Source organism: Drosophila bipectinata, chromosome 3L (genome assembly GCF_030179905.1).
Source record: "Drosophila bipectinata strain 14024-0381.07 chromosome 3L, DbipHiC1v2, whole genome shotgun sequence".
Lineage (NCBI taxonomy): Eukaryota > Metazoa > Arthropoda > Insecta > Diptera > Drosophilidae > Drosophila > Drosophila bipectinata.
In genome coordinates this window covers 23,371,721-23,515,899 of record NC_091738.1, presented here as the reverse complement: position 1 = coordinate 23,515,899, position 144,179 = coordinate 23,371,721, and the positions used below count along the sequence as shown (strand labels likewise).

The 144,179-nt window shown below is 39.6% G+C and overlaps 5 protein-coding genes and 1 pseudogene across 5 annotated transcripts; 3 read left to right on the top strand and 3 right to left on the bottom strand.

The window, feature by feature from the left end:
- The first annotated feature begins 13,919 nt into the window (after positions 1–13,919).
- LOC122322271 (craniofacial development protein 2-like) lies at positions 13,920–14,766 on the top strand. The gene is made up of 3 exons (XM_043213987.1): positions 13,920–13,927; positions 14,066–14,366; positions 14,641–14,766. The coding sequence occupies exons 1-3, from the start codon at positions 13,920–13,922 to the stop codon at positions 14,764–14,766; spliced, it is 435 nt and encodes a 144-aa protein (XP_043069922.1).
- A 3,639-nt stretch (positions 14,767–18,405) lies between these two features.
- Positions 18,406–20,530, top strand: ND-MLRQ (NADH dehydrogenase (ubiquinone) MLRQ subunit). The gene is made up of 4 exons (XM_017243953.3): positions 18,406–18,514; positions 18,583–18,635; positions 18,697–18,843; positions 20,369–20,530. The coding sequence occupies exons 2-4, from the start codon at positions 18,594–18,596 to the stop codon at positions 20,429–20,431; spliced, it is 252 nt and encodes an 83-aa protein (XP_017099442.1). The 5' UTR covers positions 18,406–18,514; positions 18,583–18,593; the 3' UTR covers positions 20,432–20,530.
- A 50,600-nt stretch (positions 20,531–71,130) lies between these two features.
- On the top strand, positions 71,131–97,045 carry l(3)80Fj (lethal (3) 80Fj). The gene is made up of 4 exons (XM_017253765.3): positions 71,131–71,279; positions 71,336–71,438; positions 87,738–88,702; positions 90,135–97,045. The coding sequence occupies exons 1-4, from the start codon at positions 71,265–71,267 to the stop codon at positions 96,954–96,956; spliced, it is 7,905 nt and encodes a 2,634-aa protein (XP_017109254.2). The 5' UTR covers positions 71,131–71,264; the 3' UTR covers positions 96,957–97,045.
- Positions 97,046–101,554: 4,509 nt separating this feature from the next.
- LOC138926210 (uncharacterized) lies at positions 101,555–105,657 on the bottom strand (annotated as a pseudogene).
- Positions 105,658–116,463: 10,806 nt separating this feature from the next.
- On the bottom strand, positions 116,464–117,291 carry LOC138926308 (uncharacterized). Its single transcript, XM_070279994.1, has one exon. It carries the CDS (start codon positions 117,289–117,291, stop codon positions 116,464–116,466), a length of 828 nt encoding a protein of 275 aa, XP_070136095.1.
- A 1,394-nt stretch (positions 117,292–118,685) lies between these two features.
- LOC138926307 (uncharacterized) lies at positions 118,686–121,687 on the bottom strand. Its single transcript, XM_070279993.1, has 2 exons — positions 120,007–121,687; positions 118,686–119,767 (listed from the first exon to the last, which is right to left on the bottom strand). The coding sequence occupies exons 1-2, from the start codon at positions 121,685–121,687 to the stop codon at positions 118,686–118,688; spliced, it is 2,763 nt and encodes a 920-aa protein (XP_070136094.1).
- Between the last annotated feature and the right edge of the window lie 22,492 nt (positions 121,688–144,179).

The following is a 144,179-nucleotide window of genomic DNA, read 5'->3' as shown; positions in this document are numbered from 1 at the left end:
AAAATAAAATCAGTTTCCAAAAGGAACTCATTGGAGTAAGACCTATTTATTTAGGGCTCCTCTTATCAAGGAGTGAAGGTGGCAGACAAGTGTTCCGCAAAAGCGTTGGCTTTGTCGGAGTCGTTCTTTTTTCTCGTTAGCTTCCATATCGAAAAATCGCTGCAGTTTTCCGGGCCAGCTCCCTCCAGCAGGGTAACAATATTCTTTTGGCGGGTTTTCGCCAGCAACCTCCGCATTCTATTAGTAACGCTAGATAGTTGCTGGATCGCCTGACACAATGAATTGCCTTCTGAGGTGCCTTTTTAGATCCAGGAGAGCCCTTGCCTCCGGGGTTAGTAATGGCGCCCTCCTATTAGGTGGAAGACCATATTGGCGCTGAGGTGGCGTAGCTCTCTGAGCGGCTTCAGTAACTGTGGAGGTGAAGCCAAATACGTATGCATCCAGATCGCTGCAGGTTGTTATTGGTGTGTTGAGCACGGTGTGAGCATCGATGTGGGACTTAAAAGTGGCAACGTTTGCATGCGCAGGTAGCATTTTGGGGACTCCTTTATAGAATTGAGCTTCATTATTTATCAAGAAGAGCAACGGGAGGTGGTCAGAAGATAGCTTGGTGAGTGCTCTGACAGAGACCTGCTGTTGTCTGAAGCCTGAAGCCTTTGCACTGAGGGTGGTGTCTGCACGATAGGGGTAGCATATGGCTTCTCGAGTTGTTAATATATCGACATTGACATTGGCCAGGACAGAGCTGAGGGTCCGGCCTCTGGCACACATCATGTAGTTGCACCACCATCTGTGTTTGGCATTCCAATCACCTGCAGCAAGAAACTTATCTCCGAGATTGGAGAGGAAAGTCGTGAAGTCTGCTTTCGTCCACCTGACAGCAGGGGGGCAGTACACCGAAGCAACGTTAAACCTCCCTCTTCTTGTAGATATCTCGATGGAGACGGCTTGAATGTGCCGTCTTCCGAAAGAGTGAAAGAGAGTTGATGGGTTATGCCTGACTTGACAAAGATCGCTGCGCCCCCATGTCGCCGGTCAGCCGGATGGTCAGCTTTGTGCAAAGTGAAACCAGGGATCCTGAGGGTGGACCGCGAGACGGACTTCTGACAACAAGAGGATGTCAATTTCGTAAAGCTCTATGAAAGCAATAATCTCGTTTGCTTTCGAGCTTATCCCAATAGGGTTCCAGGCTATTTTTAACGCTCCAATTGCGGAGGGTAGAGGAGGGTGGACGCTTCTGCAGGATTGCTTGCATTAGAGTCTCTACTAGGGACATCATCCTGTCGAGCCTCATGAAAAGCGGTTCGAGTTTGGCATTCAGAGCGGCGTTATCGGTGGAATGGGTTCGAGGAGGACAATTTTCCATCTCTTTGCAAGAGATGGGTAGGTTCCTTCTGACTACATTTGCAAATGAATCCTTACAAACGTTGGGTGAGAGATTGGTTGAAGGAAACGTGTTGGATTCTGTGGCTGCTGTGAGCCTCGATTGAGTATTTTGCTTAAATGCGACTTGAAGATATTTGTGGCATCCTCTGAAGTTGGCCGCGGGAGAGCTGCCGCAGTGAAAGCAGCACTTAGGGTCGTCTTTTCCAAGCTTGCGCTCCAGGGTAGGGTAGTTTTCTCCGCATTCTCAGCAGGTGTAATGCCGTGTGCAGTATGCTTTTGTATGTCCGTATTCCGTATTCTCCCAGGTCACTATGTGTCTGCAAACAGCAGGGATGTTCTTAAGAAGCTTGTTGTTGTCAGCCTTCTTGATGTCCACAAACCTCATGTTAAGCGGAAGCTGCGGTATCTTATTACGAGGGGTATAGATGCGCAGAACGCAGTGACCCTCTTCCTGCAGGCGCTCAATAACATCCTCCGATGGGACGTCATGATGAATGTTCCTCATTACCATGGGAAAGGGTCGGTCTTTTGGCTGCTGATGGTGGTGGAAAACAGTTCCTTTTTCGCGGAAGTGTCTGGCAACAAGCCAGTAGGCGTCGGAGGAGTTGCACTGAAAGGCTCAGTCACCTGATTTCAGCGCTTTGATGGAGGAAGAGTCTCCATTAAGAGCATCCAGCTCTCTGCAGAAGGCAGAGTAGCTGACCACACCAGGAACCATAATCCTTGGGACCTTGGAAGATCGAGCGGCTTGCGGTGCTGCTTTTTGGGCTTGTCCTGAACTGTTGGATTTTGCCGGCAGCAAAGTTGCCACGCACTTCGTTGTGGAGCGGTTTATCGCGGCTTGTGAAGTGGAAGGCCCAACGTCCAATTCTTCCTCGACGCTTAGAGCTATAAAGCGGTTTCGGTAGATTTGGCCAGATTTGGCGGTAAAGCTTGTCTTCTTTTGGCTGACCTTGGGAGAGAGAGCGGTACCTGCTCTCTTCTTAGTTGCTCCTTTGATTGGCTTTGCGGTGACTTGCTGTCAGCCTGGGGTGGGGTTGCATGATAGTGTGCTAGTGGAAGCAGGATCATGCCTCGTACTGGATGCAGCGGACCACAAACTGCCATTTGAGCATGTTGTGAACGTCATTTGAGATAAGATCGAGGACGTTACAGTAAAAGTTGTGATGCAGCTTGTGGGAGCCCATCTGGTTGTACTGGCAGCATTTAAGCAGCTGTCCGTTAGACCGTCTCGCAAACTAGCTCGTAGTTCGGCGGGAGTTTCTCCAGCAGTATTCCTCATTGATTTAAAATCGATGAATTGTTTTTGGAGAGATTTATCCGTTTTTAGCAATAAGCAAAAACTTTTCCAAATAAACTTTATTTAATAAAGTTAAGTAATTGACTAAGATAGGAGACAAATGCTATGCCGGTCCAACGACCGCCTAGACTTTTGCAGGATAAAAGTCCGCTAGTGTGTCGCTGTTGCTTAGCTCAGACACAAACCGGTTAAAAGCTTAAAGCCTTAACAGTAGATCGCCTCGTGGAGATGAGTGGACCACCAGAAATTGCCGGGAATCACCTATAGCTGATTCACTTGGGGATGGCTATCGTGAAGATAGGTAGGACAATTGTAGTCCTACAGTGAAGGAACTTCTCGAAAGCCTTGTTTATTTGAATACACTTGATGAATCACCAATAACACGTCTTACTCTTGCAAAAGCTCGACTCGACGGAAATAAAAATAAAAAACTGTAATACAATTAAAAATTAAAGAAAGTCATAGCTCCGATGGCAACCATTGAGATCTCAACCAAAAGTAATTTTTTTCAGTAAAAAGTTTTCGGCAATATAAAAACGAAAAGCCTTCGTATAAGTACGAAAAACTAAGAGACTATACAATAGTGGTTGCTTAGCTTGGCGACGAACGAAGAGAGTAGGAAAAAACGAAAAATTTGGGTTGGGTTTTACCTTTGCTGGGAGCAACACACCGTATATCGTATATGAAATTTCATTTCCCATATGAAAGAGCAATTAAAACAACAAAAAAGCACCGATAGCAATTGGGCTGGGCCCCCCTGCTCTAGAGGATTTCCTTAGGAAAATTAACTTAGGTAAGTGTTCTTGGTATTTTAATAGACGACTTAAATTTGCCAAAAATAATCCACAATGGTTATTAAGGCTAAAGGTGTCCTTATTTCTGTCTCCTTATTCTTATTTTTTATTTCTTTGTTCATGTGTCATGTGTCTGGAGTTCTCAATATGGAGTTCATCGAGACCTCATAGAATATGTTTAAAAAAATTTCTTAGTGTATGCTCTTAGGCTGATGTCAGAGTGCGTGCGAGAGGCGATGCGATAATATTAGAGAAGCGAAGCGATAACCCACTGTAACCTTTTTCATATGCAATCGCTCGGAAGATGTCAGAGTGATCTCGAAGGGAGTTGCGAGTTCAAGTGATAAAGCGAGACCAAAGCGTGGTTTTTTTGTTCCTACTAAAGTTAAGTGGGTGGACGCCACTTTTTTTAAGGAAACGTTAAGTTTTTCACTTGAAGTAAAAAAATTTTCGACCAAATCCATTACGATCACATAAATAACTAAAAAATAGAACGATGTAGCTCGCTCCTCGCAAAGCTCTCACTCTGCCATCATTTCGCTTTGCTTCTTGCACGCACTAGAAATCAGTCTTAGGGGATTTAAATCTTCATATTGTTTTGTTTCACTACCCCATTTATCAAATGCTGGACGACGCTAGGTGTCGTTTTTGTGCATATCTTCATGAATGGTGAGGTAGATAGTCAGCTTTTACTAACACGATTAAATTTCAATATTCCTAATAGAAGAACTAGAGGACTAGAACTTTAGTCCTCTGAGGAGTTGGTAGCATTAAAGGAGGACTTGACTCAACTCTTGGACAAGGCTCATCTTCTTTAAGAATCCCTCCCAGAAGACGACAGATGTTATGATCCTAGCCAACTTAACAGCGGCTTAGCCGATCCTACACCCTACAGCCAAAATACTTGGGATGCATTGAAACCCCCAAATGGATGAAATTTTTGTCAACTTCCTTCCGACCGCCAAATGAGCTTCAGCCACGTCTTACTCAAGTTACTATTTTAGGAGAGTTAAACTAAAAATTGCTAAACTAAGGCAATTTGTTCACTGCGCGCCGTGTAGTTCAAGCAGCAGTCCTTAGAAGTGCTACTTGGCACACTATATAAACTCCAACCACCAGTTCAGTTACTCTTTCCAGAGGCCACATCATCGGGGGCACGTTCTTCTCTTTTATCACTACGATGCCATTCACGGAGATGGTTTGACCAGAGCAGTACCGGATTTATGTTTTTTATGAGTGTAGGCTAGCAAATCATTAATATGTAATATCATCATAGTTTATGGTGCTCATTATCTCTCCTTCTATGTAGTGAAGAGCTAGAGCATTAATTTTTTCTTGAAACAATGAAGACCTATGATAATTCTTCACGCGTTTTAAACAGGAAACACTCCTTTTCCCAGACCAATTTGTAGCAGGAGTGGAAAGCGCAATGCGGAGAGCCCTAACATCCAAGTTAGGGTATACATTAGGCAGACTTTAATTCCTATAAAAATTTGAGAGACTGAGTAGTGAGTTTGGGTCAGGTTTGGTTGCACACTATGCAGTTTTATCAAAGTAAATGTGACTTTGAAAATGCACACATTCTTGAATCAAATCGTCCTTTAAATCATTGGTATAATATTTTGCGAGAGACTGAGCTTTTTCTGTAACTGTTTGTGTTGAAAGTTCAGTCATTTTTGTTAAAAATGAAAATTTGTCTTTAAAGTTTAAGTAAGCATTATGCCTCCGATGTATTTCAGCTCTCAGTCTATCAAGGATGACCAAAAAGGTATTCACTCTAAAATAATCTTTAGAGCTGGTTCTTCATTTCAGGTTCTTTGTTCGTTGGTTCATCCGTCATCTTTTTTTTTAGGTTGTCCTTTTATTTTACCTAGATATTCCTTAAGTGTGCTTATCTCCATTGCTTTTTCTTTGAAATAGTCAAAGTTTTCCCATTCTTCTATTATAAACTCTACTAGAGATCCATGGAGATCAGATAACGTCATTACATCTACAGGTGAGCTCTGAATCTGAATGGTAACCATTTAACCTTTCCAAATAATGGTTTATTTAACCTTTCCAAAATAACGTTCCAATAATGCAGTTTCAAGTTTTTCTAATATGATGCGAATTTCCTTTGACTCATTTCGCAGGACCGGTTTCTCTGTACTGTCATTTTCAATCGTTTTTAAAACTGCAATTAATTCATCCCAGGAATATATTTTAGACTTTTACAGACATCTGCTCTAACCGACCAACGAGTGAGGTTTACTTTCTTGAGTGTTATTCCAACACTTATTATAATTTTTTCCAACGTTCACTATACTGAATATATCTCCTCTAGCAGGCCTCTGTACAAGACTCAGCGGCCGAGGTTCAGTCAACGTATAGTATATACCTCCTCTAGCAACATAAAAAATTGCCAGGCCTCTGACAAGACTCAGCGGCCAAGGTTCGTACCAAATTCAATGAATGAGCTGCACAAAGAACAAACATAGCAAATTGTGCTTGTTCTTGAGTTTCAGCTTGTAAACAATTGTAAACCCCTGACAATCGTCGAGGTTAATATTTAACATTTCTATATATTTCTTTGGTTTGATTGGCCAAAGTCATTAAAGTCAAAGATACTCTAACGGTATAAAAATATTTATACATTTTTGGATTTTATATTTTCGGGGAATTAACTCCGACCACAGAAGCTGTAAAGCATAAAAGTCACTGAAAAGTCGGACTCAAAATAATATGAAATGTAGAAATAAATAAAATAAATCACTTATGTGAAAGTATCTTTAATTTTATCTTAATAATTTTTTTTTAGCAAAATAAAGTATCTATTTTATATCTATAGTATCTAGGCACGCCGCAGTGTAGATTTTTGTAATAATGAAGAAGGAATTTCCTTGGTTGAAATTCCGACGCCTTCCAGCCTTAGCACTAGGTGCGTATGGGGGAGATGACAACTCAATGCTCTACAATGCCCCGCTTCGTTACTTCAGAAAGATAGCCATTGGCATAAGGCACGCATTAAAAATGGAACTTGTCGGATGGTTCCCTTAACCTTGCAGCTGACACACTAACGACGGCCTTTACATTTAAGATGTCATTTACATGAGCCTTGAAAATGAGTCGGCGAGTGCTAAACCTTTTATTTAGCAAAAACAAGGCCACATCGTAACTGCCGTCCGTTCATTCCAATAACCGAACAGTTTAGAGGTCGGAATCCCGCCAACAAGACCTCAGGCGGCTTCTCGACTCTATTGATGGTTGGTGTCCAACATCGTTGATAATAGCGATCGGAATCCCAGCCGTTCAGAATAACCGCTTCCCTTAACCCTAAAGCTTGGGAGTGGCAAAGAAAGCAATGACTTGAAGCTCTTTTCGAAAGGCTGTCAAAAATTTGGGGGTGAAGACGAGTTCGCTAGCATAGAATGAGCGGGCAACAATTTGGAGCGCCGAATCACTCACCCAGCTTCCCTCGATAAGCCAATAAATTTATAGCGCAGCTTCCTCCTGAGCTCGGAAATATCCAGCTCCGACAAGTCTTTGTGAGTGGCCTTAGAATCCGACACCAAAGTTTCCAAATCGCCCAGTCGAACAAATAACATGGCCTTGAAAACTTCCTCAACTGATTTTAAAAAGGACTGCAAACTTTACTCTTCCTGAAGAAAAACCTTGCTCAGATTCCAGGATAATTTTTTTTTTTATAAGCTATTTTTATTTAAATTTAAATAAGGTTGACGGTCCCAAACGTGCACGAATAAAATATGCTACTTAATCGAAAAAAAAACTGTTCCGTAAATGTGTTGTTTTTAATTCACAGCGCCGACACAGTTCAGTGGAAAATTTATTTCAGAACGGATTTAAATTATTTTCACACACCATTACGTCGAAATCTACTAATGTTCATTTACTGACTGTTTTCTGTAATAAGGTGTTGCTTAGAAAGAAAAAAGTGTTAAAAAAATTGTCAACGGATACGCCGTTTTTATAATTTTGTATTTGTTTTTGAATATGAATTGGATTGTTAGTTATTTTAACCTAGTATAAGATAGCTTAGGGCGGAGCGGAAGCGAAAGTTCATATTCGCTCTTGTGCGAATTTAGATAAGTTAGGCTTAAGATTAGAGCAAATATATATAAACCAATTTATAACGCTGAAGGGGCCATATCTTTCGTTTCGTTTACTTATCTAAATATTTTTATACCCTTGCAGAGGTTATTATAATTTTGTCCAAAAGTGTGCAACGCAGTGAAGGAAACATCTCCGACCCTATAAAGTAAATATATTCTTGATCAGGATCACCTCCTGAGTTGATATGAGCATGTCCGTCTGTCCGTCTGTCTGTCTGTTTCTACGCGAACTAGTCTCTCAGTTTTAAAGCTATCGTCTTGAAACTTTGCACACACCCTTCTTTCCTTTGCACGCAGTATATAAGTCGGAACGGCCCGGATCGGCCGACTATATCCTATAGCTGCCATATAACTGATTGATCGGAACGGTACAACTTTGGTGTTTTTAGAGCTAGAGAGTTCAAATTTGACATGAGAGCTATTTTTGGCAAAACATTACGTCATGCCAAATTTCATAAAGATCGGCCGACTATATCTTATAGCTGCCATATAACTGAACGATCGGAAATGACCCAACTTTCGTGTTTTTGAAGATAGAAAGCTGAAACTTAATACAGATTCTATTTTTGGCCAGTTGATCCATTCTACCGAATTTCATTAGGATCGGCCGACTATATCCTATAGCTGCCATATAACTGAACGATCGGAAATGGTATTTGGTAGAAATATAAACTTTTGTGATTTTGAAGATAGAAGCTTGGGACATTTTTTTAGATTTTTTATTTTAGTTAATTGGTTTTATTATGATGTAATCATAAGGATCGGTCAACTATATCCGATGTTTGCGATATATATCCGGTTTTAACTGCAAGGGTATATAAACTTCGGCTCCGCCCGAAGTTAGCTTTCCTTTCTTGTTTATTATTTATTTGTTGTGAGAGATAAAATAATCTCGATAAACATTTTGGTGCCCACGGGTGGACTTAGTGCTAAAAATAAAAATAAATGGTTTATTAAAGGTGAAAGTGATACAGTGTTTTTACAAAAAAATATAGGATCATCAACATTAAAAGCCTGCATCGACTTCAAAAGCGAAGTGCCAGCAGGATTGAATTATCATAAGAGGGAACCACAGATATTTGAGCTAAAAATTAAAAGTCAAGAAAAAACAAACAACTTATGTATATCCTCATGAACGAATTGGCAGAGCTGTGGTTAGACGCATTTTATTTTAACGATATGCCAAGTAACGCGCTACCCTAAAATGGGTCGGATATACTTGTTTTTCGGTTTGAAAAAGAGTTTACAATTACGAATGTCTTATCTTTTCGAACCAAATAAGTAAATTATTGTGCCTTCCAAAAATTTCCCAGCCGTTTGCGTCGTCGTTAAGAGGTCTCATAAAGAGGTCACAGTGTCATCGATTTACGGGTCATTATTGTCCATAGGAGATAACACTAAAACTGCAAACTCGATGATTATTTATTAAGTTTTGAGTAGATTAGATTCAGTGACTAAAGAAAAATGGGAAGAGTCACTAGATTTTGAGCCATTGCCGCTGTGGTTCGATTTCGAAAAAATATTAAATCGTAGGTACAAGCACCTGTCCGCTGAAGCGACTGGCAAGCCAAACAGGAAAAAACTGGGTTCAGCAAGCAACATAATAGAAGTTCGTTGGCTTGCTCCGCTTCCAATAAACAGTGTTTAAAAAGCTACGCTACTCCCGTAGTTTTTTGTTTTGCTCTTGCTACAGCTGTCACTTTTTTCCAGAGCGGGAGCAGAGCCGTAGCAGAAAAATAAAAATTGACTGGTCTGCTCTGCTCCGAGCTACGAAAGTTCAAAGCTATTGCTATAGCAACAGCAGAATAAAAATATTTTGTGCTCCTCGTAGCCGTAGCCGTAGCCAAAAATCTAGAGCGAGAGCAGAGCAGAGTCAAAAATAGTTTTGTTTTGTTTTTGTTTTTTTCTCCCCTGATTTTTATGCACCGTCATTGTGTGACCACTTTATTTACCTCCTTTCTTCCTTACCCACTTTCTTTACCCTTGTAAAAATGATATTTAGGTAATGTTAAACAAACAGAAACAGAAACAACAAATAAATATTAATAACTCCTAATTAAATCAAAATTTAAAAATTATGCTATTCAGTCATGTATTTAATTTTCTATTTAAAAATTTTTTTAGTAAATAATTAATCATCGTCTTCAAATAAACTCAAGTTGTCGATCGCATTATCTAAGTGTGTTGAGTTTAGGCGAACAAGGAATATATTTTCTAATATGTCGTGGCTTAAAAGATTTCTGTTGTCCGACAGTACCAGTTTTAATGAAGAAAATGCCCGCTCTATTGTTACCTATAAATGTTTGGAAATTAAAATTTTGTTTCGAATTAAGTAATAGTTCTTACTTGAGTTAACGGTATAGCAAAACATATTTTGCTTAGTTCGTAGAGCTCTGCATCGCATGATTTCCTCTCTTTCCAAAAATGTAAAACATTTGTACTGGATTTCATATACGGTAGTTATAATGTTTCAATCTTTGCATGTTCATCGGTTGACTAACGCTTACACTTAAAAAGTCATCCAAAATATCAAAATTACTTTTACTATTGCTGTCCTCTGAAGCAATTGAGCTAGTAGACGATGACAATGTTGCAATGGGACTATGCATTTTGATTTGTGCCCACAATGTTTTTAAGAAACTGACTGCCCTTTCCTTTTGAGAGCTGTCCAGAATATGATGGAATCGTGGGTCTAAGTACAAACAAGCTTCGAAGCCAACATTAGATGTTAATTTCTTGGTCTGTGTTTCCATACTTTCAATAAGCGCCTCTCCAATTGTATAAATAATTGAATCCGGAGCACTTTTTGATAAAATTTGATTAGTGGTCAGTTTGCAGACCAACCACAGAGCATAAAAATTCCCATAGTGAAGTTGCTCCTCTTGAAACTGCACTATGGTATTTTGTAGTGGAGCCATAATAGTCACATACGACTCCATAAATTCCCATAACATTTCATTAACTATAAAATCATCATCTCTTGATTTGTTCTCGACAGTTTCAATAAGGCTTAAAATACTTTTCGCCTTACTGAGTTGGTCAACCATGTTGTAAGTTGATCCTCATCTAGTTGGACAATCCAATTGAGGTAATTTAAAACTTTTCAGTTCAAACAAGTCACGGTGCTTCCGAATGTATTTCGTAAGATTTCGGCACATTAACAAATATTCTCTAATATTTGCATTTTTTGTCACGTCGAGTGCACAAAGCTGTCCAGTTTGTGCTGCACAGCGACATATTTGTATATCACCTACAAGCGCAGTTTCAGTTTTTCCAAAAAGCTCGATTTGCTTAATGTACTCGACGTTCTCTTGAATACCGGCATCTTCCATGTCATCTTCGCTCAAGTTCATTTTTGATAAAATGTTCGTCGTCTTTATCATATTTGCCCCGTTATCTGAAGTAATTGACACGATTTGGCTTAGAGATATTCCGTATTTGTCTAATACAGATAGAATCTCCTTGGCAAGATTTTTGGCTGAACATGACCCAGCTCCTCTGAGTTCCACCATTCCGAGAACTCGCGATTTTATTTCATATGAACTAATGAATTGAGCACTGACACCGAATATATTCCGATCAAGTCGCGTTGCACTATAAATTTTTAATGATAGAATCCGATGTTTACATTCGTTATGTATTTCTTGTCGAATTTTTTCTGCTACCTGTCAAAGAACAGATTTGCACTTTGTTCCATTTAATGAAAAGTTTTTCCCACTTTTTTTTTTTAGACCTTGACATATGGGATCAATTATGTTACGCATATTGTCTGATTTTGGAACATTAAATGGGACGCTATTCTCGGTGACTAGACCAATGTAGGACCGGATTAATTGTTTTTTATTGATTTGAACTTTAATTTGCTGATGTTTAACTATTTTTTTGTGCTGCATGCCACTAGAATCATTTTCTTTTTGTTCAGGTCGAATGTCATGCAACATTAAATGTTTCTTTAAATTAAAGGCACGATCTTTTTTTAACATTCGAAAACATGTTTTGCATTTAACGAGCCCGTTGTCACCCTCCTCAAAATATTTGAAAATATTGAACGATTTATTGGTCAGAGACATATTAGCACCTTGAATTACAAGTGACAAATCTGTTTTCTTCTTATCATTCCTACAAGGGTAAAGAAAGTGGGTAAGGAAGAATGAAGGTAAAGAAAGTGGTCACACAGTGACGGTGCATAAAAATCAGGGGAGAAAAAAACAAAAACAAAACTAAGCTAGAGCAGTAGCACATGAAAAAATATTTTTGACTCTGCTCTGCTCTTGCTCTAGATTTTTGGCTACGGCTACGGCTACGAGAAGCACAAAATATTTTTTCTGCGGTTGCTATAGCAATAGCTTTGAACTTTTCGTAGCTCGGAGCAGAGCAGTCAATTTTCATTTTTCTGCTACGGCTCTGCTCCCGCTCTGGAAAAAAGTGACAGCTGTAGCAAGAGCAGAGCAATATTTCTTTGTATCTCGCTGCTACGGAGTAATAAATGCAAACCCTGCCAATAAATAAGCTATTGTAAGGCACAAGGCACAGGTATTGTAAGGCACAATACCATAGTCTTGCCCAGTGTAGCGCGTTCGCTCGACTTGCTGTAATGCAACGGTTTGAGCTTGTAAAGTCAGCCTCACTATGTATAAATTGTCTGCGAAAAGGTCACACGGTTGCGAAGTGTAAATCGACTAGGTGTCAAATTTGTGCAAGATCGCACCACAAACTAAATAGATGTGACCGAAAATAACTGCGAAATTGCAGGAACTTTCGTTGAAAAAACCTAGATTCCGTGATTCGTGTTTACCGAGCCTATTTCACCTATTCAAATTCATGCCTCTATATGCGTTGCGAATCTGCAGAAGGTATTACAGTTTCGTTGTTGACTGCAAAGTCTAAAGTAGCGCTGCTCAAGACAAAGTCACTTCCGCGTCTTGAGTTATGTGCCGCTTACCTTCGCGCAGATCTCTGCCGCAAAATGAATCCTCTAATAAAAGTTCCGATTAAACGAAGTGTAATTTGGTCGGGTTCAGAAGTTACTTTTCATTAGATTCGTTCCCATCCATAGTCGTTGTCAACGTTCGTATCGATTAGTCGCGGCATGTACCAACTAAAATAACCCGGCAGATATAGTGTCCATAGGTCGTGCACTGCGACAACGCGACGATCTTCGTCGGAGCGAATCGCCATCTCACGTAGCTCCGTCGGAGAACCGAGGACGAGGTCGACGCGGTGACACAGTACACATCAAGAAACGGATTCGTATTTGCGTTCATACAGCCGCAAACTCAGTACATGGACGGACTATGGGAAGCAGGTGTAAAGTCAGCCAAGTAACTACTCCTAGGAGCAATCGGGAACGCAAACCTGACCTCGGAGGAACTCTGAGCGCTCTGAGTCAGGACCCCGGACCAGTAGGGTCTAACGTTCTTGCGGCGATGGCGGATTGTCTCGTCAATGAAGCAAATGTTCCGAAATCACGGCTAAGCCAATAACAAACAAGTTCATCGAGGATTTACATCAGGGCCATTTCTTCGACTAGCATTCCACTACGAGCCGTATGTTGAATATTCTTCTTATTTAAAAGTGATTTTTTGTTTTTTGGAAAAATAATGCCTGTATTGTCATGCACTTAAATTAAAAAATGAGCCAGTTGGGATCTGTTGCTTATCAAGAAAATTACAACTACCCGAAATTGAAATACCACTAGAAACATTGCGCGGCATACTTCTCGGTACAGATCCTGAATTTACCCTGTTCCGTGAAGTCAATTCTTTCATTCAATCACAGAATCGTGAACTACAGTACGATGCTGTAGAAATGACAGGCATTGTTAGTCGCAATATTCCACTACTTAATGACGAACAAAAAATTATTTACGACCGCATTATGAAGTGCGGCAGGAAGGACGGACAAGGAAATTACGATTAAAAAAATGGCATGGCCATTGTATCTTCTGGCATTGCAGCAACTTTATTAGATGGAGGCAGGACAGCCCATTTAGCACTTAAGCTGCCATTGAACATACAAAATAATCCAGATGCATTGTGAACATAAAACAACAATCGTAAATGGGCATCATCATAATGTAGCTGCACCCTATCCCTATCTGGGATAGGTCGGGATCACCGGATCAACTGAAAAACAATTGATTAACGAAACTAATACAAGAAGAGAAGAAACCAACCACCCCCCCAACCCGTTGACGACCATTCGCATATCGAAACGGACACGAATTGGACAATGGAACGTGAGGACTTTAATGGAATCAACCAGACTGGCGCATGTTGAAGGAGAAATGAAGAAAATGCAGATCGCAATCGCAGGCATCAGTGAGATGAGATGGAGAGGTAACGGGACAACAACAACATCAAGCGGCAATCTAGTGAAGCACAGCGGGACCAATGATGGAGGCAGGAAGCGGGGTCGGGATATATGTAAAACAGTACAAAACAGGCACTAATTTCCTGGAGCCCAGTATCCGACAGAATCATCATTGCCAGATTCCGATGCAATGCTAGACACATCACCATCGTGCAGTGCTATGCTCCAACAGAAGACGCCAGCGATGACGTCAAAGACGACTTCTACAACGCCCTCACATCCTCACTCACTAGGATCGAAAAAGGTGACATAAAAATTCTCATGGGAGACTTCAATGCGAAAATCGGCCCCAACAACAACGGATTGGAAACAATCATGGGCCGACATGGTGTTGGCACACGCAGCAATAATGGTGACAGGCTAATCGACTTATGTCAGACCTTCCAACTGGTTATTGGTGGCACTGTATGTATTCCTTCACAAGGAGATCCATAAATACACATGGACCTCTCCGAATGGACATACTCGCAACCAAATCGACCACATCTGCATAAGTAGGAAATGGAGACGCTCGATGATGGATGTTAGGAATAGGAGAAGTGCGTCTATCGACAGTGACCACGAGCTGATAATCGGAAAGCTTTTAATCAAGCTCAGACGAAATAGCAACACTGTCAACAGGACCACAAGAAGACCGCCTCCCATTAACGTACAACGGCTGAGTGACTCAAACATGCAGTATACTGAGGAGCACCGCGGAGGAGATGCTTGGCACCCGACAACGCAGGCGCACGGATTGGATATCAGCGCTCACTTGGGAACTTATCAGCAAACGGAACAGCCTAAAGTCGAAAGCAGACCATGACGAACACAAAGAGCTGTGCAAGATGGTGAAGAAATCAGCAAGCAACGACAAAAGAAAATTTCTGGACAGGCTCGCTGAAAATGCAGAAAGCGCAGCCAACACGAACAACATGCGCTCACTGTACCAGATAATTAGTCAACTGACGGCACCCAGATGGAAGACTCTTTACTGATGATGAGGCACAACTCCATCAGCTGCACAGAACAACCGAGCAGCACGCAAGATAACTTCAGGAGTATTGTACCGAGCAATAACCTCAGAATATCACCCACGGCACCATCAATTAGAGAAATAAAAGATGCAATCAGGAAATTAAAACGCAACAAAGCGGCTGGAGATGACGGCATACCGGCCGAACTTCTCCAGATTAACACGCAACTAATGGCCGAAACACTGCATCCACATTTCAATAATATATGGGAAAGTGAGCGGATCCCAACATCCTGGAAAAAAGGAATCATCATTAAGCTACCGAAGAAAGGAGACCTCAGTGACTGCAACAACTGGCGAGGCATTACCCTCTTGAACACAAGTTACAAGGTACTAGCCACTCTACTAAACGAACGTCTTCAGGAAAAAATAGAGCCAACAATACGAGATGAACAAGGAGGTTTCAGACCACACAGGAGCTGCGTAGACCAGGCAAACACACTACGCGCAATATACGAACAAACTGTGGAATGGCGCTCGCCGCTGTACCTCCTGTTCATAGATTTCCAGAAGGCATTCGATTCGGTAGACAGAGCAGCGATATGGAGGGCACTTGCAAGAAAGGGATTGCCAGTGAAAATCATAAACATAGTGAATGCTATGTATGATGATGCTGAGCTGGCGGTACTGCACAACGGGAAAATTAGTGCACCCTTCCAGACGAACACAGGCGTCAAGCAAGGATGTCCTCTATCACCACTTCTGTTCAACTTGGTAGTCGACGAAATTGTGAGAGAAGTATGTATGAACAGACGCGGAATCACCTGGAACTTCTCCCGACATCTAGAAGACTTGGATTACGCGGATGACATATGTCTCTTGGCTCACAAATTCGAAGACATTCAAGCCAATGCTAGGGACCTCGAGATCCGAGCCAGCGCAGTAGGTTTAAAGATCAACGCATCAAAAAAGAAAGCTATGCGGATCAACAACTCCAACACAAACAACATCACAATCGGAGATAATACCATCGACTTCGTGGACAGCTTCACCTACCTCGGTACTATCATAACATCAAATGGTGGAGTGGAAAGTGATGTGGAGAACCGACTGCGCAAAGCGAGGTCTGCATTTGGAAGACTACACCGAGTATGGAGAAACCAGCAGATAAACAGAAAAACAAAGCTGCGCATATTCAACTCGTGTGTAAAATCCATACTGCTATACGGATCGGAGACGTGGCTGACCACTCAAAGGATATTGATGAAGCTGCAGGCTTACATCAATAAGTGCCTAAAAATAATACTTGGGGTATTCTGGCCAGATAGAATATCCAATGAGGACTTATGGCACTGCACAGGAGAGGTCCCAATCCAGGAGCAAATAAAGAAATGGAAATGGATTGGCCACGCTCTGAGGAAGGAACCAGGAAGCATCGTAAGAATGGCTCTGGAATGGAACCCATAAGGAAGCAGAAGAGTGGGTCCAAAGATGACCTGGCGCCGTACAGCACTCCTAGAAATATCCCGGAAGAACATCAGCTGGGACACAATAAAGCAAACAGCGGCAAATAAAGTTAGGTGGAGAGCCCTTGTAGAGGCCCAAAGCTCCCTATGAATGCACTATGGCACGTAAACATTCGCTTGAGGCTATTAACTATTAATATTAACATTAACATTAAGCTATTCGGCGGCTCTTTGTTACTCCTTTCCGGTGATTTCAGGCACACTCTTCCCGTTATTCCACGCTCAACGAACGCTAATTAAATTAATGCTTGCTTACAATCATCGCTACTATGGCGTAATGTTAGTCCGCCGAAATTTTCTCTTAACAACTATTAGATATTGGCGTGAAAATACTGGATGTACTGAAAAAACTGGAAAATAATTATTAATGCACGGTAATGCGCCAGATAATGAGTGAAATTTAGAATTTTGAGGAGAAAGTTACCAACGGTACCGAGATACTGACGAAACGGTGATTGAAAGATCGTACAGAGAGGCGTGACGTTAAATGGCACACAAATTATTTGCAGCAAGATTATCCGGCGGTTGCATGACCCGTCAACGGTAGTTAAGTGTTTTTGCAGCCTTTCAACGTTTCATATCAAGACGATCGTAGCTGACCGACCTTTATTCGGACAATGGAACTCTAGTTCATAGAGGCAAACGCGTTCTGCATGCTATGCAACGCCTAAAAACTGGAGTTCGATCAATCAAACTCCAAATGCGCCACATCTTAGGTTCAACAGCATTAAAATTTGAGGAGCTGAAAACTCTGCTTACACAGATTGAGACGATTCTCAATTCTCGCCCACTTCTGGTCCACATACTTCGGCCCATTTTCTGATCGGAACGCGAATGCGGTGTGCACTTCCTGCACCGAGTATGCCTGGTGTTCCATTAAATCTTTCGGAACGATAGTTCGGTTAGTTTGGGAACGAGACACACTTTTATTCAAGGTTTCTTTATTTTCAGTTTATTTTGATTCTATTTATTAAGCATATAGCTCAAATCTTATCAATGTTCAAATCTACGTACATCTTGCATAAAAGCTCATGATATTTGAGCTTTCCATTGTAACGTCACTGTATTCATAATCACGCCCATCACAATTACATAATTATTATCTCGCATAATTATACGTATTTTTAATCTGTTCTTATTTTAAGCTGCGCAACTCATTTTTGACAGTCAGTTTTTGCTACCATCGCAAGCCTGGCTCATCTGGAATATAGATACATACATACATATTTACGTTTTTAAAGATTCGGTAAATCCAAATAAAAACCAAAATAAAAACAATAAATACAGATCTTACTAATTAGGTGATCCGTTTTATCATCAAATTGTTTTAAATATTTTTTTCCTGACAGTGTAAAGTTTTATCAATTTGTTCGTTGTACGTTTTTTGGAAAAAAAAACTTTGTTGCTCATCAAACATGTTTTATTATAGAACTACTGGGCCTAACCAAAATTCTTTTCATATTGTATAATTTGCCAATAGGTACGTGGAAAGGCTGGACCGACATACTAACCCTGAGGCCATCAATCTTCTGGACAACCGCTACACAACAAAGAGGCTGAAACGGACCCACCCACTGGACCTCTGCCACTCGGGCGAACGGGACTGAGCTGCAGTTGTAAAACCAACAAGGCCCACTAAAGGGCCCGCAATAAATAACTTGAATTCTATCGCTAAGGTTTACTGTTAAAATTAGTTTCCTAGGATAAACAAACATTGTACCACTCAATATTTCATTAAGTTAAGGTCTCCATTATGAAATTTAATTATTGTCCATAACTCCGGACAGATTTTAAATATAACTATTGATTGATTGATAATAAAAAAAAAAAAAAAAAAAAATATTGTATAATTTGAATTCTTTATTCTTTATAAATACCGAAAAAAGTTCATTTTTGTTGCGTCTGCTCTTATGCCACTTTCAAAAAACCTGCACCAAGTGTGAATAATGCATAAATAAAAGATGGTCTTTCTAAATATACTTTTAGTATAAAGTATTTTACTTATATCTTTTAATAACAAATTTGTTCCGTTAAAAATTCTGCCACACTAATTCACAATTATCGCGGAAAAAGTAAGCTCATATTTTTTCAATACACAAATTTATATTATTTGTTTTTAACTATGCCTTATCTCTTTTAGAAACAAACATAATGCAAGGACTTGGTCTTCAAAGCCTTAAGAAAAATCCTGCTGTAAGATTATATAATTACATTTATCTGTTATATATATGTTGCATAACCAATAAAATTTCAGTTAATACCACTTTACGTGTGTGTTGGCGCAGGAGCAATTGGAGCTGTATATTATATGGCCCGTCTTGCAACTCGCAATCCCGACGTAACATGGAATCGCACATCAAATCCTGAGCCTTGGCAAGAGTACAAAGACAAACAGTACAAGGTGGGTTGGCTGTTTTAATACTTCCATATATACATATGTACATAGAAAAAGAAATGTTTAATACAACGTAACCATTGTGAATATTGATTATTTATGGCAGAGTTTGCAAATAACAGTTAATCATTTCAAAGTATCTGGATATAATTTGTTAGGACAGGGTCTGAACTTATTCTGAAAAAAACTAGCCGATTCGGTCTTTTAAAGCCTACTTCATTAAGTCTGTTAGTGGAAAGTACATCACAGTGTGTGATGTAAGAGTAAATGACAATATTATATTGCTTTCCAACTGAAAATATAAAGCCCTACAGTTTGCAGAACTTCAGTTTGATTTTTTTTTGCACTTCGCACACTCACTCCCTCACGACATTTAAGGGGACCCCCCCCATTCTCGATTTTAAATTTTGACGATTTTCAATGGGCTGGCAAATGACCAGAAATTATTTTTTAGGGTTGTAACTGTGCATAAAAAGGAAGAAAACCATTTTACACAATTTTTTTATTTTATTTTTTTTTTTGCAATTAAAGAAAAGCCCTTCTTTTTGGCGGCGCATGTGATTTCCGCTCACATCTGAAACCAAAAATTCCAAAGAGTACATGTTTGGCTCTCGTATGAACTAGGATTATTAACTTTGCTCAAAAATTAACAAAATGGCGGACCTTTGAAAATTATTTTTTAAAAATTGAGTTTTTTTTAGCCACAAATCAAGCTGAAAAGTAAAGAAGATCTTCACCGATTTGATTTATCCTAGTTCATACCAGAGCTATATACATATGTATAGAATAATGTGTTAAAGTTTGGAACCGATTGGATTAATAGTTTTTGAGTAACCTCATGCGCCAGTTGTAAAAACACTGTTTCGAGAAAAACGTGTTTAAAGTTTTTTGACGTCTCTCGCCGTCACCTGAGGCTACCACCATAAATCGGCTATATCTTCAAGTGTTTTTGAGATTTTCACTTGAATTTTCAGGGAAAAATCGATTTTTTGAAACCGAGAATGGAATTGAGAATCAATAACCGATTTGAGAGCTATTTCTGGTATTCACGCCGAACCATAAAAAAAAAACAAAAAAGAAATTAATAAAAAAATTATTCACAAAACAAAAAAAGAATAGGTCTTAGCTAGGTTCGAACCCAGTATCCTGGGTTGGCCCCTCACACATCAGCCAAAAAAACTTCCGCTCAGCTATTCATATGTTGTCGCTCCACTTTTTTTTTCTGCTGTGTCGAAAATACGGTAAACATACTGATATAGTTTTATGATAGTCTATGAAATATAAAAATCAGCGACAAAAATCTCACTAAATGGCCGAAAACGAATTTTACAAAATGAGTGCTAACTGGACATACAAAGTGAAATATGTATATAACTGTCACTAAACGCTCTTTTTTTAGTCAGTTTTCGAACATTTTTGAGATTTTTATTATAGAAAGTCCGTTAACTTCGTATGGCTGACTGGGTATATTGGTATAAATATGTGTTTTAAAAAATTAAAATGTCTAAAATCTGTTTATTTTTTATTTCAGTTTTACTCGCCTGTGAGGGATTACTCTAAAACTAAGAGTGCTGCTCCAAATTTCGAGGAATAATTTGAAATTTGTGTTTTCGTAGTGCAATTATTTAAAATAATGAAATTGATGTAATTTTCATTGCAAAACAAATAAAAATATTCCTGAAAGAAATGTAAATTTACTTTTAAGGTTTCAATTTTCAAATACGTATAGGCATTATTAATAAAGAAAAGAAAGGAAAGCTAACTTTGGGCGGAGCCGAAGTTTATATACCCTTGCAGTTAAAACCGGATATATATCGCAAACATCGGATATAGTTGGCCGATCCTTATGGGAATATGAATATATAATCCAATTTATTACAATACAAAATCTAAAAAAAGTCTCAAGCTTCTATCTTCAACAAGAAAGGAAAGCTAACTTCGGGCGGAGCCGAAGTTTATATACCCTTGCAGTTAAAACCGGATATATATCGCAAACATCGGATATAGTTGGCCGATCCTTATGAGAATATGATAATATAACCTAATTTATTATAATACAAAATCTAAAAAAAAGTCCCAAACTTCTATCTTCAAAAATACCAAAGTTGGTATTTTTACCAAAAAACATTTCCGATCGTTCAGTTCTATGGCAGCTATAGGACATAGTCCGCCGATCCTTATGAAATTTGTCATGTCGTATTATTCTGCCTAAAATAGCTTTCGTGTAAAATTTGAACTCTCTAACTTTAAAAACACAAAAGTTATACCATTTCCGATCAATCAGTTATATGGGAGCTATAGGATATAGTCGGCCGATCCGGGCCGTCCGATTTATATACTGCGTGCAAAGGAAAAAAGGGTGTGTGCAAAGTTTTAAGTCGATAGCTTTAAAACTGAGAGACTAGATCGCTAGAAACAGACAGACAGACGGACATGCTCATATCAACTCAAGAGGTGATCCTGATCAAGAATATATATACTTTATAGGGTCGGAGATGGCTCCTTCACTGCGTTGCACACTTTTGGGAAAAAATTATAATACCATCTGCAAGGGTATAAAAATTAAAGTTTAGATCAGTGGTGGGCAAACTCTCATTTTACATAGCACGCGAGTATAGGGTAGGAAATTCTGCCGCAGCGCTGCCGGCACACTAAGAGTGTAAGCACTCTCAAATTTTTTTTAGAAGCTCTCTCATTTTGATTCATTTGACAGCCCAAACTAAAAATCAAAATTGTTCCACTTCGAAAAATTTTCACAGAAATTGGGTTGGAAAAAGTTTTCTTCATGGAGAATATAGATAGGGAAGCGTAGTTTTTCATTTGTTTAAGAAATGTTGCTAGCAAAGCTTTTTTCAAAATAAAATACTTAATTTTAGTGCCCATTGCAACTTTTGAATTAACGAAAAATTAAATAAAAACATACGTTTTTTTCGCTCAGTGAATTCTCTGCTGTCATTGTTTTTCTCTGCTACGCACACACTCAAATTTTAAACATGTGTTAGTTTTGCCCACCACTGGTTTAAATATACTCTCTCGAGTATATCAAACACACAAAATATAATCTTCCGAAATAATCATACTAATCCATAATAAAATTTTAAATGCCATTTTTTTTTAAACCAATCAAAATGAATATATGGGATCTATATCTTTGAAATATGCATGCAATGTTCACTTATACGCACAAAATTAAATTTATAAAGTTCGAATTTTTAGGACTACTTCTACTTTCACATCGACACAATGGAAAAGCATGTGGTATAAGGATGAACCATATACATATATAAAATTCTGACGGCCTCGAGTATGTCAAAGTGACAATTTTGGATTTTATATTATATTATTATATATTATATATAATTAAATGAAAACTGTATTAAGTTAGTATCTCCGAAAGAAACACTGTTGCGCTCGATACTCCGCCGGTACTCGTATAATATGAGGTTGTTTGGTAATGACATACCGGCTTTTACATTCAAATATAATCGTATCTGGCAATGCTGTACATCGTTTGAAAGGTATTGGCATCACCTTTAAAACGTTGACCTATAGTTTGTTTACATGAGCTTCCACGTTAAAAAATTACAATCGATAGAAATGGAGTTCACAAACGCAGAAATTCGGGCAATTTTGAAATCTTATTTCGCACAGGGAAAAACTGCTGGAATCTCGCAGATACATTGTTGCTGTCTTAGGAGACAATTTTCGATTCAAATCGCCGAACAGTCGTTTAGGCGATTCCGAAGTGGCAATTTTGATACCGAAACACCCAAGCCTTCCAGACGAACAGTGACCGTTGATACGGATAAAATCATGAAAATAGTGGATCGAGATCGTCATGTGACTATTAGAACCATCGCAGAGGAGCTGCAACTAAGCACAGAAACCGTCCATAGGCTTTTAAAGTCGAAAAATTTAACAAAAAAGCTCGATGTATGGGTGCCTCATGAGTTATCCCAAAAAAACCTTTTTGACCGTGTATCAATCTGCGAATCTTTGTTGCACCGTAATAAACAAACTCGACTCATTTATGGATCGGATAATCACTGGTGATGAAAAATGTATCACATATGACAACATAAAGCGTTAAAGATCCTGGTCGAAGCACGGTGAGTCGTCTCAAACGGTGGCAAAGCCAAGACTGACGGCTCAGAATGTGTTGCTGAGTGTATTGTGGGATATCAGAGGAATTATTCATTATGAAGTGTTGCCCTATGGCCAAACCATCAATTCCGACGTCTACTGTGAAAAACTGGAGCGATTGAAGATTGCATTTCAACAGAAGCGGCCAGCGATGGTGAATCGTAAAGGCGTTGTGTTCCATCATGACAACGCCCAGTCCCATACATCATTGGTGACGCATCACAAGCTACGGGAACTTGGTTGGGAAGTGGTAATCTTATCCACCTTATAGTCCCGACATTGCCCCAAGCGATTACCATTTGTTTTGGGCCATGCAAAATGTTTTCGACACATATTGAGTTGAATGGAGGATTGTGAAAATCGAATTGCCGATTTTTTTGCCAGTAAGTTTCCATCAAAATAGCAGAAAATCATCGAAGGCAACGGTACATATAGCACCGTAAATATATAAAATATAGCACTTAAATCGGACAATGTTACCTAGGTAAGTTAAAATCGTCGTCAAAAATGAATAAAGAAACCGGTATGTCACTACCAAACAACCTAATATAAGAATTTATTGTATTCGTGTGAATGAATGTTTCATAGAAAACTAATCATCTCCGACCCCATTAAGTATATATATATTCTTTATCAGCATCAACAGCTGGGTCGATATAGCCATGGTCGTCTGCCCGTATGAGCGGGAGGACCTCGGAGACTGTGGATTTTGTATGGACACTCCTATATCAACCACGCAATTAAAGTTTGTTTAAATTTTTTGCCTCGCTCCTCACGTCAGTATTGACATCACGGTATCAGAGACTCGTTTATTGGTATCAGAGCCAAAACCAAGGACCAAAACCAAAATTAGGGCTTCTGGCCGGAGGACATATTTGTGCCAGAACATTAGCCGGGTAGGAAGAAGAAAAACAATTTTAAAGCTTCCAACTTCTGTTTCATCAGATTCTGAATCATAGTCAACTTTCATGTGTTGCCGAATTCACGAAATGGCGTTTATGCACACACGGATCGTCTGAGTTGAAATGAAAGCGTAAATCGCATAAACACAGTAATAGTTTTTACCGAAACCTCGTTACAACCAGAAATCCCTAGCTCCGATGTTTTTCCCGGTAGATATACCACTTTTAGACGTGACCGATCTCTGCGAAGAGGAGGAGAAGTCCTAATCTATATTGACTCCAATTTCGCTCCTGAAGAGTTAAAGTTACAAGAGTTTGGTGATTTTGAATTTATCAGCGTTAAAGCACTTACCATACAACATATAGCCTACTCATTTCATACAACGAAAATGGACGCAAACATTTCATGCGTGTTCGCCCATAGAGCATCTTACCCTCATCCAAAGCTCAGTTTGATCCAACGAAAAACAGTTTTCTGTTTTTCAGTCTGAGCACCATAAAGAAGGTTGGTCTGAACTTTGATTGATCTATGTTTTTATGCGTGTTGACACATATTCTCTTACACAATTTCGTTTCGAAGTCAGCACACAATTTTGGATTTTTGTAACTTTTCAGGCTACAGAAAACAAAGAAATTTTTTTTTCAGAAAATAAAAAATATCTTAGCTACGTTAAGAGGTACAAATCTAAGGTGGTGGTCGCAGGCGACTTCAACGCATGGGCCGAGGAATGGGGCTTATCCCGTACCAATGCCAGGGGTCGCACCCTCCAAATGCGTAGCGGACTGTTCCGGAGGTCAAAGAGGACCCTCAGTGAGGACTACACTGCGAGCGACCACAAATATATCGTCGGCGACATCAAGAATAGAGCGCAATCTTCCGAAATAGCAAAACCACCAAGGTTTAATCCGGCGACGCTGCAAGCTAAAATGTTCAAGCAGGAACTCAGGATTCCAGATCCTTCGGGCGACGCTGAAGGCGATGTCCAGGCGACCATGCACTATGGTCCAGTCAAACACTTTTTTTGGCCAAAATCCATTGTTTTAAATTTAAGATATAAATGAGATTTTGATCACATTCTAACAGAAAAAGAGCGACCATAAATGTTTTGTACCAAAAATTTGCATACATGGAGCTGCATTCGCAATATCAGCCTTTAAAGTTAGCAGTTTGAATGCAAAAGCTCGTGCAGCGAAATAACGAACTCTTAAGTGTTATTTTCAATAAAAAAATTAAAAAAAAAAAAAAACAAAATTTGAATAAAATTTGTGATGGGTTCTAATCAGTGGGGTTTGTTTCAAAATGTTGAATGTTTGAAATGTTTCAAATTCTTGTAAGTTGTCTAACAAGTGCAATGTTGAAATTAGATCTCATTTTCGAAAAGGTGTACAAAGTGAGTCCAACCTAGTCCAACCCTGTACCCTACTTATTGCGTTTCGTAGAGTTATCAATTCTTATTCAATTGCATATAGTTCGAATAGCCACTTTCAACAACTTTTTTTGGAATTCGCATTTCTAGTTCGCAAACTTAAATTCAACAACTCACAAGACTATATTCTTACGCGTATTTTAAGACGTCCCCGAAGACAATATCTTGATAATTATGGAAGTTATGTTTATTTGAAGTCGGGACGGCAGGAGGGCACCTAAGACACTTCTTTTTCTTCTTTTGCGTTTTTCTCGAAACCACTTTTTTCAAGACGGTGGGCATGATAACGCAAAAACTGTTCAACCGATTGACTTGAAAATTGAAACACATCTTCTTACATAGATTTTCCACAGAGTGACGTAGGATTTTTTCGATCCAATGGATAGAAATTTTTTATGCAATTTTTAGTACGAAATTTTTTGCCCAAAAAATTGAGAAAATTTTAGAAGTGCTCTCATTTGCGTAATTTTTGTTTTTTTCTTAAACGGCTACGTCACTCTGTTCCAAATTTATCGCTTTTTAAAAAAAAATTTTGTTTACTTGATTGAGATGAAAATTGACACGTGAATCATGCCCACCATCAAGGAGCACTCCGGAAAAACCGATGATCGCCGATGTTCATATCTCCGCCATTTTGCATTGAAAACAAGTTTTAGAATTTATAAAGCTTATTAGTTGTATTGAATAGAAATAAAAGTGGAAAAATCCTATCTCAACTAGTTAAGTCACAAGAAATTCCTGAAAAACCGTCCCGTTTCCACGCGGTCAGGGTGGCGTAACCCCTTAAGATCTTCTGATATCTTAAGAAAGAGACACAACTTTATTGATGGAGGCAGCAAGAATGGGCGCACGAAAACAGGGTAAACACGACCTTGCATTTGTGTTGAATTTGCTGTCGTTGTGCCCGGAGAAGTCCAAATAAGGGATTTCAGTAAGGGAGCCATTCAAAGAGAATAAAAATCCAAAAAGAATAAAAATAATCCAAAAGAATAAATATTACTTTTGTAAAGTAACAAAAAAAAAGATTTTGTTACTTATATAATATTTAAAGCCTGCGTGTTCAAAATAACCTCATACAAAAAAAAAAAAAATTATGGACGATAGTACTCCCGTTTTTTTCCATTTTTTCACTTCCTATGGATTATATTAATCCAATAAAAAAAATGAAATGTTGTTATATTCGTGAGCAATTAATTTATGCCAACAAAAGTGGTCGCCTTGACCATAGTGCCATGGCGGCGGTTCAACAGGCATGCCGTACAAACATGAGGTCTAGCCGCGGGCATACTAGGCACCATGAACCGGTGCCCTGGTGGTCACCGGAGAAAGACCAGGCACGTAGAGAGTGTCTCCGAACCAGAAGGCTGCATCAAGAGCTAGGTGAAGGCCTTGCGAAGCAAAACCTAGCGGCATTAACGCAGAGGACAGAGCAAATTGAGGCTTTATTGTTAGTTCTTAGTTTTATTTTTTTGTTGAAGTATTCATTATTGGGTTAATGATGGAAAGTCTTTGTTATCTGCAGAGAATAGATTGAGTCGGAACCTTTCACTTGAGGTGTCAGTTGTCATGGAAGGCTTTGGGTCTAAATTAATCGAGGTGACAAGAAAATGTGAAATTTCCTGTGAAGTGGGTTCCCATTTAAAAATGGTTTGAGCTGTTTAGTTTATTGTTTTTCAAATATTGTTTTGGTTTTCAATCTGAAGTGACTCTTAGAAATTGGAAATCTGAAATGAGGCTGTTTTCAGCCGAATTGGAATAATTAAATGTTTATGTTTAGGCTTAAGCTTTACAAAATTTACTGATATACACTTAAAGAAATTTTGTTGATATGTTACTTCCCCATCCTTAAGAATTTAGCCTGTCCTCAGGCGGTTAGCTTGGGGTATAACTGTAGGTCATGTTCTTTATTTTCTGAACTTTTAGTTTCTTCTTCGGGACTAATAATCTTTTGTTTTTTATAATTAATTATTTTCCTTTTTGGGATGTTCTTAAATTTATAAATCAAATATATGATTATAATAATAATTATTATTGCTAGTAGTTTTAATAAGATTGTTTGGGTTGTAAAATATTGTTTTGAATGGTTTTGGAATATTTCTTTGGCTACGATATGGGATAAAGGTTCGAGTTTAGTTATGTTGTTGTTTACATAAATAGTTCGGGTGTAATCATGCATAGTATTTGTTATTATTATATTTTCCATTTGTAACGAAAAGTTTAATGCTTTTATTATAATGTTTCCTTCTGCTATTAGATCTTTATTTATACAATTTATATATTTATACAATACAATGGCATGTTCGCGAATCGTCGTCGCATGCAGACGTGTATTTATTGTGCTCCGGGGGAAAAAAAAAAACTATTCAATAATATCAAAAAAGTGCAGTGACTGGTTTCGTAAATCAACAACAACGCGAAAAGTCGCTTTCAGCGATGAAATCGCTAATGTTTATATTGATTAATTAATTAATTAATATAAAACATAACATTTAAAACTCGAACAATATTAACCTCGATTGCAATGAGTCTAAACCACGTTAGCACACAACGTCAACGTGAGCAAGACGAGAGACTGCTCTCAGTACAAAGAAACAACGCTTACTTCACTTTCAAAGCAACCGAAAGTAATGCAATCTCATCCCAAACACGGTCAATTACCCCAAACTTGGCCGAATTCTTAAACGTAGAGAGCGTTTGAGCGCGTTCTTGCTCGCCCTCGCTACCATCGATGTCTCTGCAGCCAAAGAGCGCAGTTACTAGCACCGCAACCTCCTTGACAACGTCAACCGTAACAACAACAACAACCGCTACTGTAACGACAGCGCGTTTAACGACGTCATCAGCTAGCAGCGCAAACATTGATACTTCAGCCGCTGTGCTGCCCGAAAAAGAGAACAAAAACAAAGAAAATATTAAGCCGGCTGTGCAGACTGGTATGGATCGCTACATCCAAATCAAAAGGAAGCTGAGCCCCCTAAACTCTCAACGCAAAATATCCCGTGGCAATGCTAACATAGCCGCAATAGAAATGCCCACGAACTCAAACCGTTTTAAAATCTTGGCAGACCTTGAGGATGACGCCGAATCTACAGAAGTCGAAAAAAGGAAGCCTAAGCCCCCGCCAATATACATACAAGAAAAAAGTTCCAACGTTCTTGTCAACAAAATTATAGAGCTTATTGGCAAGGACAACTTTCACATAATACTTCTCGTAAAGGGCAATATCCAGGAAACAAAAGTTCGAACGAAGTCTGAAGATAATTACAGAGTATTTTCGAAATACCTCACCGACAAAAAAAAGAACTTTTACACGTATCAGCTAAAAAGCAGCAAGTGCTTGCAATTCGTACTTAAGGGCATAGAGCCCGAAGTATCGCCTGCATAGATAACAAAGGGGCTACAAGATAAGGGATTTAGCGCTAAGACAGTGTTCAATATCCCTAACAGGGATAGAAAGCCGCAGCCACTCTTTAAGGTTGAGCTCGAACCACAAATTAAGCCCCTAAAGAAATACGAAGTGCACCCTATATACAATCTTCAGTTCCTGCTGCACCGCAGAATTACAGTTGAGGAGCCGCACAAACGCAATGGCCCGGTACAATGTGCGAACTGCCAAGAATATGGCCATACAAGGTCTTACTGTAAACTGCGCCCAGTTTGTGTAGTTTGTGGTGAGCTTCATGACTCCGCACACTGCCCAGCGAGCAAAGATGACCAAAACTCGAAAAAGTGCGGCAACTGCGGTAGAACTCACACTGCTAACTATAGAGGTTGCCTAGTTTATAAGGAGCTGAAAAGTCGCATCCACCAGAGGGGATTTACTGCCCGCACCCAAAATAATCAGTTCATAGCCTCTAGGTCAAACCCTGAAGTCTTCTTCTCGACTGCACCCAGATCCTCACTAGGACTTATAAACTCTGACAAAAATGTCACATACGCAAGCGCTTTAAAATCAGGACTGGCTACCCCAGCCTCAAAAAGCTCACTGCCGCAATCAGCAAACCAAGAACCGGAGCAGCCAAAAAGTAACTTTGAAGCTATGATATGCAGTCTACAACAAAGCCTTACGGAGTTCATGTCGTTTATGCGTACAACTATGCAAGATCTAATGCGAAACCAAAATCTATTAATACAAACGCTGGTTTCACAACAATCCAAATAATGACTTCCCTACGAATATCTACATGGAACGCTAACGGCGTTTCGCAGCATAAACTCGAGTTAGCGCAATTCCTACTAGATAATCAAATCAAAACACATCTTACGAACAGATACAATTTCCAACTACGAGGATATTCATTCCATGGAACAAATCATCCAGACGGTAAAGCACACGGCGGGACTGGAATTTTAATCAGAAGCCGTATCAAGCACCATTATCATACGAAATTTTCAAAAAACTACCTACAGGCCACATCAATAAATATACACCTAAATACTGGCAAGCAATTAACTCTAGCTGCCGTATAATGCCCCCCACGCTTCACCATAGCCGAAGATGAGTTTATGAAGTTTTTCAACTCACTCGGAGACCACTTCATAGCAGCAGGAGACTACAATGCCAAGCACACACACTGTGGATCTCGTCTCGTGACCCGAAAAGGAAAGCAGCTCTATAATGCAATTATCAAAGCTAAGAACAAGCTATACTATGCTTCTTCTGGCACACCAACATACTGGCCGGCAGACCCAAAGAAACTTCCCGATTTAATTGACTTTGCGATTACCAAAAACATTCCTAAAAATCTGATAAGCGCCGAATGCCTTTCGGATCATTCATCTGATCACTCGCCTGTCCTTTTTACTCTACTCCAACACCCAGGAACATGGGATCAATCATCAAATCTGACCTCACATAAAACCAATTGGGTTAAGTACAGGAAGTACATCAGCTCACACATTGAGCTGAGTCCTCACCTCAGCGACGAAGCCAATTTAGACAGCTTTGTTAATTCGCTGGAGTCTGTACTCGTCTCTGCAGCTCGAGCTTCAACACCTCAAATTATAAACACACAACGCAATCAAAAGAAGACAAATCTACAAAACGAACAGCTCGTCCTCGAAAAGCGACGCTTACGTCGAGAATGGCAATGTCACAGATCGCCATCTGCTAAGCAACGCTTCAAACATGCCTCACGTCAACTTGATCAAGCTCTACAGCAAGAAAAAACGTATGTCCACCACCGCTACATAGAGCAATTGTCAACTAACAGTACGAAACACTCACTATAGAGAGCTCACCCAACTCTGAGCTCACCGAAAGAAACCGTGATGCCTATTAGAAATTCCACAGGCGGGTGGGCGCGCAGCGACGGCAGACAGAGCCAGCACGTTTGCCAAACACCTTAAAAATGTCTTCCAACCAAATCCTGCCACCAAAGCGTTTACTTTGCCGACTCTATCAGATGAGCCCCAGCCTCAACATGAGCCGACTGAGTTTCGCCCAAACGAAATCGTTAACATCATCAAACGACAATTGAATCCGAAAAAATCCCCGGGCTGCGACCTCATAACTCCCAAAATGATCATTGAGCTCCCATACTGTGCCGTTTGCACTCTCACCCAGCTATTTAATGCCATCGGAAAACTTGGCCACTTTCCAGTGAGATGGAAAAAGTCAATTATAATAATGATAGCAAAGCCGGGAAAAGATAACACTATCCCCAAGTCGTATAGACCTACAAGCCTACTCTCTTGCCTATCTAAACTCTTTGAAAAATGCCTAATGACTCGGATAAACACATACCTGAGAATCCAGGAAGGAATCCCGTCAAATTGGTGTGACGGGTTTCGTGAAAAGCATGGAACAATTGAGCAGGTCAACCGGATAACATCCGAAATTAGGAACGCGTTCGAAAAACGAGAGTACTGTACTGCCATATTTTTAGATGTCTCTCAAGGATTCGATAGAGTCTGGCTGGAAGGTCTAATGTACAGCACCCACAAGATTTTGGAGTCTTACCTTCACGACAGAAAATTTGTCGTGAGGTGCAACACCGCTATAACCGATGATTACACTGTTGGAGCTGGAGTTCCTCAAGGCAGCGTGCTAGGGCCAATATTATATGTCCTCTACACAGCAGATATCCCGACAAGCACACGTCTAACAACAACCAACAAAGTCCTGCTGTACAACTCGGTACTAAAACCTATATGGATATACGGCTCCCAGTTATGGGGGAACGTCAGCAATAGCAACATTGACATAGTTCAAAGAGTTCAGTCGAAGATCTTGAGAACAATCACCGGGGCACCGTGGTACGTTCGCAACGAAAACATACACCGCGACTTAAACATTCTACCAGTCAAAGAAGCGATCGCAGAAAAGAAGGTAAAGTACTAAACCAAGCTATCGGTGCACCCTAACCACCTGGCGAGAGGTCTAACAAGGTTGAGCAACCAATGACGCCTTCGTCGCAATGACTTACCCTTCCAGCTACTGACCTGAGGGACGCGCAACCAGAATGCAGTCTTAGTATACTGTTAGTTAAATATTAATGTTAAGATTCGTCAACTTATTGTTAGTCTCAAAATTAAGAGTAGATTCAATAAATAAAAGCAAAGCTATAACAAAAAAAAAAAAAAGAAAAAATTTTTACATCTCTGATTTAACAAAGTTTTTTGCAAATTCCATGTTATTATAATGTTGTGTTCAATATAATTTAATTCAAAGTTCTTGTACATTTCTGTATATCTACATTCTGTATTTGTTTGTCTTAAGAGACCTATTATACATTTATAATTTACTATTTCTTTTGTTTTTACTTTAAAGCAGAGGCCGGCACGGCCCTATCTCGGGGGCATAGGAAATTTCTCTGCCCGAGCTCTGCCACACACACACAGTATAAATGTGTGAAACGTCATGCTCACAGCCTACCCTTCAGTACCATACCTCAAGGATTCCTTAAGGAATCGTCTAGGTACTAGTATTGCCCCCCGAGGAATCCTCTAGGTATGTTTCATACAAACCATCAAGGAATTTCCATAGAAGAGTTCCTCACATCGAGGAATTCGAACAACTCAAGGAATACTGCAGGATTCCTGCAGGTATTCGAAGAGCATTTCGAACAAAATACCCCAGGGAATCCCTGAGGTATACTCTGAGGAATCGTTGAGGAAATACCCCAGGGAATCCCTGAGGTATACTCTGAGGAATCGTTGAGGAAATACCCCAGGGAATCCCTGAGGTATACTCTGAGGAATCGTTGAGGAAATACCCCAGGGATTCCTTGGGGCATTCTCTGAGAAATCGTTGAGGAAATGGGTGGGATTTACAAGAGATTCACTGAGGAACCCCCCCCCCCCCCCCCCCCCATTATTTGTAATTAAAATACATACCGATCAAAACTCCATAAAAATGTGGAAACGCCTTCAATCTCTTCTTCCCACTAACTCCGTCGATGTTATATTGCACGATCATTTCCTCAATTAAATAAATAAACAATAAATAGATAATAACTTAATATGTACAAGCGGCTAATGCCGTTTAATAAATATATGTACATATGTACATATATTGAACGGCCGCTCGGTATTTTGAACAAATTGAACATCAATTGCAAATTGAACATCAAATGCAAAGAGAAGGGGAGAGGCAAGACGAAGCCGAAAATTGACAACCGATAATTCTGGCGCGTGCCAGGGTATAGTCGACCAACGCAATGCCTTGTAATTAGAATCGTACAAGGCTAATAATCAAACATGAACATATTGGCTTTGCCTAAAGCAAATTATTAATACATTTCAATATACCATATGATTAGATAAGAAAAATTTATTAAATATAATCTTAAATATATAAAAATATTGCAGTGCCGACCACTGCTTTAAAGACTTGCTCATTTTTTATGTAATATTTTTCATGCAATGTTTCGGTTATTATATTCTGATTCTGATCCGGATACGGTAAGATTTTATGAATGGGGGTTTTAATAATAGTACGAGGAATATGAGAAATTATCAATATTTCGTTAGTATTAATTTGTAACCAAGTAGATGTTTTGATATTTAACAATTTTTCATGGGTCATGTTTTAGGAGCTTTGGGTTGAATATGATCAATCTTGTAAATTGCATTCCTAATTCAATGTCTTCTACGTATTCTGTAAGTTCTTGTAAATTGAAAATAAGGATTGCTAACCTTTGGTGTTCGTTTTGGTTTTCATTTAAACGATTGACTGGTTCTATTCCTTTATTAATTGCATTATTAACTATTAGTGATATGTCTATATGTCAATGTCTTCTACGTATTCTGTAAATTCTTGTCAATTGAAAATAAGGATTGCTAACCTTTGGTGTTCGTTTTGGTTTTCATTTAAACGATTGACTGGTTCTATTCCTTTATTAATTGCATCAATTATTTTATTTAATTCGTTGATCTGTATAATATTTTGGGACAAATTTTCAATTTTTGATTCTAATTCTTCCCTATCTAGTTGATCCAATGTGCCAAATAAACATTTATAAAAGGTACCTACGAAATTTGCAAGTCCTCTTTTGTTTCGTTTAGCAATTTTGATTCCGTTTATTTCTCTATTTAATATTTCTTTTAGATATTGAATTTGATCCAAATGTTCAAATTCTCGTGTTTGTTCCATTAGATTTTTATAACTTTTTTCAGTTTTAGTTAAATTGACTGTGAGACAATGATATTCATAATTAGTGGGCAGATCTATGTTACCTGTTTGGAAAATTAAGTATCCATTTTTTGGAATTCTGGAATTATTATATTTGATGGTATTTATTTTATTCTTCTTTTTTAATTTCGATTTATAGTGAGTGATTTCTCTACCTCTATTTTTTTCTACATAATGTTTTTCGTCAGTTTGTGTAATTTGGCCTGTCTTCCTAAAAGGATTTGTTGTTTTAGATTTTACAAGTGGGGCTTGTCTATACCTAGTATCAATATCGAATGTATGTATGGAGTTCCGGCGAAAATAAAAATGTCAGCTGGTGTTCTGCCTGTAGAGCTATGTTTGGTTTTATGATTGTAAATATAAACAATTGTTTCAAATTTTGTAATTATATTTTCAGGATTCCGTTCACTGTTTATAATATTTAATTTTTCGGTAATAGTTTTATGAAATCTCTCTATATCAGAAACGCCATTTTTACTTGTGGTTATAGTAATTCTTACATCTTCTGATTGCAGCCAAAGTTGCAATGCTGAGCACATAAATGCAGAGTCTTTGTCGGCTTTAATTTCTTTTGGTTTACCCACTTCAATAAATATCCATTAAATTTTTGCTACTAACCAATCCCTACTGTTGACATTTATTATAGCAGCATATTTGGAATAAATATCAATGCAAGATAATAATTGTTTATTATCGATCATGTAAAAATCTATAACATATTTTTCTCTGGGGTAAAGGGGTTAATTCAAATGTAAGTTTTGCATCTCTGTGTTCTGTTTTAGCAAGGTTACAAATTTCACACTCATTTATAATATTTTAAATTAATCTCTGACAATGATGATATTTTTCTTTAAAAAAGCTTGCTTGTTATTCTATTCCTGGATGTAATAACTCTACGTGAGCTTTAAGGTCAATTTCTTTGAATTCGGCGAAGGTTTGGACATCTGTTAATATTGTACTGGTTTTCATAACTTTGGTTAAATTATTTGGGCTGATAATCTCTATGTAAGCATTTAGAAATATTATGAAGTCCATTTACCAAGGAAAATAGATAACACTTTTTTTGGAGCATAAATATTCTTTAATTAATTCTTTTGCATATTCATGGGTCATTTCTTTATACATTATTTTAAGGTTGGTTTTATGAAAGTATTGAGTCAATTTAACTTCATTTTAATTTCTTCTAAGAAATTCAATTTGTCTATTGTAATAGTTTAAAGGTCTTTTCGTTATTTCTCCTGGTTTTCTACCTGGTTTTCCTTTCCCGGCAAATATTTAATAGTGAAGTCAAACTCGTTTAATTTTATTCTCCATCTTTGTAGTTTCATTTTTGGTTCTTTTATATTATGAAGCCAAACTAATGGTCTATGATCGCTAAGAATTTCGAATTTTCTACCAAAGAGATAAGACCTAAAATATTTAGTGGCCCAGACTATAGCCAAAAGGTCTTTTTCTATTGCTGAATAATTAATTTCATGTTCATTAAGAGTTCTACTAGCATAACGAATAGGTTTATAATTATACCCTTGCAGAGGGTATTATAATTTTGGTCAAAAGTGTGCAACGCAGTAAAGGAGACATCTCCGACCCTATAAAGTATATATATTCTTGATCAGGATCACCTCCTGAGTTGATATGAGCATGTCCGTCTGTCCGTCTGTCTGTCTGTCTGTTTCTACGCGAACTAGTCTCTCAGTTTTAAAGCTATCGACTTGAAACTTTGCACACACCCTTCTTTCCTTTGCACGCAGTATATAAGTCGGAACGGCCCGGATCGGCCGACTATATCCTATAGCTGCCATATAACTGATTGATCGGAAATGGTATAACTTTGGTGTTTTTAGAGTTAGAGAGTTCAAATTTGACATGAGAGCTATTTTTGGCAAAACATTACGTCATGCCAAATTCTAAATTTGGCATGAGTCGGCGATCTAAATATAGTCGGCCGGAATAAAGATCGGCCGACTATATCTTATAGCTGCCATATAACTGAACGATCGGAAATGACCCAACTTTCGTGTTTTTGTAGATAGAAAGCTGGAACTTGGTACAGATTATATTCTTGGTCAGTTAATCCGATCTACCAAATTTCATAACGATCGGCCGACTATATCTTATAGCTGCCATATAACTGAACGATCGGAAATGGTTTTTGGTAGAAATACCAACTTTGCTATTTTTGAAGATAGAAGCTTGAGACTTTTTTTAGATTTTGTATTGTAATAAATTGGATTATATATTCATATTCCCATAAGGATCGGCCAACTATATCCGATGTTTGCGATATATATCCGGTTTAAACTGCAAGGGTATATAAACTTCGGCTCCGCCCGAAGTTAGCTTTCCTTTCTTGTTTTGTGATAATACTGCGCCTATGGCAACATTGCTAGCATCTGTTGTTAAATAAAATAATTTTCAAAGTTTGGGTAAATTAAAATTGGGTCTGATGTGATAAGAAGTTTTAATTCCTCAAATGCTTCTAAATATTCTTTATCTGTTGAATTTATTGTTGAACCTTTCTTTAAGTTTACAGTCATGGGTTTTGCAATTTTAGCAAAATCAGGTATGAATTTTCTATAAAATCCACAAAGACGTAAAAATGATTTTATTTCATTTTGGATATTTGGTATTGGAAATTTTTTTATTGCCTCAATTTTTTTTGGGGTTTGGCTTTATTTCTTCTGTTATTATATGTCCAAGGAATTCGGTTTCCTTTTTCATAAACTCACATTTGTCAAGTTGAAGTTTAAGTTTAGCTTCTCGAAGTTTTGCAAACACATATTTTATAGATAATATGTGGCTACTCTAATGAAGTAGAAAATATAATTATGTCATCCATATAAACAAGGCAATGCTGGTATATTAAATCTTCTAATAAATTGTTCATGCAACGTTGGAATGTTGCAGGCGCATTTTTCAGACCAAATGGCATTCGTGTGTATTCGTAATGTCCATTTTTAGTTGAAAAAGCCATTTTTGAAATAGAGTTTTCATCCATTTGAAATTGATAAAAACCCTTGGCAAAATATTGACATTTTCCAAGTTTGTCAAGTATTTCATCCATAACTGGAATCGGATACTTATCATCAATAGTTATTTCATTTAGACTTCGATAGTCTATTACTATTCGAAATTTATTTTTCCCTGATGCGTCCTCTTTCTTTGGGACTATCCATATTGGAGAACAATTAGGGGATTTCGATTTACGTATTATTCCCTGATATATCAGTTCTTTAATTCGGACTTCGACTTCTTGATCATGAGCTTGGGGGTATTTATAAGGTTTTTTGTAAATAGGATCTTCATGTTTGGTTTGGATTGAATTTTTTATAGCACTGGAAGATCAAATTTTCACCTTCCCTGTGCTGGATATCACTAAATTCAAATAAAATGTTATTTAATTTAGTTCTTTCTTCTTTATTAAGATGATTTATTCGAAATTTATTATTTTCTTCCAAGTCATTATTAATTGCAAAATTAAAAGATATATCCTCAGATGAAGGTGGACTGAGATAATTTTTCAATATTTCCATTTCGGAATTCTTGAAATTTTCGTGGTTATATATCATGGAAAAAACAAATCCGCTCAAACTGACTGTTTCCTGTTTATAATTAATTATTGCTTCACATGCTTCTAAATACTCTCTTTCTATCAATATATCATATTTTTGGGAAAAATTGTGAACCCAAAATGGTTGGTCGATCGGACAAAGTTTACTTTATTTGAAACTTACGGACTTATTTAATTTAATTACACCATTAATTGTGTGCACTTCTGACGTTTTTTATGTTTGTGGGAAATTAAAATAATTTTCTTTTATTAGGTTTATTGAACTTCCTGTATCTATTACACATTTAAATAGGCGATTGTTAATAGTTATTCTGATATAAGGATTTCTATTTCTTCTATTGGATCTGAGGCTATTTGATGAAAATTTTCGATTTCCATTTTAGATTGATCGCTTGAATTTTCACGCTGTCCTTTCACTGGTTTGTTAGAATTAGTACCTCGTAAAGAAGATGTTGGCTGTTGATAATTCATAGGATTCTGAGCTCTACCTTGATTTAGGTTTTGCTGCAATTCCTGTCGAAATTGTTGTTGACTGACATTATTTGGTTGTCTATAGTTACTTTGCTGATTATAACTTTGTTGATTATTATTATTATAAAAGGAATTATTTCTTTGGAAATTATTATTTTGATTTTGATTTTGATTATTTGATTTCAATTATGTTGTGATTTAACTTTATCAGAACCAGAATCATTACAACCTTCTTGTTGTGCTACTTGTTTAAGTTTACTGACTGTAGTTATATCGTGCCTTGCTAATGTCATGAATAACCTGTCAGGAAGTTTTCGCATTATTACATCTTTTACATGGCATTCATGGCATTATTAAAAATCATTGTGTTTAAATTATTGTTTTCTAACGACAATTTGTTTGTTATGACAAATATTTTATATTCTAGAATCTAGATCCTCGACGAACTTACGAATACTTCCATTGAATGGGTATTGTAGAGTCGTCTTAGTAATTCCTCGCATGGGGTTTGGGTTTTGTACTCATCGATGAGAGCAATCCTTAGATCGGGCCAATTGGTTGCTGCTGATAGCTGGGACACTCGCTGTGCATCTCCTGATAATTGCATATCAATTGCACTGAAGATGGATCCAAATTTAAAATGTATTCGATCCGTCTGATGAATGCACTTAATTCCCTGGTGCTTCCATTAAAATTGGAAACTTGCCTAATCTGGCTTAAAGCCTGATTAAGGTGTAGCTCGGAGAGTAACTGGATTGTGCCACTGGTTCAGCCATTGTAATGTTTGTGTTTCTTATTTATTTCGGTAGCGGTCACACTATGAAAGCGGGCTTTTTTATTTAAGTTTTTGTGTTTTTTATATTTTCGGAAGCAGTCACACTTCGAAAAGTGGGCTACAAATTAAAATTAACACGTAAGTTCTTTTGGGGATGTGAATAGCGACTAACACACGAGGTTAGTATTATAGCTGCAGTTGGATTAGCATAAAATACTTCAACGATTTTCTATGATCTCGATTGATCACTGGTCACTTTTACACATCCTACCGACTGCGGCAAATAAATATCTTCTTCAAAATAGTTTGAAAAAATATATTTTTATTTAAGTTCCGGTTTTGATACAGTGTGTTTCTTTAAAACTGCTTAGAATTTTAGAACAACTGCTTAGAATGTTAGAATTTTAGAACTAACTTATCTTTGGGGCTCTAAGTCTTATAGCTACCCTTGCTAAAGCTTTTTGCAGATCAAAGCTCGAAAGAAAGCTTTTCTCTCTGAGAGGCTTTGTTCTCTGAAGAGAATAGATTGATTCGGAACCTTTTACTTGAGGTCTCAGTTGACATGGAAGGCTTTGGGTCTCAATTAATCGAGGTGAAAATTCAATTCAATTCAATAATTTTGCTTTATTTTTCAATATCATTTTCAATTTTGCTTAAAGCTAAACAATTTTTTACTTAGAGTTTAGACTTATTAACTATCTTTTCAACTATAATATTCTATTTTTTGTTTATTTAATATTTATTGTTCATTTTTATTTACATTTAATAACCCAAGATTATTAAAGAATAAAGATAAAAATAAAACTGGTGCTTCGTGGTTACTAGCGTAATACTAGGAAGGGAAGGACCTGTCAGCACGCGGATGTGCGATATAGGATTTGCGAATATTGAATTTGTTTGTTGAATGAGAGATGAGTGCATCGATCATTTTAATATCTGCTTTTAAATGCAGACGATTGGTCGCATAGAAAAATGGTAAATTATAAATCATTTTTAAGATTTTATTTTGAGCAAGTCGTAATTTATTTATATGGGTCTTGGCACTACAGCACTACAGATCCATAAAGCATTATGGGTAAAAATATTTGTTTATATATTGTCAGCTTATTGTGATTTGACAGATTTGATCTGCGATTCATAAAAGGGTACAATATTCGGATGGTCCTATTTATTTTGTCAATGGTATGACTTATGTGACCATTGAAAATAAGTTTTTTGTCAAAATTAATGGCAAGATACTTTATGGAGTTTTCCCATATAATGTCAGTGTTATTTAGTTTAAGTTCACTATTTGTCAGAAAACACAGTTTCCGTTTTTTGGTGAAGAAAATTGATTTCGTTTTTGAGGTATTTATTTTAATTTTCCACTTATAGAAATAAGAAGATATTGCATCTAAGGATATTTGGAGCTCGTTTTCTATTGAATTATAAGTAGTGCCAGAGCTAAACAGGGCTGTGTCGTCGGCAAATATAAGTGTATGACATCTTTGAAATAGGGGGATGTCATAGGTGTAAATGTTATAAAGAACTGGTCCGAGCACAGAGCCCTGTGGGACACCTGCTTTGATTAGTTTTTTATTCGAATTGGTACCATCAAAACTGACGTAAAGGTACCTATCTGAGAGAAAACTTTGGACGATGGATGATTTTTGTTAAATATATTGGGCTGTTACAAGTGATAAGCTTATGGATTAGACCATGGTGCCAAACAGTATCAAAAGCAGCTTCTATGTCAAGCGTTACCATGCCAACTGACTCTTTTCGTGCAAAACTTTCCTTTATATAGTTAGTGATTTGATCAAGTGGGTGAATGCAGTTCAGAAAAGCACGAAAGCCATATTGGACTGGGGGTAATATGTTATTATCTTCCACATGCAGATTGAGCCTAGATTTAATTAATCTTTCAAAAATTTTTGAAAAACCACATAGCAAACTTATCGGACGGTAATTGTTTGGACAATCCGGGGGCTTCCCTGGCTTAGGAATTGGAATAATTCTTGCAATTTTCCAGTTTTTGGGGAAATAACCAATTTTAAGACATTTATTCATAATTAGAGCAAGAAAGTCTATCGCATTTTTTGGTAAATTTTTAGACAAATGTTTGGAATTTTATCAATGCCAGGTGATTTGTTATTTTTTAATGACTTTATTATGACGTCAATATCCTTAGGAGTGATTTCCGGTGTGAATGTTAGGTCATTCAAATTGTTAAATTCGCTTAAAGTGTTTTCGACTTCAGTTGAGGTATTATAGTCTGAGAAACTGTCAGTAATGTGATGTTTTAATTCAAAAACTTCTGCTAAGATATCTGCTTTTTCTGCTCTTGTGGTAAACACTATATTATTATGAAAGAAACTTGGGATAAACTGTTTTTTGTTCTTAATAACTTTAGTAAGCTTCCAAAATGGTCTGGAATTCTTGTCTAATTTAGAAAGTTTAAGATTCCATTTTTCATTGTTAAGCTCAAATAGTTTCTGGCGAATCATGTGGTTCAAATAGTTTACCCTAGCCTTAAAGATGGGTTGTCTGGTTCTAATCCATTTTCTTTGATTTGTGTTTCTATCACTGATTATATTTTTTATCCACCGTGGAATTTTCAAAACTATGGGCCTAACAGGCGCTTCGGGTACACACTGTTTTATTGCATTATGTATGTCAGCTTGAAGAATATTGATTATTACATCTATTACTTCTTGCTCCGCTTCAAAATCCGAAAGAGCTTCGAGATTGGCTAAGGTTGCAACATTGAGGATATGCTTAAATTTTTTCCAGTTTGCTTTGGAGTATTGCAGGTGTGTAACATTTTTGCAATGAACTCCTTTAGTAAACTTACAACGTACTGGTAAATGGTCCGATGAGAGATCAGTATGCACAATTGGCTCGGAGAAATTTATCGGTGAATTTGTAAGGAAAATGTCAAGAGTTAAAGGCTAACTACTAAAGTTAGCTGCTATATACATAGGTTGCATCTTTGGAGTATAAAAGCGAAAATTTTCCTGTTGACAAAAGCTCATGAAGGCAATTTCCAAACGAGTTGCTGAACATTGTTTATTTGTTAAAGGAAAGTTGCATGGATTGTTTAGGCATTTAGCTGAAGCACCAGGAAAATAGGCTGAATATATTTTGAGAGAATTATTGGAGTCAATGTTTATCTTTATAGCAATGTTTTCTATAAGATGGGTCTTTATACTTTTTATTTGTTCATGCTGAATACTGTTCTCTACTATAATCGCAACACCTCCACCTTTTGTAGTACCACGTTCATTTCGATAAACTTTATAATTTGGTATAGACAGTTTAATTTTATCCGTTAGCCATGTTTCGCTAACAAGACTCGGTGGATTTGAGTCGTTGTTTACGACTGCAATTCTGTAGCTCTGGTATGAAACTTGAGGAAGATTTGGCGGCCGAATCGGAGTTGAGTGCTGTCTTGGTACAGCTGATACGAGCATATTTCGGTTTGCTCATCGAGGTGACAAGAAAATGAGAAATTTCTTGTGAAGTGGGTTCCCATTTAAGAATGGTTTGAGCTGTTTAGTTTTAATTCACTTAAAAGGAGTGAGAAAGATTTGAGTCTGAATTTCAGTTTACCCAAATATTGTTTTGGTTTTCAATCTGAAGTGAATCTTAGAAATTGAAAATCTGAAATGAGGCTGTTTTCAGCCGAATTGGAATAATTAAATGTTTATGTTTTTACAAAAATTGGAATGAGGCTGTTTGCAGCTGGGTTACGAATTTCAATACAAAAGGCTTCAGCTTCGGTTTACAAAATTTACTGATATACACCTAAAGAAAATTTGTTGATATGTTACTATATACCGACTTCTTTTTAGCTATTGTTATTCTGCATGTGGATGGTGCTTTCATAGTATGAATTGCATCCCCTACCAATGGATGATTTTTAGGGGAACATAAATATTGTTTTACAGTAGTGGTCAGCACTCATACATTAATATGATTTGAATGCTTTAGTATAGTAACGAATAGTAGAAAGTAGGTTGGGAGCATGGCGTTTCATTGCGAGCATATCGAAAATTTATTTAATATGGTAGTAACTTTTCTTATATATTTACTTCTAAAGATACATTTCAGTTAAATAATAAGGAAATTTACTCCAGAAATTCAATTTTAAAAATTCATAAAAACATACTAAAAAAAAAGTTACCCCTACCCCTAAAAGTAAAGTTTTATGCCTGCTGAGTCCAAACCAATCCAGTGACATGGACAGGATATCTGGGCTTCATATGACAGTCATCAAAATTGAGGAGAGAAAGATTTCGAATCTTGCCAGTTTAACTAATTTGATCAGCTTTAACCAAGATTGATAAATATAATATTTGGGGTCAATAGCTTCACCTTAAGACGTCACAACGCATTGATGCCATTTACATACATCCATTTCGACTACCTACTCGATCGGCAACCTGCATTGATTCTGCAACTTCTCCCGGGGTAAGGTGCGGGTGGTTGCCGGTATGGCAAACCAACTTGGTGATGTCGGCCCGATGATGGTGGTGGGTCAAATGCTTAGTTAGCGGAGGAAAATTTGTATTCTTCCTTAATATCAACAGCTGAGTCAATATAGCCATGTCCGTCTGTCTGTGTGAACGCGTGGATCTCAGAGACTATAAGAGATAGAGCTATAGGATTTGGCATGGAGACTTCTTCTGCTTCCCTACTAAATCGATACCAAGTTTAACACCAAGTTTAAACAATAAAGTTTGATTAAATTGTGGGTCGAAGAAGTGAGTACTCGATGAAACTCGATAATAGCCGTCCTTTCTTGTTTATTCATATGTTGCTTATATCTTTTTATACCCTTGCAGAGGGTATTATATGAGCATGTCCGTCTGTCCGTCTGTCTGTCTGTTTCTACGCGATCTAGTCTCTCAGTTTTAAAGCCCTTTTTTCCTTTATATACGCAGTATATAAGTCGGAACGGCCGGGATCGGCCAACTATATCCTATAGCTGCCATATAACTGATTGATCGGAATTGGTATAACTTTGGTGTTTCTAGAGAGTTCAAATTTGACAAGAGAGCTGTTTTTGGCAAAACATTACGATATGCCAAATTTCATAAGGATCGGCCGACAATATCCTATAGCTGCCATATAACTGAACGATCGGAATTGACCCAACTTTCGTATTTTTGAAGATAGAAAGCTGGAACTTAGTCTGATGATATTTTTCGTCAGTTAATCCGACCTACCAAATTTTACCAACGATCGGCTGACGATAGCTGCCATAGTGATCGGAAATGGTTTTTGGTAGAAATTCCAACTTTGGTATTTTTAAAGATAGAAGTTTGGGACTTTTTTTAGATTTTATATTATAATAAATTGGGGTATATTATCATAAACTCATAAGGATCGGCCAACTATATCCGATGTTTGCGATATATATCCGGTTATAACTGCAAGGGTATATCAACTTTGGCTCCGCCCGAAATTAGCTTTCCTTTCTTTTGTGCGCACGTCTTCTTTCAAGATTCGTGTGCCTGCGTTAATTTTCAAGACGATTTGTTTACCCAATTTTTAGCCAGAAAATGTAGACCGTAAAAAAACAAGTTTTAAAACTGATTAAATCTGAAGATCTTTTTTTTTTTTTTGAACCTTTTATTTCTTCAATTTTCTCTTTGCGATTACAAGAGGTGTATCAAATCATATATTTTTAGCTTAACTAACAGTCATATTGACTAATACAGAGTTAGACGGCCCTAAAAATCGATTGCTGGGTTGGGAGGTTGTTGCGTCGTAGTTGGGATCTGCTAGAAACTCGAGCAAATCCCCGAACGAGGAAATTTGGGTGCAAAGACAGTTTTTCTTGGTAGGACTTTTTGCTTCTGGATTTCGTCTTAAACTGCGAGGATGCCCAGATCATAGTGGATGTTTTCGTTGCGAACCAAGGTGCTACAGTGATAGTTATCAAGATTTTTGATTGTGCGAGCTGAATGTAATAATTAGCGAGTTGGTTTGTGGCTTGGGTTGGGCATCTGGAACGACTAAGTATAGCGGTATCGTCGGCAATGACCGAGTTCGCCCGAGTTTGACGACTTGTTCGATGGTTCCGCGGTTTCTTCGGAAGCGTGCCGGGATAATATTGCAAGCTGCCAGCAATTTCCCAACAATTTAGACAAACAAGATAGAAGGCGTGGTGACCTTTGGCGTCAGTAGGTCACTACCGGGAGCCTTTTTTGGTTTTAGCCCTCTTATGACTATTTCGATTTCGTTCGGCCGGAATGTAGATGCAGTTGGCAGTTGGCTGATGGTAGCCTCTGGTTGACTTACTGGCAGGAGGAATGAGTTTGAGGCATGATTTGGATGGAAGACACTTTGGAGATGAGTAGCGAATGTTTCAGCTCGGTTGTTGAATGTTTCATCATCCTGAAGAGATTCCTATCGGGAGAATCGTTTTAATTGGGGCGCTATGATTTGGGTGGGCCCTCCACAGGGGATACTTTGTGCTTGTTGGCAAAAGATTCTGAATGTACCCCAGCTGTGCAGCTTTATTTCTTCCTGTTGGTGAAGAGTCTGGTCGAGTGATAGGGTTGCTTCCTTAAGGCGTGGCTTTGGAGCTGGTGATTTGCTGTTTTGCCAATCAGGACGCGTTTGCCCCTTTTCTCGCACGTGATGTTCGACTTGCTGATTGGATTTGTAGTATTTGTTTCGGTATACTTCCTTTCATTAAGGGGTAGAGATTTTAACTGCCGCAACGTGTACTTCTTCCAGGGCGCTCGTAGTGTATTCGATGTCCGATTCCATATTAAGCGAGTTCTATGTAAACCGTGTTGTATACTTATTCACCTTTTTGTTTAGGCACTTTTTATTGATTTATAAATGTAATAAATAAATGTTATAAATTTATATGCATACATTTATATGTATTTACATCGGTAACAAATTCGAGCGGCAACTTTTTTAAAGAACAACAATGTGAAAGGAAATTATTCAATTAACGACATAGATCTCACAATAAACACAATTAATAACAAGTGCCTAAACAAAAAAGGTAAAAAATCAATCAGCTTGTTCAAGCATTGAACACGATTGTATATAAAAATTCTAAAGATAGAGTTTCAAGGGATCAGACCAATAAAATACGAGACAAACAGCATGGTCTAAAACCGATCCCCTGCAGCCTAACACAAATACATATATGTATAAGTGAAGCGCTTATCGCACTTGAGAAAGGATCACATAGCAGGTCAGCGTGCAATGCGTTGATAAGTAGTTTTAAATAGATTTAAGATTTTTATGTATCCTTCTTATAAGAGAACTTTACAAAATAAAATCAGTTTCCAAAAGGAACTCATTGGAGTAAGACCTTTATTTGGGGCTCCTCTTACACGGCTGTTTTCGCCTAAAAATCATTTCAATCATTCCAAAAAAGACAATTTTGCGTTCATTTTTGTTTTTTTATTGAAATGGTTCGTCTATATATGTTATATGTTAAGTGTTAGCTACGGCTCTGATATGCGATAAATAAATGTCTTGTCTGTCAGCTCCAACTTTAAATTTCGCAACAAAAAATTTATTTTGGTTTATTTATTGTGGGACAGTTTACAACTCACTGTGAAATTTCTATATAACGGGATAATATACGTATGTATAAACGATTGTAGCAATCTGCGAACAACGGGTGCCATATTCGTAAACCAAGTAATGCTTTTTTATTTTGTCTTTCATGCTTACACAGCCTAAATTTTAAATGGAAAATAATTGAACAAATTCTTTTCCCGCGTACAATCACTTCGGGGTTCACCATTGTTTAGTTTCGGAGCGTTTTCGTGTAGCTGAAATTAATGTTACGAATCCTCTTTTCAGTAAAATACAATTCGGTTCGACCTTGATATGGTAGTTAATTTATTAGCTTTAATTTGATACAAAATAATTTGGGCGATATATGGAAATGTAAGTCTGAGGGGTTGAAACCGCGCGACGAAGTTAGAAACTGGTTGTTTACGTGAGGGGCAACTTTAAGAGCGCACTCGCGCTGAAGAGCGCACCAGCACTGAAGAGCGCACCCGCGCTGAAGAGCGCATCCGTGCTCGCCCCTCTTTGCGCTCTCGCTCCTTCGTCGGCCGTCGTCGATCGTATTTTTTCTATTACTTTTGCCTTGTTTTCTTTCTAAGTTAAGTTTTTAATTCGATGTACGCAGCCAATAAAGCTGAACGCGCTTCTTTTGGAAATTACTGAAGGCGCCCCCGACTTTTCATTTCATCCCCATTTTCTGGAGTCTTTTGCGGAACCAACGCCCCCCTACAAACATTGGTCCTTCGAGCCGGATAATTACTGGATTTTCTTCTGCCAGCAGTTCTCGGCATTGCTCCGCCAAAAGATAAGTACATTTTTCCGTCCCCATCTCTCTGCCGGTCTTCAGCAGTGATCCGAACATTAAATTTCGTTCACACTGCTGCAAGATTGTTTTTCCCTCCGTGTCAACTCCAAGTCCGAGTTTTCCGACACAACGGCAGGTTGAGATTTTCTAATAATCTATAATAATCTTAAAATTCGGCAAATTTTTCTATCCGTCTCCGTTTTGTGTGCTTCCCATATTCCTCGCCGTTTTCGGCCTCTCCGTTATTCATTCGCTTGCCAACGATCGAGGCATATGTGCATTCGCATACATACATACGCACATACATATTTTTTTGGTGCAATTAATCCGCGAAAAATTCGCAAGTGAACAGTGAAATTGTGTGGTGACAAAAAGAAGGCATAATTAATATTGGCCACCGGTGTGAATTAGTTCCGGAATTTCCAAATTCACCGAACAGTCCGCCGCTGTCGTAATATTTGTTTTTATCTTCCTCAATCAGTGCCATTTTTTATACCACATAACTTTTCTGTTCCCCCAATTATACAGTCCACTTATCAAAGCTCCACTGTGCCAACATATGCCCACATGCCCTTACATATATCCGTACCTGCATGCATGTCCATATATTTTCTGCCTTCAATTCCAGGAAATATATAACCGATAAAATTTAACATATACAGTCCACTTATCGAAGCTCTACTGTACCATCATATGCCCCACATGCCCTTGCCCTACTTGCATGCATGTCCATATAATTTCCAAATATTTTCTGCCTCCAATTTCAGGAAATATATAGCCGATAAAATTTAAAAAAATTTTACATTTTCTAAAACCAACAATTATAAACCGCCATTTCACTACAAATCCGTGATTGTGTCGCTTAAATTCTCGACCTAGCCGTGTTGTGTTTTTCGGTTCTGTTTATTTTTCTTTGAGGTACGTACAGGGTGCCGACGGCATAACCGGCTGCATAACAAAATAGATTAAAAAATCAATTAATTATAAATTTATGTATTTATAATTATAACTACAAAAATTTATTTAATTCTTATTTTCCGTTCGAGCAAAGGGCCAGGTTTTTTAATTCACCTTTCCGGCCACTCAATAATTAAAGTCGAAGATTTAATTATCGGAAAATTATAATTAATTAATTTAATTATCCACCTTCTGTCCGAATAGAGCCGCGGTTTTTTAATTCCATCTTCCCAGCTTCGTGTTAATTAAATTCAATTAATTTAATATTTAGGTTTCAATTCCACAGTTCCAGCTTCGTGATAATTAACCTCAATTTATTAAAAATTAAGATTTTCAACTCCACCCTTCTGGCTCCATCATATTTAAATCCGACAGTGAGCCAAAATTAATTATTTATATTTTTGTGTGTTAAATTCAAGCCAAAGTTAAGTCCACCTTCCGGCTCCGCAAATTCGAAAATAGTTAAGAATTTAATATCTCAGTATATATTAAATTCAGTACGAACCACACAAGTCGAAATATACATACATATATAGACCGTCATCATTTTTTTCCGAACAAGCACGAATTTTCCGGTACTTTTTCCATTTTTTTTCGTGCCTCCAACTCTGCTTCTACTCCGCATCAGGCAACATCCGCCTACAATCCGAACAAACCTCGTCTCCTTTTGGGTTTTTTCTGGTGCCTGAAGTTTTTCTTTCCACATTCGAATTGTGCCGCACACGACTTTCCTTTCGACATCGGCGCCACTAGTTCGCACTTGCTCCTTGTAATTGCCTTTCATCCGCGATCTCACCGTTCTCATCACATTAGTGCGACCGGCCACCACTTCGTACGGGGGCACCTGTTGCGCGAGTCAGTCGACAAGCGCTGACCAGCGAATTGGACTCTGAGAATGCCCACGGGAGACGACAAAAAGCCGCGTTCGATCCCAGCCATCCGTTTGGACAGACCTCAATCCGCATCTCCGCGGACGCCTCTTTTGAAGCCTAAGGCTACCAGTGCCAGTCCAAGGGCAAGGAGTGACGAATCCGTCAATACAACCCCCGGTCCTTCACAGAGGCAGACTCACTCCGTCGCAAAAATGGCTCCAAGTGCGGTCGAAGTGGCGTTGAAAAAGTTCATCGCCACAACAGATCGAATTATCCAATTTGAAGGTAACATAAGTACTCCGGGCGCCCCAGAAACGGAAATAGGCTCCCAATACATGTGCGAAGTTCATCGGGACCAAATTCAGGCACTATGGGAGAAGGTGGAGAAGAGCTATGAGAGCTTCTCCGATTTGCTAGCCGTGTCCGACGACAATGCGGCCGCCTCGACAGTGCTGGAAGCGAAGTACACCTACTGTTACTCCGTCTATTCGAGATGTATGGCCCAGCTTCGGGAGAAAATTGCTTCCCAATCCACTCAGGCTCCCGTCAATGTCCACACGCCCGCGCCTACAGGCTGCCGGTTACCTCCGGTGGATACCGAGGTCTTCGCGGGTGATTATCTTCGGTGGCCCACCTTCAGAGACTTGTTTACGGCCATTTACATCCAAAACTCGCGGCTCACCCCGGTAGAGAAGTTGTTCCACTTATTGTCCAAAACAAGTGGTGACGCCCACGCCATTAATTCTAAGGCTCCGCTTACCCATGAGGGGTGTGTCGCCGCATGGCAAAGCCTCACAGACCGCTTTGAGAACCGGCGGCTATTGGTCAACAGCCAGTTGAAGATCCTTTTCAACATCCAGGCTATTTCTCAAGAGTCCGGGGTCGCGCTGAAGGAGCTGCAAGCTACCATTCAGAGTTGTTTGACGGCCCTAGAAATATCCTCCGTTAATGTTGAGGCTTGGGACTGTCTCCTTGTATTTATGATTTCGTTAAAGCTCCCCAAGGTCACACTTTCTATGTGGGAGCAATCCGTACATAATAAGGCTGAGATTCCAACATGGAAGGAATTAGATAACTTCCTGACAGAGCGCCATCGCACTCTGGAGGCCATCGACGACGTCAGGCCTAGTGGCTCCGTGCAATTTCCGCCAAGGTCGGGACTTCCTACTGCCCCTGCTCGGAGGCTCACTTCATACGAAACTCGAGTGGTTCCGGGCCAAAAGGGCTGCGATCTCTGTTCGAGGGAGGACCACCCCATTCGCTTATGTCCGCGTTTCCTAGAAATGGATGTAAATGGGCGCTCTGACTACATAAGGAGGAAGCAGTTATGTTTAAACTGTTTTGCCCGAGGGCACCAGCAGCGAGACTGCACGAGCACCCATACCTGCTCCGCATGCCACAGCAGACACCACACCCTCTTGCACCGCGGCAATCCATTCGCAACCGCTCCAAGTCCGCCTACGCAGCTTACCGCTCCATGTCCGCCTACGTCAACAAACGGCTCCGAGGATCAGTCGAATGTGCAGGTGTGTTTCGCTCCGGGTCAGGAGCCGTCCTACTGGGCACGGCCCTTATCAACGTGTGCCATTTGGGGTGCACCGTCCAAGCACGAGCACTGATAGACTCAGGCTCCGAAGCGACGTTCATAACGGAACGACTGTTCAACCTCGTCAAGCCTCCCTTCAAGACGATTCAAGCCCAAGTTTCCGGCCTTAATCAAACCATTTTCGCGCAGTCTACTAAATTGTGCCATTTCTCTATTCGGTCGCCGTCAAGACCCGGGCTACAATTAGAGACTGCGGCTTACGTTCTTCCGCAGTTGGCAGGAAATCTGCCATCATATCCGTTTTCGCGAGATCGTCTCAAGGGGCTGCCCAATATTACCCTGGCGGACCCCAACTTCTTTGAGAGCTCCCAAGTCGATGTGTTATTAGGAGCTGACATTCTTCCGTCCATTCTCCTCGGTAATTCCAAGGCTAACATCTGCGTGTCGCTTCTTGGTCAGGAGACCATTTTCGGATGGGTGCTGACAGGACCATTATCTCCAGCCAACCCCCGCAGCGTGTCTGTTTTTTCCGCACGAGTTGCCCGCAGCCTCGGTGACTCACTGGTTCAGGGTTTCGATTCCGGATGCGAGCATAATTCTGTTACGACTCCTTCATCGATTTACACATCGCATCACGCTGCACGGTGGCAATCAGCTAATGATCCGACTGATCCGGGCCTAATTCTAGATTCCAAGGTCATATTCAGCACGATGTCGCCACGCCCACGCAACGCCCCGTCACTGGAGAGCAGATGTACTCGAGGTACACTATCCTACCGATGCCGAGTCTGCAATGGGATCCATCCGTTGAAGAAGTGTCGGCGCTTCCTACGCCTTAGTGCCGAGGAGCGGTTCTCGTGAACCGCTATTGCTCGAGCTGCCTGGCCCACGAGCACTCCGACGGATCCTGTCGGCGTGGGGACGGCTGTAAGACGTGTGGTCAGGATCACCACACGCTGCTGCACCCCGTGAACAAGGAGCACCGGTCACCGCCCGCGGGAGACAGTACACGGGGTGTCTCGCTCTCTCGTCGGCCGTCATCCGCCAACTCCAGGCGCGGTTCGGGTGTTTCTTGCCCTGCGTCCGCCATTTTCCGGCATTCCCAAACCGATCCACGGCCGCCGACTTCCCGGCACTCTTCGATAACTCCTCGACATTCTTCCGCCACTGGCTGGCAGTCGTCAAGCGCTCCACTGCTTTCGTCCGCCACTCATCGGGTGCAGTCCACCGCTCTTCCGCCCGCGTCATCCGCGCCTAGGCAACTTTCCGCCTCTCCTCGAGGGCCCCCGCAGGACGCGGTCGCTGCGCCCACCCTATCGTCGCTGCTGAACCGGAACAGCGACAACACCGGGACCCGGATCTTCGACACGGGGGCCTTCATCGACCCGTGTACGCCCTCTAGCTGCAGTGACGCATAGCTAGCGACGAGGGATCTGTTGCAACCCGAGCGATTGCAAGGGGGGGGAGGATGTTTACGTGAGGGGCCGTTGTGCCGCAACTTTAAGAGCGCACCCGCGCTGAAGAGCGCATCCGCGCTCGCCCCTCTTTGCGCTCTCGCTCCTTCGTCGGCCGTCGTCGATCGTATTTTTTCTATTACTTTTGCCTTGTTTTCTTTCTAAGTTAAGTTTTTAATTCGATGTACGCAGCCAATAAAGCTGAACGCGCTTCTTTTGGAAATTACTGAAGACGCCCCCGACTTTTCATTTCATCCCCATTTTCTGGAGTCTTTTGCGGAACCAACGCCCCCCTACAAACACTGGTCACGGATGCAGGCGACGCGAAAAGAGACATAAAGTGCGAGTCCGAGCGAACGAAGAGTGATAAAAAACGCGCCCAAGAGAGTGAGCGATCCAATGCACGGATACAGGCGACGCGAAAAGAGACATAAATTGCGAGCCCGAGCGAACGAAGAGCGATAAAAAAGGTGCCCAAAAGGCGGTGGAGCCGAGTGACGTCACGGATGTTTCTTGAGGTCAATAAATTATTGATGGCCGGATTTTTCGGCAATTTTACCCGACAATGTGTTGTGTCTGCCTAGCATGTTAGTGTAAAGTAAGAAAACGTAGGCATTAGTTATATTTTCTTTTTTCATTTTCAAGTAATTGAATCTGAGTGATCCCTGCAATGGCTCCGTGGTATTTGCGATATCCGGTATAAATGTACTTTATACTCTTTATTTCTTGGTTCTGTAAAAGCTTGTATTTTTTGGGATTCGCTTCGATAGCGGTATCCCTAAATGTTATTTTTCGAGCTTTCCAAAGGAAAATACATCCTTCTCCTTGTCAAACTCCTTATCGTTCTATGGTACTTCAAAAAATTATGACGTAATTTTTGCCAAGAGCTTCTCCATCAATCGGTGAAAAATTGCTGGCGTTAAGTTAACTCCGAAAAGTTGTATTAAAGATGTTTATTATCGACTTGCTTTGAAGAGGGGTTGTGGCTTTTTGTCTTTGCTAAGAATTTTAATAACATTCTTGCAGGGAAAGCGCTTTTCTTTAAGAGCAGTTTTTATTTCCGCGACGGTAACATCGGTTTCGATGCGCTTTACTATCAATTGTAGGCTCTTGCTGCTTTTGAGCTGGTACTTGTAGTAGTTTTTCTTAGCAGTTAGTTTTTCTGTGCTTTTCTCCCTTATATAGATTGGAGGGGCTTGGGTTTTTTTGCGGTGTCTTGCGCTGGTTGGTTTTCCGTAACCTACGCCAGTAGAGAAAATCGTTTGCTACTGGATCTGCCTGGTTTCTCGTCGATCTTCTGGACCGATTAATTTTTCGGTTAATTTTTGTTCTATTGCCTGCCGCAATATTAGGGTCTTAAAAATAACATATCAAAAGATAGAGTCCGCCTAGAGTGTCTAAGATAGATGTGTCGAAATTTTCCATTCTGCGGCGATGCTTCATAGTTATATCCCACAGTACTTAAAACTTTTAACGCGTTTTTCTCTTAACCTTTCGATCTAAAATCACTCACCATTTTGCAAAAAATTAATAAATCGAAAAATTCCTACATGTGTCGATAGCCGTTGATGTACAGAAACTAACCAAACTTGATTTTTTGTTCTAGATAAAAAATTTAGGACGTTAGCCTACAAATAAAGGCTGCAGAGCCGCCATTTTCTTTTCGATTTATTAAAAAAAATTATTTTGTACTTTAAATATAATATAGTAAAACCTCATTTACAAATTAGGTCATTAACTTAAGGTCATTAACTGTGTCTCCAGCAAATTCAATGAGCACTGTTTCTAGTAGCTCTTTATAAATTTCTGCATTTGTTCTAGTCGGTATAAAACAAAGTTGAGACTTCCCAGCATACCCAAATAAGGGCCCAAGCCATTAATGATTCTCCACCGTGGTTTGGTTTATGGCAGACCTGCCGTGGTTGCCTTTTGTAGTGCCAGTACTTTTGACAGGAGTCAGGGCCGTCATAATTACATTTTTTTCGTCCGAAAATTTAACTTTTTTAAACTCCTCCGACCAAAATTTGTATTGCTCAACAAATTGTAGAAGAGCTAACCGCTGTGGCGCTTTAATAGCCCTGGTAAAGGGTCGCGGGAACCATATGTAACCATTTGTAACCTTCCTCTGAAAAATGTAAACCACGTGGCATTCTACCGTAAAATCAAACTTAATATTAATTTATTATATATTATACAAGGATAAGCAATATATTTTACTTACGTTCCGCTGACTAAAAAATATTTTTAGTTCACACTTCTTAGCTTACTCGGTATCAATAACAGAATAATCTCAATTCCAACATATACCTAACCTATTTTCTATTAAAATCACAAGTTTCAGCACATGTTCTTAGAAACGGTACAACAAATAAAGTCCAAAGAGGACCGTTGAATTAGGAGATGTTTATAAAAGATAAGAATACAAAACTGCGTATTTACAAAAACTGTACCGGTAACTTTAGAGAAAATAAAAGCAAATTAAAAAGTGCACATATACTTCTTTCCCTGAGGTACTTATTATACAAAAATGTCGCAAAATGTTCTAATGTTCTTCTTCGTCCACAAATTTAAAAAAATTATTTCTTCACAAACATTTACTTTTCATAATACTAGGGTCAACGTAGCAAACGTATTCTTTCTATTCTGATAGTTCTCTCTCTGCATCCCACATTAAAGATTTTATAGAAACGTGGTTTAATCCGTATATCTTTAGCTCCGAAGTATTTTTAAGTATCACAGGATCACAGGAGTTTGGTAAGCTAGAATTTATTTTTACTAAAATTTACGTTACCTGTTCATATATACCTCCTTCGTCTAATCCGCCCACAATTTGTCCGCTATTAAATCCATTCTTAATCTTATGTCCGATTGTAACCAGTTTATTCCGGGTAACTTTAATATCCCAGAATTAATGTTGTCTAATGTCGATAACTCACCATCATTATCACTTATCAAGCACCACGACTCACCGTTGACAAGTTGATGTTGATCATGCTAGAAATTCGTTAGGTCGGCCTATTAGCCTTATGTTTTATATCTGACCCTGATGGTACAATTCTTTTCAGAGCATTGCCCCTTTCAACCCCAGAGGGTCCATATCACCTTACGCCTGAAGTTTAAATTGGAACCATTTCGACCATTTCGGTATCGATCAGAAGTATCCTTGCGCGGCAAATAAGATTCGCTGTTTTCTTAAGGCTGCTTTTCAGGAACTTAATAGGCTTATTGATTTGGACATTTAATTGGACCGATATTCTGGCATGCACCGATGTAAATGTCACCTTAGAAAAATTGTATCATACTTTAAATATATTTTTTGACTATTTTTTTATGTGTGCCATGGAAATATCCATCCGCTTCAACAAATCCTCTTTGGTTTACAAGGTGCCTCATGAACTTAAAAAAAACTAAAAGAAGGCTCTTACTTAAATATAAAAAAAACCTGCAGTAATATAGATTTTTCAAGATATTTACTAGCTCGGTCATATTTTACCGTGCATAACGCTGAATGTTACAGGTCTTATATTCCCCGCTGCCGCTTTCATTTTACTCAATATCCGAACCAGTTGTAATGTGTAAACATTAAGCGTAAACATGTATCTTTTTCTTCTCTGCTGACGTTTGGAAATTCATGTACGGCCTTTGATCAGGCCGCCAGAAATGAAAAATTAGCCTTACGCATAATACATTCATTCTTCAATTCATATTTTCTGCCCGTCTTTCTCCGAGAATAACTTATTATCAGATCTAAAATATTTTTCCAGGGCTCAGGGCAAATCTCTTCTTAGACTTTTCAACTTATCCTTGGAAACCTCGATTTTTTCCCTTAGGTGGAAGGAATCTTTCAGGTATCGGGTATGTCTATATTGTCGGCAATTCCAAAGTAAGTTGAAAAAGTAATTACTCCTCATTTGCAACACCTTTGCTCTTCGATCATCTCTCCATGTCAGCATGGCTTCATGAAGCGACGCTCCACCACCACAAATTTAAGTAAGTTGATCCTTTATCATAGATGGCTTTCGAAAGGGATTTCAAACTGATTTTACCATATTTACACAGACTTCAGTAAAGCATATGTACGATTCAGTCAATCTGAGGTATTGAGTAAACTGGGATTTCCGAAAGTCTTATTTAAAAATATAAATTTCCGCTCGGTCCGTGCTGCATCTGGCGTCCCTCAACGAAGTTATCTTGGCCCCAAGTAATTTCTTAACCTCAATGGAGATGTAGATAGCCAACATTTCGTTCGTTTCCATTGAACTATTTTTAATATACGAAAAATGTGGCCGTTGCTCTTACAGTCGTCTTCAGTTTGAGAAAGATTTGCTGTTCATATGTATCGTCTCCAACATTTTGTTGTTGTTGTATACACTGCTTTCCGTATTTTGATTTCCCCATCGTCACCCTTGCATATTCGGAAGTTATCGACTGCTTCGTAACCAAATTTGCTAGCGTATACGAACGCTTGTACCTCTAAATCAGAGGTCGGCACCCCAATACATTGATATGATTTTATCGCATTAGTGTTAGTAACGTATAGCAGAAAATAGCCCAGCCAACCAGCGGAGTCCGCACGGTGCTCCGTTAGGACTCCCTGTGCGGAGCGCAAAGCCTCCTAGGGACGCTCCTAAAAGTGTCCGTAAGAGCATGTTTTTGGGAGAAAAGTGCCATTTCAAAATATATGAAAACGGTGTGCCCTGCGGACTCCTAGAATGAGTAATTTCGGAGTCCCAGAATGCTCCCTTAGATAAACCGCAGGGACTCCATGCGGACTCCTTTCTTTGCTTCCAATTATTAAGAAAAGGAGTCCTAAAATCATCCGAAGATAACCCAGGCGGAGTACTTTGGGATTGTGTTTGTGCACCTAAAATGCTCCGTAGAGGAGGGCTTCTTTGTGCACCTAAAATACTCCGTAGAGGAGTCCCTACGGTTTCTCAAAATGCTCCCAGTTTATATAGGAATGATAAGTAATTCAATTAGTAATGAACATTTAAACATATTTTTAATTAAACTACATTTTGTTAAATTTTTTTGTTAAGTTTATTTAAATTCCGTTCTTTTGCCGTCTGAAACCATTTTGCGCTGGCTCGACCAAATTCTTTGTTTGCTCCTACAAATTTTATGTTGAAGGCTCCCATAAATGCGTTGGTGATTGCCATCACATCAATAGCTTTCTTTTTCGGTGTCCCTTTCCAGGAGTAATGCGATGCGACGTCGTCATTCAAAATTTTGCGCCATATTATTCTAATAAATTTTGACGGATCGCTTGCCGGATAATTTCATTTTGAAGTCTGTCGCTGAGCTCAGGCGATTTTTTTAATTCTTCCTCGAGCTTCTCAAACGCCTCGACTGTTTTAAACGGACTTTGCAAAATGGGCGTTTCTTTTTTTGGCGTTATCAACTTTTTTGTCATTGTCAGCTCTGTCAGTTGGCGAGAGTGCATTTTTTTATTATCATCTTCGAGCTTTTTAACTCGATGGGTTAAGTCTGAAAGAAATGAAGTTCATAAGTTATATTTTTTTTAATAAATAAGTTTTTTAAACAAAGTGAAGCAAACCTTTTAATGTGTTTTTAATTTCGATGGTATTTTTTAAAATTTCTTGCAGCAAATCTGTAAAAGGGAACCATTTCACATACTATATTATTTAAATTTTAATTAACTATCTTACCAGTGTGTTCAAGTCTCGTCGAGTTACTATTGGGTTCCAAACTTCTATGAGAATCATTTAATGGCATATTCTCTTGGTCATCTTAAAAGCAAGAAATGGTAATTATGGATTATAAGTACCATATAATATAATATATATGATACACTTACCATTGAATTTCGATGTTGTGGGTAATTTATTTGACATGATGTTGTCCTCATCAGTGTCGTACATAAACAGTTCGGTGAATTTTTCGATTTTTTTTTTATTGCATATTCTTTAAGTATATTCTATTGGGAATACTCTCACAAAAATTCATAACGATCGGAGCATTAGAACCGAAGCTGTAGCTATTTATATCGCACTATCTGCATATAAAACTTGAACAACCTTGAAACTTTAAACGCGATTATCTCAGAATCTTTTTTTGGGGAAATTACCTTTGCGGTGGACACGATTACTATAAAACTACTAATCCGATGAACACCAAATTTTGACCACTTATTTATTATGATATAAGCTAGTCCGTGAACGAGGGATTTTCAATTTTTTTGAAAACTACTTTTTTAAAGCACAAAAAACGAAAATCTTATACCTTGAAAAAGTACATTTTTTGTTAAAATCGTCGCCATTTTTTTTTTAATCAAAATTTTTACAAATCCCTCGTTCACGGACTAGAAAATACAATATACTAACTAAACTTTCTTGAATTTTGGATTTCGGATGAACCGTTTTCGAGAAATCATGTCCACCGCAAGACACCATCGAAAAAAGACGATCCGGGAATTCGGCTATAACATTTTTGTTATGTAATATTTTTTTATGAAACAAGAAAGGAAAGCTAACTTCGGGCGGAGCCGAAGTTTATATACCCTTGCAGTTTAAACCGGATATATATCGCAAACATCGGATATAGTTGGCCGATCCTTATGGGAATATGAATATATAATCCAATTTATTACAATACAAAATCTAAAAAAAGTCTCAAGCTTCTATCTTCAACAAGAAAGGAAAGCTAACTTCGGGCGGAGCCGAAGTTTATATACCCTTGCAAAAACCGGATATATATCGCAAACATCGGATATAGTTGGCCGATCCTTATGAAATTTGGTAGGTTGGATCAACTGACCAAAAATATAATCGTTATGAAATTTGGTAGGTCGGATCAACAGACCAAAAATATAATCTGTATTAAATTCCAGCTTTCTATCTTCAAAAACACGAAAGTTGGGTCATTTCCGATCGTTCAGTTATATGGCAGCTATAGGATATAGTCGGCCGATCCTTACGAAATTTAGCATGTCGTATTATTTTGCCAAAATAGCGCTCGTGTAAAATGTAAACTCTCTAACTCTAAAAACACCGAAGTTATACCATTTCCGATCAATCAGTTATATGGCAGCTATAGGATATAGTCGGCCGATCCGGGTCGTTCCGACTTATATACTGCGTGCAAAGGAAAGAAGGGTGTGTGCAAAGTTTCAAGTCGATAGCTTTAAAACTGAGAGACTAGTTCGCGTAGAAACAGACAGACAGACAGACGGACAGACGGACAGAAGGACAGACGGACAGACGGACAGACGGACATGCTCATATCAACTCAGGAGGGGATCCTGATCAAGAATATATATACTTTATAGGGTCGGAGATGTCTCCTTCACTGCGTTGCACACTTTTGACCAAAATTATAATACCCTCTGCAAGGGTATAAAAATACCAAAGTTGGTATTTCTACCAAAAACCATTTCCGATCGTTCAGTTATATGGCAGCTATAAGATATAGTCGGCCGATCGTTATGAAATTTGGTAGATCGGATTAACTGACCAAGAATATAATCTGTACCAAGTTCCAGGTTGGATCAACTGACCAAAAATATAATCGTTATGAAATTTGGTAGGTCGGATCAACTGACCAAAAATATAATCTGTATTAAATTCCAGCTTTCTATCTACAAAAACACGAAAGTTGGGTCATTTCCGATCGTTCAGTTATATGGCAGCTATAAGATATAGTCGGCCGATCTTTATGAAATTTGGCATGACGTAATGTTTTGCCAAAAATAGCTCTCATGTCAAATTTGAACTCTCTAACTCTAAAAACACCAAAGTTATACCATTTCCGATCAATCAGTTATATGGCAGCTATAGGATATAGTCGGCCGATCCGGGCCGTTCCGACTTATATACTGCGTGCAAAGGAAAGAAGGGTGTGTGCAAAGTTTCAAGTCGATAGCTTTAAAACTGAGAGACTAGTTCGCGTAGAAACAGACAGACAGACAGACGGACAGACGGACATGCTCATATCAACTCAGGAGGTGATCCTGATCAAGAATATATATACTTTATAGGGTCGGAGATGTCTCCTTTACTGCGTTGCACACTTTTGACCAAAATTATAATACCCTCTGCAAGGGTATAAAAATTTAATGAAGTACCCAGAAACATGTACTAAACAACGTCGTTAAAACATTTTTCATAAATATTTTCTATAGTGTCAAAAAAAATCGATAAAAATCCATATATTTGCGCGGTACAACTGTATATAACCCCTTAACATAAGTGACTGTGAACAAAATAAATGTACCAAACTGGACTTTAATGGCTCGTAAAAAAACTCTTCTAGATTTAATACTTGGTTTGACTGAACAACTAAGCAGTTTGTTCCTTGCTCGATTAATTTTATTTTAAAAATGTGTGATCCCACCATATAAAAATTATTAGGAAAATGTATAGAATAGAAAAGTGTATTTGCGTGAATTGAAATTATATTACCACGCGAATCTTTTTTTAAAATAGAACTGAAAAGTTGTGTTCTCTTTGGACAGTTAACGCTCATTTCAACAATGCGATTATAAATTTGGCTGCTTACGTTTGTTCCGTTTTTAACCATTTGTTTCACTTTATATAAGAAGCTCTCAAATTTAAATGCGCTAAAGGAATCTAATGTATCTCTATATAAAAGAACCTCGTCAGAGAGATGTAGCAAGCAGTGGAAATTATATTTTAAAAAAATGGGACTGTTATGAGTGGTCAATAAATCCACAAAGCTGTAAAGCAGTGCTTTGGCACACGCATTTTTCGTAATACAATATTCTGGACTAAGAAGTATACGAATGCCAACGCTTAACTGCAGAAAATGTTCATAACGTGCCTTTGTCAATACATTTCTAAGTACCACTGGACCGGTGTACAAAAGAAATTGCCGAAATTCAGTCGCTTTCCATCGCTCTAGTTCAGAAGTATTTCTGGGTTTCCTGTTAAACTCTTTTCCCATGCTATTTTTCAATGATAATAAGTTTTCATTGAGAAGGACTATTTTTTCTGTTGTGAGAGAATAGTCTTGACCTTTTTCTTTTAGCAATGCCACCATCAATGTTTTTACTATACCGAGACAAACTACATGCATATAGTCCAACGCGAATGTGTCAACTATATTTATTGGCAACTCTTCAATTTTTAATGCGCCATTAATCTTGTGATAGTTTGTGTTTTTTTTTTGCTCGAAATTCCTCGTTAGTACGTAACGGCGATATTTCAGGCTTGAAAATAATTCTATTCTTGTAAGCTTCACCCCGCTGGTGACACTTAACGCAACTGAAATAACCGGAATGACCTTTGACACCAAGCATATACGAACGCGCCGGTGCATCACAAATGAATGCTCTTATTTGCACTTCAAAATTTTCCGATTTATAAGTAAACCCATTTTGAAATAGTTCTTTCATTTCCGAAACGAAGTCTGAAACAAAGTCATCAACGTTTGGAGGCTTGCTATCACCCACAAAAGCACCCGCAACAAGCACTGGGGAAGTATTGTTCACATTAATTAAAATAGGCCACACTTGCTGCTTTGAACTTTTATATCAAGGTAGTCCATCTACATTGACATTAAGCCTTATGGTTTTTTTTGGAAATGTATTTTTTTCAAAGAAATCTGTTAAGCAATCATTGACACCGTAATGAAAATAACTTCCACTTCCCATCACAACGCTAGGCACTTGCCTTGGAGTTTTTTTAAGGGATCGATAGTCTGCACTTAACTCACAGCCATAGCGACGTAAAATTTTTAAAAGCCCATTAATGGCAGATCCTGAAATATTAAATAATATTGACCACTCAGCTAACTCTTCCTTTAGTTTTGACGAGAATCCGTTTGACTCGCAATCGTCTACTCTTTCGTACTCCTCATCTTCTGCGCCCGAGCTATCGCTGAAATTTACCCCTTCAGCACTTTCTATGGTGAAAACGGGGTCTGAGACTATATTATTTGTCAATAAATCCCCGCTTGCTTCAATGATTGTTTCATTTCGTACGTTGCTGTTGTCAGTTAACGAAGCTATTATTCTATTAGATTGTTTTTCTACGAGTCTTCGTTTGGACATTTTTACCAATTTGTGTAAACTCAAAACAATTATAAATTTTAAAAACGCACGCACCACGTGGAATCGAAAATTTGCACTGACTAACTTGCATAAAAGAAGAACAAAACGCACAAAAAGAAAAGAAAACAAAACGCACGGAAGATTGTACGAGAAACAGATGAAAAATAGAAGAGCAGCAAAGAAAAGCTCCGAAAACGCTCCGTGACGGTGCGACTTTAGGAGCCCTTTTTATTCTTTGCTTCGGAGGGCTCCGAAAACACTCCGAAAAGGTGCTACTTTGGGAGTCTCGTTTCGATCCTTCTTCGGTGAGCTCCGCAATCGCTCCGAAGAAGTGCTACATTGGGACTCCTTTTTCGCTCCATTTTCGGAGCGCTCCGGAAACACACCTTTGCAGTATAAATTTGGGAGTCCGTTAACACTCCTAGTTCGGAGCGCTCCGCATATGGTTGGCTGGGTAGGCTTTGAGCATGACATTTCACACATTTATACTGTGTGTGTGTGGCAGAGCTCGGGCAGAGAAATTTTCTATGCCCCCGAGATAGGGCCATGCCGACCTCTGCTCTAAATGCTTGGCATAGGAAAGTAGTGATGAATAATGACGTAGAATTTGAACCACTAATGCTTGTATTTATCTAATGTCTAATGTTGTCTTTTAATTTTTTCCCAAAACATGAGTAGTGACAGAGCCTCTGTGGATTTATTTAGGAGTATCTTTAACCCGATGGTGTAATACGATAGGAATCGCAAGGGATCGAGGAGGAAAGTTTACAACACTATCCGCTTCGTGGGTTTCGTCTCTTCGGTTTCATAGCCTAAAAAAATTTGTTTAATGTATCGGATAAAAAGTTCCAAAACATACCAAAAATCTTTTCTGTATCGCCATTTTTTTATATTGAATCTTACGGACGCGCGTATTTCATGCACCTTAGTTGCAATTTCGATTGATTAGTTCACGTCGTGAAGGCTGTCAATATAGTCGTCCGTGTAGTGCGCTTTGGTTATAGTTTCGTATGCATGTTCAGATCACCCTCTGTAATCCTTGTTTTTGTCACGAACGTAATGAGCAATCAGTGGCACACAGGATATTCCAAAAGACATTTGATTACAAAAACCTTTGTCGTCTGCGTTTTGAATAAAAACGCCATCGGTAAATAAGCTTGCATTTCCTATACTATCCTATTAAATTTCTAGGATGGATTTATTTTCCCTGCCTTTATTTAGGCTAATATCAGAGTGCACTCGAGAAGCGATGCGATAATAATGGGCGAGAACGAGCGATAAACCACTGCAATCTTTTTCATATGCAATCGCTCGAAAGATGTCCGAGTGAGAGCCAAGTGAGTTGCGAGTTCAAGCGATAAAGCGAGAGAGCAGTTTGCAACCTGTTTTATCGCTTCAACTCGCTCAGAGCGTAAGATTGTTTTGTTGCATTCAGTGATTTAAATACTTATTGTTTAATTTTGTGAGACAAAATTTGTCAGACGCTTTTTTAACCGACCATTAATTCTATTTAATATATCGAGCCCTATTTGCGAAAATAACGTTAGCGCAAGATGCAATTAGTGTTTAATATTTTCGGAGGAAATGCGGTTGGTAACTATGTTCCGTTTGCATAAAATTTTTTTTTCTGAAGAATAGTGCTTACGTTATTTTTGCAAATAGGGATCGATATAGTCAAAAGTCGAAATAGACATTTGTTGAAAGGCAAAACACTTTTCTGGGTGGTTTCACAAGTCATTATAAAAATTGTAGCCTTGACGTTGGGCTTCGAAAATAAGAGCTTATTTTATTATTTATAGATGATTATCTGTAACCAACGCTGCCACATTTAGCCATTTAAAGGGAGAGCTGGTGTTATTGTTGGGTGGGAACGCATGCGGTTATATCCGGTTTCGGACCGTCGGCAAGGAGGCTTGTAGGTTCACAACGCTGCCCCTAAAAGGAATGATCAAATTTTTCTTTGCGTGCTCGCGACAAACTACTCTTCGGAAAAAAAATTTGGAGGCATTATGTTTCGTTAAAATGTTATTTAAAAAAAAATTTACTTTAAAATGTTCTGTTTTTCCTTTTGTCTCCCATCCCACACTTAAAAAAAAACTATATTTCTTTAAACATATTCAAAAAATGAAATTTATTATTTCTTTTATAAGAAATTTATAATTTAATTAAAGTTTTTTGGCTCTCTCTGTTTTAAACAGAACTCGTGGATCTTGTTATTGGAAGATTTGTAGAGGAGATATAGACATAAGTATATATACCTATTTCCATAAAAACGGGTTGAAATTTTGACACGTAGCTCTCGACAACTATAAGAGATATAGAACTATCCGATTCGAAAGTTTTGAAAGTTTTGAAAGTTAACCGTACAGATGGCCGTCAGCCAACGGGTACAACAGGGGGACCTACGCGCAAGCAATTGCGTGCCGTAACTGTGTACACCGCTGGTAGTGCGACTATACTCTCCACGTGAGGGCGGCTGGTAACAGGTCCCGGTAAGGTCATGTCTCTGCCGAGGATGCTGGCTAATGGTAGTCGGGCGGGGAGAAGAACACTCCCTTCCTTAAATTACCCCAATCCAAGGTGGAACAGCATATGCCGAAGGATGCGTGTCCGAGGGGGGGCTCGGACGCTAATATGCGAACTCTGGGGGACAGGCCGACCTCCCAGTTTTAACCAGGCTTATCGTGACAAGCGGGCTATGTCATGATGGACGAACCCCTTCCCGCCTACTCGTGGGACCAAAACATGAATAACACTCTACAAAATAAAAACCAAAGCGGAGAGCGGAACTCCCTAAAAAAGACCGGAAATGGGGCCAACGGCCCGTCAAACTCCAAGGCCCTCAAAAGCCAAGGAGTTGCTGAGATGGAGAAGTCCCCCACAGAGGGACAACATCTGGAGGCGGGACGCGCCGGTGCGGTGGAGGTTGCCAAGGCAACTTCTTCCAAAGCGGGGCTAGCTATGGGACCACCGAACGGTGTGGAGAGGAAGACCCCAGGGTAAACCTCTAAACCAACCGGCGGTGCCCCTAAGGCGAACCCTGGTCCGGAAGCGTCTCACTCGACGCAGCGTAAAGGATCCTACAAGGACAGAAGAAGAGCAGCCTTCATTCTGATGAGGGCGGACCCATCGGCCGAAGCCAACCTGGACCAGGCCGAGATTATTAAGTGGGCAAGGGAGATCCTACCCGACTTCAATCCGGAAAAGGCGGGAGAAAGGCTGGATCCGAAGAGACGCACTGGGTCAGACCCTGCCAAGGAGGCCGCGCAAAGCGCGAAGAGGCAGAGGTCCACAGAGGGAGAAGCCCCCCAGGCCAAGAAGAGGAAGGCCCAGCCGCAGCCGCCCAACCGCTCGTTCGCTGAGGTGACGAAGGGAAGAACCCTAATTGGAGTCCTGGACAAGGGCTCCAAGGATGGGCTCATCCCCAAGGAACTCTGGCGACGAGTGGTAAACGAGTTGCATGGGCGCTTCGTGGAGGAAATGCTGCGAAGTGGAGGACCCCCACCAGAATGCGAAGACGCAGGATGGTACCAGGGTAGCGTCAAGGTGATTGCTTGCCAAGACGCGCGATCGGTGGAGACTTACAAGCGGATGATTGCATCGCTTGGAGAGGTCTACCCTGGAGCTAAGCTGGTGGCGGTTGACTGGGACGACATCCCCAGCAAACCGAGGGCGCGAGTGTGGCTCACAGAAAAGCCAGCCGACCCTAAGACCATCCTGACAATGCTTAGGATGTGCAACCCGACGCTCCCCACGGCGGACTGGAGAGTCGCCAAGGTCGAGGAGGCGGTGGGATTGCGGAGGCAGGTCGTCCTCACACTAAACGAGGAGACCGTAAAAGCCCTGGAGAGGACGGAGCACCGGCTTAAGTACGGATTCGAGCATGTCTCGGTCCGTATATATAAATCTGATGCGAAGGCCAAGCCAGGAGGTATTGAGGCAGACACACAAGAGCCAGACTTGGAGGAGCCGACCGAAGAGGGGCACCCGGAGGAAATGTCGGATGAGGAGGAGGACATTCTAGAAGGGTACACCTCGGAGGAGAGCGACAGCGTCAGCTGCCCTCCTTCTCCACCTCGCCGAGAGTGGAGCAGATGTGGCCCTCATCCAGGAACCCTGGATCCTAGGAGACAGGATTCTTGGGCTGGGGGCGTCGGAGTTCAGGCTCTGCAAAGCCAACACTACAGGTAAAAGGCGAGCCTGCATCCTCGCAAAAAATTACCTTAACCTCTTTTTGCTACCCAATTTCAGCAATGAAGACCACGTAGCCGCAGCCGTAGAGAGCCCAAATGGCCCTCTAAGGATATGTTCGGCGCATATGGGCCACGACCAGGAGGCCCTTCCCGCGCACCCGCTGATCAAACAGCTGGTGGAAGACAGCAGGAAGCACAAGATCGACCTGATCATAGGTTGTGATGCTAACGCCCATCATCATCAGGGGGGCAGCACTGACACAAACGAGAGGGGTGAGTCAATCTTCGATTTTATCCTAGGCTCCAATCTTTTGGTGGGTAACAGGGGTACAGAACCCACTTTCATAGTCAAGAACAGAAGAGAAGTACTTGACGTCACTCTTTACTCTGAATCCCTAGCAGACAGGATTGTTAGATGGGGAGTCCTAGAGAAACACTCATTCTCAGACCACCGATACATAGAATTAGTGGTCAACTTCGAGAACTTTAATCGACTAACGGTACGCAACCCGAGAAAAGCGAACTGGGAGTTATATAGAAAGAAGCTAGATAGTTCCTTGGGAAACCCTCCAACAGGGAATGTGGATAGTAGGGCAGCCCTGGATGCCATGGTGGATACGCTCACGGCAGCGTGCGCCAGGGCATTCAATAAAGCTTGTCCCAAAATCAGATCGGGCAAAAGCAAGTCAAAGAAACCACCATGGTGGTCGCAAACACTTGCGCCCTTTAAAACCAAGGCCCGCAAGGCCTTCAATTTTGCCAGAAAAACAAACTCGGAGACAGCCTGGGAGTCGTACAAAGCGGACCCTAGGCGATATAACAAAGAGCTTCGCAAGGCAAAAAGAAATGCCTGGGCCGAGTTCTGCACGAACATTCAGCAAACATCAGAGGCCTCTCGACTCAGGAAGGTCCTTGCAACTACTGCACCAAATGTAGGATATATTAAAACCTCAGAAGGTAACTGGACATCGTCCAGCAAAGAAACCCTAGAGGCTCTCACAGAGGCACATTTCCCGAGATGCTCTCTAGAAAATACAACCCTGGAAACGCAGAGACAGGGGGATAGCCCCTCACTCCCTAACCAACTTGAATACCTATTGAGTGACAGGTATCTCAGCTGGGCTATAAATAGCTTCAAGCCTTTCAAATCCCCAGGCCCAGATGGCATTGTCCCGGCTCAACTAAATTAAGCCGGTCCCAATCTGAGGTCTTGGGTCAAGAAAGCTTTCTCAGAAATTTTCAGAATAGGCACCGTATCCGCAATGTGGTTGCGGACGAAAGTCGTATTTATACCCAAGGCGGGAAAACCATCGCACTGCTCCCCTATGGACTTGAGACCAATAAGCCTGTCGTCCTTCCTTCTCAAGACAATGGAGAGACTAATCAGCCTCCATATTAATCTTACTATAAACCCAGATGATATCTCGGGATCACAGCATGCGTATAGGAAGGGCCGATCCACGGAAACGGCACTCCACGAAACCACTAATTTTGTCGTAAAGGCACTTAGTGATAAGGAATACGCACTCATTGCTTTTCTAGACATAGAAGGTGCGTTCAACAACATCCTACCAAGCTCGATAACCAATGCGCTGACAGGACTAGGAATAGATAATCAATCCGTACGCCTTATTAAGCAGATCCTGGTAAACAGGACTGTTGAGGCGTCACTAGGAGGAGAATCTATTCATAGATACGTCAGAAGAGGCACCCCGCAAGGAGGCGTACTCTCACCCCTACTCTGGAACGCCTACTGCGATCCCTTGAAGGGGGTGGTTGCAAAGTTATCGCTTACGCGGATGATGTCGCAATTGCCTTCTCAGGAAAATTTCCCCAGACTCTATGTGACCGCATGACGGACAAACTTAGGGTCCTCTCAACATGGGCAGCTAGAAATGGACTAGGTGTGAACCCATCCAAAACCGAGCTCGTCCTCTTCACCAGGAAGTACAAAATACCAAACTTAAGGCTTCCAAAACTATTAGGAGAAACACTATCTCTTAGCGATAGCGCCAAGTACCTAGGGATTACGCTAGACAGGAAACTGGACTGGAAATCAAACACTATGGATAGAGCCAACAAAGCTACAATCGCGCTCTATACTTGCAGAAAAGCCATTGGTCTTAAATGGGGAATGTCACCAAAAATAGTAAGATGGCTTTATACAGCGGTCATAAGACCCATCCTCTTCTACGGGGTGGTGGTATGGTGGCCCGCTCTCACCAACTCCACAATCAGGGAGAAGCTTAGGAAAACGCAAAGGATGGCGGAGGTCTGTATCACGGGCAGCCTACGTACCACTCCTACGGACGCACTAGACTTCATACTCGACCTTTTACCAGTAGAGATAGTGGGAGTCAAGATGACCACGCTATCGGCAATCAGGCTACGAGAGACGGGCGCATGGAAAAGGACTGACTACGGACATTCCAAGTTAGATCTGCACCACTGCACGCCAACGGGGTCTACAGACTACTGCGTACCTGTCGATAATCCCACCTTAAAATACAAGGTCTACATTCCAACAAGGGAGGAATGGGACACACAAATCCCGGGACCAGCCGGTTTCCTCCATATTTACACAGACGGTTCAAAATTGAATGGCCAGGTGGGAGGCGGTTTCCATTGCGAAAAGCTGTGTTTAAATGAGTCCTTCAGACTCCCAGACCACTGTAGTGTTTTCCAAGCAGAAGTAATAGCTATCGGAGAAGCACTCAGATCCCCAGCACTTATTGGTAATCAGGACACAATCTGTATCTTCTCAGACAGTCAAGCGGCACTCAAAGCCCTTGACGGTCTTTCATCCAACTCCAGGACAGTGAATGACTGTCGCAGATCTCTTAACGAGATGGCAGAGCAGCATGACATACACCTCATATGGGTGCCCGGGCATAGGGACCACGAGGGTAACTGCGCCGCCGACGAACTAGCAAGAGCAGGTACTACCAATCCTCTCCTACCGGAGAAGGAACCAGTAGGTATCCCCTTAGCTACGTGTAGGCTAAAATGCAGGGATCACTTTGACCGCGCATCACTGCGGAAATGGAGAAACCTCCAAAACTGCAAGAACTCCCGCATGATATGGCCAATCCGATCTAGGAAGAGGTCAATGATGCTCATCGCCCTGAATAGGCAGGACTGTAGTCTGGCGATCAAGGCCATTACGGGACATTGGTTAATAGGAGCACACGCGGCTAGACTAGCGGTGCCTCATTATGACTACTGCAGGAGCTGTGGAGACGAAGAAGAGGAAGAGACAGTCGCACACCTCCTGTGTCAATGCCCTGCGCTGGGGCGCATCCGACTCAAATTCCTGGGCGCAGCAATACTTACAGACCTTACAGACCTCGCGGAGGTCGCTCCACACAGACTCGTAGCCTTCATCCGTAAATCTGGATGGGACCGCGAGCCGCTTCAAGAAGGATAGAGCACCCTTGGGCACATAAGTAGTGGGAAGGGAGAGGTCCTTTTGTAGGATCCTTGCCTGTGCGGTATCACAAGGAGCCCAAGCGGCTCAAGTGGATGGGGGTCAGAAACCGGCCCTCATCGTCGCCTCAACCTAACCTAACCTAACCGTACAGATCAAAATAGTGTCAAAATTTTTCTGATCCCATATGAGATTTCCAGTTTCTACGTCTTTGTCGCTAACCGTGTGTCTACAAATTAGAGCCTATCTAGCTCCATGGGATGAGGCTACATTCCCACTACTTTTATCCGGCAGTTTGACTATCCCGAGGCCCTACTATCCCAGCTGAGCTGCCGGAATGCAAACTGTGGGATCAGGGTCACCACATTCCTTGAAAAATAAAAAGCCTTCAATAAAATTCCGGCTTTGCAGCGAGTGTTTGATTGCGTCTTGCTTACTATCGGCCTTGGAACCGAATGTTATGGTTAGAGAAACGGGAAAATATATGGAACGAAGGTTTATCTTTGCCATCCAAAGGTATCGTGGCATCTTCCAGCTCACTGGCCACCTTGTCGTCGTTCTTAGTCTATGGTCGTTTCAAAAACACGCCGCTGAATTTAAATAGTCGGCACCCAATCATCTTACCCAGGAGTCAAAGTGTCTCTCTAAGTTTAATTACCATTTTATGTTTAGAACCTAGACAATATTGGAAAATCGGAGAAAACACGGCCATCAACAGGTGTGTCAGATGTTTTAAGGCTAAGCCCCGGTTGTTGGAGCATGTGACAAGTGATCTGTCGAAGGAGAGATTGGAATGACATCAGGTTTTCGATGACACCGGTATCGATGTTTGCGGGCCCGCATAAAATGTTGCGTAAGCGTGTTTGTTTTTTTTTTTCACAGCGACGGCCGTGAATTTAAAGATGTTGAGGTTTTTCTTTCAATGCCATGAAAGAAATATGCCTTTCCTTCATGGCCTTAGGAGGCTTATTTCTATCCGCAGAAAGCTTCGGAAGATATGGTCGAATATGGGCACAAACTTTATTAAATTACGTGAAATTGAGCGACTTTCTCCAGGAATCTATAATAGAAAAGTTTTATATAAAAAAAACTACGACAGCTTTTTAATATCGTTTAGCCACTTATGTTCTGAACATTTCTTAAAAATTTCAAGGCGATCAGTCAATTTATTTTTTAGATATGATAGCCAGATGAAAAAACAGTGATTTTGGGAAAAACGCGCCTAAAATTTTGAGAACTATATAACTTTCGTTATAACTTTCGAACAGAATCGAATATTGAAATATCCTTTTTTCACATATTTTGTATATATTATATATTTAATTTATAAACGAATAATTTTTTCTCAAAGTTTTTTTTAAACTATTTTACGTTTTATTATTGCTCTTCCTGAAATTTTTGCACTATCCCAAAAACTATTACAACATAATTAACACACAATAAACACATAATTAACACAGTTTCTCAACTATCTTTACACATTTTAATTTTGAAATTTTTATATTTATATTCTTGTTATTGTAGACCTTTTACATACATGTCATATGGTACCACCAAAATCTTACGATTTACATTTTAACTTAATTTAGTTTGAAAATATTCAATATTTACTGTTTACTGTTATCGGTTACAATCGATCAAATGACCTCTTGAAGCATTTTGACATTATTTCACGTTGCAGTCAATATGGCGAATGAACAGGTTAAAAATATAAAAAACATTTATAATAAATATAAAGTTTTATGTTTTTGTTTTAGTTATCAAGTGCTTTGCGAGATTTACCTGGCAGGGCATTGAGTGTTCCTATTGAGGAACGGAGCATTCTTTTTCAAAACGTGTCTGCGGTTTTGCAAAATCCGGGTAAGTTCATATGTCCGTATATATGTACATACATACATACACACATTCTAAAACCTTAAAATTTAACAAAATAACAATTAAAAAATTGAATTTAACCTTTTTTTATTTTACCTACACTTCCTTTTGCTGCAGTCTTGTTTTACATGTTAATATTGTACTAAAAACAAAATTTATTGTACAATAAAAAATTTAAAACTTTTATTCAATATAAACATTAAATGTTATGAACTAAAAACTCAAAAAAGAGACTGAAAAAAGATAACTGTAATTTTAACAGCGCGAAAATTGGTTATTTTTTTGCTTAATCTACATTTTCTGATTACAATGAAAAACTATAATATTTTTTGCTCATCAATATCTAATTAATTCAAATTTTGGTGCTATATTTTTATGCTGCTTATTTTCATTTGGTCATTTTACCTACAGGTACAAATAGCTACCATGTTTTTTCCACGATATGCACCTTTACCAATACATATGTATGTATGTACATAAATAAAGCTGATTCAAGCCGTGTCTGTCTTCGAAATTCCTTTAAAAGCTTGCAATTAACAAAAACAAACATTTGCGCTACTAATTTCAATAAGAACAAGAAAACGAGGTTATAGAATATCGTCGTTCCGACTTATAGGGATATCTTGATTTGAACCAAAATTTTAATAATCTCTGCAAGGAAATACAAATTAAAAGAAGTGTATTTTTTATTTTTTATTCGACGTCAGCCTGCAGGGGTGTTCGGGTTTTAAGAAGCGTTAATAGCACAGACGAGTGGTCTGAAGATACATACAGTCCCGCACTAAAGTGATGGCAAACTTGACATTTTTTACTTTAATGGCTATTTTTAGGCTTGTTCTGCATTTAAATTATTTTTTTTTTATACTGGGTTAAATAAATGATTTTTTTTAAAAGGCACTTAATTTTTTATTTTTCACAAAAGTCAAAAAAAAAGTGACATAAAAGTCTTCACACACTTAACTAAATTACATTAATTTTTATATTTAACTTATCATTTAATATTTGGTTGCTAGTCCTTTTTGTTTAATGACATCTTCAAGGCGTCTTGGCATGGAATGCACCAGTTTTTTGGTGACTTCTTGGGAAATTTTCCCCCATTCTTCAAAAAGAGCTTTTTTTTTTAGCTCAATTCCTCCCATAGGTGCTCGATGGGGTTAAGATCAGCTGATTGTGGGGGATGTGGAAGAACATGTTCGGTGTTATAAGTGAGCCACATACGTTCATCTGTGGCGTTCATCATGTAAACGAATCTGGCATTTGAAGGTTTGAGGCAGTTTTTTTTTAAGATTTTCCTTCAATATATTAAGGTAATAAACCTTATCCATTATGCCTTCAACAAATACCAGCTCCCCAACACCCGCAGATGACATGCATCCCCACACCATGACTCCTCCGCCGCCGTGTTTTACAGTTGGTGTCAAATTTTTTTCCATTGCCGTGTTTGGCTTTCTCCACACATGTTCACGGCCATCGGAACGAAAAATGTTGAACTTGCGCTCGTCTGAGAACAAAACTTGGTCCCAGAATTCGCTTGGTTTGGTTGGAAAAAGTTGGAATAGATAGGGAATCGTAGTTTTTCATTTGTTTAAGAAAAGTTGCTAGCAAAGCTTTTTTTAAAATAAAATACACAATTTTAACGAAAAATGAAATAAAAAAATACGTTTTTTTCGCTTAGTGAATTCTCTGCTCTCATTGTTTTTCTCTGCTACGCAAACACTCAAATTGTAAACATGTGTTCGTTTTGCCCCCCACTGCTGTACATACATAAGTCCGATAGAAATGCGATTGCGAGGTGTGTTTTTGTCACCACAAAATCAATAAGGTAGGGAGCTGATAACGGCTTGGGGTTAATGAAAAAAATTTGAACCCGCTCAACAGCCAAATGTTTTCCAGTTCTCACATTTATAATTGCATTGTACAATTGCTTTCCTTGTGAGGCACGAGTCGTGATCCCCAGTCCTTATGTTTTCGTTACTTGATTGCTTTGAAGCGGGCCATTAGTTTGTTTTAAAGTGTTTCGAACTCAAAGTGGTGTTTGACGCGTCCTTTCGTTACAACTCTCGATCAGCGGCGGGCTGTGCCACAGATAATAATCTGCGGACCGTCACATGCTCGTATCCAAATTTTAACTGGTGCTCCGACCTTTCCAGAGCTTTCACGGTCTCCTCGTTGAGTGTGAGGATGACCTGCCCCGCAGTCCTACCGCCTCCTCAACCTTGGCGACTCTCCAGTCCGCCGTGGGAAGGGTCGGATCGCACATCCTAAGCATTGTCAGGATGGTTTTAGGGTCGGCTGGCTTTTCTGTGAGCCATACTCGCGCCCTCGGTTTAAGGGGGGACATCTGAGTAACAGGCCAAAAAAAAGCGGTTTTTCTCGAATTTTTTTTGGCCAAATCAAAACAGCTAATCGAAAATTTGTAAATGGGGTTTTATTATATTATATTTAAACTACACAAAAAAATTTTTTTTAATAAATCGAAAACAAAATGGCGGCCCTGCAGCCATTATTCGTAGGCCCTATTTTTTTAAAGGGGGTCCATGGCCGAACACCTAACGTCCTTAATTTTTGATCTAGAACAAAAAATCAAGTTTGGTTAGTTTCTTTATCTCAACGGCTATCGACACACGTAGGATTTTTTCGATATATTGATTTTTTCCAAAATGGCAAGTGATTGAACAAAATTTTCCATTTTCACTAACAAAAAACGTCACAAAATTGTTGATAAAAAAAAAGTAAGCAAAATAAAAAAAATCCTACGTGTGTCGATAGACATAGGTATTCTGAGTATACTGTCAAAATTTTAGATCGATAGGTTAAGAGTTGTTCGAGTTAGGTGTTCGGCCAACCCAAAAAAAGTGGTTTCGAGAAAAACGCGTTTAAAGTTTTAAGTACTGTGGGATATACCTGTGAAGCATCGCCGCAGAATGGAACATTTCGACACTTTTGCCGGACTCTTTCTTTTGATATGTCATTTTTAAGACCCTAAAGAATTTTTTAAGCGAAAAAAAAAATTTTCGATTTTTTCAAAATTCTACTCAGATGTCCCCCCTTAATTGGGATCTCCTCCTAGTCAACCGCCACCAGCTTTGCCCCGGGGTAGATCTCCCCAAGCGGTGTTACCATTCGCTTGTAGGTCTCTACCGATCGCGCGTCATGGCAGGCAATTACCTTGACGCTACTCTGCACTATGGGGTTTTTGACCTGTATTTGTGGCATTAATTAATAACTCGGTCAGTTTTGGAGATATCGACATGATACTTTACCAATCGTTATTATTTGATCCTAGGCACATATAGTATAAAAATCGTTCGGATCAGGAAACTATATCCTATAGCTCCCATAGGAACGATTTGGTAAAAGTAAAGATAAATTAATGAAATTTAAGGAGCTGATATTTGTTGCTATTCCAATACGATATAGCAATTTTGAACCAAATCGGACAACGCTTTCCCTGGGAACTGTCAGTTTAAAATACCGGATTTCAGTGTTCTTCCATACAAATGCATATAAAAGTTGAAAAGAAAAATTCCTTCATACAGTAGTATTAATCTTATTATTCTTTTTTTTCATTTTCTATAATATATCAATATTATCTAAAAAAACAAGCTGGAATCGTTGAATTCGTCATCTTCGAGACAAACATTATTTTCGTATTCGTACGAAAGCATCTCAATTACCTCAATTGGTAGTAAAAGACTTTAGTTTTTTATGCATCTCGATAAATTAAGGACGAAATAATTGGATCTGATGTATCCATAGCTCTGTTGAACACATCAGCGATGGAATGTAATTGGTAGTGTTTTCTTGAATGGTGACGCCTGTCTGATTTATACAGCTTGTTTCAGGACTCAGACGCTTCTTTTCCAAAATAGCCGACTGAAAGCACCGTATTTTTCATTACTTCCATTAAAAACTTGTTTTTTTTCAAAACGGCATTATCCACATTGTTATTTGCATGGCGTTAAAAAAAACATTGTACAGCCATTTGATGCTCAGCCCGACCCCTTTCCCTGTTCCAAGCAGCGACCAAGTCGGCTTTTGGAGAAAGTGAGGTTATCTAAGAAAAATTCAAATTGCACCAATAGTGGAGAAAAGTGCACAATAAGACTAACAGCCTTTGCTCAGTATTGACAACGCTACAACATACACTTGGACGCATTGAAAACTTTTTATTCCTTCTATTTCAAAACTCTTCCCAAAGTTGAAATTTGTTTCCCAAAATTCAGCTTAAGGTGCATCTATAAAATGACAAAATTTTAGTATAGACACGCACAATTTAAACAGTTAATACATTTAACATGTAGTACAAACCTGTGAAATTAGTGTCCAGTACTACTTTTCTTTTTAAATGGAGTTTTAAACAAATAATCTATTTTCACATATCACTATGTGAAAATTGCAAACTGAGCGCACGTGCTTTCGGATGCAACAGCTGAATTTGCAGCTGTTATGCTAGCATATGGTGCTAATAATTAATATTTTGAGTATGAGGCATAATAGTTTGATGTTTTCTTAATACATTCCCATTAATTTTTTTTAAATCAGAGAACTTTCAAAAAATGATTAAATGCCACATAAAGTGGTCAAAAACCCCATAGTGCTCTGATACCACATACTGCGTCTTCGCATTCTGGAGGGTGTCCTCCGCTGTGAATCATCTCCTCCACGAATCGTCCGTGCAACTCGTTGAACACTCGTCGCCAAAGGCCCTTGGGGATGAGCCCATCCTTGGAGCCCTTATCCAGGACTCCAATTAGGGTTCTTCCCTTCGTCACTTCGGCGAACGAGCGGTTGGGCGGCTGCGGCTGGGCCTTCCTCTTCTTAGCCTGGGGGGCTTCTCCCTCCGTGGACTTCTGGCTTTTCGCGCTTTGCGCGATCTTCTTGGCAGGGTCTCACCCAGTACGTTTATTCGGATCCAGCCTCACTCCCGCCTTTTCCGGATTAAAGTCGGGCAGGATCTCCCTTGCCCACTTAATGATCTCAGCCTGGTCCGTGTTGGCTTCGGCCGATGGGTCCGCCCTCATTAAAATAAAGGCTGCTCTTCTCCTATCTTCATAAGAGCTCTTCCGCTGCGTCGAGTAAAACGCTCCCGGACCAGGGTTCGCCTTAGGGGCCCCGCCGGTGGGTTTAGAGGTTGACCCTGACCCTCTCCACGCCGTTCGGTGGTCCCATGGCTAGCCTCATTTTGGAAGAAGACGCCTTGGCAACCTCCTCCGCACCGGCGCGTCGCGCCTCCAGATATTGCACCTCTGTGGGGGGCTTCTCCATCTCAGCAACTCCTTGGACTTTTTTAGGGAGTTCCGTTCTCCGCTTTGGTTATTTTTAGGTAAAATAGTATTCATACTATTAGTATATAGTATTGACCTGCCAAATTAAAAAGGACCGGCCGACTATACCCTATAGCTGCCATATAACTGAACGATCGGAAATGACCCAACTTTCGTGTTTTTGAAGATAGAAAGTTGGAAATTCGTACAGATTCTATTTTTGGGGATTCCACTTACCAAATTTCATAACGATCGTCCGACTATATCCTATAGCTGCCATATAACTGAACGATCGGAAATGGTATTTGGAGAAAATACCAACTTTTGTATTTTTGAAGAAAGAAGCATGGGTCTTTTTTTATGGGTCTAGGGCAATGACCGCCTTATTTAAGCTCAGTCTTTGGTTTTTTCCAATTTATCTCGTCAATTGGATTTTAAGCTACTTAACTGAAAGAAACCAACGTGTCTCTTTTAAAGAGGTTTACTCGCTCCTAGTTCGCGTTTCATCTAATGTCAATCTTATGTTTTCCTCAATCCATCTTGGACCCTTACTTTTAACACTGTCCATTCTCGATTTACCCCTTGCCTTAACCAAAGATTATAAAGTACATAGATGGGACATCTCATACAAAGAAAAATTTTCTATGGCGGGTTCCACCAGTGGTTCCAGAGGTGGAACCCGCTGGAACGAGCGGGTTCCATTGCGCGACAAATTAAGTTTGAGAAATTTTTCGCGCGACAACGAATGGTCAAGGAATGGCCGAGTGGTAGAGTGCTTGGCTGGTATGCAAAGTAAAACGAGTTCAAACCAGGCTCGGGACATCCATTTTTTTTAAATTTTAAATATACAGTCGACTCCCGATAATTCGAAATGGCAAGGGGATCACTTTTTTTTACGAATTAGACGGGAATTCGATTTATCGAGATTTCTATTTAACGGGGCTAAAAAATGAAAGAGTCGAATAAACGGGGTTTTTAACTTTATTAAAATTAAACAAAAATTATAAGTATTTACATTCATTTGTACGTTTTTTAAACTAAAGGAAAATTAAACAATAACATAAAATTATAATAACAAAAAATTAAACAATTCGGCAGAAACATAAAATTATAAAATAAAAAAATTCAAGGTTTAAAATAATTGGTAATTTTTGATTGCTTGGTGTTTTTTTCTTTTATTTTTATACCCTTGCAGAGGGTATTATAATTTTGTCCAAAAGTGTGCAACGCAGTGAAGGAGACATCTCCGACCCTATAAAGTATATATATTCTTGATCAGGATCACCTCCTGAGTTGATATGAGCATGTCCGTCTGTCCGTCTGTCCGTCTGTCCGTCTGTCCGTCTGTCTGTCTGTCCGTCTGTCTGTTTCTACGCAAACTAGTCTCTCAGTTTTAAAGCTATCGTCTTGAAACTTTGCACACACCCTTCTTTCCTTTGCACGCAGTATATAAGTCGGAACGGCCGGGATCGGCCGACTATATCCTATAGCTGCCATATAACTGATTGATCGGAAATGGTATAACTTTGGTGTTTTTAGAGTTAGAGAGTTCAAATTTGACATGAGAGCTATTTTTGGCAAAATAATACGACATGCCAAATTTCATAAGGATCGGCCGACTATATCCTATAGCTGCCATATAACTGAACGATCGGAAATGACCCAACTTACGTGTTTTTGAAGATAGAAAGCTGGAACTTAGTACAGATTTAATTCTTGGTCAGTTGATCCAACCTACCAAATTTCATTAGGATCGGCCGACTATATCCCATAGCTGCCATATAACTGAACGATCGGAAATGGTATTTGGTAGAAATATCAACTTTCGTATTTTTGAAGATAGAAGTTTGGGACTTTTTTTAGATTTTGTATTGTAATAAATTGGATTATATATTCCTATTCCCATAAGGATCGGCCAACTATATCCGATGTTTGCGATATATATCCGGTTTTAACTGCAAGGGTATATAAACTTCGGCTCCGCCCGAAGTTAGCTTTCCTTTCTTGTTTCCATTGCGTTTTCTAATTCTATTAGGTTGTCACTAGACACTATTTGGCACATCGTGGGTCGAAAAATAATTTTTAAGTTGAGGAATTAATGCTCTGGCTTGTAAATTCGTTAAAATTTCTTCTCCATCGGCGTCACTATCCTCATCACTTTCAGAATTGTTGGAAAAAACTTATTCCAAAATGTCGTCATCTGTCAGCATTCCGGATACAGCAACGTCATTGTCAACATTAATGTAATCCTCGAAAGAACCCGCCTTTTCAGAGCTATCACAAATAGTAGCCCAAAGATAATCAATGTTTATTTGACAGTCTTTTATTAAATTATCGTTTTTTATTTTACCGAAACCACAAGCACGAAAGCAATTTTGAATGCACGTTATGCTAATATTTTTCCAAGCTTTATAAGCAATTTGTACAGCCGTTAAAATTGTGCAATTAAACTTGGTTTTTTCGTCAATACTATTCACCAGATTAATTACCATTTCCTTGCGGTATAATGATTTAAAATCTTTTATAATACCCATGTCAAGGGGTTGCAGCTTGGATGTGGTGTTAGGTGGCAAAAATTCAATTTTTATGTGGCTTAGATGAGGGTAGCCATTATGCGCCGTACTATGAATAACAATATCATCCGATTGTTAGCTGCCATGGTGTCATTTAATATTTGAAGCCATTCATTAAATATGGTTGTTGTCATCCAAGCCTTCTTGTTGTATCGATAATGCACTGGAATGCTGCAAATGTTCTTAAAGCACCTTGGTTTTGCTGTATTGCCGATTAGTAGGGGCTTAAGTTCTTCGGTGCCATCCATGTTAACTGCAAATAATAGGGTCACTCTTTCTTTACTGTGCTTACCTCCATGACATTTTTCAATTTTGAAACAATAGGTTCGATCTGGCAAACATTTGTAGAATAACCCAGTTTCATCTGCATTAAAAATGTCCTTATCTTCGTAATCTTTTATCAGATCACTTAACTTTTCCTTCCATTCAGAACATACGTCATTATCAACAGAAGAACTTTCCCCGCACATTTTTTTAAATGCGATATTGTGTCGGTGTTTAAAACGATCCAGCCAACCACTGCTTGCCTTAAAATCCATTATGTTCATAGCTTTGGCAAAAAACAACGCTTTTTCTTTCAATAACTCTCCACCAATGGGAACATTACTTTGACGGCATTGTGTAATCCACAAAAGTAGAGACTTTTCTACATTCGGATATTCAGCATGTTTCTGTCGTTTCAGTTTACTATTAGATGATGCTTGCATTATAAACTCTTTTTTCTGGAGAATTGATGTTATTGTTGATGGAGCGACATCGAATTGTTTTGCCACATCAATTTTTTTTTGTTCCATTATCAATCGCGAGAATAATGTTTTGTTTTTGCGCGATTGATAACGTCTTATGCGTACGTTTTTGTGACATTTTCACAGAACGTTGTTACTCTCCGAAAAAAATCAGCAAACTAAACGAAAACATTGAGAGAAACACAAAATTCATAATGCATAGCGACATAAAGGCGGCATAGCTGTCTGCAAAATCTAACGGTGCTTTAACTACAAAAAAATTTTTTACGAATTATCGCGATTTTCGATTAAGCGGGGTACGAATTATCGGGATTCGACTGTATTTATATTATATTTTTATTCTTTTAATGTGTTTTCCTAAATTTATAATACAATAAAAAAAATACAAAATTGTAAAATCACCTTAAGATTGTCTCAGTTCGTAGTGGAACCCGCTGTAAAAATGTCTATTAGTGCGGGTTCTACGGCATTTTGGCAGGCCGCGTCGTGGAACCCGCTCTCAAATGTTTTCATTTTTTCCGTCGTGAAACCCACTGTAATAATGAAAAAATTTTAGAGCGGAAAGAAAAAGTTCAAAGTCCTTACGAGGATTTGAATACAGAAAAATTACACATGTAGTTACTACTCTATGCATTACGCTACCATCCAGTCTCGATCTGCGGCGATTTAAAATAATATTTGTTCTACCAACTACCACATCGGCGCATCGAAAAAAGAAACGAGAAATTGAAATTGAAATTTGGAAGCCAAAACACTTGTACGCCGTCGTGCGAGCAGTTACACATACATATAAAGGCTCACATTTTTGTTGACGGATACATGTAAAGAGTTCTAAAAATAGAATCGTATGCATGTGCGTTCCCCCCTTACCAACAAGCTCGACGAAAAAAGTTAACCGTTTTGGGCCCTGATGTCCCATCTATGTACTTTATAATCTTTGCCTTAACTAACTCAGTGGTACTTATCTAAGCTAATGATGTTAAGGGGAACATCTGAGTAACAGGCGAAAAAAAACTGATTTTCTGGAATTTTTTTTGGTCAAATGAAAAAGCCAATCGAAACTTTGTAAATGAGGTTTTATATTTAAAGTACAAAATAAATTTTTTTTAATAAATCGAAAAAAAAATGGCGGCTCTGGATCCTTTATTCGTAGGTCCTTTTTTGTGGAATGGTCGGTCCATGGCTGGAAAGCTAACGTCTTTAATTTTTTATTTAGAACAAAAAATTAAGTTTGGTTAGTTTCTATACATCAACAGCTATCGACTCACGTAGGATTTTTGCGATATGTTAATTTTTTTTGCAAAATAATGAGTGATTAAAAAAAAAAGGTTAACATTTTAACGAAAAAAAACGTCACAAAATTCTAAGTAAAATGTGAAAAAGTAAACAATACAGGGTGACAATAAATAACCCGGACAAACATTTGACAGAAAATGCAGATACACAACTATTAAATAGGTTTTGTGTTAACTTATATTCAGCCGGTTTCGAAGTGGCTTCCTTGGGCTGCGATGCAGAGCCCTAAACGTTTCTGAAAATTTAGCGCAATGGGCCGCAGGTCTTCTTCCGATAATAGATCCCATTCTCGGGGCAATGATTACTTCAGCGCACAGTGGTCGATTTGTCCTCGCTAGCGGCATTTAATTATGATTTCAACGTTTAAATAAACGTTAATTTAAGTTTACCTATCGATAATATACACCTTGATTAGATGCTAATTGATGTTTTATAAGCTCATGATCAATAAGCTAATGATCAGCTGTGAACTGTCAAAGTCAACATATGTTTCAGCAGTTGATATTTACAAGCAAGTTCACTATTATATATAGTTCAAGCAAGTGCACTATTCTAGTGCAAGTTTGGTTTTTAACAACTGCTACATGTATTTGCTACATAGAAAATCTGTGCTTGTGACGTGTCAGTATATGTGTTACTTATAAATTGTAGTGGATTTGGAGTGTATTAACAATGTGCGGAATAGAGCGCACACCAGTCTTTCGTGAAGTAGAACTTAATAAATTCACCTGCATTCACTCTGGTTGCAATTATTTGTTAAAGTGTGAATTATTATCTGTCCGAAATATCAAAAATGAAGTGCGTAGTCCTGCGTATCTACAAGTTATTTCACTTTTTATGAAGAATGTCAGTGTGTAAGCGCGCACTTTTCTTAGTATGGCACGGCGAAGCCGTTACAATCAAATATGATTGTAACGAAAAGGAGTTTTGCAAAACTGGGGAAAAATAGTAGTTTTAATAGTGGGCTTGTCCAGTAGTGGAAGAAATGCGATATAAATAAGGCAGATTTTGAAAAAAGGAATAAAGAATGGCTAGTCACGCCTCAGGTGTTGATGGAAAGATCATCATTTAGAAATGTTGGACGCTCAGAGAAAAGTATTTCAGAGTGATGCAGAATAACTCAAATCAACAAATTATCAGGCATTTCGGAGAAAGTCTCGATGGATGTATTGTTGTTGGCTGCAAGTAGCAGCCTATATAAGGACGGAAATACATCAAGAATTGTGTCGAAGCTGAATGCTGACGAGGAGCTTACCGGGGATATTATAAGAACTGGAAGTACGGCCGGTACTAGGGTTGTTGGTTTTTGAAAAAATATCGTATTGATGATATTTGCTGTGAAAAAAATATCAATCGATAATATTCAGAAATATCACCCAAAAAAATCGATATATCGAGTATTTTCGATATTTTTTATAGTCAGCTAAATTTGAAAAAAGGTTATTTTTAAATTTAAAAAAAGGCTTTAATATGTGTTTTTATCCGCCATGAACTGCAAATAAGACATATTTTTTTATTTAAAAAGTGAATTGAAAAAACAACAAATATTTATACCCACTCTCAAGCAACTTTTATTTAAGTTCTTTGAAATAAAAAATAACTATTAAGGACATTGTATTCAAATTTATTTATAAAAAAAACTTTATACAAAAAAAAAAAGTTTCATGGAATTCATGGAATATGTACTTAATAATTCTAATTACTTAATTCTCTTATTTAATGCTCTTAATTACTCTTAATTACAAAATAAATCTTTCTTCAATGATTAAAAAAAAACTCTTTCGGTTATATGCTGGTCTGTCATTCGACTACGGGAGTCACAGACAATACATTTAATGGCAGAAGCCAACCGTTCAGATGGAACCGAACTTCCAGGCGTGATAAGAAAACTTAAAGCAACCTTCGCTAGCATCGGCATCGTTGAAATTTGTGAGTTCCAGAATTCCAACGGATTTGTCTCCCAACTACAAAATGGCATACTCAAGTAAACCTGCATTTCCTTTCTTTCGCAACAAATATCGGAGAACACCAACTCAAAAATATTATTATCGACTATTTTTGCCCAAAAAATATCACGATAATAATATTTTTTTAAGAGAAAATATATCGATATATCGATATTTTGATATATTTCCGACATCCCTAGCCGGTACTGAAAGTACTAACAATGGAAACACTGCACGAAGATTTTTTGCAAATTTAGCTGCGCGCCTAAAAAGAGTAACAGGAGAGAGTGTCCTGTGGACATTACTTAAACACCAATGCATTCGGATCGTACGCTATGGAAACTGCCAAAATTTTTGTTTATAAATACCCTTGGTTTGACATGCCATCGTCTGTTCACAGAATTTTAATTTTTTTGTGTATGATGTATATAAAATTTTTGTATACAATGTATGTTTCTTATTTACTTCTTGCATAATATAAGTTATAATTCTATTTCTTACTCTTTTTCTTTAGAATACAAAAAATTTAATAAAAGTCTTTTTTTAAATATAAAAAAAAAAATAAAAAAAAAACACTATAAATTTTATTTTTGTCCACATAATGCAAAATTGAGTAACAAACCGAAAATAAAAAACCGATTGAAGATATTTCTAATATTTCAGAAGGTATTAATTTAATGCCGCTAGCGAGACCGAATCGACCACTGTGCAGCGCCTCCAAACTTATGTGGCGTTAAGCACATGCCCTGGACTCCAAAATAGACCACCCACTGTAGTTCATCGGATTAAGATCCGGCGAGTAAGGTGCCCATTCACTGGATGTGATAAAGTCCGAAAAATTGGCTTTGCACCAGTCCTGAGTCAATTTGGCTCTATGGGGTGACGCTGAATCCTGTTGAAACGTCCACTCCGTATCACCGAAGTGCTGCTGGGCCCAAGGAAGCCAAACAGTTTCCAAAATGTCCCGGCGGTACACTTCCTGATTGATTTTGACCCCTTGATCGATAAAAACCATTAAAGACTGCTCACATTGATGGCGCACGATTATTGCAGAGGTACCTGGAGCTTTAGCAGACCAGCTTCTGTCATTTTGGTGATTGTGCGCCTGTTGGATGGTGAATATCTTCTCGCCCGTGAAAAGAATACGCTCCCATTTTTGACCTGCGGCCCGACGCTTTAGCTGACGGCATCTTTGGAGTCTTACGCGCTTATTCTCATCCGTAAGAAGATGCATTTTTTGGAGCTTGTAGGGCTTGAGATTAAGTTGATTTTTTGCAATCAACCGAACACTTTCTCGATTCACTCCGATTTCACGGGCTATTTTTCTGGCCGAGACTCCGAGTGAAATATCAAATTGATGGGAATCACAAAGATGTAAATATATTTGTTTCAGAAAAGTACAAGCTATCGATAAATGCATTTATTTAAGGGCTGCATCATAACACATTTATAATAGATTGCTTCAAAGTTTGTCCGGGTTATTTATTGTCACCCTGTATAAAAAAACGTAATCCCCTCTACTGAGCTGGGACGTAACTTAATTTACAAAAAAAAAAAAAAAAAAAATAAAAAAACGTAAAAAATATAAAAATCCTACGTGTGTCGATAGACAAAGGTATTTTTAATATACTATCAAAATCTCAGATCGATAGGTTAGGAGTTGTTCGAGTTATGTTTCCTGCCGTCTCAAAAAAAAAGGGGAAAACGGTTTCGAGAAAAACGCGTTTAGAGTTTTAAGTACTGTGGGATATACCTGTGAGGCATCGCCGCAGAATGGAACATTTCGACACATAGACACTTTTGTCGGACTCTTTCCTTTGATATGTTATTTTTAACACTTTAAAGATTTTTTTAAGCAAATAAAAAAATATTCGATTTTTTTCGAAACTCTACTCAGATGTCCCTTCTTAAGTCATTTGCTTTCAATATAAATTTGAAAATTCACTAATTCGAAAATGAATTTAGTCAAATAACTAAATGGATCATAATGCAAACTTATGTCTTCTTATCAATCTAGTCCTCAAAAGGCTATGTACTTTCTCTTTGGGTGCGTCTTAGAAAAAGTAAAGCAGGCTAAAGACCTGGGTGTCCTATACGATTTGAAACTTAAATGTTCCGACCATATTTTATCATGGTTAATAAAGCAAAGGGCGTGCTTGGTTTTATTAAAGGATGGTTTAAAGAATTTAATTACCCCAGGATTAAATTGGGATGCTAATTTTCAACTAAAACGCTTAAAAATGTACGTTTCTAGTAGAAGGACTAGAAACTACTTCTTAGCCATTGTAGTTCGACATATGTAGTCCGAACATAATACCATATTATAACCGAACATAATACCATATTATATTCGACCTAATAAACAATTCCTACTGCGTCTCTTTAAAAGCTTAAAAGCTCTCTTGGACCTCTTCTATTTATTATTTTCATTAACGACATCTCGTCATGCTTTCGTCATTCCTACTTCTTGATGTATGCGGATGACCTTAAAATCTATAAAGCGATTAGCTGTATTAGTGGCAGTTACTTGTTACAGGAGGATATATCCAGAGTTTACTCATGGTGCTCCCGTAATCTTCTTCCATTAAACTTATCTAAGTGTATGTTTACCCGTTACAGTAGGCGGTCTCTTCAAATCTGTACGGTTTTTTCCATCAGTAATTATAATTTGGCAGCTAAAGAGGAGGTGTTAGACCTTGGTGTCTTATTCGACAGCAAGTTTATATTTTCTGGTCACTTAGACTATATTCTGCCTAAAGCGTATGCTATGCTGGGCTTTGTTAAGAGGAACGTGAACCAATTCAAAAGTCCATACTCAAGCTTCAGCGTCTACGCTGCATTTGTTCGGTCGGGGCTGGAATATGCCTCAATCATTTGGAATCCGGATTGTTCGTTTCAACCGAATTGAGCGACTCCAGAAAATTTTTTTTAAATTTGCTCTTCTGCCTCTAAGGTTTCAGGATCCTCTACCTTCATACCAGAGCCGCTGCCTTCTTCTCAATGTTTTCACGTTGGAGGATCGGCGTAAACTGGCAGCTTTACCTTAAACAATGTAGTCGCTGATAACATTGATTGTCCTTTTTTATTGGGACTCATTAATTTTAATGTTCCTCAAAGGGATCTTCGTACGTTTGCCCCCTTTCGGATCAAGTGTCAAGGGCAAATTATCTTTTAAACGAGCCGATTGAGCGGGTTTTTTCTTATTTTAACTCTTTCTTATTTAACTCTTTGCGCCTTCTGCACCAAAAGGGTTGTCTTCAAATGCTTGTTAATCAGGCACCTTTCAAGTTTGTATTAGTATTGTACTATTATTAATTAGTTTGTAGGTTGTTATGTTGTAGCCATGTAAGGATTTTTTCCGTTGGCGAAATAAATAAATAGATAAATAAATAAATTAATTAATTAATTAATTAATAAATAAATAAATAATAAAAATTATTTTTTAAATTAAAAAATTTTTTTATTATATCCCTACACATATATATATATGTCATATATTCCTTTATATCCTTACCCTTATTTTTTTATATTGTACCCTACTACTAGAGTACAAGGTTACTGTATTATATCAGCATTTTAAATAGGATTAAGAGTGAGTCTGAAGTAAAAAGTATCTGGAGTTAACTTGTCTCTAGCGCCTTTTTGTTTTGTATTAATTTCTCTCCCATCTATCCTTTTTACAGGTTTGGGGAGATTGTACTTTGTTTTATTTTGAGGGCAGATTCAACAATCGGTTGTATCGGTTGCACCAATTTACTTGGGATAAGCGGCGACATAGCGCTAGACACAAAGGCATTGCAAATGTCATTAACGTTTTACAAAATTAACTAAAAGGGGAGGAAGTTGGCTAGTTTTCCCGCCGTTAAATTATTTTCCCCATTGGGACAGTAACTTATTAAGAATTCTCCCTTATTAGCGTGTGATTTTGTGTTTGCATATATTTTAGTTTGGCGACAATCAATTAAGTTTTGGCTCGCCTCTGTTGCGAGACAACCCTTGATAACTGTGAGTCGTTGGGCCGCCTACTATATTGTATCAACTTTGTTTCCTCTAACTAAGTACTTAAAAAAGGAAAACCACCATTATTTTGTAAAGACGCTGGGACTAGGACAAGTAAATATTTTGCATTTGGTTTCAACGTTATTAGAAGTTCCTTTAACGTTTTCTTTACTCCTCTTAACACAAATTAATGCGATTAAAAGTGTAGCTATTTTTGTAAAAAGTATTTATGGTATTGGAACAAATTTATGGTTTAGAGGGGTCGGATGCGCATCCAACCCTGCGTTCGTTCCCAACGCTTTCTACTTTAAAAGTATTATATTTGCGCGTTCTGTGCAAACCTCACTATTAATATATACTTGTATAATTTATTTAACATTTCATTTATACTAAGGCTAAGAAATACTCGAGTATTCTTCCCCATCGCCTAACTAATAATTTAATAATTTACATTTAGGAATCAATTCGACAATAATAAAAGGAATATGTAAAGTAATTGCAACAACTTTAACAAAGTACAAGGATGTTTCATCCCAACGAACTGTTCGCGAACTAATTGTTGAACTGGCTAGAAATCATCACGACTTAACAATAGAACATATGTTAAATGTGTTCAAAGCTCTTTTGTTTAAAGAGTTTGCATCTGTCTCCCCACAAAGATCTTGTAAATCATCCGTTATTGCATTGGGATGGATTTCTTTATTACAAAAGGAAGCGAATAACAATTCTAACATCTATAAAACTGAAAAAAAGAGAATAATAGAATATCAGTCGTTATTTTATCAGATAACGTTATTATCATCTTACCAAAGAATGACAGATGCTGCAGCAAAAATATTATTTGAAATATGGGAAAATAAAACAATATTCGAAGAAACCTTGCACACAATATTTGAAATGGAAGCTACACCTAACACCACTCTCATTTTAATACTTATGGTTGAATTTGATTCTAAGCGCAATAAGCAACCAATGCTCAAATCCCATAATACAAAGATTTCGGAATATTTTGTGAAGAGCATGATTTCAAGCAAAAATAAACCGGATAAATGCTTTATAAAAGCATGCCGCCCATTTGTGGAATCATTCACTCAAACTGATTTTGATACCATTATACTACCTCCATTGCAAAGATCCGTTTTACGAAGCCCAGAAAATGTACTTGAAAGTATTGGATTAATTTTTGACATGGTTAATTTTGATTGTAGTCGTTATGCTGAGAAAATGGGAAATGTCCTTATAAAAAATTTGTATAGTATCAGCGATGTTGCACGTCGCGAGGCATTGGAGTCGTTAAAACTTATTTCATTAAAGTGTTCAGATTGGCTTATAATAAAAGGATTATTGGAAAATATTTTTTCAGTTTTAAATGGATCTGATGGAAAAATAAATGTGGTTGAGTATAGGCTGAACATTCTACAGGTAAACTTACAAACAAATATAAACTATATTTTAATACTCGTTGCAATGTGTAAAATTTATTGATCAGCTATTTTACTAAGGTAGAGGTTAAACAATTGAAATTATCAAAAAAAAAAAAAAAAAATTTTTTTTAATTTTAAAAATTCTATAATTCAATTCGATAAATATCACAGTACGACAATTTTGAATTTTTTTCACGGACCGTAAATAATGATTATTGTTATGATTTTTATTTTAAAAAGAAATGAAAGTTAACTTCGGTCGGAGCCGAAGTTGATGTATGTACCCTTGCAGTTAAAACCGGAAACAACGGATATGGTTGGTCGATTCTCATGAGAATATCATAATATAACCAATTTATTAAAATAAAGCTATAACAAAGTCCCAAGCTTCAATCATCAAAAATACCAAACTTGGTATTTTTACCAAATACCATTTCCGATCGTTCAGTTATATGGCAGCTATAGGATATAGTCGTCCGATTTCGGCCGTTATGACTTATATACTGCATGCAAAGGAAAGAAGGGTGGGTGCAAAGTTTCAAGTCGATAGCGAGAGAGAGACTTGTTTGCGTCTCTCCTTCATAGGGTCGGAGATGTCTCCTTCACCTCGTTGCACACTTTTGACCAAAATTATAATACTCTCTGAAAGGGTATAAAAATCACAGAATAATGATTATTCTCTGAGCGAAAAAATAAATATCAGAAATAATCATTATTTTATGATCGAAAAAAATAATCGATCAGAAAATAATTATTATTCGATGATCGAAAAATGGTTACGGTACTAAATAGTACCTGTATATGTTGTCTAAAAAGATATGCAGTCAAATCTCAAAAAAATCTATCACATAGCGCGAAATAATGATCAAAGTGATATTTTTGAGCGAAAAAATAAAAATTAGAAATAATGATTATTTATGATTTTTATTTTTCACTCAGAGAATAATGATAATTTTCTGATTTATGATTTTTAACCAAAGATTTTCTTATGGAAGAACTTTTTTTCTCTTTTAAATCAGTTGATCGTTCGATTTTTAAAATTTATGAAAAAGCACGCAATAATTTTATTGAATTTATTATAGTTAGTTAAATAATATTTTCGTCAATTAAATTGTAGTTTTAAATCTCATTTTGATAACCTTGCAGAAGGTATTATAATTTTGGTCAAAAGTGGGCAACGCAGTGAAGGAGACATCTTCGACGCTGTAAAGATGTAAAATATATCTTTAGCTGTTAAATATATAGATGTATTCTTGATCAGGATTAGCCCTGAGTTGATATAAGCATGTCCGTTTGTCTGTTTCTACCCAAACTAGTCTCTAAGTTTTGAAGCTATCGTTTAAAGTTTAGCAATTCATTTCTTTTTGAATCTTTTTGTATAATACCATAAACCTAAAAATATAATAATGTTATGTATACTTTTCTTTTAGGGAGCAGGCTGTTTAAGTTTTAACAAAATAGATCAAGGACACTGGCCTGAAATGTTAAATGAAGCCGTAAACTTTTTTTGGAAAGCCCTTGAAAATGAGACTCAAGAAAAAGTACTATGCTGCATACTAGAAATGTTTGGTTTATGGACTCAAAACTTCAGGAACGAGTTACCAAGTGTTATTTTAAATATTTTTAAATCTGGAATACAACAGAAAAACATTACTCAAATAGTTAAGCAAAGCTATATTGAATGGTTTTTAATATCAATCAAAAATGCCACAATAACCAATAATTACACCATTGTATCAGATCTTATTTCACTATACAGTAAAGCAATGCAGAATTCCTTGCAATTAAGTCAGTTCTCCGAAGTAATTTGTATCGCATGTATTATTCTTATATTAGAAAAACCGTCGGAAAACTACAGCTGCTTTTGGGGAACAGTATTTGATTTAAACAAACAAATTTTCTTTAATGAAAAGTTTTCTACCATGGCTCCTGCTGAGACATTATGTAATTTATCATTAATGGCAAAACTGTTGATTAGATTTTACCCAGACAAATTAAAAGGAAGTTTAGAACCCTTAGCACGAACCTTAGTTAATAATTTGTGCAGTAATTCATCAAAAGTTCGAAGTTCTACGGTTGCAGATGTCAAAGAAATCATGAGAAAATCTAAAGGAACACAATTTCAAAGTTTGGCATTATGTGAATTTCAAAAACGGATCAATTTATGCAACATTCAAAATGAAGGCGACCTTTACACGGATCAATTTGGAACTCCATTAGAAGCGTATGTTGATGCTTTAAAAGTTTTATCCAATGTAGAAAATATATCACATGAAGAATCTGTTGAGGTAGCAATTGAGTTGTTGCTTGTGTCTCACCATCCAGCAATATTATCATACGATCCATATTTTTGGGAAAAAACCATCCAACGTAATTTTGAGCTAATTCCGGAGAATTTCATATTGGGCCAAAAAGATTACATTGTTAAAGAATACATAAATAAGTTTCAAGCATGTGCTGCCTATGAAAATGTCATATCAACATTGGTGCGTATAAGTCCTAATTGTATAGTTCCACTAATTATAATGCATATTAAGAGATATTTATGCCGTTCTGAAAATTATCTTATTTCGAAAGAAGAATACTTTACTTTTATGACACCATCTGGTGAATTATATGACAAAAGTGTAATACCTCATATAGACTCACAATATGAAACGGTTCGAGTGAAAAGAGAAAATAAAGTTTACAGCTACAAAGAACAATTAGAAGAGATAGCGCTTCGTCGAGAAATTGACGAAAAAAGGGAAAAGGAAGGAAAAACTAAAACAGTTAAGCTTACCCAAAAGCAAGAGGAACAAATAAGAAACCAAACAGAGAAAGAACTACGAATAAAAAATCGGGTTCAGCAAATGCATGAAAATTTAATTGCAATAATAAGCCTGCTAAAAGCTGCATGTACTGAAAATGGAAAACATATTTCCATTCACTTACACACTTTATTAAATGATATTTTGGAAGCAAGCATTAGTCCACTAAGCCACGAAGCTCTTACAGATCTTTACGTATTCTTTCATACTTTGTGTTTTCAATTTAATACCGAACTTGGTCAAGCAATTGCGCTAAGCACTATTGAACTGCAAAACCTAAAATTCGTAACAAAGGATGAAACAACTAATTTAAATATTCAGAAATCAATTGAAGCCCTATTATGTGATCTTGAAAACCAAATTAAATGTAATATTTTGGATTCACCCTCATTTTCGTATGCGTTTGAGTTTCTTCGAAGGGCGTTATCATTTTTAAATAGTGACTTATATAGTGAGCTTATTTTGAAAGGAATACAAATAATAGATACTCACACTCAAGTTGAACATATAAGCATTTGTGCTCCAAAATTTTTACCAAGATTGGGTATGTTTGAAATTTTATTATATCTTTTCAAAAAAAATAGTAGATTAGAGATTCCATCGGCTTCTGCCATTTTAGCAGTTGCCAAATCTTTAGAAAACTCAGATTCCTGGACAAACGCGGATTGTGAAATAATTAATGTATTTTTAGAAGCTTTACAATTTTCTAAGGACTCTGTAAGAAATATTGCCCTAAAAGCATTAAAAATAATGGAAAAATCAATATTTGATTTTGTGAAATTGCATAGAGACATTCAAAATCATGTAATAAAAAGGTTTTGGATTGCGAAATTTGATATATCTGAAACTAACCGGAATCTTGCCACCTTCATATGGGATAGTTCAAACTTACCTCTTCCAACAGTTGATGATATTATCAGTGATATTACGCACTCAGAACTATGTATTCAGAAATCTGCTGCAGAATCATTAATGCCACTAATAGTTAAAGATGAAATTTTAATTAAAAGCGTAATAACGAAATTATTTAAAATTTACAATGACAAATTGGCACTTATACCACCGGTATTAGATCAATTCGATCGTGAAACTGAACCAGCTAAAGATCAATGGAAACCACGAAGAGGTGTCGCAATAACTTTTTCCCAAATGGCACCTATTTTATCTATTGAGGACATTAATGTTATAATGAATTTTATGGTGTCACAGGGACTTGGCGATCGTGAGGATGTTGTCCACAAAGAAATGTTAGCAGCTGCATTGAAAATAGTAGATATACACGGTAGTAAGACCATAGTAAACCTGTTACCTGTTTTCGAAGATTTTCTTGACAAAGCTCCAAAGTCTCAGAGTTTTGACAACATTCGTCAAGCAGTTGTTATTCTTATGGGTTCTTTAGCACGACATTTGCAAAAGGATGATAAGAGAATTGAACCCATTGTTAAAAGATTATTGACAGCGCTATCTACTCCTTCCCAACAAGTTCAAGAAGCTGTATCGAACTGTTTACCACATCTTATGCCTTCTGTAAAAGATGAAGCTCCTGCTATGATTAAGAAACTTTTGCATTCATTGGCAAAGTCCGAAAAATATGGTGAGCGACGTGGAGCTGCTTATGGCATAGCTGGAATCGTCAAAGGATTAGGCATATTATCCTTAAAACAATTAGATATAATGTCCAAATTAACTACTTATATTCAGGAAAAAAAAAATTACAGATCACGAGAAGGAGCATTGTTTGCATTTGAAGTATTATGTAATACACTTGGTCGATTATTTGAACCGTATATAGTTCACGTGTTGCCACATTTGTTACAATGCTTCGGAGATTCCTCCCAATATGTAAGACAAGCAGCTGATGACACTGCTAAAGTAGTTATGGGAAAGCTATCGGCACACGGTGTTAAGCTTGTACTTCCGTCACTTTTAGAAGCTCTTGATGAAGATTCATGGAGAACAAAAACAGCTTCAGTTGAGTTATTAGGAGCAATGGCGTTTTGTGCACCAAAACAACTTTCGTCCTGTTTACCAAGTATCGTTCCAAAGCTCATAGAAGTTCTTGGCGACTCTCACACAAAGGTACAAGAATCTGGCGCAGAAGCTCTGAAAGTTATAGGTTCTGTCATAAAAAATCCTGAAATTCAAGAAATTGTTCCTATTTTATTGGACGCACTTGAAGACCCGTCAAATAATACATCTCATTGTTTACAAAGCCTATTAAAAACTAAATTTGTTCACTTTATTGATGCAGCCTCACTGGCGCTTATTATGCCAGTGGTTCAAAGAGCTTTTATGGATCGGTCGACAGAAACAAGAAAAATGGCCGCTCAGATAATAGGAAATATGTATTCGCTTACGGATCCGAAAGACTTATCACCATATTTACCAAGCATAATCCCGGGCCTTAAAGCATCTTTATTAGATCCCGTTCCTGAAGTAAGGGCTGTATCTGCTCGTGCCCTTGGTGCAATGGTTAAAGGTATGGGGGAAAGCTCATTTGAAAATTTATTGCCATGGTTAATGGAAACTTTGACGTCCGAATCAAGTAGTGTGGACCGTAGTGGAGCAGCACAAGGTCTTTCTGAAGTGGTCGGTGGCCTTGGCGTAGAAAAAATGCATAAACTTATGCCGGAAATTATTTCGACAGCTGAAAGAGTAGACATTGCTCCGCATGTAAAGGATGGATACATAATGATGTTTATATATATGCCAGGGGCTTTTCCAGATGAATTTACACCATATATCGGACAAATAATTAATCCAATTTTAAAAGCGTTGGCAGATGAAAGCGAATATGTACGTGATACTGCACTAAAAGCAGGTCAAAGAATTGTTCATTTATATGCAGAAACTGCTGTGGCACTTCTTCTTCCTGAGCTTGAAAAAGGATTGTTTGATGATAATTGGCGAATACGATATAGTTCAGTTCAGCTGTTAGGCGATTTATTATATCGAATATCCGGAGTTTCTGGAAAAATGACAACCGAAACCGCTAGTGAAGACGATAATTTCGGGACCGAACACTCTCATGCAGCTATTATTCGTTTTTTGGGAGATGAGCGCAGAAACAGAGTATTATCTGGGCTTTACATGGGACGAAGTGATGTTTCGTTAATGGTTCGTCAAGCTGCTTTACATGTATGGAAAGTAGTGGTAACAAATACTCCCAGAACCCTGCGTGAAATCCTTCCAACCCTATTTGGCTTACTTTTAGGGTGTTTAGCAAGTACAAGTTATGACAAAAGACAAGTAGCAGCTCGAACATTAGGCGATTTAGTAAGAAAACTCGGAGAGCGAGTTCTACCAGAAATCATTCCTATTCTTGAAAATGGATTAAACTCAGATCACCCTGACCAACGCCAAGGAGTCTGTATTGGCTTATCCGAAATAATGGCGTCTACATCTAAAGAAATGGTCCTTACATTTGTTCATAGTTTAGTGCCTACTGTTCGAAAAGCTTTGCAAGACCCCTTACCTGAAGTGAGAGAAGCAGCTGCAAAAACATTTGAATCTTTACACACCACGGTAGGATCCAGAGCATTAGATGACATTTTGCCTTATATGCTAGAAGGTCTTTCGGATCCAGACCCTTTGGTTGCAGAAAATACTTTAGATGGCCTAAGACAAGTAATGTCAATAAAATCAAGGGTAGTTTTGCCGTATCTTGTACCCCAGTTAACCTGTCCCCCCGTTAATACAAAAGCTTTATCTATTCTGGTATCCGTTGCTGGAGATGCATTAACAAAGTTTTTGCCCAAAATTTTATCTGCATTATTAGAAGCTTTATCGGAATCTTACGGAACTCCTCATGAGCAGCAAGAAATTGATTATTGTCAAACTGTCATATTATCAGTAACAGACGAAACAGGAATTCGTACAATAATGGATACCTTGTTAATATCCTCAAACTCATCCGATCTATGTACTCGAAAGTCTACAGCAAGTTTGCTATCCGCTTTTTGCATACATTCACCAGGAGATTATTCACAGTATATTCCTCAACTTTTTAGATGCTTACTTAAATTAATGGTTGAGAAAGATAGAGATATTTTGCAGAAGTCGTGGGAAGGACTTAATGCTGTAGTTAAAGGTCTCAGTACGACTCAACAAATTGCTCATGTCTCTGATGTTAGACAAGCAGTAAGATTTGCAGCTAGCGAATTAAAAGAAACAGAGCTTCCAGGTTTTTGTTTGCCAAAGGGAATAACGCCTTTGTTACCAATTTTTAGAGAAGCTATATTAAATGGGCTTCCAGAAGAAAAAGAAAATGCAGCTCAAGGCCTTGGCGAAGTTATTTTTTTAACAAATTCCCAATCTCTACAGCCTTCTGTTGTACATATCACTGGTCCACTGATTCGAATATTAGGAGATCGCTTTAACGCAGCAGTTAAAGCCGCTGTATTGGAAACATTGGCTATTTTGCTCCATAAAGTTGGCGTTATTTTAAAACAGTTTTTACCTCAACTTCAGACCACTTTTCTTAAAGCTTTGAATGACCAAAATCGGAATGTACGAATGAAAGCTGGAAAAGCTCTTTCTGAATTAGTAGCAATACACGCCAGAGCTGATCCGTTATTTAATGAAATTCACAACGGAATTAAAAATTCAGATGACTCTTCAGTTAGGGAAACAATGTTGCATGCCCTTCGAAGTATAGTGAGCCCTTCCGGAGATAAAATGTCCGAACCAATAAAAAAACAAATTTTTTCTACTTTATTAAGTATGATTGGGCATCCCGAGGATGTCACTCGCAATGCAGTCGGAGGCTGCTTGGGAGCTATGTTGAAATATTTACCAAATTTGCAAATAGAAGATTTTCTGAATAATTCAATTTTGGCAGTAAATGACGTAAATGATTTGCAAGTTAAACATGGCCATACGGTTGTTTTGTTTGTAGCCCTTAAAGAATGCCCTAACCAAGTACTAACTTCATCGCTTTATCCAAAAATTACTGCAAATATTTTGGGAAATATTGGATCAGAAAAAGTGCCAATTGCTTGTAATGCTATTAGAGCAGCCGCTTATTTATTAGAGTACAGTCTCAAAGCTAATTCTGAAAATCCATGTAATATTATAGTTGCGCTAGCTAGAGCAATGAATCACAATAGTAATGATGTGAAGCAATTAGTAGCAAAAAGCTGTATTTATCTTTCGAAAAATTTGACTGCAGATCAAATTAATCTTGATGTTTTGAAATATTTGGTTCCTATGTTAGTCAATGGAACTAAAGAGAAAAATGGATATGTAAAATCGAACTCAGAATTGGCACTTATTTCCATTTTAAGATTAAGAACCGACAACATAACTTTATTGAAAGTTTCTGAAATTTTGGAGTCTGGAGCTAGGGAATCATTAAACGATGTCGTGACAAAAGTATCAAAACGAGCAACTACACAATCGGTGGTAAAGGACGAAGAACTCGATGATACGTTACAAACATAAGCTCGGTTTTAAACTATTGTGGTTGAATTCTGTAAGAAATAAACATCTCGTTTATATGTCTTGTAAATAAAATAATTTTAATTATTGAACTATGACATTTTACTATTTTTAAGGGACAATTTGTAGGGGCGAAGTGAAGTAGAAGTCGTGCAAAGGGGTGCAAATACCAATCTCTCATGTAAGTATGACCTGACGTTAAAATATGTAATGTATTGTTGATTTACCGAGCGTTTTCGGTACCGACAATTTTCCCAGTTCCCGATAAATAATCAAAGCGATCAACTAAATTCCTATTATGGCGGTTATATTTAGAGAGCGGAGCGGTCGATGGCGGTGGTCTGATTGGAGCTTTTTACAAGTATATTTATTATGTATGCAGATGAAAGCGGACGATCCGCAGATAGAGCATTTTATGGTGCTAAGCAGTGACCTAATGCATTTGTATAAAGGGGTCGCATACCATGGGCGAAAGAGAGAGCAAGGAGCAAGGCCGAATGCACATGCGCAAAGCTCGTACGAACAAATGCACAGCGCGATAATGCACTGGTCAGATAAGACTGCAGCGATTAGAGATGCGCAAACCGACCAGACATGCGTCGTCGACCAAAACCGCTGTCGCTATAACTAAGTACATACAATATTACAGAAAACTAATAAAAACATGAAAGGAACCGCAGTTGATATACCCTTGCAGTTAAACCGCATATATATTGCCAAAATTGGACATAGTTGGCCGATCCTTATGTGAATATCACTATATAAACAATTTATTACAATAAAACGGAAAGGAAAGCTAACTTCGGGCGGAACCGAAGTTGATATACCCTTGCAGTTAAAACCGGATATGTATCGCAAACATTGGATATAGTTAGCCGATCCTTATGAGAATATAATAATATAACCCAATTTATTATAATACAAAATCTAAAAAAAGTCCCAAACTTCTATCTTCTAAAATACCAAAGTTGGTATTTCTACCAAAAACCATTTCCGATCGTTCAGTTATATGGCAGCTATAAGATAAAGTCGACCGATCGTTATGAAATTTGGTAGGCCGGATAAACTGACCAAAACTAAAATATGTACCAAATTCAGCTTCCCATCTTTAAAAATACGAAAGTTTGGTCACTTCCGATCGTTCAGTTATTGCAGCTATAGGATATAGTCGACCGATCCTTATGAAATTTGGTGTGTCGTATTATTCTGCCAAAAATAAAAATTTCTGCCTGATCAATCAGTTATATGGCAGCTATAGGATTTAGTCGGCCGATCCCGGCCGTTCCGACTTATATACTGCGTGCAAAGGAAAGAGGGGTGTGTGCAAAGTTTCAAGTCGATAGCTTTAAAACTGAGAGACTAGTTCGCGTAGAAACAGACAGTGATATTTAATTTCTGATTTTAGCAAAATTGTATTGTACTGGCCATATTGTCTGTTCTTCCAAAATCACTCAAAACTTGCGTGTGTGACACAGTTTAGTGATATTTGGGAGTGTTTTGTGTGGCATATGTATAAACAAGCTCTTAATTTTTGATTTTGCTAAAATATTTAAAAATAAAGCTTTAGTAATGAAAAGAAAAGGTTTACTAGTTTACACATGTAAGTTAACTACTGGAATATTTCATTTAGTGATGAACCTATTCAGCAAATTTCAATCTTATTGCAACAATATTAAAGAAAATAAACACGAGCTTTGGGCCGCCTTATCGCTGCTTGACCCGGATCCAAGGAGAAAACTTGTTCCAACCAAATTTCAGAGAAAATTTTTCTCAGTGGAAACATTTTTTTTAAGATTGGTCTTTCAAATGTGGCATAATGGGAGCAAATGAGAGAGGTTCTAAGAAAATTTAAGAGTGCTCACACTGTCACTGTGCGCTGCGGCAGAGTTTCGGGCCTAATCCACGCATGTTATGGAAATTGAGTTTGCTCACCACTCCTCATTTAAATAACAGACATACATATATGCATGCTAATGTAAATGGTAAAAACTTATGAAAGTATGTATGAACGACTCATTTTGCGATAATATTTAATAGTATTTTTAAAATTTGTGCGTCATCTTTTAAAAAGTCTCCTACACACATAAGTTCTTAAAAGACCGCTAGCTCCCAGTCAGTTGACGAAATGTTTTTTTCAACGAGCACAAGTAAGACCAGTTTTTACGATCTGAAGGTCATTGTCGCTACTGTTCAACTTTTCAATTCGTGCATGTGTAAACTAGTAAGCCTTTTATCTTTTCATTACTAAAGCTTTATTTTTAAATATTTAAGGCAACACCAAAAATAAAAAGCTTATTTATACATATGCCACACAAAACACTCCCAATATCACAAATGTGTCACACACGCCAGTTTTGAGTGATTTTGAAAGAATAGACAATATGGCCAGTGTTTTTGCTAAAATCAGAAATTAAATATCACTTTTAAGTGAAAAGTTCTAATAATCCATAAGAAGTTTTGTATTTGTGACAAAACACTGGTAAAACATTCCATGAACTTAATTGATAAAATTTATATTTTTGTGCCTTTTATACAAATTTATTTATTTAATTCAGATTCTTGAAGCTGATTTTGGAGTACAAGTTTAAACAAAAATGTATTGAATGAAATTTTAATGCATTTTATGAATACAAATTTATTATTCTTTATTGTGAAACTAATTGAAAATGAAAAGTGAAAAATTTCCAGTTGTATGTAATTTCACCAAATCAGTACTGCTTTCTGTGGCACCCCCGATTTACCCAGTGGCGCAAAGCCGGAATACTTTAGAAATCTCCAACACTTTAGAAATAAGGCAGTTACATATATATCGTATATATAGGAGTGTAGTACAGATGGTTTACTGACCTGTAGACATACGTATGTATATACAATATCTAACATACTCTTTTCTTTAAAAGTCTTTAATAATAGACCAATTGACATACCAGTAATATATTTTAATACCTCCTTATACCCTTTCAGAGGGTATTATAATTTTGTCCAAAAGTGTGCAACGCAGTGAAGGACCCTATCTCCGACCCTATAAAGTATATATATTCTTGATCAGGATCACCTCCTGAGTTGATATGAGCTTGTACGTCTATCTGTTTCTATGCTAACTATTCTCTCAGTTTTAAAGCTATCGAAATTTTACATGAGAGCTATTTTTGGCAAAATAATACGACGTGCCAAATCTCATAGGGATTGAATTGAAATTTGTTTCGTTTATTTGTTTTTGGCTCTATTGGCGACCAACTATTGTTTTGGATTCTCAGGGCCTCTACTATCAATTATTCTACTATCAATTTATTAAAATTAATAATAATTCATCGTTTTTTTCGAATTTTAAAATTAAAATGTATTTTAATGTAATTAATTAAATGGCCGCTGTGGTCCGATTTAAAAAAATATTAATTCGTGGGTACCCAGTACCTGCTCGCTGTAGTAGCTGACAAAACCAATACAGAAGAAAGCTGGCTTCAGCAAGCAACTGAATAGAATTTCCTTGGCTTGTAAGGTGCATTACTTAACTCTGGATTAGGGACGAATCGTTTATCAATTTGCTGGGAGTTGGTCAAGCTAATTCATAAGTAATGAAAATATACAATGTCACGGAGTCGAGAATTATTGAGTGAGTTTCCGATCGACTTTTGGATTTTAAGAAACGTTTTTGGCTATCACCCTTATCTATCAGTGAACGTGAACGGTTGGAACCTATTTAAGAACTTGCCATTAGCTTTTTTCGAACTTTTGTCCGTTGGTCAAATAAATAAAGGTCCGAACCATCCAATCCTACAAAAAACACTCCTTGGAAGGTTAGTATCTAGGAAATATATCTGGCCTTAACTTTTTAAGGGAAATTACAAAACTCTATAGACAGTAATTTGAAAAAATTCTAATCGTGGGAAGACGAATCATCTGCTAACAAGGATTTGTCGCCTGAATAAAATTATGTGACCAACATTATCAGAAGAACATTATCAGTACTAAAGTACTGCTTTCAGGTTGATTTTAATTAAGGCATCACATTAATGCGTTTCTATCCAAGCGTTTTGGAAAACTCCTTTGAGGTTTCCAAACGGCGTTTTTTTTCCGGTCGTGGAAAAAATTGTTTCGAGATCCAAATTCAAAGAAATGTCAAGAACATTTAAAATTTATGGAAGAATACTAATTTCCCATCAAGCAGTAATGTACTTGTTACTTCGCACTATTTTATACACCATCAGTGTGACTTAACATACAGCCTCAAAGAACATCAAATTTTTTTTAGAAGCTTTCCATTTGACTCATTTGACAGTCCAAACTTTTTAATCAAAATGTTTTCACTGAGAAAAATGTTCTCAGAAATTGGGTTAGAAAAAGTTTTCTCCATATAGATGGGGAAGCGTAGTTTTTCATTTGTTTAAGAACTGTTGCTAGCAAAGCTTTCCTTAAAATAAAATACACTATTTTAGTGCCCATTCCAACTTTTGGAACAAGACAAGTGAAATAAAAAACTACGCTTTTTTCGCTCACTGAATGCTTTCTCTCATTGTTTTTTTAACACAGTATACAGTTTTACAGTATAAATGTGTGAAACGTCATGCTCACAGCTTACTTTCTGCTATTCGTTACTAATACTAATGCGTTAAAATCAAATCAATGTATTGGGGTGCCGACCACTGCTCTAAATGGATGGCCTTAGTGGAGAAGCACACGAACACCAACACATAACCCTTTAGGATGAGACAGGCGCGCCCCGTATAGTTTTTTATCTAGAAAGGACCGGCATAATCCACACCGGTGTACGTAAATGGGCGCGAGAAGGAGGTCCTTTCCTTAGGTAGCTTTCCCATGAGTTGCGTATGCAACTTCTTCTTGTGGATGACACATACTTTACAAGAATAGACGACGGACTTGACCAAATTCCTCCCCCTTGGAATTCAGAATATGGCCCGGATCAGATGGATCATCAGCTGATTGCCACCGTGCAGCGTGATGCGATGCGTAAATTGAACAAGGAGTCGAGACAGATGGCAGTCGTACGGAAGGGTTATAGGGTGCCGTTCGTCATACTGGAGAAGTTCAGAGGACGTGACCCGGCCGCATGCTCTCATAGGGCCTTGCGAATCCACGAAGGGGTTCAGATTTTGAATCGGACTGGATGCTGATACTGGACGCTTTTCGCTTAAGCAGCCCATCTCAGAAACGAAGTGTCTGCGCTGAGTGACGGAAACTAGAAGACGTTCAGCCGACGTAACCTCATTAGCTGTCAGGTGCTCTTCGAACGGAGATCGAATATACAGCGCGCGCTGGGCGAAGCGATAAACATAGGCAAGGACTCGTAATGCCTTGTCGAGTGTAGAAAAACGTTCAAGATAAACGGGGGGCGCCTTCGCGACATGGACCTTGACTGCTCGCTTCTCGAGTTCAGTCACGGGGGCATCATTGCCTTGAGTGGGCCAGTCGCTGCGAGGCCTTTGCAGCCAGTCAGGACCGTGCCACTACAACTGGTTATCCGCAAGATCTTGGAAAGCTACGCCCCGGCTAGCGAGATCCGCAGGGTTCTGCTCGGAGCGGACATGTGCTCATTTCTGCACGTCGGTGAACTGGGTGATCTTGGTGACCCGGTTGGCCACGAAAGTTGTCCACTGACACGCTGGTTTCTGCAGCCACGCGAAGACATTAGTCGAGTCCGTCCAACAGTATAGGGCTGTTGGTCCAACAGTATAGGGCAGACGCGGCCCCTGGCATCTTTGGTAGAACGGCGGTAGCCATCTCAGACAACAACAAGGCACCGCACAGCTCTAGCCGAGGGAGCGACACCGTTTTAACTGGGGCCACTCGAGTCTTTGCAGTCAGCAGGTTCACTATTACCGTAGACCTAACCTCGTCATGGACGTAAATTGATGCGCCGTACGCCTTCTGTGAAGCGTCGCAGAACCCGTGGTGCTCGACCTTTAGGTGTGGTCGGAACGCGACCCACTGAGGAACACGAATCTGTACCGAGTAATTCTTCAGGAAGTCAACCCATCGCTGACAGAAATCTTGAGTCAGGGCGTCGGCCCACTCTAGATCCAGAAGCCAAATGTCCTGCATGAACATTTTCGCCCGTACAATGAGAGGAGCCGGGGCCGGGCCGGGCCAACCTGCTGGATCGAAAAATTTGGCAATTTGGGAGAGGACTTGGCGCTTCGTGAAAGACGAGCCGGAAGTCAATTCTGGCTCATCTGTCGTCGCTTTCCACCGCACGCCGAGTGTCTTGGCCGTGCTCTCTGCATCGATGTCGAGGAAATCAGCACGAAGGAGGTGGTCGCTCGGAATGTCGGCCAGGATCGCTTTGCTATTCGACATCCATTTCCTTAGTGGGAACGGAGTATGCTTGGGGTCTACCCAAATTTGCCGATACATCTTCTCGATGTCGGCATTGAATACAAACCTAACGTATCGCCACTTTAGTAATTGAATCGTCAGGTCGGATTGCAAGACCGGGCCCGCGACGATTGTCGTTCGGACTGATCCCGTTTGCGGACGGGCTCGAAGCATTTAAGACCACCCGCACCTTAATGGTCGTTCTTTTGGGCTTGAAGACGGCATGATGTGGAAGATAGCGGAACTGCTCGCGGGAGAGACCTCGGTCATGTGGCCTAAGTCGATGTATTCCTGGTTTACAGAGTCATAGCGGGCCTTAAGGGGTGGATCCCTCTTCAGGCGCTGCTCATTACGCAGGAACTGAGCGAGAACAAAGGACCGTGAAGCCGCTAGCTCAGAACCCTTCTGCTCGGCGTCGCGTAAGAGGAGCGTTACAACGTACTTGCTACACTCGTCTCTTCTCGTCGTCTGGACAAAATTGTGCTCGCAAACTGAATCCGATTCCGAACTGATCTGTGTGGGAACATCTTCCACCTCCCAGAATTTGGTGAGGAGCTGATCCAGTGAGTCACCGAGGCTGCGGGCAACTCGTGTGGAAAAAACGGACACGCTGCGGGGGTTGGCTGGAGATAATGGGCCTGTCAGCACCCATCCAAAAATGGTCTCCTGACCGAGAAGCGACCTGCAGATGTAAACCATGGAATTACCGAGGAGAATGGACGGAAGAATGGGAGCTTGGGAGCTCTCAAAGTAGTTGGGGTCCGCCAGGGAATTGTCGGGCAGCCTCTTGAGACGATCTCGCGGAATCGGATATGATGGCAGATTTCCTGCCAACTGCGGAAGAACGTAAGCCGCAGTCTCTAATTGTAGCCCGGGTCTAGACGGCGACCAAATGGCACAATTAAGTAGACTGCCCGGAAATGGTCTGATTAAGGCCGGAAACTTGGGCTTGAATCATCTTGAAGGTAAGCTTGACAAGGTTGAACAGTCGTTCCGTTACGAAAGTCGCTTGGGACCCTGAGTCTATCAGTGCTCGTGCCTGGAAGATGCACCCCAAATGGCACACGTTGATAAGGGCCGTGCCCAGTAGGACGGCTCCTGACCCGGAGGCGAAACACACCTGCACATCCGACTGATCCTCTGAGCCGTTTGTGCTTCTGCCAGTCGGTGTGGGTCGAGCCCTTCCTGGCGTAGGTGAACTTGGAGCGGTGGCAAACGGATTGCCGCGGTGCTGGAGGTTGTGTTGTCGGCTGTAGCATGTGAAGCAGGTATGGGCGCTCGTGCAGTCTCGCTGCTGGTGCCCTCGGGCAAAACAGTATAAACATAACTGCTTGCTCTTAATGTAGTCAGAGCGCTCATTTACATCCATTTCTAGGAAACGCGGACATAAGCGAATGGGGTGGTTCTCCCTCGAACAGAGATCGCAGCCCCTTTGGCTCGGAACCACTCGAGTCTCGTATGAATGGAGCCTCCGAGCAGGGGCAGTAGGAAGTCCCGACCCAGGCGGAAATTGCCCGGAGCCACTAGACCTGACGTCGTCGATGGCCTCCAGAGTGCGATGTCGCTCTGTCAGGAAATTATCTGATTCCTTCCATGTTGGTATTTCGGCCTTATTATGTACGGATTGCTCCCACATAGAATGTGTGACTTTGGAGAGCTTTGAGGAAATCATAAATATCAGGAGACAGTCCCAAGCCTCAACATTGATGGAGGACATTTCTAGGGCTGTCAGACAACTCTGAATGGTGGCTGGCAGCTCCTTCAGCGCGACCCCGGACTCTTGAGAAATAGCCTGGATGTTGAAAAGTATCTTCAACTGGCTATTGACCAATAGCCGCGGGTTCTCAGAACGGTCTATGAGGCTTTGACTCGCTGCGACAAACCCCTCATGGGTAAGCGGATAAACAATGGCGTGTGCGTCACCACTTGTTTTGGACAGCAGGAGGAACAACTTCTCTACCGGGGTAAGCCGCGAGTTGTTGGATGTAAATGGTCGTAAACAAGTCTCTGAAAGTGGGCCACCGAAGAATCTCACCCGCAAAGACCTCGGTATCCACTGGAGGTAACCGACAGCCTGTAGACGCGGGCGAGTGGACATTGACGGAAGCCCGAGTGGATTGGGAGGCAATTTTCTCCCGAAGCTGGGCAATACACCTGGAATAAGCGGAGTAACAATAGTTGTACTTCGATTCCAGCACTGTCGAGGCGGCCGCATTGTCGTCGGACACGGCTAGCAAATCGGAGAAGCTCTCATAGCTCTTCTCCACCTTCTCCCACAGTGCCCGAATTTGGTCCCGAGGGACTTCGCACATGTATTGGGAGCCTATTTCCGTTTCTGGGGCGCCCGGAGTATTTATGTTACCCTAAAATTGGCTTATTCGATCTGTTGTGGCGATCCACTTTTTCAGCGCCACTTCGACCTCACTTTGAGCCATTTTCGTAACGGAGCGAGTCTGCATCTGTGAAGGACCGAGGATTGTACTGAAGGATTCGTCACTCTTTGCTCTTGGAATGGCCTTAGGCTTCAAAAGAGGCGTCCGCGGAGATGCGGATTGAGATCTGTCTAAACGGATGGCTGGGATCGAACGCGGCTTTTTGTTGTCTCCCGTGGGCATTCGCAGAATCCAATTTGCTGGTCAATAGGTGCCTCGTACGAAGCGCTGGCCGGTTACACTAATGTGATGAGACCGGTGAGATCGCGGATAAAATGCGATTACAAGGCACAAGTGGGAACTAGTGGCACTGACGCCTATAGAAAAGTCGTGTGCGGTACAATTCGAATGTGGAAAAAAAACTTGAGGAACCAAAAAAAAACCCAAAAGGAGACGAGGTTTGTTGAGATTGTAGGCGGATGTTGCCTGATGCGGAGTAGAAGCAGCGTTAGAGGCACGGAAAATGGACAAGTACCGAAAAATTCGTGCTCGTTCGGAAAAAAAATTGATGACGATCTATATATTTATATTTATACAAGTGTGGCTCGTACGTAGATATTGAATTCTTAAATATTTTTGAATTTGCGGAGCCGGAAAGGTAGACTTGACTTTGGCTTGGATTTAAAAAAAAAAAAAAAAAATAATTTATAATACTTAATTTTTGACTAATGGTCGGATTTAATTATTATGGAGCAGGAAAAGTGAATTTGAAACCTTAATCTTTAATTAATTGGATTTAATTATCACGAAGCCGGAAAGGTGGAATTGAAAACGGGGCTCTATTCGGACAGAAGGTTGATAATTAAATTATTAATAATTTTCGACTTTAATTGTTGAGTGGCCGGAAAGGTGTCTTAAAACAAAACTGGCCCTTCTCTCGAACGGAAAATAGTAATTAAAAAAATTGTAGTAGTTATAATTATAAATATATAAATTTATAATTAATTGATTTTTTTTAAATTTATTTGTTACGCAGCCGGGTCTGCCGTCGGCACGCTGTACGTTGCACCCTGCACCCTGTTCACCCCAAAGGAAAAAAAAACAGCACCAAAAAAAACACAACACGGCTACTACGGCGGCTAGGTTTAGAATTTAAGCGACACAATCACGGATTTGCTGTGAAATGGCGGTTTAAGTATAATTGTTGGTTTTAAGAAAATTTAATTTTTTTTTAATATTATGGGTTATATATTTCCTGAAATTGGAGGAAGAAAATATATGGAAATATGCATGCAATGCAAGTACGGATATATGTAAGGGAATGTAGGGCATATGTTGGCACAGTGGAGCGCTGATAAGTGGACTGTATAACTGGGGGAACAGAAATTTATGTGGTGTAAAAAATTACACTGATTGGGGAAGAAAAAAAACAAATATTACGACAGCGGCGGACTGTTCGGTGAATTTGGAAATTTTCGGAACTAATTCACACCGGCTGGCCAATATTAATTATGCCTTCTTTTTGTCACCACACTGTTCACTTGCAAATTTTTTGCGGATTAATTGCACCAACGGAAAAATGTCGTGCGTATGCGCTCTTCAGCGCGGGTGCGCCCTTCAGCTCGGATGGGCTCTTTAGTTCAGCTGAGCAGCGGCACAACGGCCCCTCACCTAAACAAAGACATAAGTCATTCTTTAAAGGTTTTTCAAATCTCTTGGTTTAAATTAAGAAAGCGGTCTTCAATCTCCCCTAGAGTGACTACTTCTAATTACTCTTTCGGACTTAGAGCCGACTAAAGTAATAGGAATCGCTTAGTTTCCTGAAGTTAATGTATTAAAATTTGAAATTTACGCTTCACTCATGGGTCAAAGGGCGACTAAGCGGAACATTCATTCGTTGATATCGACGCTGTTTGAACCCCTTGGTTTATTGACTCCAATTCTTATATAAGGAAAGATCCTATTGCAGGAGATGTGCCTCACTAAGCTTGATTGGTATGAGTCAATTTAACTGCTCTTTTAAACCGAATGGAACCATATATAGATTGGCGCAATTAGAGGATATCTCAATACCGACATTTGTGTTTAGAAATATATATATATCGGGTATATTCGCGGCAAATCTGCAGAAGGTATTCAAGTTTTAGGGTTGATTGCAAAGTCCCAAGTATTGTCGATCGTCGACATGTAACAACTAAATAGAATGGTCCATTGTTTTTAAAGGATCCGGAAGATAAGTGTAAGGGAGGTGAGATTTTCATCTCAATTTAGTCCTTTAAGAAAACCAGAAAGTTTTTTGGTACGGATCGTTGTGATCTCGGTGTACTCCGTATTGAGAGTTCCAGAAAAACGATCCAGAGCATCCGTTTCATCCGTTGTCCAGAAAGCATGTGAGAAAAATCCGAATGATTTTCCCAAAAACAAATTCTGAACCCCATTCTCCTGCCGAAAGAGACCAACTCCACATAGGCCCATATATCTCCTGCATACGATAGGAGAAGTCCTTCAGATGAACATCACTACTGAGATATTACGGTTATATATAAGTACGGTTTCCGAAAGCAACGGTTCACGCAATTGGTAACACTCCGGCAGGTAGACAGTCCGGAATATCTGCTATGGATAATATCCAACTACCATTCGGATAGGACATTGAACTACGATAGGGACGAAGAAATAATAAGACCCAAGGTGACTCGTTCCTTTGACACATTAAATACGAAAGGACGAAATGCTCAGGACCAAGCTAGAGATTCACACTCATAGGCTTTTCGGGATGATCTGGGACGACGAAAAAAAAAGGCCTCTAAGGGAAACAGCCACCCCTTAAAAACTATTTAATATTTTTCCACCAAATTTTGCACAAACATTGTTAATAAAGTGTACTATCAAAAAATTAAAACGTCCCTGTAATTAAATAATTGCTACATACCTAAAAAAAAATCCGAACTTTGCTCATTTTCTTCGACAAAGAAGGTATATAACCCCTTAAAAGTACCTCACAGATCGGGCAGAAGGAAAGACCAGACTGCCATAACTGGCCAGGAGCAGGCCATAATGTGTATTATATAATGTGATTTATAACACATTCTCTATAATTATAGGAAGTATCTTGACAGAGTCGGAGCCTTACCAGCAGCAGCCAATAAACTATATGAGTAAGTCAGAGGAGCAATGGAACTGAGTCAAGCCAATTAATAGGGTATACTGTAACAATAGGTGCGGATTACAAGAGTTATTGTAGATTTAATTTAAAACAAGAAAGGAAAGCTAACTTCGGGCGGAGCCGAAGTTGATATACCCTTGCAGTTAAAACCGGATATACATCGCAAACATCGGATATAGTTATAATCATATATACATCATATACATCATAATAAAACCAATAAATTACATAAAAAAATCTAAAAAAAAGTCCCAAGCTCCTATCTTCAAAAATACGAAGGTTCATATTTCTACCAAATACCATTTCCGATCGTTCAGTTATATGGCAGCTATAGGATATAGTCGGCCGATTCTAATGAAATTTGGTAGGTTGGATTAACTGATCAAAAATAGAATATGTACTAAGTTTCATCTTTCTATCTTCAAAAACACGTTGGGTCATTTTCAATCGTTCAGTTATAAGGCAGCTATAAGATATAGTCGGCCGATCCTTATAAAATTTGGCATGTCGTATTTTTTTGCCAAAAGTAGCACTCATGTAAAATTTGAACTCAAATTTGAATTTGAAATTACTCTAAAAACACCAAAGATATACCATTTCCGATCAATCAGTTATATGGCAGCTATAGGATATAGTCGGTGTGTGCAAAGTTTCAAGACGATAGCTTTAAAACTGACAGACTAGTTCGCGTAGAAACGGACAGACAGACAGACGGACAGACGGACATGCTCATATCAACTCAGGAGGTGATCATGATCAAAAATATATACACATTATAGGGTCGGAGATGTCTCCTTCAGTGCGTTGCATACTTTTGGACAAAATTATAATACTCTCTGCAAGGGTATAAATATAGAAATAAAGGGCTTTTTTTTAATGAAACCTCTTTAAAAGTGGGATCTTAAACATAAGAGATTTAGTTTTATATTGTGCTTTTTATATTTTAACGAACTAATAAAAATACCATAAATACCTTATAAAACCTTTATTTAGAGGCCTCTTGATCAAAATATAAATTATTCCTTGTTCTCAAGGACTCTTCAGAGGCGGTCCATCAGCTCAAACTACCAGCTTCTTTTAGAAACGCTCTATCATTTAAATGTCGGACTCTTTAAAGGCTATTCTTGAAAAGACTCGTCCCGATTCGCTCCAACGGGCCTCGTTATATACTGTTTGGTGCCCCCGTTAATCCTTCTGGATTCTGCTCCTGCCGTTAATACTGCTTCCAGACTTACGCCACATTCTCGATGGTGGGTCGCCGTCAATGCCTTCTTGCTGAGACATCGATTTTTTGGGAGAAAAACATCCTGGCTGAGGAATCGTCACTTCAACTCTATTATTTCATTTTTAGCACCCACATAATTGTCCGACCATATCTGTCTGGGCTTAGCAAACAACTGCAAAACTCACTCTTTTCTTGATTTACTGATACGCGAACATTTTCATTTAACTAAAATTACTCAATAAATCACAGAGATCAACTCATTTTACCGTACACATTATTCCGATTAACTTGAGTCTTAGGTTTAAAATTTCTCACCTAATTCAACTCATTAAACAAAATACAGTGATAAGGAAAAATCAACTCCTTTTGCCCCAAACATAATTACGATCATCTTGAGTTCTTTAGCATTCAATTACATGAACATGTGTTGGCGAAAGCATCGTTCCGTTCAATAATTCGTATGGAAGCTGATAATATACTCACGTAATATTTGATGGGGCTTCATTCCGAGACTTTCGATGGGACGGCGTCCATAAAAATCCAAGGCTGAGTTCCGCAGTCGTCCATCGACGTGAAGCAAGCCAGCATAATGTGCAATGAGAGCAAGTGAGGCAAGGCTGCTTAAGGGATGAACCAATCTGCGCGATTTCAGCAAGCTTATGTCTTCCTTAAACTCAGTACGCTGAACGTCGCGCAACAACAGACTCTACGTCCTAGACAAAAATGCCCTCGCGACGGAGGCGTTGTCAACATTTTTACACATAGGCAAAGACTCTCTTCAAGGCGGAAAACGAGACTTAACCAATATGACTTGAAGTTAATACTTGAACAATGATGACATATCCTTGGGAGGAGCAATATTCAAAAAGGTTCTGGCGTGAAGTTCGATCGTTGCCTTTTCGGCCCCAAAGAGGATAGGTCAGTCATTCTTTAGGACGCGAAGAAGAGAAGGCCCATGGGCCCATAGCTGGGAGTCAAGTTAGTTAGTTAGCCAAAATTATTCGCTGGTTTGTTCATTTTACAGTTAGAATAATTTTTAGACAATCTGGTCTATGTCAAATAATTATTTTCTGCGCTCTGCGTACCATTCGGTGGTATCATCATACTCTATGTCATTGTAAGTCCGCTCAAAGGTGCTGCTGAGTTGCTTTAACTAGTTTCCTAGTTTGACAATGCCCTCGCGACGGAGGCGGTGTCAACATTTTTACACATAGGCGAAGACTCTCTTCAAGGCGGGAAACGAGACTTAACCAATATGACTTGAAGTTAATACTTGAACAATGATGACATATCCTTGGGAGGAGCAATATTTGACCGACAATGGTTGACCGACTAGTTAAAAACCTAATCGAACTTAATCTTGCTCGATGGGGGACAGTTGGGATCTTTCCCAAAGATTTTAATTCTCACCGCTCAATCGCCAAAGCTCCATTTAAACATAGCCTAAACGCACAAAGCTACGTTTAAAGTCGTTATTAAAAATCTTACTCGTACTACTCCAAAGGACTTTATTTTTAGTCAACTAGTTTCTACTCAGGTGACAAGAATCAATGTTGTTTTGACGACATCATCAAGTGATCTACATTTACAACCCACTAGGACGGAAAGCCAGGTCGCAACTTACCTTCAGAGGACCTTAAGTTTAATGTGTGGCTTGTGGCCCTTAAAAAATCGCAAAAGATAATGGACATATTTAAAATTAATATTATCGGCAGGCAGAAGGTCCGTATTGAACAGAAGTCTAATAGTCTTTTACCACACTACTGCTCTAACAACCAACTTGCGGCCGCCGTGGCGATAGTCATTTTACTGGCTTTTCTACTACTTTTCTCCTGCTAAGCTAAAACTGTCAACGATCTTTGCTGTGAACTGTGGTGACAATCAGTCCGCTTATGACAAATCCTGTCGAGTTAAAATGAAAAAGCTCTTAGCAAGGTAGCCACATTTTTCTCTACCATAAAGAGCTCTTATAGTAGCTCCTTCATTCCCAAAAACATTGTAAGACCAGGGTTATCCTTCTGCCAGGCTGAACGGAGTCCTTTTTACCTTACTCTCATACAACGCTCCCAAAATCGCTCGCAACAGTCTATGCCGTCTATGAAGGAAGAATTTTTAACTTTCGGCGCCAAACAATTCCTTGGTCAAACGCATCGTTCTCAAATCACCACTGTCCCCACTTATTCAGAATAATTGATATGCTGATGGACCTACGCAGCATTGTACAGAAGCTCTCCCCAGCAATGGCGACCACATCAACCATGGTGCCAAAAGAAAGCAAAATTGCCGTCTTTAATCACATAATTATTAATGAATAGGTCTCTCAAGGCTCTCTCATCCTCAGAAATCATGACATTGTAATAATTTTAATCTTTGAAATCCTGCTGCTGGCGCGTAGGTATTGCAGCTTCAACGAATATTTCAATATTCCCCATTCCAAAAGTGGAGCCGCTGGGCTGATTAGATCATCTCTTTACTATCATCATCTCGAACAAATGGCCAGAACTGTTTCGGGCGAGATATAAATTATCTTTCAACAGCCCTTTCTTGGACTATTGAAGGTTTTTGTAAACTGTTGGATGAGGTAGGAGAGAAGTTCCTTGTTGGTGGAGATTTTAACGCAAAACATCGCTTATGAAGTTTTGCAACGGATAGAAGGGGCAACGTACTGATGGAGGCTGAAAACCTAAGACCCGTTCAAGTTTTAACACCTATCTTATTTAACTTATAACTTTAACTTATTTTCTTGACGGGAGTTCTGTGACACCATCGTGCCTTGACTTCGGTCTTTGCACCCACGACCTAAGCTCAGACCACATCCCTCTTATTGTTAGATTATCCCTGCCTGTCATTCATTACTTCCACCAGATACAGATTACAAGAAGTTCCGGATCCTGCAGGGCAACTCTTTGAAAGCTGACACACTGAGACCGTATTGGGTCCCTTGAGATACTGTGGTTAGGATTTCCTCTTCCCGTATTCTAAAGACAACTCGGTCTGCAGTTCGCTCACCCTGAGGCTTCGGTAAATTTCTGTACCCTGTTGGAATTTGGGACTGACACCTCTCAGATGTCGATGATGAATCTGTTTCCCAGATGTTTTTGTCCAAAGATTGAAGGGCTGAGGAGTGGCAAAGAAGATGTTTTACTGTTTCTCCATCTTCTTTGTCCCTTCGTCATTATGGGGAGAATTCATTTGAATAGCATGTGTTTCCACTAGCCAGTATCCCGTGGTAGTCGCACTTCTTCGGGTCCCATCAGGGACGGATGCAGTAAAAAATTTCGGTGGGGGTCCGATCCAAAAATGTTGAATAATTTAACACTTCGGCTCTAACAAAAAGTACCGTTTTATTTGTGCTTGACAAATTTAATATTTATAACTTATGATTTTTCATTGAATAGCGTTTTAATTAACGCTTTGCGAGTTTTATTTGAAAAAGTCTGAGATTTCGGAGGGGGTCCTGTATCCGTCCCTGGGTCGTATCCATCTTCATATTTGGGATGTTCTTTCTTTCAAGTTATTCGCCAATCAAAAAGTTAAGTTTAGTGCAGTCAAACATTTATTTATATACAGACATATGTACATATAATTGTCGGGTCAGGCAGCAGCCGCTAAATTAGTTAAAGTTTATTTATTAAGCTAAAGTATGGATATATCGCCTTAGTTGGACGCAAGCAGACTCTTTCTCTGCCGCTCGACTTCAACGGGCCTATTTTAAAAGAGCTTTAGCTTAGAAATCACTAGGTCGGGCCGCCCTCTCCGCTATCGAGAGCTTTAGCTTCGCATATCAATAGACACTGCTTAGCACCATAAACTGGATGATCAGTGTTACCGCCGTCATAGATTTAAAAAGGGACCGTAAATAATGATTATTGTCGCTATTTTTATACCCTTGCAGAGGGTATTATAATTTTGGTCAAAAGTGTGCAACGCAGTGAAGGAGACATCTCCGACCCTATAAAGTATATATATTCTTGATCAGGATCACCTCCTGAGTAGATATGAGCATGTCCGTCTGTCCGTCTGTCCGTCTGTCCGTCTGTCCGTCTGTCCGTCTGTCTGTCCGTCTGTCTGTTTCTACGCAAACTAGTCTCTCAGTTTTAAAGCTATCGTCTTGAAACTTTGCACACACCCTTCTTTCCTTTGCACGCAGTATATAAGTCGGAACGGCCCGGATCGGCCGACTATATCCTATAGCTGCCATATAACTGATTGATCGGAAATGGTATAACTTTGGTGTTTTTAAAGTTAGAGAGTTCAAATTTTAGGTGAGAGCTATTTTTGGCAAAATAATACGACATGCTAAATTTCGTAAGGATCGGCCGACTATATCCTATAGCTGCCATACAACTGAACGATCGGAAATGACCCAACTTTCGTGTTTTTGAAGATAGAAAGCTGGAACTTGGTACAGATTATATTTTTGGTCAGTTAATTCGACCTACAAAATTTCATTAGGATCGGCCGACTATATCCTATAGCTTCCATATAACTGAACGATCGGAAATGACCCAACTTTCGTGTTTTTGAAGATAGAAAGCTGGCACTTGGTACACATTCTATTTTTGGTCAGTCAATCCGATCTACCAAATTTCATAACGATCGGTTGACTATATCTTATAGCTGACATATAACTGAACGATCGGAAATGGTATTTGGTAGAAATATCAACTTTCGAATTTTTGAAGATAGAAGCTTGGGACTTTTATTTAGATTCTTTATTGTAATTAATTGGTTTTATTATGATGTAATCATAAGGATCGGCCAACTATATCCGATGTTTGCGATATATATCCGGTTATAGCTGCAAGGGTATATAAACTTCGGCTCCGCCCGAAGTTAGCTTTGCTTTCTTGTTAAATAAATAAATCAATCACTTCCAATCAACATAGAACAAGCTTGACTAGCACGTTTTTATCCTTTAAGGATACACTATGAATATCCTTGATGATTTTTAATTTTTAATTGTTATATTTATTCTTCTATGGTTAAACATTATTTTTGATCGAAAAAAATAAAAATCACAAATAATCATTAAGCTTGAACAAAAAAAATAAAACTCAAAAATAATGATTATTCGTGATTTTTATTTTTTTTGATCAAAATAAAACTCACCAAGCAATAACTTTTGATCCTTTAAGGATATTGCCAATATTGTCCTATGTCTTTATAAAGGGACCCTAGAGCAATAATTGACAACAACAACATTTACAAATTTTTTTTTTTTTTTTTTACAACAGGTAAAAAAAATGCATTTTACCTGTGTTTGTTGCAATTATTTAATATAAGGTCAACTGTTACATACAGAGCAGCAGCAGCAGATATACACAATTACCAAAACAATGATAATGATAATCATCATAATGATCAACCAGTAAAACAATTAGGTACATTAATTTTCAATTTATTATTCATTTATGACATAATATGAATTTTATGTATTTTTATAATTTTTATTTAATTTTAAGAATAATAATTTTGACAGCGACTCGCTCGACAAGTTGCACCTTTGGTCGGTTAGCATTATTTTAAGCGCAGAAAAGGCGCGCTCTACGCTAACTTGGGTACCTGGAACCGCGAGCACCACCTTAGCAAGCTGAAATAAATTCGGGTACTGAAATTGCTTCTCACTCCAGTACTGCATTATATCAGCGCCTAGGCTGATGGGCTTCGGGCTGTAACTATCAATTTCAGCATATCCTTTTAATAGTTCCTGCTGCCCATCATCGTCAGCTTCCTCTTCGGCATCGACCTCAATGCTACTTAAAAGCTCGGTCAAGAGCGAGCAAGACTGAGAATTTTGCGAAAGCAAATTGGTCTCTGTCAAGCTAGAGGTTGAGTTGGCTTCATCTGTATCAGTCTGAAAATATGTTGGATTGAAAATATGCACGCAAATATGCAAATATGATGTGTTGCGGGAATTCGAAGTTTTTTAGCGCCGCCCGAGTAAAGACGCCCGTGTAGATAATTGTTTATTCATTAAGAAGAAAACGGGGCAGCAAGGGCTAACAGTGGTACAGTCGGTAACCACTCTGCGATAGCAGCACTTTAAATTCCTAGCAAATTAAAAGTTGTACAATTCATAATCAAAACTTAAATATTAATATGTCCTCACTTTTCGTCCGCTTCCCTCGAGTGTCAAATAGAAAAGAAAGCTTAGGCACATGGTTACCGGCTGAGCTAACAGAGATTCAACACCCGCTTAAACTATCGGTTCAGCATCTCCGGCGTTGCCGGATGCCGCTGGAGCAGTTTGGCTATCTATCGTAACACTCCCCACTTGTATATTCCGCCAGGGATCTACCAAACTACTCTCGATAGATAGAACTGCCAGCTTCGTCGCGGGTCTTGTATAAACGCCAGATTGGGTCCTCACCGCGGCGCTCCTCACTTGACCGTCCGAGCTAAGGTTCACCTTCAGGATTCTTCCTTTCGGCCACTGGCTACGCGGCTGCCGGGATCGCACACATACACGATATCCCTTTCTACAAGAGGCTTAGCCTTTTCGCACCACTTGGTCCGCCTAGTGATCACTGGCAGGTATTCTTGAAGCCATCGCCTCCAGAACGAGTCCGCCAGTTGTTGTGATTCCATCCAGCTCTTCTTGAGCTGCACTTCTTCGGGTAGGGGCTCCATCGTCGGTCCTCTTCCAGTTGAGCTTCCAAGCAGGAAATGATTCGGTGTCAGTGATTCTTCGTTCTTATCTTCCAATGGGATATATGTTAGGGGTCGCGAGTTGACGATCGCCTCCGCCTCCATTAGAGCGGCTCTCAGCAACTCATCCGATGGTCGTTTGTCAAGGAGGATTGATTCCAACGCCGTCTTCACGGAACGCACCAAGCGCTCCCATGCCCCACCCATGTGGGGAGATGCGGGTGGAATGAACTTCCATGTCATCTGGGGTCCAGTGAACTCGCGAGAGAGTAGATCCTTGTCCACATCTTCGAACGCCCTACGCAACTCCGTGCAAGCTCCTTGAAAATTGGTGCCGTTGTCGCTCCAGAGTTCCAATGGGCACCCTCGTCGGGCCATAAAACTGCGCACCGCTAGAATACAAGAGTCAGTTGTTAATGAATACGCTACCTCTAGATGTATTGCCCTTGTAGAGAGGCAGGTGAAGAGCACGCCGTATCGTTTCTCTGAACTGCGTCTGACCCGCACTATCAGAGGCCCAAAGTAGTCTACACCCGTGCAGCTGAAAGGTCTATGAAACGCTGCTACTCTTGGATAGGGAAGTTCCGCCATGCGCGGTGGTTTGGGGGCCGGCTGTCGGTTCTTGCATTGCTGGCAGGAGCGTCGTATCCGAGCAAGGGTGGATCTCAGCTTTGGTATCCAAAATTTTTGTTAGTTCGTTGACCACCATCTCGTGGTTAGCGTGCAGAAATCTTCGGTGAAATTCCTTTATGATAAGCTGCGTAATGTGGCTGCCGCAGGGGAGTACAACGCGGTCGCTTCCCTTGATCATCTTGGCACGTTCATCCAGCTTTAATACTCCATCGGAATCCATATACGGCCCCAGCTTGTATAGTAGGTTATTCTTCTTCAATGGTTTTCCTTGTAAGATTAACCGTGTCTCCGTCTGGTAGTACTCCGCCTGAGCGTACGACTACAGAAGACTCTCCGCGACTCTGGTATCTTCTTGTGATGGTTGATTTTCGATGTCCGATCGTTGAAGAGCCTTGGCCTTCCATCGCCTCATACACCATACCGTTCTCGCAGTACTCCATAGCAGACGAGTCCAGATTGAGAACCGCTCGGAGTCTATGAGGGTCGCGCGTCCTACGTCCGTGAATCCGTCACATACGCCGATGAATTGCGCCTTCAATTCCATTCCTGACTCGTCTCCTTCTTCCGCCTCTGTCAGCGGCCGAAATTGCCTCTTTTGCCAAAGAAATCTCGGCTCATTCAACCAACGACTTTCTCGATTGAAATCAGGTCCTTTGTTCCACTTAGTGGCGTCGTCCGCCACGTTCTCGGAGGAAGGTACCCAGCGCCAGTCCTTGACGCTAGTACCGTCTAGAATCTCGATCAAACGGAATGCTACAAATTGTTTGTACTTCCTCTGGTCCGATCGCAGCCAACTCAACACGGTCCTCAAGTCGGTCCAGAAAGTCCGTGTGCTAAGCTTCGCGCCCAGTGAAAGCTCCAGAGTTTGAGCTAGCCTCGGTCCAAGCACTGCTCACATGAGTTCAAGCCTTGGTATGGAGGTCGGTCTCAGAAGGGCTACCTTGGTTTTGCTGCCCAGTAGACTGCAGTGGATATCTGCCTCATTTTGAAATCGTATATAACTCACGGCGACAAATCCATTCTCGCTTGCGTCCACGAAGGAGTGCATCTCTACTTCTGAATCCATCAGCGACTCCTTCATGTGGCATCTTCATCCCAGGTACATCCACTTCGCCATATTTCCTGAAATATTATTTTTGCATACATGACGTAGAAGGATATGAGCCCTAAAGGATCATATATAGACATCAACACACTGAGAAACTCTCGTTTGGTGGGTCGTTGCCTTCCTTGGAGAAGTTCTTTATGGCGATATCGTGAGGATACACGGTAGCGGATGAGATCTTCTTTCGTGTCCCACCACATTCCCAGCACCTTCTCGGTCTGTCCATCCGTTGGTTCGTCTAGTCTCACTAGCGTGGGTGCTCCTTCGCCGAGTGCGCTGAATACTTCTCTGGAATTCGATACCCAGTTTGAATGAGGAATCCGCCCTGAAGATGAATGTAGTGGACCTGACGCGCGAGACTTATAGCTTCTTCCTCCGTGTCGACGCTGTCCAGCATGTCGTCTACATAGTGATTCTCCAGTATGCACTTAACAGCGCGTGGGTATTCCTTCTTGAACGACTCTGCATTTCTGTTCTTCACGTACTGGGCACAGCTGGGGGAGCAACTAGCCCCAAACGTCATTACCTGCATGGCGTAGTTCTCTCTCCGTTGTGTGTTTGGGTCTATAAATACAAAGCGTTGGTATCTCTGATCTTCTGTGTGTATCCTGACCTGATGAAATATCTCGGCGATATCGCCGCCTATAGCAATTCGTTTCTCTCTAAACCTGTGAAGTATTGGTACCAACTGCGCTAGTTGGTCAGGTTCCTTCAGCAGCATTGTGTTCAGCGAGATCCCTTCCGTCTTCGCAGCCGCATCCCAGACTATGCGAATCTTTCCTGGCTTGTTCACGTTTAGCACGGGAAAGATAGGTAGATACCAATATGGCTTTTCCTCAGCTTCTTCCGACGTAATGGGCCGTGCATATCCTTTTTTCACGTACTCATCTAGCTGTCGGCGAATTTCCTTCGCAAGCTCCGGCTCGCGAGTCAGTTTCTGGTACAGGCATCGTGCCCGCTTTAGGGCTGTTGGTAAACTATCCGGCAGCTTGTCATCTTTATACCTCCAAAGCAGACCTGTTCCAAATCGGCCATTTATACGCCTCGTTTTCATCTCCAGCTGCTGTATAGCCAACTGGTCATCATTGGATACGCTCTTGCTGTTCATCTCCGGTCTAGGGCCGCCGTCCGACCACATGCACTGCTCAAGCAGGCGCAAGATCTCCTTGTTCTCGTCAGCTTCACATGCACATATGTGAAACACGTGGTAGTTTGGGGTTATGTCATCACCCACACTGTTGGAGCTCCTTCCTTTAATCGTCCACCCCAGGCGGGTCTTCTCAGCGATCGGTTCTTCTGTTGTGCCTTCCTTGGTGCGAAGCACGCGCCCTAGTTTGCAATTATTGAGACCTATCAGGAGCCTGGGCTGTGCTGAGTCGTATGTCGAAGGTGTGTGTGCTGTGCTTTCAGGTGGGTTATATCCAAGAACTGTGACGGGAGATCAAGAGACTGGACCGAGTGAACGTCGCGAAGATCGTATTGCTTCGTTTGGCCAATGCCGGAGATTCTTAAGTCGAGTCTGACCGAGCTGTCCTCATACCGGTGTATGCCAGCAGTCCACTGCATACATAGAGGCTGCGGTTGTCTCTTCACTCCAAGGTCTTCTAGCAATGGGGCGTCGATCAAGGTTAGAGATGACCCGTCGTCGATGAAGGCATACGTGTTGACTTGCCTACCATTTCCATACAAAGTCACTGGCAATACCCTGAACAGCATTTCCACACCTTCTTGTCGGTGTGCATGGCACCTGGCTTGGACGGGAGCCGTGCTGCCGCGATGCAACAGGGGATGATGACGTTCTAGGCATCCATCTATTCCGCAAGGATTGGGGACGCCGCATCTTTCCACCTTGTGGCTCTGGAAACATCTCCAGCACAAGCCACACCGTCGAGTAGCATTCCAGCGATCGCGGGTCGTCATTTCCAGGAATGCTGGACACTCCTGCAGGGTTCCGCAATTGCGGGTGCAAAGCCGACAGCCTTGGCGCACAGTGTGTGTACGTACCGTGCCCCTTCTCTCCGATCTTGAAGACGAACTTGGGACTATCACATGGCTCGCTCCTTCTGCCATCTGCGAAAGCCACGTACTAAACTCTGCCAACGTACACACTGTTAGAGAGGCTTTGTGCATTCCCCAAAACGTCTGCACCATCGATGGCAACTTGCTCACTAGCTCCTGCGTGAGCGCTGGGTTGTTTAAGTACTGGTCCAACTTGGAGGCTTTCATCGTAGCACAAACATTTTGCACCTCCACCGAGAAGTCAACCAGCATTTCAAGCTTATTCTCCCTCACTTGAGGAAATTGTTTGATCCTTGTCAATAACAAGTCAATGATAATTTCGGGTCGCCCAAATCGCATTTTTAGCGTGGCGATTATCTGCGGAACACAGTCCGCATGCAGCATTAGACTTTGTACTGCGTTCTTGGCTGGTCCTTCCAACGCATGCCGAAGCCGCATTAGGTTCTCGGCATCCGTGAATCCGCATAGCTCCGTCGTCTGTTCATACGTTGCGATGAATAAGGGCCAGTCCTCCGGCCTTTCGGAAAACTTCACCAACTCAGCCACGCTAGTCTTCCTCGCTGTCAATTGTTCGTACGATGGTCTGCCCACAGGTTTAGTGACCCTAGCAGCTGAGTTGTCCTCCCCACTGGTAGAAAAGAGCCATGGGGGCCCAGCGTGGGCTCTCTGCGTAATGCCGTTTCCTTCCACAACGGCAACTTCACCAATTGTATCCGTACCAGCATTCTGGTACTGTGTACTAGATGCTCCAGGCATCTTTTCTGCGTGGCCAGTCTCCGATAGTCTCTCCCTTGGGAGCTTGCCCATGAGCGCCTTTCGCCTATGTAGAAGTTGTTGTCGCAACTGCAGCAACTGATCTTCTTCCTCCAACAACCTTAGCTCCGTCTGCAGGTCCTGCGCTTCCTTCGAGGCCTCGTTGACGTCATTAGTTTCGATCCTCATCTGGTCGCCACCTGAGTAACTGTGGTAGTTGTCCCCAGCCGTCAGGCTGGTCAGCTTTTCTGTCCTGATCAACGTTCTGTGCTTCAAGTTCTGTGCTTGGACGTCTACGTCACACTCTGGACAGATCCATCCTACGCCGCCATCCTCTAGAGCAGCACACTTAGGATGGCACATGCTCACGCAGCCGGCGCCAATACAGCCAACTGTCACGTGCTCGTCCTCCACTTCACAGAGGAAGCATGTCGCCACCAATCTTGCCTCTCCACCGGATCCAGTAGGCATCTCCATGTTGATTTCGCTCTCTGATTCAAGTATTCTCCAAGAATACACCAGAAAAGAATTTAAAGAAATGTTGCGGGAATTCGAAGTTTTTTAGCGCCGCCCGAGTAAAGACGCCCGTGTAGATAATTGTTTATTGTTTTCTTCATTTATAACGGGGCAGCAAGGGCTAACAGTGGTACTGTACAGTCGGTAACCACTCTGCGATAGCAGCACTTTAAATTCCTAGCAAATTAAAAGTTGTACAATTCATAATCAAAACTTAAATATTAATATGTCCTCACTTTTCGTCCGCTTCCCTCGAGTGTCAAATATAAAAGAAAGCTTAGGCACATGGTTACCGGCTGAGCTAACAGAGATTCAACACCCGCTTAAACTATCGGTTCAGCTTCTCCGGCGTTGCCGGATGCCGCGGGAGCAGTTTTGCTATCTATTGTAACATGATGAAAATATGAAAATATTTGAGACGTTAGCGTTTTGAAGCACTCCGAATCAAAAATAGCCAACGGAAGCTTTTCCATCGTCACCAAATCGATGCACGCATCCTTCACTTCATTTTTGCCCATCGTTATTGCAAATTTAATTTTTTTTTCGGCCGCTTCGTCTTCCTGAATGTTAGCTATCTCAGCTTCGTACTTCGATTTATGCTTAGTTTGCATATGCAGCTTCATGTGGCACACGTACTCGCCAGCTAACGTTGATTTGCAAATTTTGCACTCGGAAACATTATTTCCCGCGTGGAAAATAACAAATATTGCGGAGAACAAAATTTCGTTTGCGGCCCATATCGAAACTCAATAGAAATGATTTACAATAAGTCGTTCTTACTGATAAGTTTCAGTCTTACCAGGTCTATGCATATGTAACTGGGTTTTACTTCATTGTTAATCATCGGTAACAAAAGTGATCGAAAATTGTTGGTAAAATATTTTTGTAGCATCTTTTGACATCTGGGAACACTGCTTAAACGTTATTCGCGAGTTTTTTTCCAAAAGTTTTTCCAATGACTTGCGAAATGCTCTTGGAAATTCTCGTTTTTGCATTGCATTGTCACTGGAAATGAAAAGTGGATATATTTTCAAAACCCAAAATGAAAAAAATCCTGGCCTGGGCTAGCCGGCCCAATCCCAATCTCGGCCAAACCGTTTCAGCCGCAAAGCCATGCTGAGCGTTTTCCGGGATCAGGCCGGAATCGTTTGGTATGAAACGCTACCAGCAACGCTACGTGTAATTTTAAAAAGTGCTAGACGTTAAGCTTATCGATATACAATCGTGGACATAAGTATTTTGACACAGCGTATAGCTTTATTCCATCGCGTGTCTCTCTCTACACGTAAAAGTTACGGGACCCATTTCACTTTCCAGTAAGAGATTCTATTTATAGCTTTTAGAGTGCAAAAGGTGGCACTGATAAGTAAATTAATTTCTTTGCTATGACACGTGATGTGAGAGATTATGCATTTTTGGGGGGACAAAAATATTTTGACATTGCATTCAATCAGTTCTCATTTGTTTAGGGCGCGTTAAAGACAGTTTATTTTTATTTGTTACTCCAGCTTATAAACCGGTTAGCACCTTTAATACATTTTTTTGTCAATTTTCCTAATATCTGTACCGGTTTTTAATAATAATATGGGTAAAACGCGGGAGCTAAGCCGAAACGAAATAGTAATTAGGTACCACGCAGGTATTTCGGTCCAGAGCCTGAGAATATTTTATAAAGTACCCCGACAAACAATTTACTATCAAATTAACAAACATAAACTGACAAATTCGACGGATAATTTAGTCAGAAAAGGACGACCACGCAAAACTAGACAAGATCGTCTTATCCTTGGAAAATTTAAAGATTATGTCCGTATTACACCAAAAGCTGCTTCAATGGAAGGTAAAAAAGACTATGATATTTCAATTAGTAGAAAAACAGTTGAAAAAAGATTGAAAGAGGCTAACTTTGCTACTTATGTGGCCCGTCCCATACCTTTGATTTCACCTAAAAATAAGTTGAAACGATTAGCCTTTGCCAAATCATATGTTAACAAGCCTCAATCTTTTTGGGAACAAATTTTGTGGACCGATGAGAGTTCTTTTAAGTACCATGGTTCAAAAAATAAAATGTACTGCAGATTACCCAAAAATATTCGCAAGAAAATGCGACCTGTAATTCAACGTATCCCACATGGTGGCGGCAGTGACATGTTTTGGGGATGTGTCTGTTTTGGTCCCCATCAATGGGACGATGAATCAAGGACACTATTTGCGTATCCTGAATGACCACACATTGCTTGCCGGCGACAGACTCATTGGGCAAGACTTTATCCTGTAGCAGGATAATACAAAAAAGCAAAAATTGTAACCAATTTTTTGAGGGACTTGGAAGTAAAATCTTTAGATTGGCCACCCCAAAGTCCCGATCTTAACATTATAGAGAATGTGTGGGCTTACATAAAACGTAAGAGGAGTCCAAACTTAACAAGAACTGGAGAGGAGACAATTGATGAAGTCGAAGGACTATGGAAGGAAATTTCCCTTGAAACACTTAAAAATTTTAGTGAAATCTGTTCCATCTCGATTACAAAAGGTAATAGATTATTTTTTATTAATTTATATTTCATTATTAACATTTTTGGCAATTCACATCAATTTTCTAACAAATTATGTTATGTCAAAATACATTTGGCCATTCACTTTAATGAGTTTGTATTTCTAGTTTATAAGATGTAATATGAAATGTAATATTTATGTTTTTATACCCTTGCAGAGGGTATTATAATTTTGTCCAAAAGTGTGCAACGCAGTGAAGGAGACATCTCCGACCCTATAAAGTATATATATTCTTGATCAGGATCACCTCCTGAGTTGATATGAGCATGTCCGTCTGTCCGTCTGTCCGTCTGTCTGTCTGTCTGTTTCTACGCGAACTAGTCTCTCAGTTTTAAAGCTATCGTCTTGAAACTTTGCACACACCCTTCTTTCCTTTGCACGCAGTATATAAGTCGGAACGACCGGGATCGGCCGACTATATCCTATAGCTGCCATATAACTGATTGATCGGAAATGGTATAACTTTGGTGTTTTTAGAGTTAGAGAGTTCAAATTTGACATGAGTGCTATTTTTGGCAAAACATTACGACATGCTGACTGAAATCTACGACTGAAATTTAATACAGATTCTTTTTTGGTCAGTTGATCCAACGTACCAAATTTCATAAGGATCGGCCGACTATATCCTATAGCTGCCATATAACTGAACGATCGGAAATGACCCAACTTTCGTGTTTTTGAAGATAGAAAGCTGGAACTTGGTACAGATTAAATTTTGATCCATCCTACCAAATTTCATAAGGATGGGCCAACTATATCCGATGTTTGCCTGTTATGACCGTGTGACCTGAGACCCAAATGAGGCTAATGTCATACTGTTGTGGGATCTCGAGAAGAGATCCGATAGATTTAATCTATCTATAATAGATTTTTGGCTGTTACTGAATATCTTTACTTCACCGTCTGCTCTTTTGAGATGTTTTAGTGCTTCCTTAATGCTGCAGTGATTAGGAAGTCTAAAGGAGACTTTAATACGTGGATGATCGGTTTTGATGTGTTTATCTTAGTCTAATTGCCGCCAATTTTGCCTGCTCTATATCAGCTTGTTCTGGATTTTGTAGGTTAAGTTTAGTTTTCTAAGCTTTCTTTTTTCTCTAGAGGACTAGTTTTTTTTTTTGCACGTTTGGGTAAACCCTGGAGGTCTTGGCCGTTGCTGCTTATCCAATTTGCTAGGGTTTGTAGTTTTGAGCTCATGAGCCCAGAGTGCTTGATGATATTTTCCTGTGAAAATAATTGCCACATCGTCCGCGTAAGCCACTTCTTTGCAGCCCGCTTCTTCCATTTTGCATAGAATCGAATTGAATGCTAAGTTCCATAAAAGAGTGGATTGGACCTCCTTTGCGGGGCTTAAAACAGACGGGCCCTAAAAAGGTTAATGTACTTGGTCTAGATATCAATATCTTGTTAAAAACTGAAAAATTAGTTATGGTGTTTGGGTTCTGTGTCTAAAAAGGTTACCAGAGCATATGCTTTGTGAGACAGAAATTTTTCAATCCTTAAGCCAAGCCCATGAAGTGCAACGCTTTTGATGTAAGGGTTAGACTAAGAGAGGTTCTTAGGTGGGATGACTCTTTTGAGGCTCCTAATCGAAAAGGATGATAGAAAAATTAGTCTAACGTCTTTTCGGGTCCTGCAAGACGATTTTCTCGCTTTGGTTATAAGCACAATACGTAACATGAGTCTCTGGGATATTTTCCCAGAGAGAGTCATCTTTTGAAAATGTGCGAAAGCCAATTCATGGCGATATCGCCTGCATGTTGGATTTGATATGATTTCATCGGGACCAGCCGATTTGTAAGGCTTCAAGCTGTTCATTGCCCAGTGTAGGGATTTTTGGTCAAAGTAAAGATTATAATGTATATACATAGATGGGACATCCGGGCCCAAAACAGTAAACTTTTTTCGTCGAGCTTGTAGGTAAGGGGGGAACGCACATGCATACGATTCTATTTTTAGAACTTTTTACATGTATCCGTCAACAAAAATGTAAGCCTTTGTATGTATGGGTGACTGCTCGCACGACGGCGTAAAAATGTTTTGACTTCCAAATTTCAATTTTAATTTCTCGTTATTGTTTTTAATGCGTCGATGTGGTAGTTAGTAGAACAAATAGTATCAAATAGTATTTAATTGCTGAAAATCGAGACAGGGTGGTAGCGTAATGCATAGTGTAGTTACTCAATGTATAATTTTCTGTGTTCAAATCCTCGTAAGGACTTTGAACTTTTTCTTTCTTTTATAGTTATTATTTTTTTTTATTTTTCTTTTTTTTATATTTTTTTTTTAATTTTACAATTATAAAATTGTTTAGTTTTTCATTATGTCCGGCTAATAAAATTTCAAGGGAGTCCATCCCGCATTTTGCCATCCTACACGTCCGTCACTTATTTTTACAACAGATGTAATAGAATGCTATAAAAATGAAATTTATCGCATAAAATGAAATAATAATAATACAAAAATTTTATTACAAGTAAAAAAAAAAATAATAATAAAAAAATAAAAGTAAATATAAATATAATCGTAAAACTAAAACTTTCTAAAAAGTGAAAAAACCGCCTATGAAACCGCTAATGAAATCAGACCCAGGACCCCAAGAATAAGGAGCGGGTACTATCCATCTAGGCTACCCTCGAAATATATCTGATGATATTTAAAATTGGTTTTAAAGTAAGCGCGAGAATCCATACAAAAAACAGAGTTGAAAAATAAGGGTAGTAGAAGATATTTCTGATCTCTTTGCTCTCACACTGGTTCGATTTGAACGTTTCAAACTTTCATCGTTCCAAAGATTTTACGATCTAAAAATAGAATTCTCTCTTTCCCTCTCTCATCAGCCAGCCGTTTGTCGTGGAACCCGCTCTCAAATATTTTCATTTTTACAGCGGGTTCCACGACGAAAAAAATGAAAACATTTGAGAGCGGGTTCCACGACGCGGCCTGCCAAATAACCTGCCGCCTAACACAAATACATAAGTGATGGCATATCGCATTTAAGGAAGGGTCACGCAACATGTCAGCGTGCAGTGCGTTGATAAAATTTTTAAATAAATTTACGACTTTCATGTATTTATTGTGTACGAAAATTGTATGGAATAAACTCAGTTTAAAAACGAAACTCATTGGAGTAACACCATTGGGGCTCCTCCTAACATGACCTATGAAAGGCCAGAGCCCCCAGACGAGGTGTTAGCTAAGCTAGCAGAATGCGGCGAACCTCCAAACATAGGCTTCTTCCACTCAACATGACTCCAACGCTCTCCAACGAACCACGAACGACTGCAGTGAAGGTCTTTTTAATTTTACACTGAGGTCATACCTGTTCCTCTGTATTATCAAAAACCGTAAGGAATCAATACATTTAACCCTAGTATCCAAGCAGATACTCAACTCTGGATCTCATAGGAGAGTACTGGACAAGCACTTATTCTTTGGCTTGTGACGAACACGGTGAAGTGGATACCGATTGGTAGCATACTCTGCCTACGGGACCGGCCTAGCTCAGTGAAGAGTCCAGGGGGTTGGGTTACTTCCTGATTAGGATCACCGCCACACAATAAAATTTTGTAGACAGAGTTGGAAAGGATTAGGTGGGGATACAATCATTTCGGGTGGACATGAATATGCGACAAACAGCCTTTGCTTGGCCCGCCCTTCCTGTAAAGACTTATTAATTATTGCTGCCTTTACCCATATAAAGAGAAATCGTTTAGCTCAGGTGCCCATAAAAATAAGATCTAATTTACTTCATTTTAACTGTTCTTCAGTTTACAATCCATTATTTATTTACTCTAATTTTCATTTTTCTTTCTCCTTACAATCCACTTAGCCTAAGTCTTTACTCCTAATGGTTTTCTTTAACCCTAATCAATTGAAATTAAATTGTCTTAACCGCTAGAATTTCAATAAAGTTTGAATACGAAAGCTAAAAGTAAAAAGGGGTAGACTAATAGATTAAGATAGACTAATAGACTAAGTTTAATAGTTTCTATAGATTAATTTTTCATACGCTTTCTTTTATAATAGCATAGTTAGGCAATCAGATTATATGGGTACTCACAAACCAATCCCTCGACGTCTGCAGGCCTGTAGCGCTGTGTGGCTTGATGAAGGGTGATTAATTCAAAGTAAAATTATGGGGTCTTGCTAATCATGATGCCAAAAACCGAATTATGCTCTATAGAAAAAAAAAGGTATGAGTACAGGTCTAGTACAAGAAAATTAACTAAGAAAGAAACAAAAAATAAGTATTCCGTTTAACTTAATGATCCGCGCTAATTCTGGCGACGCCTTGGTACGCACTTTCCATTGTTTTGGCTGATATTGATTTTTAAATGTTGTCAGTATAGACGAGAGTGGGAGTCGGGCTTGCACATGGCCGATGCTAGCTTATGTCGACATGCGGTTCGGAACGAGTTAGTGAGGTTATGTATACACGAGGTTTCCTCTTAGGTTCTCAGTCCGCAAGGTTTCGACTCTTCTCCTGATCCTATGCTGCCCCAATCACGCACACGTCCCGGAAGCTGCAGGACTCCTCGCCGTTCGAGGCTTGAGCCTGGTCCGGCTCCGTGCACGTTTAGGGGCTGATCGAGATGGGTCGCACTTGACCACTTGTCGTGGCTGTGCTTCGCCCGGGACTTCTGGATCGCCGAGGGGGCTTTTGCGGTCGCCGGTGGCTTTCTCTGGCACTACCCGTCCGAGTTCTATTAAAAGGCTTTTGGTAGACACCTGGCGCTTGGATATTTTCCCTGCTTACCTGTAGGTTTTCCCACCCACGTGCAGTTGCCAAAATGTGCGCACAACACGGCCAATTCTGTGTTGCTGTTGCGCCACTTTGTGGCCTTACTTTGGGGTTTATTATTTTCACGGGTTTTAAGTTGAGGTGCAATTTTTGATTCGCGTCTTTTCCTTTCAAGAGTTTAAATGCAAAAGAACACTTAAATCCAGCGCATCTTAAAATGGCAGTCAATGAGGTTGCCGTACTTCAGTTGTGACGATATCGAGGTGCCAGAAAGTTTGCCCTTAACAGCCCAAATTTGGGTTAACCGCGCAGCTGTTATCGACTTAATATTTATGTAACTAAAATTTATTTTCATAATTTTTTTTTGTATTTTAAGTCGTACCCTCACACCACAGGTTTTATCGACGTGATATTACCGGAGATGAAAGCTGAAAAAGGGTACATCACCAGAGATCCTTGGCATGGAAGGTTCCTAGCTCTTTTCCGTTTTTGTCTTCGAGTAAATATAACGACTGACCTCGTTTCTCCTTTATTTTAGCTTTTATTCCTACAGGTGCTAATTTGGCATTAATATGCGAAGCCTGGTTGCTTAAGACAAAATTTCTTTTTATTACTTCCTGCCCTACCTCAATGGTTCGATGTCGGGAACGTAAATCATATTCATCTTTGTTTTTCTGATATGCTTTTGCCATTCGCTTGGCGATATCCGCTCGGATTCTCGGGAATTCGTCTAATATACACTGTATACCATTCCTCAATGCAGTGTTTATACTTCCTATATAACTATCCCACAATCTTTGATCTGATTGAATATAGCTTAGCATTTATTATAGCAGCATTTATTGAACGATTTTCACGCTCCGCCGCGTTTGTCTGCGGGGAGTACGCACCTGTGAAAATATGTTGGATTCCGTGCTTAGAAGTAAAGGCTGCGAAGTCCTGGCTTTTAAACTGAGTGCCATTATCGCTCACCAAAACTTCCGGAGTTCCAAAACACACCAAAATATCGTCCTTTAAATAGTCAATCACTACCTTTGAAGTGAATTTCTTAACAGGCTTAAGCCAAGTGAATTTAGAAAAATGGTCTAGGAGAATTAATGTCCCTATGTTCCCGTTCCGGGTTCTGGGAAATGGACCAATAAAGTCTACATAGATCCGTTGAAACGGTCTTTCACTAGTGGCTTGACAACCCATTGGCGGGCGAAGACGTTGTGTCGGATGTTTGCAGGTTTTGCATATATCACAACGAGCTACATAATTTCGAACATCGGTTACCATATTCGGCCAATAAAAGTTTATTCGAATTCGCTCAAGACATTTGGCTACTCCACCATGTGCCGATGATGGTTGATCATGTGCAGACTGAATTACGCCTGCTCTCAATTCACTTGGGACCCAGAGTTTGTAGTCGCCCTCGTCAACTTGTGGATTTCCGCTGGCAAAGCCTGCTCTATAATATATATAGATATCCACGACCCTAAATCCCGGTACTTTTGCATTTTGTACACGGTCTCTTAACTGACGGTATTCGTCCGATTGGAATGTGTCTGGTTGCAAATTGATCTCTGGCAGGATTTCTACATCTATCTCTGCGATTTCTGTCGAGTCCTCGAACGACCGTGACAAGGCGTCTGGTACAACATTTTGAACCCCCTTGCAATGCTCGATTTTAAAAACAAAGCCTTGTAACTTAATAGCCCAACGGGCTAGTCTCCTGCTGAGGTCTGTTTGTTTCATCAACCATCGCAAGGCTGAATGATCGCTTATAACCGTAAAATTGTGACCTTCTACATACGAAACTTCTGCAAGACATTTTAACTCTGTAACTGTATAGTTACGTTTAGCTTCATTTAATTTTTGGGACATATATGCGATAGGACGTTCGTTGCACTGTGCTAAAACTCCGCTGACTCCACATTTAGATGCATCGCATGGTATTATAAACTTGTCATAGTCTGGATGGACTAGAAGCGGAGCGGAACAAAGCTTATGCTTGATATTGTCAAATGCAGTTTGTGCGTCCTCGTTCCAAGTGAAAGTCTTTCCTCGAAAGACTCTTATTGTTGAATAATGAGATATAAATCGTCGGTACTATCCGCACATGCCAAGGAAGCGTCTTAGTTGCGTTAGGCTTTTGGGGACAGGAAAATCCGATACCGTACTGATCTTTTTCGGGTTTACTTGTAGTGTTCCTTCGCCTACAACGTAACCTAAATATTCGACCTTCCGAAGACCAAATTGGCTCTTTTTGATATTGATCGTTAGGCCGGCGTGCCGTAAACGAGTCGCAACTTCTGAGAGTTGCTTTAAATGATCGTCAAAGCTTGATGACATAACCAGGAGGTCGTCCAAATAGACAAATACGTGAGATTTCAGTTGGTAGGGTATTACCTGATCCATAAGACGACACATAGGACGCGCTCAGGACAGAGTCGCGTGGAGGCACATTGCGCTTCAGGCCGAGACCCGATAAAAGGGTTGTCATGGCCACATAATATAATAAGACGACACATCGTCTGAGGAGCGTTGCACAGTCCAAATGGCATACGCCTAAATTGGTATAATGGCCTATTCGGAACTGTGAATGCGGTTTTTGGGCGAGACTGCGGGTCTAAATTGATTTGCTAAAAGGCATCTTTCAAATCAATTTTTGAAATGCAGTGAACTGGAGGAAGGCGGCTCAAAAGTCCCTCTAGGTTTGGGATTGGGTATGAATCTTTTATTGTAACATCGTTCACCTTTCTCGAATCTAAGCAGAACCTAACTTTATCCGGCTTGACTATTAAAACGACAGGAGAAGACCACGATGATGTTAGGGCTTCTTCAATAACTCCTAGTTTTATCATCCTATCAATCACCGTACATAGAAGTTTTTCACGCGCGGGTGACAAAGGGTAATGCCTCTGTTTTATTGGCTTGGCATTGCCGGTATAAATCGAATGTTCGATTAAGGTTGTCATGCCAAGACCATCTCTGTCGGATGACGGGAAGAAATCTAATACACTTTTTAATCTGGATTTCTGGACTTCCGATAAATTGAGCTTTGTGGATTCTTCTTCAAAGTTCAATTCATTCACACTGCCTCCTAAGGAGACGGAGATTCCGAATTTTTCCCAAAAGTCCATCCCACAAATAACTTCTTGTGTAATAGATGGAACTATTAAAAATTCCATATCTTTTTTTGTGTTATTATAATTAATCGGAATGGTTATAGTGCCAAAAGTGGAATATTTCGTTCCGTCTGCCGTTCGTACGTTGCCGTACGCCTTAGAGAACTTGTATTTTCCCGAAACAATACTTTTAGCTAAAGTTCCTCCGATTACGCTTTTATTAGCTCCACTATCTAGTAAAGCTAAGTACGGCTCATCGAGTAAAACTAGATTTGCGAAAGGACGAATGTCATTGCTTACTTTGCTTATTGCTGATATTAAACATCTGTTGTATTGGTGCTTTGATTTCCAGAAGTCCCGCTGTCTTGTTGCTGAACGACTTCTAGTTTTTCTATCGGTATCGTTTGTAAAGATTTTTCGACTCAATTCGTTATATTCTTTTAGTCGAACATGATAAGGCTTAAAAGACCGGGTGTTACAATGGTCAGATGACTGTACCGATCCTTTGCGGATTGATACATGTTCGGTCGTTTTATTCTTGTCTTCGTCCGAGTCTACATTCGGGCAATCGTTCTCGGACTGGCACGGTTGTCCGCTTGGAAGTTCCCGTTTTTTGTGAACATTTTGGACATGATGGCTTATACATATTTACTGCGCCAAAACCATAGCAAAATATTCGGTGCGGCTGGGGACAATCTTTGAATCTATGACCTATAGTCTCACAGTAGTCGTACTCATACAATCAAATCAAAGTTTCAAAGTTTCCATTCAACGATCGTCGCGTTTACCCGGTATATAAAGTCATCGACAAAAATGTCTTTTGGTGAACCAGAAAACTGTAGTTTCCAGTGAACCAATAAGCTTGAAATTTGGTCTGGTCGGATGATGTGGTCCTCTCTACGATTATCAAGTGAACGATTACCTGAGATATTATGGTTAACGGACACGTGATGATCAAAAGGCTGATTTATTAGGGGGTCTGCTGGAGGCAGCTCCGTATCCCATTCAAGGGATTGTCTTTGGGAGGACGGTATGTTAAGGTTTTGCATCGCCAGACTAGTTTGATCTGATAACGTTGAAGAGAGTTGGGCTTGGTAAGATTCTAACGCATTTGCTATGAATTCCTGAATTCTCCCTTCTGAAACGCTATTTGTTCTTTGCGAACCTCCTACACGTGGTGAGCGCTGGGCTTGCGAACTTATGCTTGGACGACTATTGGATCCAGTAGTTGTTGATCTTGTGGTAGGTCTAGTATTGGGGCGATTTCTTGGGATGGCACCTGTTCGCGAGTTTGAAGTAGATCCGTTTTGGACCCTTGGAATTTCTAAATTAGCGTCCTGTGTTTCCCTTGTGCTATTAGCTGCGAGGGTAGACATAGCTGACGACAATTGGGACATGTTTCATTTTGCTGTAACCACGTAGTTAAACACGTGCGATGAAAACGGTGTTTACAGGGTGTTTCAACAAATTCTGTATACGCGTTGGATTCATTGCATACGGAGCATTGCACCAACTCAACGGGCAATCTCAAAATATTCTCAGGACTGCGCCTGACTGACATTATTTCGTTTTCAATATTTTACCACAACAAAGGATATTTATATGCAGTTACTAACGCTCCTACTTGCTACAAATTGGCACTACTAACAAAATTCGGAAGCCTGCATTTTCAACTGATAATCTGGGTCTTATCCATTGCTATAACGATTTCCTTTTTAATATTACAATAGCTTTGTCTGCATCTTCACGTTTAAACTGAATCTTAAATAACCTGATGTGTTCATTGCGCTAAATGGAAGAGTATCCTGCTGAATTGTTCCAGCACGAATCAATCTCGATTTAGTTTAGGCAACTTAACTTATTAAATGAATTATGACAATAGTTGAGGCCGTAATATTCTGGAATGAGGTACTGTTGAATTTTCCAACAACTACAATTCTCTAACTCCTTAAGATATTAATGGGTTGTATTAGGGTTTCAAGTGTTTAAGAAAGAGCTACCACTGAATTTTCCATTAATACAATCTCGATTTCTTTTGACTTGAATAAATATATAAGATCTAACGTTCTACACCTTTAGTTTATTCCCTGGTCTGCTTTTGAGGTGTTTCCCAAAACGCAGCAATCCTAGAAGAATAAGAAAAGGATTACGGAAACTAAAACAACTTTTCTAGATGGATGACTGTAAGGGTATGTTGGGGAAAGCTCGGAAAAGCATGGTGAAATTCTGGATATACTTTTGCTTTAGTTTTCGCTTGCTTGCTCGCCCCACGTTGGGCGCCATTTATTCTGTGACGAACACGGTGAAGTGAATACCGATTGGTAGCATACTCTGTGTTTGGTCATTGAGCGTTTTCAATGCCGTAAATAAAAAGACGATTTTGTATTAATTTTGAACGTTATAAATGTTTATTTCTGCATGCAGATCAAGCCGGATGATCCGCAGATAGACCGGCTATGGTGCATGCAGGGACTCAAGTAAAGTACAGAGAGGGCGGCCCGACTGGTCACTGCGAAGCTAAAGCTCTCGAATAATGGAGAGGGCGGCCCGACCTAGACACTGCGAGCTAAAACTCTCTATAGAAAGCTTGTTGAGTCGAGCGGCCGAGAAAGAGTCGGCTTGCGATCAACAAAGCCTTTGTACAAACTTAAGCCTAATAAATAAACATTACACTAATAAATACACTAAACATTACATAAACATTATTTAAACATAAACATTATTTAAACATAAACATTAAACGCCGTGCTGCTGCTTGACCCGACACTCTGCCTAATGGACCGGCCTGGCTCAGTGGAGAGTCCAGGGGGTTGGGTTACTTCCTAATCAGGATCACCGCCACACAATAAAATTTTGTAGACAGAGTTGAAAAGGATTAGGAGGGGATACAATCATTTCGGGTGGACATGAATATGCGACAAACAGCCTTTGTTATTGAAGAACTGAGATGGGATAGTTCTTCTGCTTGGCCCGCCCTTCCTGTAAAGACTTATTAATTATTGCTGCCTTTACCCATATAAAGAGAAATCGTTTAGCTCAGGTGCCCATAAAAATAAGATCTAATTTACTTCATTTTAACTGTTCTTCAGTTTACAATCCATTATTTATTTACTCTAATTTTCATTTTTCTTTCTCCTTACAATCCACTTAGCCTAAGTCTTTACTCCTAATGGTTTTCTTTAACCCTAATCAATTGAAATTAAATTGTCTTAACCGCTAGAATTTCAATAAAGTTTGAATACGAAAGCTAAAAGTAAAAAGGGGTAGACTAATAGATTAAGATACCATAGACTAATAGACTAAGTTTAATAGTTTTTATAGATTAATTTTTCATACGCTTTCTTTTATAATAGCATAGTTAGGCAATCAGATTATATGGGTACTCACCAACCAATCCCTCGACGTCTGCAGGCCTGTAGCGCTGTGTGGCTTGATGAAGGGTGATTAATTCAAAGTAAAATTATGGGGTCTTGCTAATCATGTTGCCAAAAACCGAATTATGCTCTATAGAAAAAAAAGGTATGAGTACAGGTCTAGTACAAGAAAATTAACTAAGAAAGAAACAAAAAATAAGTATTCCGTTTAACTTAATGATCCGCGCTAATTCTGGCGACGCCTTGGTACGCTCTTTCCATTGTTTTGGCTGATATTGATTTTTAAATGTTGTCAGTATAGACGAGAGTGGGAGTCGGGCTTGCACATGGCCGATGCTAGCTTATGTCGACATGCGGTTCGGCACGAGTTAGTGAGGTTATGTATACACGAGGTTCCCTCTTAGGTTCTCAGTCCGCAAGGTTTCGACTCTTCTCCTGATCCTATGCTGCCCCAATCACGCACACGTCCCGGAAGCTGCAGGACTCCTCGCCGTTCGAGGCTTGAGCCTGGTCCGGCTCCGTGCACGTTTAGGGGCTGATCGAGATGGGTCGCACTTGACCACTTGTCGTGGCTGTGCTTCGCCCGGGACTTCTGGATCGCCGAGGGGGCTTTTCGGTCGCCGGTGGCTTTCTCTGGCACTACCCGTCCGAGTTCTATTAAAAGGCTTTTGGTAGACACCTGGCGCTTGGATATTTTCCCTGCTTACCTGTAGGTTTTCCCACCCACGTGCAGTTGCCAAAATGTGCGCACAACACGGCCAATTCTGTGTTGCTGTTGCGCCACTTTGTGGCCTTACTTTGGGGTTTATTATTTTCACGGGTTTTAAGTTGAGGTGCAATTTTTGATTCGCGTCTTTTCCTTTCAAGAGTTTAAATGCAAAAGAACACTTAAATCCAGCGCATCTTAAAATGGCAGTCAATGAGGTTGCCGTACTTCAGTTGTGACGATATCGAGGTGCCAGAAAGTTTGCCCTTAACAGCCCAAATTTGGGTTAACCGCGCAGCTGTTTTCGACTTAATATTTATGTAACTAAAATTTATTTTCATAATTTTCTTTTGTATTTTAAGTCGTACCCTCACACCACAGGTTTTATCGACGTGATATTACCGGAGATGAAAGCTGAAAAAGGGTACATCACCAGAGATCCTTGGCATGGAAGGTTCCTAGCTCTTTTCCGTTTTTGTCTTCGAGTAAATATAACGACTGACCTCGTTTCTCCTTTATTTTAGCTTTTATTCCTACAGGTGCTAATTTGGCATTAATATGCGAAGCCTGGTTGCTTAAGACAAAATTTCTTTTTATTACTTCCTGCCCTACCTCAATGGTTCGATGTCGGGAACGTAAATCATATTCATCTTTGTTTTTCTGATATGCTTTTGCCATTCGCTTGGCGATATCCGCTCGGATTCTCGGGAATTCGTCTAATATACACTGTATACCATTCCTCAATGCAGTGTTTATACTTCCTATATAACTATCCCACAATCTTTGATCTGATTGAATATAGCTTAGCATTTATTATAGCAGCATTTATTGAACGATTTTCACGCTCCGCCGCGTTTGTCTGCGGGGAGTACGCACCTGTGAAAATATGTTGGATTCCGTGCTTAGAAGTAAAGGCTGCGAAGTCCTGGCTTTTAAACTGAGTGCCATTATCGCTCACCAAAACTTCCGGAGTTCCAAAACACACCAAAATATCGTCCTTTAAATAGTCAATCACTACCTTTGAAGTGAATTTCTTAACAGGCTTAAGCCAAGTGAATTTAGAAAAATGGTCTAGGAGAATTAATGTCCCTATGTTCCCGTTCCGGGTTCTGGGAAATGGACCAATAAAGTCTACATAGATCCGTTGAAACGGTCTTTCACTAGTGGCTTGACAACCCATTGGCGGGCGAAGACGTTGTGTCGGATGTTTGCAGGTTTTGCATATATCACAACGAGCTACATAATTTCGAACATCGGTTACCATATTCGGCCAATAAAAGTTTATTCGAATTCGCTCAAGACATTTGGCTACTCCACCATGTGCCGATGATGGTTGATCATGTGCAGACTGAATTACGCCTGCTCTCAATTCACTTGGGACCCAGAGTTTGTAGTCGTCAACTTGTGGATTTCCGCTGGCAAAGCCTGCTCTATAATATACATATAGATATCCACGACCCGAAATCCCGGTAAATTTGAATTTTGTACACGGTCTCTTAACTGACGGTATTCGTCCGATTGGAATGTGTCTGATTGCAAATCGATCTCTGGCAGGATGTCTACGTCTATCACTGCGATTTCGGTCGAATCCTCGAACGACCCTGATAAGGCGTCTGGTACAACATTTTGAACCCCCTTGCAATGCTCGATTTTAAAAACAAAGCCTTGTAACTTAATAGCCCAACGGGCTAGTCTCCTGCTGAGGTCTGTTTGTTTCATTAACCATCGCAAGGCTGAGTGATCGGTTATGACCGTAAAACTGTGACCTTCTACATACATACGAAACTTCTGGATTGCGAACACGACGGCAAGACATTCTAACTCTGTAACTGTATAGTTACGTTGAGCTCCATTCAATTTTTGGGACATATATGCGATAGGACGTTCGTTGCCTAATTCGTCGCACTGTGCTAATACTCCCCCGACTCCGCATTTAGATGCATCGCATTGTATTAGAAACGGCTTGTCATAGTCTGGATGAACTAGAAGCGGAGCGGAACAAAGCTTATGCTTGATTTCGTCGAATGCCGTTTGTGCGTCCTCGTTCCAAGTGAAAGTCTTTCCACGAAGTAGGTCTGTAAGTGGGACTGTTATTGTCGAATAGTGAGATATAAACCGACGGTACCAACCGCACATGCCAAGGAAGCGTCTTAGTTGCGTTTGACTTTTGGGGACAGGAAACTCAGATACCGCACTGATCTTTTTCGGGTTTACTTGTAGTGTTCCTTCGCCTACAACGTAACCTAAATATTCGACCTTCCGAAGACCAAATTGGCTCTTTTTGATATTGATCGTTAGGCCGGCGTGCCGTAAACGAGTCGCAACTTCTGAGAGTTGCTTTAAATGATCGTCAAAGCTTGATGACATAACCAGGAGGTCGTCCAAATAGACAAATACGTGAGATTTCAGTTGGTAGGGTATTACCTGATCCATAAGACGACACATAGGACGCGCTCAGGACAGAGTCGCGTGGAGGCACATTGCGCTTCAGGCCGAGACCCGATAAAAGGGTTGTCATGGCCACATAATATAATAAGACGACACATCGTCTGAGGAGCGTTGCACAGTCCAAATGGCATACGCCTAAATTGGTATAATGGCCTATTCGGAACTGTGAATGCGGTTTTTGGGCGAGACTGCGGGTCTAAATTGATTTGCTAAAAGGCATCTTTCAAATCAATTTTTGAAATGCAGTGAACTGGAGGAAGGCGGCTCAAAAGTCCCTCTAGGTTTGGGATTGGGTATGAATCTTTTATTGTAACATCGTTCACCTTTCTCGAATCTAAGCAGAACCTAACTTTATCCGGCTTGACTATTAAAACGACAGGAGAAGACCACGATGATGTTAGGGCTTCTTCAATAACTCCTCGTTTTATCATCCTATCAATCACCGTACATAGAAGTTTTTCACGCGCGGGTGACAAAGGGTAATGCCTCTGTTTTATTGGCTTGGCATTGCCGGTATAAATCGAATGTTCGATTAAGGTTGTCATGCCAAGACCATCTCTGTCGGATGACGGGAAGAAATCTATTACACTTTTTAATCTGGATTTCTGGACTTCCGATAAATTGAGCTTTGTGGATTCTTCTTCAAAGTTCAATTCATTCACCCTGCCACCTAAGGAGACGGAAATTCCGAATTTTTCCCAAAAGTCCATCCCACAAATAACTTCTTGTGTAATAGATGGTACTACTAAAAATTCCATATCTTTTTTTGTGTTATTATAATTAATCGGAATGGTTATAGTGCCAAAAGTGGAATATTTCGTTCCGTCTGCCGTTCGTACGTTGCCGTACACCTTAGAGAACTAGTATTTTCCCGAAACAATACTCATACTCATAATGAAACGTACTCATACAATCAAATCAAAGTTTCAAAGTTTCCATTCAACGATCGTCGCGTGTTTACCCGGTATATAAAGTCATCGACAAAAATGTCTTTTGGTGAACCAGAAAACTGTAGTTTCCAGTGAACCAATAAGCTTGAAATTTGGTCTGGTCGGATGATGTGGTCCTCTCTACGATTATCAAGTGAACGATTACCTGAGATATTATGGTTAACGGACACGTGATGATCAAATGGCTGATTTATTAGGGGGTCTGCTGGAGGCAGCTCCGTATCCCATTCAAGGGATTGTCTTTGGGAGGACGGTATGTTAAGGTTTTGCATCGCCAGACTAGTTTGTTCTGATAACGTTGAAGAGAGTTGGGCTTGGTAAGATTCTAACGCATTTGCTATGAGTTCCTGAATTCTCCCTTCTGAAACGCTATTTGTTCTTTGCGAACCTCCTACACGTGGTGAGCGCTGGGCTTGCGAACTTGTGCTTGGACGACTATTGGATCCAGTAGTTGTTGATCTTGTGGTAGGTCTAGTATTGGGGTGATTTCTTGGGATGGCACCTGTTCGCGAGTTTGAAGTAGATCCGTTTTGGACCCTTGGAATTTCTAAATTAGCGTCCTGTGTTTCCCTTGTGCTATTAGCTGCGAGGGTAGACATAGCTGACGACAATTGGGACATGTTTCATTTTGCTGTAACCACGTAGTTAAACACGTGCGATGAAAACGGTGTTTACAGGGTGTTTCAACAAATTCTGAATCCGCGTTGGATTCATTGCATACGGAGCATTGCACCAACTCAACGGGCAATCTCAAAATATTCTCAGGACTGCGCCTGACTGACATTATTTTGTTTTCAATATTTTACCACAACAAAGGATATTTATATGCAGTTACTAACGCTCCTACTTGCTACAAATTGGCACTACTAACAAAATTCGGAAGCCTGCATTTTCAACTGATAATCTGGGTCTTATCCATTGCTATAACGATTTCCTTTTTAATATTACAATAGCTTTGTCTGCATCTTCACGTTTAAACTGAATCTTAAATAACCTGATGTGTTCATTGCGCTAAATGGAAGAGTATCCTGCTGAATTGTTCCAGCACGAATCAATCTCGATTTAGTTTAGGCAACTTAACTTATTAAATGAATTATGACAATAGTTGAGGCCGTAATATTCTGGAATGAGGTACTGTTGAATTTTCCAACAACTACAATTCTCTAACTCCTTAAGATATTAATGGGTTGTATTAGGGTTTCAAGTGTTTAAGAAAGAGCTACCACTGAATTTTCCATGAATACAATCTCGATTTCTTTTGACTTGAATAAATATATAAGATCTAACGTTCTACACCTTTAGTTTATTCCCTGGTCTGCTTTTGAGGTGTTTCCCAAAACGCAGCAATCCTAGAAGAATAAGAAAAGGATTACGGAAACTAAAACAACTTTTCTAGATGGATGACTGTAAGGGTATGTTGGGGAAAGCTCGGAAAAGCATGGTGAAATTCTGGATATACTTTTGCTTTAGTTTTCGCTTGCTTGCTCGCCCCACGTTGGGCGCCATTTATTCTGTGACGAACACGGTGAAGTGAATACCGATTGGTAGCATAAATAAACATTACACTTATAAATACACTAAACATTACATAAACATTATTTAAACATAAACATTATTTAAACATAAAAATTAAACGCCGTGCTGCTGCTTGACCCGACACTCTGCCTAATGGACCGGCCTGGCTCAGTGGAGAGTCCAGGGGGTTGGGTTACTTCCTAATCAGGATCACCGCCACACAATAAAATTTTGTAGACAGAGTTGAAAAGGATTAGGAGGGGATACATTCATTTCGGGTGGACATGAATATGCGACAAACAGCCTTTGTTATTGAAGAACTGAGATGGGATAGTTCTTCTGCTTGGCCCGCCCTTCCTGTAAAGACTTATTAATTATTGCTGCCTTTACCCATATAAAGAGAAATCGTTTAGCTCAGGTGCCCATAAAAATAAGATCTAATTTACTTCATTTTAACTGTTCTTCAGTTTACAATCCATTATTTATTTACTCTAATTTTCATTTTTCTTTCTCCTTACAATCCACTTAGCCTAAGTCTTTACTCCTAATGGTTTTCTTTAACCCTAATCAATTGAAATTAAATTGTCTTAACCGCTAGAATTTCAATAAAGTTTGAATACGAAAGCTAAAAGTAAAAAGGGGTAGACTAATAGATTAAGATACCATAGACTAATAGACTAAGTTTAATAGTTTTTATAGATTAATTTTTCATACGCTTTCTTTTATAATAGCATAGTTAGGCAATCAGATTATATGGGTACTCACCAACCAATCCCTCGACGTCTGCAGGCCTGTAGCGCTGTGTGGCTTGATGAAGGGTGATTAATTCAAAGTAAAATTATGGGGTCTTGCTAATCATGATGCCAAAAACCGAATTATGCTCTATAGAAAAAAAAGGTATGAGTACAGGTCTAGTACAAGAAAATTAACTAAGAAAGAAACAAAAAATAAGTATTCCGTTTAACTTAATGATCCGCGCTAATTCTGGCGACGCTTTGGTACGCTCTTTCCATTGTTTTGGCTGATATTGATTTTTAAATGTTGTCGGTATAGACGAGAGTGGGAGTCGGGCTTGCACATGGCCGATGCTAGCTTATGTCGACATGCGGTTCGGCACGAGTTAGTGAGGTTATGTATACACGAGGTTCCCTCTTAGGTTCTCAGTCCGCAAGGTTTCGACTCTTCTCCTGATCCTATGCTGCCCCAATCACGCACACGTCCCGGAAGCTGCAGGACTCCTCGCCGTTCGAGGCTTGAGCCTGGTCCGGCTCCGTGCACGTTTAGGGGCTGATCGAGATGGGTCGCACTTGACCACTTGTCGTGGCTGTGCTTCGCCCGGGACTTCTGGATCGCCGAGGGGGCTTTTCGGTCGCCGGTGGCTTTCTCTGGCACTACCCGTCCGAGTTCTATTAAAAGGCTTTTGGTAGACACCTGGCGCTTGGATATTTTCCCTGCTTACCTGTAGGTTTTCCCACCCACGTGCAGTTGCCGAAATGTGCGCACAACACGGCCAATTCTGTGTTGCTGTTGCGCCACTTTGTGGCCTTACTTTGGGGTTTATTATTTTCACGGGTTTTAAGTTGAGGTGCAATTTTTGATTCGCGTCTTTTCCTTTCAAGAGTTTAAATGCAAAAGAACACTTAAATCCAGCGCATCTTAAAATGGCAGTCAATGAGGTTGCCGTACTTCAGTTGTGACGATATCGAGGTGCCAGAAAGTTTGCCCTTAACAGCCCAAATTTGGGTTAACCGCGCAGCTGTTTTCGACTTAATATTTATGTAACTAAAATTTATTTTCATTATTTTCTTTTGTATTTTAAGTCGTACCCTCACAGGCTATAGATACATAGAAACATCCCTAATTTTCAAAAACACCAGCCAGGTCTTTCGAAACCTAAGGTAAACTTACTGGACAAAATATTCCCAAGCCTTTCAGAAGAATATCACACCTAAACCACCAGACTCTTCCAACACTCTGGTGCAATAATTTTTCTATAAAGAGCATGTCAAAAAACAAAACCTAAAAAGCGAATTAGGACGCCGGGGTGGTCGTGAGAATGAGCTTATCTCCAATCGCCAAGCAGAACCTTGAAAACAGATGACACAACAAAGATGGAACAACCTCCACGTCAAACCCTGTTAATCACACAAGCGGTCAAAAAAAAATACCTGGGCATTACCTTTGATAGGACTCTGACGTCATTGTTGCCAGTAAGGTATTGGATAGTAAAAGGTTCTATCAAATTTTTTTTTTTTTCTTCTTTTTTTTTTTTTGGAAGTGTTCTTTGGAAATAAAGTAACAATTTATAAACTTATTCTGGCCCGATATGGAAATATGGGCTGTCATAATACGGTGTAGGTGCAAAAACATACTTAAACAAGGTCCGAGTGTTTCAGAACAAGTACCTCTGCCTATCTTCAGGTGTGGAATGGTAAAACACTGATATACACGAAGAGCTTGTCGTCCCTTTTATAGGTTACACTATTGAAGAAATCGCAGCTGATCATGACAGAAGGCTACAGTCCCACGAAAACCAATAAGTATGTACACTTTGTTTTTCCCCCCCACAAGGCGGTAAGTTAAGCTACGGACTTTCCTGCAGCTGCATCACAGGAGTAAATATATATCACAATTTTCTTCTAAATAAATTAATTTCCACCTCTTAGTTCAAATTCAAACAGGTCAAGTAACAAGCAACTGCAACTGCTAGTTTAAATAATTAATTAATAACTTAAGCATTGTTGGGCGCAAGCCGACTTCCTTTCGGCCGCTCGGCTTCAACTAATTCGGTATCTACAGCTTGCGAGCATCCGCTCAGCCTATTATCGATTGTTTGCGTCACTCTCGTTCATTGTTTTATTGCGCTCGCACCCTAAATTGGATTTCACACATATAAAAGATAGATATAAGATATAACGTTTAAAAGATATAACGTTTAATTGAATACAATATAATTTTTATATTATTGGCATTGAAAACCATCAATGACCAAACATTGGTAAGCCCCGACGTGATCGTTAATATATTTATAAATAAACATATTACTAAAACAA

Coding starts and splice junctions, on each gene's coding strand:
- LOC122322271 (XM_043213987.1), top strand. Junction 14,367..14,640: donor AACTGGTTATTGGTGGCACT/GTATGTATTCCT, acceptor TCAAACATGCAG/TATACTGAGGAGCACCGCGG.
- LOC138926308 (XM_070279994.1), bottom strand. CDS start 117,291: ATGGCGGAACTTCCCTATCCAAGAGTAGCAGCGTTTCATAGACCTTTC.
- LOC138926307 (XM_070279993.1), bottom strand. CDS start 121,687: ATGGAGATGCCTACTGGATCCGGTGGAGAGGCAAGATTGGTGGCGACA. Junction 119,768..120,006: donor GAGACAACCGCAGCCTCTAT/GTATGCAGTGGA, acceptor ATTGCAAACTAG/GGCGCGTGCTTCGCACCAAG.
- ND-MLRQ (XM_017243953.3), top strand. CDS start 18,594: ATGCAAGGACTTGGTCTTCAAAGCCTTAAGAAAAATCCTGCT. Junction 18,636..18,696: donor GCCTTAAGAAAAATCCTGCT/GTAAGATTATAT, acceptor ATAAAATTTCAG/TTAATACCACTTTACGTGTG. Junction 18,844..20,368: donor ACAAAGACAAACAGTACAAG/GTGGGTTGGCTG, acceptor TTTTTATTTCAG/TTTTACTCGCCTGTGAGGGA.